Source organism: Macaca nemestrina, unplaced genomic scaffold (assembly GCF_043159975.1).
Source record: "Macaca nemestrina isolate mMacNem1 unplaced genomic scaffold, mMacNem.hap1 Scaffold_48, whole genome shotgun sequence".
NCBI classification, from domain to species: Eukaryota; Metazoa; Chordata; class Mammalia; order Primates; family Cercopithecidae; genus Macaca; species Macaca nemestrina.
The window spans coordinates 286,783-424,407 of record NW_027257678.1 but is presented as its reverse complement, the minus strand read 5'-3'; the positions used below and the strand labels follow the sequence as shown (position 1 = coordinate 424,407).

The 137,625-nt window shown below is 43.5% G+C and overlaps 1 protein-coding gene and 2 pseudogenes across 2 annotated transcripts; 1 reads left to right on the top strand and 2 right to left on the bottom strand.

Annotated features, from left to right (window-relative positions):
• Positions 1-26,097: 26,097 nt before the first annotated feature.
• Positions 26,098-43,507, top strand: LOC139361410 (putative uncharacterized protein LINC02693; annotated as a pseudogene).
• Positions 27,785-29,253, bottom strand: LOC139361409 (ATPase family AAA domain-containing protein 3C pseudogene; annotated as a pseudogene).
• Positions 43,508-51,662: 8,155 nt separating the features above from the next.
• Positions 51,663-95,267, bottom strand: LOC139361414 (lysine-specific demethylase PHF2-like). Of its 2 annotated transcripts, none has more exons than XR_011618982.1 (7): positions 94,956-95,267; positions 91,017-91,201; positions 89,810-89,867; positions 87,844-88,136; positions 52,875-52,933; positions 52,186-52,598; positions 51,663-51,849 (listed from the first exon to the last, which is right to left on the bottom strand). XR_011618982.1 is itself a non-coding variant. In XM_071090011.1 (7 exons), the coding sequence occupies exons 1-2, from the start codon at positions 95,042-95,044 to the stop codon at positions 91,018-91,020; spliced, it is 273 nt and encodes a 90-aa protein (XP_070946112.1). In that variant the 5' UTR covers positions 95,045-95,267; the 3' UTR covers positions 51,664-51,849; positions 52,186-52,319; positions 52,875-52,933; positions 87,844-88,136; positions 89,810-89,867; position 91,017. The 2 variants fall into 2 exon arrangements, 1 of the variants encoding a protein (XP_070946112.1); XM_071090011.1 differs by having other exon boundaries at positions 51,664-51,849; positions 52,186-52,319.
• Positions 95,268-137,625: the final 42,358 nt, after the last annotated feature.

Below are 137,625 nucleotides of genomic sequence, written 5' to 3'. Positions count from 1 at the left end.
GGACGACAGTTTGGAAACCCCTGTTCTAACCATTTTATCTTCAGGAAAGTTTTGTTGGATAGTAGCATGCATCCAATTATTTTCCCATTGCATATCTAGGGAAAGAAGAAGGCTGGGTGCGGTGGCTCATGCCTGTAATCCCAGCACTTTGGGAGGCTGAGGTGGACAGATTACTTGAGCCCAGGAGTTGGAGACCAGCCTGGCCAACATAGTAAAACCCAGTCTCTATAAAAATACAAAAATTAGCTGGATGTGGTGGCACATAACTGTAGTCCTAGCTACGTGGAGGGATGACGCAGGAGGATAACTTGAGCACAGCAGGTAGAGGCTGCAGTGAGCTGTGATTGTGCCACTGTGCTGTAGCCTGGGTGACAGAGTGAGACCCAGTGTCACAAAAGGAAAAACAAAACAATACTTTCATGTCTACTTAGGGAGAGAGCCAAGACTAAAGCAAGTTTTGACTTCTGACTATTTCAGTGCAATAGATAGGTGAGAAAGCTCCTGTACATTTTTTGAGAAGTATTTGCCTAAGGCTTTTATGCCAGTTTGGTTCATCTTTGTGTGTGTGTGTGTGTTTTTTAATTGCTATAAATGAATACTTGAAACTGTATAATTTATATGGAAAAGAATTTTATTTTGGCTCAGGGTCCCTGCAGACTGTACAGTAAGCATGGTGCTGGCATTTGCTTTAGGTGAGGCCTCAGGGAGCTTACAATCATAGTGGAAGAAGGGGATGTCACAATTCACATGGCAAGAGAGGGAGGGAGACAGGGTAGGTGTCACACTCTTAAACAATCAGATCTCTCCTGAACCACCAGAATGATAATTCACTGATCACCAAGCATTAAGCCATTTATGAGGGATCCGCCTCCATAATCCAAACACCTCCCACCAGGCCCCACCTCTGGGGTGACAGAGTGAGACCCCATCTGAAAACAAAACAGCCAACAACCAGAGTGAATGTGGAGATAGGAAGGGGTGATAGTGTGTAGACTACTCTTTTTTTTTTTTTTTTTGAGATGGAGTCTCACTCTGTCGCCCAGGCTGGAGTGCAGTGGCCAGATCTCAGCTCACTGCAAGCTCCGCCTCCCGGGTTTACGCTATTCTCCTGCCTCAGCCTCCCAAGTAGCTGGGACTACAGGCGCTCGCCACCTCGCCCGGCTAGTTTTTTGTATTTTTTAGTAGCGACGGGGTTTCACGTGTAGACTACTCCTGAAATGTTTTGCTGGAAGGCCAGATGTGGGTCAGTAGCTTGAGGCAGATGCAAGATTTAGGAAGGGGTTTTGTTTCTTCCTAAAGATGGAAGATACAGAGGATGTTTGTAAACTGATGGTAGTGACCTAGTAAGAAAACTGCAGGACAAGGCCGGGTGCCGGTGGCTCATGCCGGTAATCCCAGCACTTTGGGAGGCCGAGGCAGGCGGATCACCTGAGGTCAGGAGTTTGAGACCAACCTGGCCAACATGGTGAAACCCCGTCTCTATCAAACAATACAAAAATTAGCCGGGCATGGTGGCAGGCATCTGTAATCTCAGCTACTCGGGAGGTTGAGGCACAAGATTAGCTTGAACCCAGGAGGCAGAGGTTACAGTGAGACAAGATCATGCCACTGCACTCCAGCCTGGGTGACAGAGCAAGACTCAGTCTGGAAACAAAAAAAAAAAAAAAAAAAAGAGAGGAAAAAGAGAAAGAAAACTGCAGGACAAAAGTATTTGAGAGGCTGCGAGAAGACCAGCCTGTTGGCCCAGTTAGTGTTTAATAGGAACTGGGATACTTCCTCTTTGGAGGGGAGGGAAGAGATTATGTAGGTGCCAATTCACGCAGATCTGAGAATCTGATAGTAGGGGAACTAAAAGTAGTTCCTATCTGGTTAGTTGTATTTTCTGAGTAAAACGTCAGCTGGATAAAAGGGAAGATGTTGTTTGTTTGTTTATTTATTTATTTATTATTTTTGAGACGGTGTCTTGCTCTGTCGCCCAGGCTGGAGTGCAGTGGCACAAAAGGGAATATGTTATACTTCAGTTGAAGCATGCTCATAGGCCCCAATACAATGTATTTTGATTAAAGCTCTGAAATTTTTCAGTTAAGTTCCCTTTTTTCTTTTTCTCTTTCCTTGCTTTTTCTTTTTTTTTTTTTTTTTTTGTTTTGGCGTGGGGGCTGGGGGGGAGATACAGGGTCTTCCTCTGTCTCCCAGTCTGGAGTGCAATGGTGTGATCTCGGCTCACTGCAACTTCCACCTCCCGGGTTCAGGCAATTCTTCTGCTTCAGTCTCCTCCCCAGTAGCTGGGATTACAGGTGTGCATCACCACTCCTGGCTAATATTTTTTTTGTATAAAGTAACTTTTTCTCTCATCAGGCAGCCTTCATTTCAGACATCCCTGAGAGGTGTCTAACAGAACACATCCGGGGTTATGTGGAACTGACTTAGAACATGCTAATATTCCAAGCAACATTAGAAGACTCTCCCTCTGATTATTTTTCTGCTTTCAGCTGAATAGCAAACTTGAGAGACGTATTCAGATGTCCTGCCACATGAAGGGAACGTTATGAGTGTGATCGAATGAAAATTGCACTATAAAATGAAACCATCATTAAACTGAAGAGAAAATACAGGTGGTTTGAGGAGTGGTAAATTAACTTCAAGGCAAGTCTGCATTGCTTGGTATAAATATTACATGGACCTAGGGAATTTCCGGCACTGTTATGTCAGCCCTGAGGCTCCCCCTCCACCGGTGGAAGTCGGCTCAAGGAGGTCCTGAAGACAGGACTCTTGAGGGTTTGGCCCTGGGATGCCGCGGCCTCCTCTCCCACGCTGCCCCCTACTGGACCCCGGATCCAGCCGCCGCAACAGTTGCAGCAGGAGATCCCCCGCCGCTGCACAGCCGCCATTGTTTAAAGGGGACGCAGCCTGACTACCAGGAGGCGAGCGCGAGTCGGCCCCTCCAATGCGCATGCGGGAGGCGCGAGCCTATGCTCCCCTCACAGTGATTCCCACGGTTGTCTTAGACACCGGTGCCTGAGGCTTGGCAAAACAGGAGACCTCAGAGGCAGTGCTTGGGTGTCGAGGCAAGAGGCTCCTGCTAGACATCTCCACGGGATCGACAGGAACGCCTCTGGCTGCCAGGAGTCGCCAAGGGCCGACCAGGATGACGGAACCACCAGTCCAGTCCGAGGGAAGCGGCGCTGAAACCCCACCTCAGGCCTGCCCAGAAGGTGTTCGGGTGAGCCTTCCCAAAAGTTGTGCCCCCGTGATCTCGAAGACAGGTCTGCCTGCGTGCCCGTGGGCTGCTCTCTCACCCAAGGGTCATTCTCGTGGACAGCAGAATGCCACAGCCTCAGGGGTTTCCTGGAGAGGTGGGGGGTTGTATTTCGGTGCCGCTGCTGTATGACTGTGTGTGTGTCTGTATGTGTGTGTGTGTGTGTGTGTGTCTCAAATTCTCTCCTCTCTCTCTGTCTCTCACCCTCTGTTTCTTTCCCTCTCTCCGTCGGTTTGCGTGCGTGTGTGGGTGCCCGTGTGCGTGTGTGTGTTTTTAACGAATGTGCGCTGGGCGCCAGAAAGCGATGTCTTTCTTGCATGTTGGCCGGTCTTCGGTGAGCCTCTTTCTGCGTCTCTGCCTGGGTCACGTGGCCGGTTGTCAATTGTTTTCCCAGCTGTTCCGCTTCAGCTTCACGAAGGCCTCCACCACGGGAGGAGATACGTTGCTCCCGGAGCAATTGAAATCTCATCTCCATCCTCAGTGGCCTCTTTTTGAAGATCAAGATGACCACACTCCAGCCAAGGACAAAAGTCTGGCAGGAGCTCATCATTCTGCAGGAGAGGAGCAGACTCACGTCAAAGAAGATGGTGGTGTTTTTTCACGGCTCTTCTCGGAGAAATGAAGCCACACCCACGTTACAGTCTTGAAGAGGAGGCCAGGAATGGGAGATGGCAACAATCCCTGTCCCTGGAACGCTGGCCTCTCCGGACAAGTCACCCGTTTGGCACCCCGCCCCTTCATGCCCGTGGCGGTGGCACGGTGCTGCATCCTGCCTGGGCTCTGGCCCCTGCTCTGTCCTCCCTCTTGCTCTGTCTCCCCTGTTTCTGAGGGGCCTAGCTGCTTTTTGGTCTGGCTGACTGTCTTCCACGAAGATCACTTCCCAGTCTATCAGGGAGACACTTCGTGGAGATCCGCTTCATGATTGTTTCTCTCTCCAAACCTGTTTCTGCTTGATTGGGCAGGTCTGACGACCCTGGAGCTCGTGTCTCAGACAGGGAAGCTACTTTGGTCTCCATGTTTCACCTCACGGGTGGGTGGATTGCCGAAAACGAGCGGTAGGCGGCCGTGACTGGCCTTGTCTCCTAGGACATGCGCAGTGTTGCGTTTACTCTGCACCTCCTGCCTCATCCTTGAGGGACATCCTCTCCCCTGCTCCTGGGTGGACTGACTCCCTGAGTCTTTCGGCTGTAACGAATGTCAGGGAACCAACGGGACTGCGCTGGGACTGGGGCTCGGTGCAGGCGAGGTTGTGTCAAGGCTGCCTTGGCATTGGAGGTTTGAGGGTGCATGAAACTTTTCAGAAACCTCTTTTTTCCTCCAGCAGGCTTTTCAGAATGTGGCTTGCAAAAATTTAGGTTTTGAAAGGGCCCCTTTCTCATTGGTACTCTGGGTAACATCGCTTTGGCACAATCATATGAAAGAGAAGCCTTATCAATTTTGCTGTCCCTCAGGGCTCTTATAAATGCTTGATAAATGTTTAGGGAAAAAAGAAAATTATTGAGGAAGGAAGAAAGTCAAACACTTGCCCCAGAATAATCATAGATATGTTTGGATACTTATTCATTATTTTCCCCAGATAGAAAATGTTCTTAATCAAAAGGCAAAAGTTATAATGAGGATAATGATATTGCCTGGGGCAATGTTGAGACAAGTAAGATGAAGAGCAAACAAAGGTCCTGAGTCCTTTGTCCCAAATCCCTGCTGGGGACCCAAATACTTTTGATACAGCATCTTGCTACCTGAGGAATGTAAGGAGAATAATACTCCTAAGCAAAGGGCCTCTGTTTTCCCATAGGACTGACTGTAACTATGTGAGGAACTGCTACATATTCTACAGTGCTTGATAGGCCATTCCCATCTAACAGGAGCTGTTTGGCTTGTGGATAGCAGTTCCAAGATGAACAAATGACATTGTGTTTGACAATCACTGCTCTGATTAAAGAAGAGTCAAGCAAATGTTTTTATGTTGAGTAATTTATAGCTTAGAAGAATTGGGCAAAGTGTGTTTTTGTGAGCAACTTTATTTTTCTCTAGGTTATCCAAAATTTGAAAGGTATGAGTATTCTGATTAGGTGACAATATAGTTATTTGCTTAAGTAAGTGTATCTTTGATTGTAAAATGGGACAAATGGAGACACTGGTTATTTTACCCAGGCTTTGACTAGAATAACTTAATTTTAGGTAAAATTCCAACAAACCCAACTTAACAGGAGCCTGTATGGCCAAGTAATTGTTTCTGCACTTTACGTGAATACTCAGGCTGTACTAGTCCCTTCTCACACTACTATAAAGATATTACCTGAGACTGGGTAATTTATAAGCCAAAGAGGTTTAATTGACAGTTCTGCATAGCTGGGGAGGCCTCAGAAAACTTACAGTTAAGATGGAAAGGAAAGTAGGCACCTTCTTCACAATGTGGCAGGAGAGACTTTGTGTGTGTGTAAAGGATACAATGTCAAACACTTATACAATCATCATATTTCATGATAACTCACTATCATGAAAACAGCATGGGTGACACAACTCCCATGATACAATCACCTCCCACCAGGAGGGATTACAATTTGAGATGAGATTTGGGTGAGGACACAGGGTCAAGCCATATCACAAGCCAACTATAAGCCTAAAATTTATTTTTCATACAAATTGTTCTTACTATGACTTTTCTTTAATAAAAAAGGAGAGCTAGAGAGAGAGAGAAAGAGAGAGAGAGAGATTGTTTCAAGGGAAAACGTTAACACTTGTTACTAAATGTCAGCTCTGGCTTTTATTTTCTTGAGTACAAACTGAATCATAAAATTCTTCTATGTTATTTTATTTTACTTTAAGTTCCAGAATACATGTGCAGAATGTGCAGGTTTGTTAAATAGGTATACATGTGCCATGGTGGTTTGCTGTACCTATTGACCCATCCTCTAAGTTCCCTCCTCTTACCCCCAACAGCTCAACAGGCCCTGATGTGTGCTTTTCTGTTTCCTATGTCCATGTGTTCTCACTGTTCAACTTCCACTTAGGAGTGAAAACATGTGGTGTTTGGTTTTCTGTTCCTGTTTTAGTTTGCTAAGGATAATGGCTTCCAACTTCATCCATGTCCCTGAAAAGGGCATGATCTCATTCCTTGTATGACTGCATAGTATTCCATGATGTATATGTTCTACATTTTGTTCATCCAGTCTATCATTGATGGGCATTTGGACTAGTTTCATGACTTTGCTATTGTAGATAGTGCTGCAATAAACATATGTGTGCGTATGTCTTTATAGTAGAATAATTTATATTCTTTTGGGTATATATCCAGAAATGGGATTGCTGGGTCAAATAGTATTTCTGGTTTTAGATCCTTGAGGAATCATCATACTGTCTTCCATAATGGTTGAACCAATTTATGTGCCCACCTACAGTGTTAAAGCATTCCTATTTCTCCACAGCCTGGTCAGCTTCTACTGTTTCTTCATTTCTTAATAATCACCATCCTGACTGGTGTGAGATGGTATCTCATTGTAGTTTTGATTTGCATTTCTCAAATAATCAGTGATGTTGAGCTTTTTAAAATATGTTTGTTTGCCATGTAAATATCTTCTTTGGAGAAGTGTCTGTTCATGTCCTTTGCCCATTTTTTTAATTGGGTTGTTTGTTTTCTTCTTGTAAATGTGTTTAATTTCCTTGTAAATTCTGGATATTAGACCTTTGTCAGATGGGTAGATTGCAAAACTAGACCTTTGTCAGATGGGTAGATTGCAAAACTTTTCTCCCTTCTGTTGTTTGCCTATTCACCCTGATGATAGTTTCTTTTGTTGTGCAGAAGCTCTTTAGTTTAATTAGATCTCATTTGTCAATCTTGGTTTCGGTTGCAGTTGCTTTTTGCATTTTCATCATAAAGTCTTCACTCATACCTATGTCCTGAATGGTATTGCCTAGGTTTTCTTCTAGGGTTTTTATGGTTTGAGGCTTGACATTTAAGTCTTACGTTTGAGGTTTTAAGTCTTAAGTCATGGATAGGAAAAATCAATACTATAAAAATGGCCATAATCCCCAAAGTAATTTATAGATTCAATACTATTCCCATCAAACTACCACTGACATTCTTCACAGAATTAAAAAATATATACTTTAAATTTCATACAGAATCAAAGAAGACCCTGTATAGCCAAGATAATCCTGACAGTCCTGAAAGTTTTCATAGTTACAATAATCTTCTAATGAATATAAGATTATCATATTTTTCATATTTTCAGTTGCTGACCTAATGAAATAGGGTATTTTTTCTCTTTTGACACACAAATACTCTTCTGATGGTCAAAATATTAACGTTATTTATCTCTCCTTGTCTCACTTCAAATGCAACAAGAATCATGGCGTTGTGAAGACTAGAAATGCAAATCTCCCTCGTTTGGCATCCCACTGGACCTGATCTGTTTTTCATTGCAAATGTCCTACTGCTACGACTATGCAAGGACCCTCCCTCTAGGCCCAGAGACTGTTGCAGAAGAGACGAGTGCATGAGATTGTAAGGGCTGGTTTTGAGGGACACAGTTAGCTCAGACCCTCCAAATCAAGGAGGGTACACAGGTGCCTAAACAGCTTGTAAAACAAACAACTTTGCTTTCTCAGCTATTATGTGGCACCTTTTTATCCACCCCAACCATAAAAAATGTACTGCTTCCTGAAATTAAAAGAAAATAATTATTAAGAGGATAAAGTTACCTCATGACCAAGCCTCCTGGGTATACTACTCCCAGTTATAAGTTTTACAGATATATATATTTAGATATATAAAATTATTTTTTAGAAAAATGCTATGTTTTATATAGTTAATCACCATAAGTCTGTAATTAAAACCAAGATTATAGTAGCTCAATGCATAGAAGTTAAAGAAAAGTCAATTTTTGTAAACTCACCATTGGCTTTGTGCTTTTGGACCTTTACTTTAAATAAATCTTTTAAGGGGTAATGAATGCCTGTCCAAGTCCATTCCTATCCGGCCTAGAACACTTACTTGTCTATAAGTCTTTTCACTTTAAGTCCCTCCACCATAGGGAGTCTCACTGAAGGACCGGATGGACACAGGGCAGGCAGCCATGCCACCCAAGCAGTGCTGTGGGAAAAAAAATTAGTAGCCATTGATGTTGACTTTGGCAAATATTAGCCATAAGGGGAAGCATCTAAACCAAAAATAAAATTCTCAACCATCTGAATGTACCCCTCCTCTCACGCATAGGGATTCCGGAGTGAACCTGAAAATCTAGTTCAGGCCATGATGGAAGAGAGCGTTGGACAGGTCTATTATATTTCTCCAGCATTAACATCAACACAGACCTGAAGACATCAACACCAGACATAAGAGTCTGATCAGAAACCTTTAACATCTATTTTTCAGCCAGGCGCAGTGACTCATGCCTGTAATCCCAGCACTTTGGGAGGCTGAGATGGGCAGATCACCTGAGGTCAGGATTTCGAGACTAGCTTGGCCAACATGGAGAAATGCTGTCTCTACTACAAAATACAAAATTAGCCAGCCATGATGGCACATGTCTGTAATCCCAGCTACTCAGGAGGCTGAGGCAGAAGAATCGCTCGAACCAGGGAGGTGGAGGTTGCGGTAAGCCGAGATCATGCCATAGCACTGGGCAAAAAGAGCAAGACTCCATCTCAAAAGAGAAAAAAAAAATCTATTTTCTCTGAAGCCTGCTACCTGGAGGCTTTATCTGCATGATAATATCTAGGTTTCTCCAACCCCTTATCTTAACCCAGACATTCCTTTCTACTGATAATAACTCTTTCAACCAATTGCCAATCAGAAAATTTTAAAATCTACCTTTAACTGGAAGTCCCCACTTCGAGTTATCCTGCCCTTCCAGACTGAAACAATATATACCTTACATGTATTGACTGACGTTTCATGTCTCCCTAAAATGTGTAAAAGTAGGCTGTGCCCTGACCATCTTGGGCACATGTCCTTCTCAGGGTCTCCTGAAGGCTGTGTCATGGGCCATTGGTCCCTTATATTTGGCTCAGAATAAATCTCTTCAAATATTTTAGAGTTTGACTCTTTTTGTTGACCAGTCACCCCCTAGTAAGTTTAGGAGCAGGGATCTGACAGCAACCAAATCATGCTCAGAAACAGCATTCTCTCATCCACTGTCCCTACGCTCTGCATAACTTGGCCAGGGTCCTGTTATCCATAACCCAAGGAAATGGGAAGGAGTCATGAGATCTTGGGCTTTCTCATTCTCTGAAAATGGACAATTGAAAACTAGCCTTGATTTTGTTTAGAAGTATAAATAAATGTCACATTTCTAAGCAAAATCAAGTCTAGTTTCCAATGTGTGAAAGGAAAATAGAAACTTGGGACCCCATTTCACTCTGCCAAAAGGAGAAAGTTAAACTGAAAGCTGAGTCAAGAGAGAAGCTAACTTTGCTTTTGCACCTAAGCACACAGCTCCAAATAGAAGGTTAAATATCCCCACAGGTAGGTGCTCTGTCCTCATCTTACCTTATGTGAAGTGCTGACTTACTGAGCATAAGATAAATACAAAATTGACTATTCCCCTGCCTTATCCTTTTCTTGTGCAATGTGTGGATTCAGTAATGTGACCATACCCTTCCTCTTTCCCCTCCAGCACTCTCTTCCCCTTTAAATATTGAAGCCTCAACATCATCTTTGGAGAAAGGCACAGACTACAGATTGTTTCTATGATTCTATGTTTTTTCCTTCCAACTTTCCCTAACCTTGGCAAAATAAACTAAATTGATTGAGACCTGTTTCAGATACTTACTGGTTTATGAATATTAGAAGCAGTTTGTGTTCTCATCATGTGTGTTTTTACAGCTATCCTTTGTTATCCAAACTTTTACTATCATGTTCAATAATTGAATAAAACCAGATAACTTTTTAGGTGAGTCCCTTTCTATAAAAACTCTTGTTATTCATACTGAAGCTACATTCATTTGGATAGTGCTCTCCCTCCTGAGTCAAGCTCAGTGCTTGACTCTCCCTATCTAAATCAGAAGCCAAATAGACTTGGAAGTTTCCAGCAGTCAGTGTCCATAAAACACGCACCAAGCTTTTTGTTTAGCCATCTCTAGTTATCTCTAGTGGGTGTAATAATGAGAGATGTTTACTTTTCAAATACATTGCTGTGGTGTTTTAAGTTTTACAAGCATGTTTACATAATTTTTATAAAATACACCTGTTGCTGGATACCGCTTGTCCCTGTCTTGATAACCATCACCCAGATTTGCAAAGGAGGCCTTGCTCAAATATTTGGAAACTTATGCCCTCAGAGAGATGTCCCCCAGCCTTGTTCCTCTCGTTCCTGTTTAAAGATTGTGATGTCATTGGATCTTTCCCTAGGGTGGCCCCTGGTTTGCCAGGCTGGACACTCCTGTGTTGAAGATGCATCAACCCATGTACTGCATAAATGTTTTAGATTTTACTGTGAAGCAAACAATTCACTCCTCAGACCCTCAGTCACCCAAGTCCACATCTCGACTTGAGGTTCGGCTTCTCTGGTCCTAACAGGGACTTATCTGACCCTGACGGGAGATAACTTCAGTAGGAACTTTCCCTAATAGCGAGCATGCATGCTTCAAATTGGCTTGCCCTAAAGGTAACATTTACTCATTATAATGGTAAAAAACATACCCCAGGGTGGCGATTTCAGACATTAATAAGACATGTGATATATGTACTAGCATGTATCACCATATAGCATGTGCGCCCAGGAGACCACCCAAAACATGCTTGCTAGTAACACCCCTTCACAACCCCTTTCATGAATAATCATACAAGACCCTCATAAGGGAGCTTCCCCAGCCGATCAGCGCTGTCTCTTTTTCCAAGCAGCCCGCTCTGACTTGGCTTTCAGAGTGTACTGTCTCTTTAAATGAACTCTGTAGCTGCTTCACTGTCACTGCTTACTTCTTGGCTGAATTCTTTCCTCCAAGAAGACAAGAACTGAAGACCCCACACCTCCCGGTAACATTACCAACTCTTTCTCCTTTTTCTCTGGAGCTGGTGCTCAGATGGTGAGAGCCCTGTGCTAATGGTCCCAGGGTGGGAGCCTGTTTGCCCCTGTCTGGTCCTCAGCAACAGCCTTGGTCAGCTGCCTGGCAACAGCTGTCAATTACCAGAGGGAACAAGTGATCAGCACTAGAGTCGATCACTTCACAGAGGAGCTGAAGTGGACGGGGTCAGCTCAGGTCTCCTGGACCAGGGAAGGAATATCCCATGATGTCAGGTCAGTGTCTTCACTACCTTGGAGGCACCTCTTCATAGACTGCAGGGATCATTAGGTAAAAATGCAGCCTGTTGATTTTTACACCTTGCTGAAAATCTTTGCTAATAGCAATCTGTTAGCTGTGACAGTTACCATTGTTTTTTATTTTTCGTTTTGTTGCTTATTACTGAAGATATTCTACAGAGCTTTAAAGCCTCCTGCAGTAAGAAACTAGTAAAGAAACATACTGTTTGGAGAAAGGAAAATTACCCACAATTCTTGTTCTCTAAGGTGCATGGTTATCATTCCAACAGCCGTTCTCAGCAATGAACTGAGCTCAGATGTGTTTCATTCCCTTAGTATTTTAATCCTCTCCTCCGCTCTCAATTTTTCCCATGAATCGGGGGAGAGGGGTTTGGAGGGATGTCTCCCGTCTTGGGCCCACAGATTTTGAAGTTCAAGTCAGAAGCTCCAGTGATTGCCTGTGTGTAGTAATCAGGGGGTGAGACAGATGTGGGGTTAGTAGTCTTTCCTTCTCTGTACCTCTGGCAGCCTCTCTCCTTAAGTTGGGGCTTCATGGAGTCCCAGAACTTTGAACCTGAAGTAGTGTCAGCAGCCATGCTGCAGCTGGAGTCAGGCCAAATGTTGGTCTTTCTCCCTCGTGACTGGGATGCTTCGAAAAGCCAAACAGGCAGGCTTGGAGAGCGTGTACTTGTGCAACTCAAGGGTATCTTGAACCATTTCATTACATTGTGTGTGTGTGGGTGTGTACGCACACACGTGTGTGTTGGGAGGACATATAACAGCCTCAATGAGGGGTGATTGACATGTAGTAGAAGGACTTGTGCACCCGTGAAACCATCACCATTATCAAGACAGCGAGCATGTCCATCCCCCATAGATTTTCTTGTGCTCCTTTGTGATCCCTTCCTCCTGCCTTTCCTGCCATGCTCCACCCCAAGTAACCACTGATCTGCTTTCCATCACAATATATAGATTGGCAAACTACTTATAATACCAGTTCTAATCTCATCAGGTGTGGGAGAAAGAAAGAGATCAGACTGTGACTGTGCCTACGTAGAAAGAAGTAGACATAAGAGACTCCATTTTGTACTGTACTAAGAGAAATTCTTCTGCCTTGAGATGCTGTTAATCTGCAACCCTAGCCCCAACTCTGTGCTTGCAGAGACATGTGCTGTGTTGACTCAAGGTTTAATGGATTTAGGGCTGTGCAGGATGTGCTTTGTTAAAAAAGTGCTTGAAGGCAGTATGCTTGTTAAGTCATCACCATTCTCTAATCTCAAGTTCCCAGGGACACAATACACTGCGGAAGTCCGCAGGGACCTCTGCCCACGAAAGCCAAGGCATTTGGCTTGTTTCTTGGACAAGAACAAGGCATATTGTCCAAGGTTTCTCCCCATGTGATAGCCTGAGATGTGGCCTCATGGGAAGGGAAAGACCTGACCGTCCCCCAGCCTGACACCCATAAAGTGTCTGTGCTGAGGAGAATTAGTGAAAGAGGAAGGCCTTTTTGCAGTTGAGATACGACAAAGGCATCTATCTCCTGCTCGTCCCTGGGAATGGCATGTCTCCGTGTAAAACCCGATCATATGTTCTATTTACTGAGATAGGAGAAAACTGCCTTATGGCCGGAGGTGAGACATGCTGATGGCAATACTGCTCCTTAATGCACCGAGATGTTTGTGTAAAGTCAAACACAAATCTGGCCTACATGCACATCAAGGCACAGCACCTTTCCTTAAACTTATTTATGACACAGAGATCTTTGCTCACATGTTTTCCTGCTGAACCTTTCCCCACCCTACAGTCCTGCCACATCCCCCTCTCCGAGATGGTAGAGATAGTGATCAATAAATACTGAGGGAACTCAGAGACCAGTGCCAGTGCGGGTCCACTGTATGCTGAGTGCCGGTCCCCTGGGCCCAATTTTCTTTTTCTATACTTTGCCTCTGTCTTATTTCTTTTCTCAGTCTCTCCTCCCACCTGACGAGAAATACCCACAGGTGTGGAGGGGCAGGCCACCCCTTCAATCAGGCAAATGCTTTCTTTTTGTAAGTTGGGCTTTTCATTGTGTGCTCAACATTCTTGATTCAGAAACAGTGAGAGAGAAAGGCTGGTGTGGGCCCCTCCTGGGAGGCCTGGCCCTATCCACAGCTCCAGCATGGCTCACATGCCCGGGAGCCCCTGCCCACAGGACAGCCCTGACTGCCCATCCACAAGCTTTGCGGTGTCTGCCATTCCTGGGCAGGCTCTGTACAGTTCAGAACTTTCTCCCAATCCTTGCACCAAAATAACAAATGCCAGAGATAGTACATTTTGAGCCAGTGGCTCTGCCCTCACCTCTAGATGCCCGTAATACTGAGCTGCTAAGCAAAAGGTCCCTCCCTTCTTGCCCTTTTCTTGGGGCCTCACCCTTCATGCTCTGCTCTTCCTCACACAGGATCTCTCTTCTATCTGCTCCTCTCCCACCTCCTGCAGTCTCTGGACCCCCATGGCAATACAAACAGACGATTCTATATCCTCAGTCCATTGCAGGACCACAGCTCTGACCCGGCTCTCCTCCGTTTTTGAAGCCCCGCACCTGTGGAGTTGGGAATTAGCACCCACTTGACCCCATTGTTGCATCAGGCCCACCCTCCCCAATGCAGGAAGAGCTCTCGATGTTGGGGAGCTATGGCATTATCCTGCACACATATCGTGTCCTGGCCTGGGAAAATGATGATGATATTTTCTCACAAAATAGACAATAACATCATGAAAGTGCCTAGTTCTTTTTCTAGCATAAAATATATATCAATTTTCTGGTTGGTCTTTAGAAAGACCAACATTTGGCCTGACTCCAGCTACAGGGGTTTAGTAAGCATATGTAGATTTTAAAAGCTCCTCAGAAGGCAGGTAAAGATTTCTTCAATAGAAAAAAATCATTACCCCAAAAGGAGAAGATCAATACATTGGATGATAGTAAAATTAAGAAATTCAATAAGAGAGCGAAAAGATAAGTCACAAATGGGAAATACATTTGTCACAAATATAATAGGCAAAGGACTCATGTCCAGAGTGTAAGGAGAATTTCTACAAATAAAAGAAAGAATCCAACAGACAAATGAACAAGAGAAAGGAATAGGAACTTCATTTTTTAAAAAAAGAAAGAAAAGACCCCGTCTCTACTAAAAAAAATACAAAAAACTAGCCGAGCGAGGTGGTGGGCGCCTGTAGTCCCAGCTGCTCGGGAGGCTGAGGCAGGAGAATGGCGGGAACCCGGGAGGCAGAGCTTGCAGTGAGCTGAGATCCGGCCACTGCACTCTAGCCTGGGCGACAGAGCGAGACTCCGTCTCAAAAAAAAAAAAAAAAAAAAAAAGAAAAGAAAAAAGAAAAAGGAAGTAAGGAAAGACAAATGATCATCCAAATGGCTAGAAAGCATATAAAAATGCCCAACCTCATAAACTATCAGACAAATGTTATCCACAATGAGAAGCCAATACACACTGACCAGCATGGCTAAAATTAAGAAGACTGTTAATACCAAGTGTTGGTGAGAATGTGAAGTATCTGAAACATTTATACAGTGCTGGTGGAAATGTGAAATAGCACAAGTACTTTGGAAAATTCTTTGGGAACACTGCTAAAGGTGAGCACCCCTATGATCCTGAATTCCCACTCCAATGTGAAAACCCAAAAGAAATGCATCCTGATAGAGGTATACTTCATAATAGCATAGTGTTAATCACAGAAGAATGGACAAATATATATTATACCATGGAATTTTTATGGTAATGAAAGTAGTTTAATAACTGCCACACACAGTTGGTGAATTTCACCAACATAATGTTGAGTGAAAGAAGCCTGATACAAATGAATTTGTGCTGCACTATTTCATTTCCATGAAGCTCCAAAACCAGCAAAACAAACCTATAGTGTTACAAGTCAGCATAGTGATTATCTTAGTGTTTGCATGGGAGCTCTGGTAATATTTTATTTCTTGATCTAAGAGCTGGTGTCCCAAATATGTTCACTTTGTGATAATTCATCAATCTGTTTTCTTGGGATTTGTGGCTTATCTGTACAGATAAACTTCAATTAAAGAAATCATTCAACTCAATGACAACAACAAAAAAACTTGATATTTTAACATTTTGTGGAGTGTTTATTATGATCCAGTCAGGGTACTAAGTACACTATTTTATTTGATCCTTATAATAACTTAAACAACTTGATTTAAATATGGGCAAAGGACTTGAGAAGACATTTCTCCAAACAAGATATACAAAAAGCACATGGCAAGACCCTTGACATCATTAGTCATCAGGGAATGCAAATCTAAACCACAGTGGGATGCCACTTCACACATGTTAGAATGACTATTACCCAAAAATAAAACAAAACAGAAAATAACAAGCATTGGCAAGGATGTGGAGAAACTGAAACCCCCATGCATTGTTGGTGGGAATGTAAAATGGTGCAGCCGCTGTGGAAAACAGTTTGATGGCTCATCAGAAAACTATACACGGAATTAGCATAAGATCTAGAAATGCCACTTTCAGGTATATACCCAAAGCGATAGAACAAAACACATAAAGAGACATGTTCATAGCAGTATTATTCAGAATAACTAAAAGGTGGAAGCCATGTTAAGTGTTAATTGACAGATGAATGGATAAGCAAAATGTGGTATATCCATACAATGGGATATTATTCAGCTTTTAAAAGGAAGGAAAGTTGATACATGCAACAACATGGATAAATCTTCAGGACATTGTGTTCAGTGAAATAAACCAGTCACAAAAAGACAAATACTACAAGATTCCAATTACACGGACACCTAGAATAGTCAAATTCATACAGACAGAAAGTAAAATGATGGTTTCCAGGCCCCAAAGCCAACATAAAGCAGCGGTTGTGGACAGCTTCATTTTCAGCTGAACTTGACTGTACGTTATGCTGAAACCAGGGTAATCTGATGTCCAATACTCAGAACCAGTTAAGACTTTTATTTCTGGCGACCTGGGGAACTGATGGTGCTTTTCAGGCACACCAGGGATAACTCTTATTTCCCAGATGGATTGGCAGATTGTTGTGGGTGCTAGGTCTTTGATGAAATGGATTTAGACACAAATAAATAGCCTGCTGGGATTTTGATTGGGATTGTAGTGAATCTATATTGAATCTGTGTTTCAAGAGTATAACATCTTAACAATATTGAGTCTTCTCACTCATGAACAAGATATATCTCCCCATTTATTTATGGCTTCTTTAATTTATCAAAGCAGTATTTTGTAGTTTTCAGTGTACAGGTCTTTTACATTTTTGTCAGATTTGTTCCTAAGTACTTTACATTTTTCATGCTATTGTAAATGTTGCTAATTTTTTTATTTTAATTTCTTTATTTTATTTTTTACTTCAGAAACAGAAATTTTATCTATTCATAGTATACAATATGATATTTTGCAATATATATACATTTTGGGATGGCTAAATCCAACCAATAGTATACACATTACATTTTAATTTTGAGTTACAAATCTTTCATTAAACGATTTTTGTACCTTAATTTATGCTGAAACCTCGATAAACCCACTTAATAACTTATTGTAGATTCTATTGAGTATCCTACATAGACAATGATGTCATCCATGAATAACAGCCATTTATGTCTTTCTTTCCAACCTGAATGTCCTTTATTTTTGTTTCTTGGCTGAGAGCACAGTCTAGAGCCTCCAATACAGTGCTGGATAGAGGTGGTGAGGGCAGGCATCCCTAGTGTGTTCCTGATGTGAAGGGGAAAGTATTCAGTCTTCCACAATCAGATGTGATGCTAGCTGAAAGATTTTTGGAATTGCCCTTTATCAGCTTGAGGGAGTTCCCTCTATTCCTAGTTTTCCTCAGTTTTTATCAAAAATGGATGTTGGATTTTGCCAAATTCTTTTTCTGTATTGACTGCAGTGATCATATAGTTTTTTAGTTTATTTATATGGCAAATTATATTGATTTATTTTTTATTCTTAAATCAACCCCTCATTCCTAGGATAAATACTACTTGATTATGATGTATTACCTTTCTATTATATTTAGGATTCCATTTGCTAAACTTTTGCATAGAATTCTTGCCCTATGTTCGTGAGGAATATTAGTCTGTAGTTTTCTTTTCTTCTAATATCCTCGTCTGGCCAGGGTACAAGGATAATTTTGGTATCAGCATAATGCTGATTTCACAGAATGAGTTGGGAAGTATTTCCTTCTCTTCAGTTTTTTGGAAGAGTTTGTGAAGTATTGTTATTATTTCTTCCCTAAATATTGGGTAAAATTTACTACTATCACCATCTGGGCCTGAATTTCTTTATAGGGGGTTTTCTTGTTATTCTTTTTTTTTTTTTTTTTTTTTTTTTTTTTGATACAGAGTCTCACTCTGTCGCCTGGGCTGGAGTGCAGTGGCACAATGTCAGCTCACTGCAGTCTCTACCTCCCAGGTTCAAGCAATTTTCCTACATCAGCCTCCCAGGTAGCTGGTAGCTCCCAAGTAGTGGCACATGCCACCACTCCTGGATAATTTTTTGTATTTTTGGTAGAGACGGGGTTTCACTGTGTTAGCCAGGATGGTCTCTATCTCCTCGTCCTGACCTCGTGATCCACCTGCCTCAGCCTCCCAAAGTGCTGGGATTACATGTATGAGCCATGGATCCCGGCCCCCCCCGTTTTTTTTTTTTTTTTAGGGAGAGTCTCCTTCCGTCGCCCAGGTTGGAGTGCAGAGGTGTGACCTCAGCTCACTGTAACCTCCCCATCACAGGTTCAAGCAATTTTTGCCTCAGTCTCCCAAGTAGCTGGGGTTACAGGTGCCTGCCACCACACCCAGCTAATTTTTGTATTTTTAGTAGAGATGGGGTTTCACCATGTTGACCAAGCTGGTCTCGAACTCCTGACCTCAAGTGATCTACCTGCATCAGCCTCCCAAGGTGCTGGGATTACAGGAATAAGCCACTGTGCCTAGCCTATAGGGAGGTTTTAAAACAACAGTTTTCATCACTTCTAGGCCTTTTACCTAAGATCAAGTGTAAAAACAAATTTCAGTTTCTTTAATAGATTCAGGGCTATTCAGGTTATCTGTTTCTTCTTGGGTGAACTTTAGTAATTTGTGTCTTTCAAGGAATTTGTCAATTTTATTCATGGTGCTGAATGTAATTGGCACAAAAGTATTCCTGATGTTATTTTACTATCCCTTTATACCTGTAGAATCTTTAGTGATGTCACCTCTCTCATACCTTCTACTGGTAATTTTCTCTCTCTTTTTTCCCTGATCAATCTGGCTAAAAATGTCTCAATGTTATTGATTTTCCCAAAGAACAAGCTTTGGGATTCATTGATTTTCCTCTAACCTATTTTCTTTCATTGATTCCCACTTTGATCTCTATTATTCCATTTTTCTGCTTACTTTGGATTTAATTTGCTTTTCTTTTTCCATCTTTAAGTGAAAACTGAAGTCACTGATTTGAGACCTCTCTTCTTTTCTAATATAATATTTAATGACAAAAATTTTCCTCTAGGCACTGTTTTAGTGACAGCCCACCATATATTCTATGTTGTTTTCTGTTTTCATTCACTTCAAATTTCTTTCTAATTTCCCTTTAGATTTCTCCTTTGACCTATGGGTTATTTTGAAGCGTATTAGATGTTGGATATTTGGGGATTTTCAAGGGTCTTTCTGCCACTGATCTCTAATTTAATTCTAATTTGTCATATGCAGTATGTTCCACAGAGAACATACTGTGCATGATAAATACTTTTGAATTTATTGAGACTTTTAAAAATGGGCCACAATGTGGTCTAGCTTCATAAATGTTCCATGTGCACTTGGAAAAAATCTGTATTCTGCTATCGTAGAGTGAAGTGTTCTACAAATATCAATCAAATCAAGTTAGCTGATAGTGTTGTCCAAATCTACTATATTCTTTTTTTTTTTTTTTTTTTTTTTTTTAGATGGAGTCTCACTCTGTAGCCCAGCTTAGACTGCAGTGGTGCAATCTTGGCTCACTGTAACCTCTGCCTCCTGGGTTCAAGTAATTCTCCCTGCCTCAGCCTCCCAAGTACCTGGGATTACAGGGACTTGCCACATGCCCAGCTAATTTTTGTATTTTTAGTAGAGACAGGGTTTTGCCATGTTGGCCAGGCTGGTCTCGAACTCCTGACCTCAGGTGATCTGCCCACCTTGGCTTCCCAAAGTGCTGGGATTACAGGCATGAGCCACTGCCCCAGCCAAATCTACTGTATTCTTACTGATTTTCTGCCCACTTGTTCTATTAATTATTGAGAGAGGGCTTTTAAAATCTCTGATAGTTGTGCATTTGTCTATTTCCCTTTGATGTTTTATTAGTTTTTCTTTTATTCATTCTGAAGCCTTATTAGGTACAAAAACATTTAGGATTGTTGTATCTTCTTCACTGACCACATTGTCAGTATGAAATAACCTTTAATTCCTAGAAATAATTCTTTGCTCTGAAATCTATTTTGATATTAATATAGCCACTCTAAATTTCTTTTGACTAGTGTTAGCATGGTATATCTTTCTCCATCTTTATACTTTTAACCTATTTATGTCTTTATACTTATAGTGCATTGCTTATAGGCAGAATATAGTTGGGTCTTAGTTTTTCAACATAATCTGACACTCTGCCTTTTAGTTGGAGTATTTAGACTATTTACATTTACTGTGATTACTGATATGATTAAGTTGAGCCACTCATCTTGCATATATTTTCTATTCATTTCATCTATTTTTATTTCCTTTTTCCATTGTCCTTTGAATTAATCAAGTATTTTTATCATACCGTTTTATCTCATTTTATCTCTCTTGTTAAACAGCTACAGTTTTTTTGTTTTGTTTTGTTTTGTTTTGTTTTGTTTTGTTTTGTTTTTGAGATGGAGTCTCACTCTGTTGCCCAGGCCAGAGTGCAGTGGCACAATCTCGGCTCACTACAAGCTCTACCTCCCAATTTCACACCATTCTCCTGCCTCAGCCTCCCAAATAGCTGGGACTACAGGCACCCGCCACCACACCTGGCTAATTTTTTGTATTTTTAGTAGAGACAGGGTTTCACCATGTTAGCTAGGATGGTCTCAATCTCCTGATCTCATGATCTGCCTGCCTTGACCTCCCAAAGTGCTGGGATTACAGGCATGAGCCACTGCACCTGGCCTTCAATTCTTTTTTTTTAATTGTGAACCTTAAGATAATACATTTTATTTGAAGAAAGGTGATGAAGATGTGTTATTTGTGTAGGGTGTTAAAATAATGGTAAGCTATGAGAAAGGGGAAAATGGCTTTGAGGCTATGGAGTTAGTGTGAAAAAAAAAAAAAAAAAGAAAACAGACCAGTACACATGGGAATGTTGGTGTAGTTTTGTACTGGGATCTGCAGTCGCTGAAGCTAAGTATGTAGGCAGAGAATGAATGAGAGATGAATCTGGAATGACAAGTTCAAATTAGTCGTTCGAAGACCTCAAACAATCCCTCCTACAACCCCAATTCTGTAGCTATTGAGAGAATGGTGGACCAGGGGTCTGCTCTCTCTGAACTTGACTCCTCACTTCCCTATGAAAGCTGGCTTTGCTGTGTGCCCTGTGATATATATCTGTTTGTCCTCACTTTACAAGTGTATGAACCTTGTCTCTGGTTCACCTCCAGTGCCTAAAAAAATATGTGGCAGAACACATGCTTCAGTAAATATTCTTTTAACCACTGAATATTTTAAGAATTCCACATAATTCTATATGACATTATTAACTATTGTAAATTTTTAAGTGGAGAAAAAGTACCAGGTTGCCTTTATTTCATGAAAGCAAACTTAAGAGTTGTCATGAACACATCTATCCATCTACTTGTATTTGTGCTCATATACTCATATCCCAATTACTATGGATGAATGGAATGATCACCTGAAGTCATTATTTATTTTTCATAACTTCCAATCCAAGGACATTATTCCAGAAATACTTCCTTGTATTTCCTACATTATCAATTTTGCCCTCTCTATGGATGATTTCTATTGGCATGCAAACATGTTATTATTTTTTCTCATCTTATAAAACATTAAACACAGCGATCTTGACTCTACTTCCTCTATAACTACTTACCTTTTCTCTATTCCTTTTTTGAGTGAAGCTTCTTGAAATTGTTGTCTGTGCTTACTACATTCAACCCCTCTACTTTGTTCTCTCAGAAATCCCTTTCAGTCGAGCTTTCTCCTTATCACTTCACTCAAAGGACTCTTGTGAGGTCATCAGGGCTAGTCACTTTACTAAATCCAATGGCTGATTATCAGGTCTCATTTTATGTCAACTTTCAGCAACATTTGACAAAGTTGGCCACCATTTTCTTGAAATAATGTTTTCCTTTGGCTTTGTGAACATGATACTCTCCTTTACTGGTTGCTTTTCAGTTTCTTTTTCTGATTCCTCTTTACCCTTCTTTATTCAATAGGTTTTTGTGGGGAACAGACAGTGTTTGGTACATGAATAAGTTTTTTAGTGGCAATATCTGAGATTTTTGTGCATCCATCACCAGAGCAGTGTACACTGTACCTAATGTGTAGTCTTTTATCCTCGACCCCTCCCACCCTTTGCCCCAAGTCCAAAGTCCATTGTATCATTCTTATGCCTTTGCATCCTCATAGCTTAGCTCCCACTTGTGAGTAAGAACATACGATGTTTGGTTTTCCATTCCAGAGTTATTTCACTTGGAATAATGGTCTCCAATTCCATCTAGGTTGCTGCAAATGCCATTATTTCATTCCTTTTTATGGCTAAGTAGTATTCCATGGTGTGGAATTATCTTTATTCACGTTTTCTTTATTCACTCATTGATCGATGAGCATTTGGGCTGGTTCCTTATTTTTGCAATTGTGAACTGTGCTGCTATAAACATGGATGTGCAAGTATCTTTTTCGTGTAATGATTTCTTTTCCTCTGGGTAGATAACCAGAAGTGGGATTGATGGATCAAATGGTAGATCTACTTTTAGTTCTTCAAGGAATCTCCACACTGTTTTCCATAGTGGTTGTATTAGTTTACATTCCTACCAACAGTGTAAAAGTGTTCCGTTTTCACCACATTCACACCAACATCTATTTTAATTTTTTGATTTTTTTATTATGGTTATTCTTGCAGGATTAAGGTTGTATCATGTTGTGGTTATGATTTGCATTTCCCTGATAATTAGTAAGGTCGAGTATTTTTTCATATGTTTGTTGGCCATTAGTATATCTTCTTTTGAGATATACCTAGTGTAAATGATGAGTTAATGGGTGCAGCACACCAACATGGCACATGTATACATATGTAACAAACCTGCACGTTGTGCACATGTACCCTAGAACTTAAAGTATAATAATAAAAAAGAGAAAATTGTCTATTCGTGTCCTTAGCCCACTTTTTGATGAGATTGTTTGTTTTTGCCTGAACAGCTACAATTCTTTGGTTTGTTATTTTAGTGGTTGCTTTAGGGTTTATAGTGCATGTCTTTAACTGATCACAGTCAACCTTCAAGTGGTAATATATGACTTTAGTATAAGAAACTTACATCAGTATACTTCTTCCCTTCTAGTCTTTAAGCCATCACTGTCATCCATTTTATTTTACATATGTCATAAATTCCATATTACCCTATTGTTTTTGTTTAAACAATTATATTTTAAAGAGGCTTAAGTAATAATAACAAATCATATATTTGTCCGTGTTGTTACTATTTCCAGTGCTCTTCATTCCTTTGTGCAGATCTAGATTTCAATATGGTATCCTTCTTACCGCCTAAAAGACATCCTTTAATTTTTCTTGTAGAGCAGATCTCCAGGTAAGAAGGTCCTAAGTCTTTACACATCTAAAAATGTATTTATTTCTTCATATCCATTATTCTCTTTTTGGTAGTATCTAGTTGGCTGTGACTCTAATCCATTAAACTTTCCATTTCGATTACGGTATTTTTCAAATCTAGATTTCTATTTGGTACTTTTTCCCAATCTACTTGATTATTTCCATACTCATGCTCTTTAATCCCCTTGTTTCTTTATGTGCAAGACACACTTTATGTGATGTTTGGTGACTCTAATATCTTAAGCCTCTGTAGGTTGTTTCCTCTGTCCATTGTTTCTGCTGGCTCTTGCCCATTATACATGTTTATAATTTTTGATTAAGAACTTACATTCCTTGAAGCTGTCTTCCATTTTGCTTTTGCCAGGCACCTGGAAGGCATTAAAAACCTCATGTTACTTTAAATTTGCAGCTTGAGACTTCTTAGATTATACAGCTTGTGTGTGAAGCCACCAGTGGAAGGGCTGCCCATGGTTATATGTTAATGTATGCCCACTCTCAGGAGAGATGTTTTCCCTCAGGATGGACAATCCTGCTGCTGTTCCAGGGGCTGCAGGGACTGAGCGGGCAGGAGACAGGGGAGGCAGACAGGTTGATTCACAGTTCCCTCCTACACTAAGCCTATCTTTTTGGTGTCCTACTTTTTGAGGTCTTCTCCTAACCCTCCTAGCTTGGACAGGATCTAAACTTTGTCTGCTATTCTGCTGCCCCATCCTCATCCCAGACTATGAAAAAAGAGTTTCAGTATGACACTTGGCAACTTTCTTAAGGGTGAAAAATGGCATCTAATTACTTCTTTGGGTTTCTACTTTCACTTTTTAATTTTGATTTTTTTGCTTGTGAGAACTCTTATTTTGCAGCTCATTGATACATTTTTTAAATGGTTCACGATATGTATTCCAGAAGTTTTTGTTGTTTTCTGGTCCTTGTCAGCCCATGTTGCCGGAAATAAAATTCTTTCAACTTGTTCTTTAACAATTTACAGTACCCATATAGTCTTTCCTGTTCCAGAGGCAATAGAGTGAGAACACACACTTAGGAGCCAAGCTGGCCTGAGATCAAGTAAGATCCACCAGCAATGTGACCTCAGTAGCCTATTTACATTCTGAGCCTCAGTTTCTCACAGAGTGGGTGTGAGAATTAAATGAGGTAATATATGAATAACACTTAAAACAGAGACTGACACTGGTAAGGATGGACTTTCTTGTTATTATTATCTGAAAATTTTGAAAACTTGTGAGCCTGAGTAACAGTTATACATCTTACCCAATGGTTCACTAACCTCTGGTCCCTGGCTACCCCAGCCCCTTCTACCATGCAGTCACCCACACCCAGGCTTATACTGATGGAGAAGTGTCAACTATGAGCTATTCACTGGATGACAGGCCCAGCTACTCTCACAGATGCACCCAAAGTCCAGGACAGAATGCTCACAGATGGCTGCTGGTCTGAGAAGTGTCCTCATCATACAAGCCTGAGTGAAAACACAGCCCCTTTACTACTAAAAAATCTGAAAACAAAAAAACATAATTTTAAATTTGGTATTTTTTATGATGTCATTTGTCCCAACAGCCATTTGACATCAATAGTCCTGATTACTAAAAATCTCAATGTTATAGAAATGTTCTCCTCCTTTTGGAAAACCATGTTTACTTTTCCCGAACAATACAGGGCTATCTGCAAACCCCTGAACTGATAACATAGCTCAGGGGCTACCTCTGTCTTAGCAGAGTAGCAGCTGAAAAAAGCAGACAATTCTTAACAAACAGGTAGATCAGGAACGCTCACTACTAAAAACATTATTTATTCGGGGCAAGTGGTATTTCTGATGTGCAAATGAAGCTTAAACTTCAGCTTTAATTTATGAGAATTAAGAAATGCAGATTAAATCTCTGATGCCATATTGTGAATTCAGTAAAAGTTAACTAATCTACCAGGGAAAGACAAACTTTAGCTATCCTACACTTATTATTCTGGAAATTTAATGAAAATTAAACAAGAAGACTCACAGAGTATAAGAATTGTCCCCCCGCCTTAACAGTGCTGTTTTCAGCTTCGGTTGCCTGAAACACTGCAGAATAATTCAGATTTTTTGTGACCTCACCTTTTTATTGAGTAAAACCAAAGTACTAAACTATAAATGTGAAAAAGGATGTTGGGTTTAAAAAGAAAAAGCCTCAAGACATCGAGCCTCTTAGATATTTTAAAAGTGAAGACTGAGAAGGAACTCACTGTTGCTAAATAGAATTATAGGATTATGGTCAATTTATAATCTTTTCAATACGGGATTTGAATGTTCTGATATTACATACGATGTACATACTTCATTTATATAGTACCTCCAGAGAAGAAAAAAAGTCAATATTTGTTTATACAACATTTGGCATGTTATTCACATATGCAGTGATGTATACCATGTCAGAGCTAGAAAATACCTTAGATGCGATTTAGATTCAGCGCTGCGCGAGCCCGCCCCCGCTGAGCCCACCCCGACCCCCCCCACCCCGCCACGCCTCTCCCCGCCCTCTCCGCCCCCTGCCCCTCCGCCCCCTCCCTTTAGTCCCCCCGCCCCTCCGCCCCGCCCCCTCTCCGCCCCCTCCATCCAGCCCCGCCCCCTTCTCCCTGCCCCGCCCCTCCCTCCACTCCTCCCGGCCGAGCTCTGTCCCGCCCCCTCCACCTCGCCTCTTCCCCTCCGCCCGGCACCGCCCCCTGAGGCATGCGCAGTGCGCCTGCCCCGCGGGGCTGCATGTTTGAGGACTGCGCGTGGGTGTCCGAGACCGGTGTCTGAAGTCGTCAGTTTACTGCTTGTAACGAACATAGCGATCACCGGGAACCTGGAAGTAGAGACTCCTTTCCACCGTCCTTCCGTCCCTAGGGCTGCTGCTAATCCGCCCGCCGGCATCCAGGACCCCAGGCTGGCTGAACGCAGGCACCCATCTCGCGCCCCAGGGCCCGCTACGCGCCTGGCATAATGGGAAAAAAATCACCACGGAAAGGTCCAACCCCTCACCATGCAGACAGGAAGCTCGGCCGCACGTGTAAGGACTCTTACGCCCCTTGGGGTTTCACCCCCGCTTCGCTGGTTCCAAAAGCCTGGATCGGGGCCTCCTTGTCCTGTGGGGGCCTCTCAGCCGCAAAAACACAGGCCCGAGCCCGCGGGCCTCCCACGCGCCGTGCATAGGCTGCGCTTCTGCGCCTCAGCACTGCGGCTGCGGGACCACCTGGCTCACTTTTCCATTCGGATGATGTCCCTGTACTTCGTGGCTGCAGGCTCCTCAAGCCCCAGGTCTGTGCGGGGACGAGCAAAGCAGCAGAATATCCATGCTACATCTTTCTGGAGCACTCATTTTACTACCAGAGTTGGAAGGAACTAAGTTAAGTAATTTCCAAGGCAAGTAATTAAAATTTTACGGTGAAAAGCCTGGAAACTCTTCTGCCGGTAATAACTGTCAGACATATCTGTGGCTGAAATGTCAGACTTTCTCTGAGAAAAAAAACTGAGAACTTGTTTCCCATTATTTAAAATAGGAAAAATTATAGGGCATAGCAAGTCAATAGAAAAAACCTACCAATTTCCTAACTCACAGTGTGGCAGTAGGTTTAAGTTGCACATAAGTTAGGATGTAAAATACTTAAATGTTGCCACTTGGTCACCCACATTTGATATGGTTGTTACCATGCAGTTGCCTTGTATGCAGTAGCAGTGGCTTGAGACCAGCAATATCACTCATTTGTCAACACACCAAAGCTTTTCGAAGTCACCGTCATGATCCTGGTGGTCAACCAGTTGTTTCTGGAAGCAACATGTGGCTTTTCCAGCAAACTAGTTTAAAATGTTGTATTTCTTGAAAGCTCAAACTTTATCTCTACAACCATCAGCCAAAAAATTTGAGACAGATTCTTGTCTTTTGCCCAAACTGCACCATGATAGGGGCTCCAGGGATCCACCTGCTTCAGCCTCCCCAGTAGCTGAGACCACAAGTGTGCACCACCATGCCTGTTAATTTTTAATATTTTTGTAAAAACTACATCTCCCCACATTGCCCAGGCTGGTCTCGAACTTCTAGGCTCAAGCAATTTTCCTGCCTTGGCCTCCCAAAGTGCTGGAATTACAGCGGTGAGCCACCTACTGAGCTAGGAGTTAGAGACCAGCCTGGGCAACATGATGAAACCCCATCTCTACAAAAAATTTAAAAATTAGCTGGGAGTGGTGGCACTGCCGATAGTCCCAGCTACTCAGGAGGCTGAGGTGGGAGGATTCTTGAGCCCGGGAGATTCAGGCTGCAGTGAGCCGTGATTGCACCACTGTACTTCAGCCGGGGCAACAGTGCCAGACCCTACCCCCTCCCCCAAAAGAAAGAAAACTATTAGTTCATAATGCAGTTGATGAAATAATGTACATCCACAAAGAAAGGAGCAATCATAATATGTATATACTCAGTATTAAAATATTGTATATAGTATTACATATATAATATTGAATGCCTATAATGAATGGGGCACTGTTTTAAGCACTTTATTTATTTATTTATTTATTTATTTATTTATTTATTTGCGGCACCTGTGGGAGTTTATTAGGGGGAGAATTTCCTTAAATGTGCAGGGACCAGAAAGGCAGGGGTGGGAGGGGTCCGCAGCCAGGCTCCGTGAGGTGTGGTCTCCCCATGGACTCAGGTTGAGGGGTGCTCCTCCTCGGGCCCAGGCCATCCCTCTTCAGCAAGCGCATTTTCTGCTGGTGCTGCCGGACAAAGTCTCGCACACAGGTATCCAACATGGCCTTGGTGAGGACCCCATCCTCAGAGGCATACGCCGTGGCCTGACAGGACACAACCAGCTGTGCGATCTTCCGGCCCGACATGCCCTCCGTCAGCCAAGCGATCTCCACGCACTTCCTCTCATAGTCAAACTGGGCCAGCTTCAGGTGCTGCTTTCCTTCTGTGGCCGGCTTAAGAACATACTTGTCAAGATACATTCTCAGCAGGAGCTCCTGCTCCTCCTGCCGCGGCAGGTCGAAGTGAAACACCAAGTCGATGCAGTTGCGGATGTCCCAGTGGAACTGCTCGGGATGGCTTCTGGCCAGGACCAGCATGAATTTGTTGCTGCGCTGACTCGTGTGGCTTAGGAAGGCGTTCTGGGTGGCTCTGAGGTCCTCATTTATCTCCTCAGTGGCTCTCTTCAGAAGGAAGGCGTCCGCGTTGTCCACGAAGAGCAGGAGGCTGCCCCGGCTGGTACTGGCCCAGTCAAACAGCTTGTGCATGGCGGTCACGCCTTCCCGCCCCATGGGGGCCACGTCCCCACCTGTCATGATGGTGTAGTCCATGCCCGAGTGCACGATGAGTTTCGTGGCAAACAGCGTCTTCCCGGTGCCTGGTGGCCCGTACAGCAGGACATTCCTGTACAGGTTGCAGTTCTTCTTCGTGTTCTTTGTTGCTATGGCAATGTCGCGCACCTGCGCTTCCAGGCTGGGACTCAGCACAACACCCTCCAGCATGTCCTGGGGCCGACTGAGGAGCCGCCGGCTGACCTGGAAGGGGTGCTGCAGCGCCTCCAGCACCGTGATGCGGGACTTCTCGCTCACCAGGGATGGCTTCAACAGCCCAGCCTCGATGAAGCGGGCCCCGGCGGCTGTCGCATTCTTGGCTGATTTTACCCCGACAGCCAGCAGTGTCAGCCCAACCACCGTGGCTGTCACTGTGTCCTGGTCTGTCACAAAGGCACAGAATCTTTCCCCAAACATGGTGACAGCCGTCCTGATGGACGCCAAGAAGGTCTGATGGTGCTTCCGCAGGGACTCCTCCTGCTTCCCTAAGTTCTCCTCATTGACAAGTTGTTTGAGCTTGGACTGTTGCTCCGGCTGCAAAGTCTGCTCCTTCATCTGCACCAGATTCAGGGCATCCTTCGACATGGCCCAAAGGCATGGAGGCCACTGACATCTATCCCTTACGTGGTAACCAACGGACAGCCAAAGTGCATGACGGGACCACACTTATTTAAAGATGGTTCCTCCCAGGTGATTCAAGGATAAAGATACAATGGGTAATCAGTAACTAACAGGAAAAACTCTTGTGGAAACAGAGTTAAGAGGCCAGGCTCTGTGGCTCACACCTGTAATCCCTGCGCTCTGGGAGGCTGAGGCAGGTGCATCACCTGAGGTTAGGAGTTGGAGAGCAGCCTGGTCAACAGGGTGAAACCCTGCCTCTACCAAAAATACAAAAATTAGCTGGGCGTAGTGCGAGCCCCTGTAATCCCAGCTACTCGGGAGGCTGAAGCAGGAGAATCACTTAAACGTGGGAGGTGGAGGTTGCAGTGAGCTGAGATCACACCATTGCACTCCAGCCTGGGCGACAGACACTCTGTCTCAAAAATTAAAAAATAAAAAATAAAAAAATAGAGTGGGCCAGGCACGGTGGCATACACCTGTAATTCCAGCATTTTGGGAGGCCAAGGCGGGCGGATCACAAGGTCAGTGAAGGGGTGGCCTGCCTCTCCACACCTGTGGGCATTTCTCGTTAGGTGGAACCAGAGACTTGAGAAAAGAAATGAGACACAGAGACAAAGTATAGAAAAAGAAAAAGTGGGCCCAGGGGACCAGCGCTCAGCATACAGGGGACTGGCCGCCAGCCTAAGCACTTTATACTCATTATCCCACAAGGATTCTCTCTCGAGTAGGTCTGAGTATATTCAATTTAAAGACTAATTAGTAAGCAATACATAGAATTGAACAGGAAACTATTTAAAGCATAGAAGGCTCTCAAAAATACAGTGTGGAATGAGTAATGCAAGTTACAGAGATACATAGCACATTTATAGAAAGTGTAAAAACTTACAAAGTTAAACAGTATATTATTTAGAGAAACAATATATTATTTAGAGCTATTATTATGTAATAAAAGTATAATGAAAGTCAGGGAAATAATACTTTTTGTAAAACTTCAGATGAATGATTGTCCTAGATGGGGAGGCAAAGGGTTATATTAAGGAAGGGCCAACCATGCAGATGGCTTCAAATGTAGTGGTGTAAGTGATGGCTACAATGTATTTATTTTACTTTTATGTGAGTCGGTGTGTGTGTGTGTGTGTGTGTGTATGTATGTATGTGTAGTTTTGTATGTATAAAATAGCTCATAATAATTTTTTTTTTTTTTGAGTTGGGGTGTTTCTCTGTCTCCCAGGCTGGAGTGCAGTGGCATGATCCCGGCTCACTACAGCCTCCAACTCTCAGGCTCAAGTGATCCTCCCACCTCAGCCTCCTGAGTACCTGGGACTATAAGTGCACACCACCATGCTTGGCTAAATTGTTTAAATCTTTGGTTGAGATGGGGTCTCACTCTGTTGTCCAGGCTGGACTTGAACTCCTGGTCTCAAACAATCTTCCTGCCTCTGCCTCCCCAAGTGCTGGTATTACAGGGTGAGTTGCTGTGACCAGCCTAATTTTTTTTTTTATTTTTAAACAGCTTTATTGAGGAAAAATTCACGTACCTTATGATCCACTAAAGTTTACTATAATCACAGTTATGTGAAACCAACACCATGGTTAAGTTTAGAACATTTTTATCAGTCCTGTACCCTTTAGCTATCACCCTGTTATTCCCCCCAGCCCCAACCCCAGCTGTAAGCAACCACAAATCTAGTTGCCATCTCAATAGATTTGTCTTCTCTGGGCATTTCATATAAATCGATCCATATAAGTGTTTTTTCATGTCTGGCTTCTTCACATTTGTCTCATTCCAGAAGGTGACTGAATTGTTCCACAACTGGGAATACTAAGCTGTGGGGTGAATTTTTGGTTCCCAAGTGAATGTGAATGAGGCAGAGTGGAAGGAGAGTTCTTTTACTGAGGGAAAGGGGCAAGAACCAATGAAAGAAAGAGATCCAGCAGGAGGAGAGGGAGGAAGTGGGATGGAGAGCTGCTGAAAGCAAATGAACAGAGCTCTGGACCTCGACAGCAGAATAGAAGGTACAATGCAGCGGGGTGCAGGTCCTGAGGGGGAGGGAAGGGGAATGTGGAAAACAGCAGGTCATAAACTCTGAATTCCAGATGCTGAAGATGTGGGTCGCAGGGGTCTGGTCATCCCCTCACAGGCAGGGGCTGGAAAGTGGGGCTCTGCTCAGGTCCAGGAAGGAAGTGGGTACACAGGTGGTGTGGACATGTGCGTGGAAGCCCACAATGTTAGGTGCAGAACTTCAGGGAGAACCTGCATTTGGGCTCCAGGCTAGTTGGAAGTATTCTTTCATTCAGCAGCCTTCCCATTAAGTGCCTGCTGTGTGACAGACATTGTAGAGCGCAGAGATGCAATTTTAGCTGTCCCAGCCTTCCAGGGACTTCCCTAGAAGACTGGGACATGGTTATTTTCCATCTCCCCACGGTTCATGGAACTGTATTCTGCATAAAACGGGCAAAGTACAACTATCATGGATTAGTACTTGAAGAAATGAAGTTTTTACCTTCATGTTTTTTACGAAAGGCAGTATCTGAGATGTAGCATTCTATATCTTTGGCTTCTTTAATGTTAGCTATACAGACAAAATAGAAAATGAAAAAAATTTCCAATATTAAATATTCACATTGATGTCTGTATTAGTCTATTTTGTGTTGCTATAAAAGAACACCTGAGGCTGGGTAATTTATGAAGAAAAGAGGTTTATTTGGCTCATGATTCTGCAGGCTGTACCAGCCTGGCACCAGCATCTGTTTCTGGTGAGGACCCTGGGAAGCCTCCAGTCATGGTGGAGGGGGAAGTGGAGCGAGGAAGAAAGGAGGTGGGTGCCATGTGCTTTCAAACAACCAGCTCTCATGTTTCATAGAGGAAGGACTCACTCACTACAACCGGGACAGCACCAAACCGTTCCTGAAGGATCTGACCCCAAGACCCAAACACCTGTCACTAGGCCCCACTTTCTTTTTTTTCTTTCTTTTTTTTTTGAGACAGAGTCTCACTCTCCCACCCAGACTGGAGTGCAGTGGCATGATCTCAGCTCACTGCAAGCTCCACCTCCCAGGTTCATGCCATTCTCCTGCCTCAGCCTCCCGAGTAGCTGGGACTACAGGTGCACACAACCATGCCTGGTTAATTTTTTGTTTTAGTAGAGACGGGGTTTCACCGTGTTAACCAGGATGATCTCAATCTGCTGACCTTGTGATCTGCCTGCCTTGGCCTCCCAAAGTGCTGGGATTATAGGGGCGCACCACCGTGACCAGCCTAGGCCCCGCTTTCAACATTGGGAATCAAATTTCTTTTTTGCTTTGTTTTGTTTTGTTAAGGAGATAATCTCACTGTGTCACCCAGGGTGGAGTGCAGTAGTGCAGTTGTAGCTCACTATAGAAGCCATGGCTGAGCTGAGCCATAGCTTACTGTGGCATCCAACTCCTGGGGCTCCAGAGATCCTCCCACCTCCGCCTCCTGAGTAGCTGGGATAACAGGCTCAATCCACCATGCCCAACTAATTTTTTTATTTTTTGTAGAGACAGGGTCTCACTAGGAGATCAAATTTCAACATGAGATTTGGAGAGGACAAATTTTCAAACTGTATCAATGTCAATAGGTTTTTTTTCCACTCATAAAGAGTATCTATGTGTTAGGAACTTTAGATGTTTAAAAAGTGGTGGCAGGGGAGAAATATATAATAACGGGCACACACTGTATAATTTCCTCACATTTTAAATTACTCTGATAACTAATACATACATGGATTTATGGGTCTGGAATTTTTTCAGTGAGACATTTGTTTATAATTAAAATGTGGATTTTATCTCCTTATCCCTTTTTAATTCAGTCCCAGGCCTGAGCCACCATCCAAACATTCCTACATTGAAGCTGGGGTTTTTCCCTGAAAAAGTTGCTTGTTAGGAAAACAGGATACAGTTGCCTTGAGCCAGCTGGCCTTGGCCGCCAGGCCGCTCTCACGGGGAGTGTTATTCAGTGGGAAGTCGTGCTCCCTGCATGGCACCGCAGCCCCTCAGCTCTGAACTCAGCAAACACTGTCCCATTTTGCCCCCAGTAACAAGCACAGGGGCACCACCACAGACTAGTACCCAGTGGGAACCAAGTCTTGGGAACTTACTGGAATTGTTGAAAGATATGTCCCTTTTTAGTAATGCATATGGCCCTAAATATTAGGTACAATCTGACTTCAGACTCAAGTCATCATGTGTTTTGGCTCAGCTGTGGCCTGCATATGGTATTGTTGATATTAGAAATGAAAATGCTGGTGAGCCACAGAAAGAAAAATCCTGTGTTTTCTGAAACTTTCAAACACCTTTGGCCTTGTTCGTTAATCACCTGGAAGGAAGAGAACCTATAAAAACTGGAAAGGCAGTGGCCAGCAGCCAGCCCTTGAGAGGCTTGTTGAGCTGTGAGGTCTGGAGGAGGATGCAGCTCTGCATTGCTTCTGCAGCCCCAGTGCAAAGCAATGTTGAATTCCAGCGTGATATCGAAATGAATGTATTTTACTGTAATGTTACATCTTACATTTTTTATTAAATCCTTTGTTCATAAATGGAAACAACAAAATGACAAATTATTTAACATTTTCATATTTTATAACCTTCCTGGCCTCTAGCAAAAAAAAAAAAAAGAAGGAAAAAGAAATTTGATTCCCAATGTTGAAAGCAGACCGTAGTGAGAGGTGTTTGGGTGTTAGGGGCAGATCCTGCAGGAACGGCTTGGTGCTGTCCTGGCGTTAGTGAGTGAGTCCTTGCTCTATGAAACATGAGAGCTGGTTGTTTGAAAGCACCTGGCACCCACCTCCTTTCTTCATTGCTCCACTTTGCCTTCCATCATGACTGGAGGCAGCCTGAGCTTCAGAAGGAAGGCAGTCCTCTAAGATAGCCTGTCCAATATAAATATTTCCTAGGCCTGTCTGGAGTTTTAAATTTTCTACTAGCCAGGTTAAAAAAACTAAAGAGAGGCCGGGCGCGGTGGCTCAAGCCTGTAATCCCAGCACTTTGGGAGGCCGAGACGGGTGGATCACGAGGTCAGGAGATCGAGACCATCCTGGCTAACACCGTGAAACCCCGTCTCTACTAAAAATACAAAAAAAAAAACTAGCCGGGCGAGGTGGCGGGCGCCTGTAGTCCCAGCTACTCGGGAGGCTGAGGCAGGAGAATGGCATAAACCCGGGAGGCGGAGCTTGCAGTGAGCTGAGATCCGGCCACTGTACTCCAGCCCGGGCTACAGAGCAAGACTCCGTCTCAAAAAAAAAAAAAAAAAAAAACTAAAGAGAAACAGGTGGAATTGATTTGTGATAATATAATTTATTTGACCCAATATATCCAAAATATCATTATAATGTGTGATCAGTATAAAATTATTAATGAAACATTTTACATTTCTTTGTCCTGAATCTTTAAAACTCACCCCATATTTTACACTTCTAGCATATCCCAGTTCGGAGCAGCCACATTCCTGATGTTCTGAGGGCTCTGACTCCCTGACCTCAGGAAGGTGAAGGGCCTGAACCGAATTTCTCTGCCAGGAGCCAGGGAGCTCCCCCTCCCTACCCACATCTCTTTTCAGTCCCAAAGGAAGAGAGAGTGCCCTAAGAGGGCAGGGGCTGCCAGCAGGAGGTGGCCACAGGTACAACACTGCTACCCATCTGCTGCTTGGTGGGGCCATTCTCCCTCCAGAGATCAGAGGATAGCGGGGTCCCAGGAGGTGGGCCCTGTCCACAGCCTTGACCTCCAGAGATTAGATTTGGAGGGAATGGATTCCAGACAAATGCTTTACCTTGCTATTTGGCCGTGGCCCTAGTGGTCAGGCTGTCATCTGTTTCCTCCTGTGTTGTGTGATACTGTGTGAGTTTTAAGCACATACGTGTCTACATGCATTTCTTTATAATTCAAGGGACCCAACTTCTAATAAGGGGAAAAGGAATTAGGTACCACGATGGTTCCTACCGTTTGCCAGCTAACTTGTAATCAGCATGTTGTTAATCCTGGCATTCTGCTCTGGGTGTGTTAGTTCACTGTTACTGTGTAATAAGCCGTCCCAAAACTTATTTAGCTCATAATTGAGCAGGTCAGCAATTTATGGCAGGCTCCTGCCATGAATGAATTGTGATACCTGTAAAACCTGCCATACCTTTATCAGGCATAGCAATCTTCATGTGTGTGTATGGGAGAAGGGCGTCAGCTGCTGGTGACCAGGCAGCTCTGCTGTTGAGAGTGAGTTGGCTGTGGACTGGCCAACTTCGGTTCTCTTCCCCAAAATGTTTCATCCTCTAGCAGGCTAACCTGGGCTTGTTGTCATGGAGATGGCAGGGTTCTGAAAGAAAAGGAAGAATCATTCAAGACCTTTTGAGACTGGACCCAAAACTGCCAGCTGGATCCAAGTCTTTGGGAAACAGATTCTACCTCTGGATGGGAGCAGCTGTAAAAGCACATTGCAAAGGGTGCAGATACAGGGAGGGATGAAGAATTGCTGTTGCTTTTGCAGTTAGCATCACTATGCCTTTTCTTGCAGACAAGATTTATATAACTGTCCAAGTCAAGGAACTTGTCCAAAGCCCCACAGCTACTAGGCGGGCTGTGCTGGGCCTCAGGATCTGCTCGGCCTGACTCCAGAACACAGCCACCCCCATGGGCCGCACTATCACATGGCTTCCCTGGGCCTTCCAGGTTCCGGAGGGTGACTCTTCTGCAATAGAGGCAGGATTCCTGCAAGATTCTCATCCTTGTAGTATTCTTCTCCGTTAGGAATATTCCTCTCCAGATAATGATTGGGAAGCGTCTTGGAATAACTTGGAATAATTTTGGGGAAATGGTTGAAGGCTGAGTTAAGAAATCAAGGCACTAGCACTATATTTTTCATTTCTAATCATAGGAGAAATTTGAAAACACGTATAAAGCACTCCACATGTTTGGAAATTCTTTTCATCCCATCTTGGCATTTGGAGGCTATTACTGGTCTTCAACACAGACTAAATCAAAATGCTGTGCCCAAAACAACCTCTTCCTCTGAAAGCACCCGATGTAAAGATAGACCTGCTGAGAAGACATTTCCTCCTGCTGCAATTTAGTCAAGCAGCTGAGCATGTCTTGAAGCCGTCCTTTGATTTTAACAGGACAGAGCTGTTTTCTAAGACTGCCCGCCACCCCTCCCTGTAAAGCTGAGATGCTGCAATGAGGCAAATCCCCACAGCACACAAGGAAATCAGGCACAGCCAATGCATCCTTTAGCACAGCTAAGGTTCTCACCCTTGATGCACCTTACAATTACCTGGGTGGCAGGGGGCTTTTAAAATTCCCAAAACTGAAGTTGCAACAGACCAGTGAAATCAGAATCCCTGGGGCAGGATCCAGACACCCTTGCTGTTTAAAGCTCTCCAACTGGTTACGGTGTGTGGCCAGCGTTGAGAACCACTGCTTGAAACCAACATCTTTTGATGAACTAGTAGCAAATGGTTTCTCAAATGAATGTAAAGTCTTTGCTGCTGAGCTATAGCCTTTCAGTCTTACTTGCGTTATTTACATACTGTCTTTTGCAGGACCTGACCTCTGCTACTCATTTTGTTTGACTCAACTCAATTTCACAAGTACTGAGTGCATATGATGTGCAGAGCACCATGCTAGTTATTGTGTCCTTGGTTTGGGGAGGACTTTGCTGGGAAATAAAATCACATCGTCAGAAATAAGAGTCTTGCTACTTATCAAATTGAGGCAAAAATGGGAAGACCTAGGGGGTCTCACCCAAGGGTTGGGACATTAATAGATACATCAGAATATGACAGTTCATCTGATGATGCTGTGGGTAGAAGTGTCCCACTTTGAAACAAAACAAAACACTGCTGTTACTCTGAGATACTAAATTATGTGTGCAAATATGTGGTATTTAAATATTTTGTTGATACATAGCATGCATACAGAAATATGGGCATAAAGCGTTCACTTATGCTCGACATATATTATGACAAAGTTAATACACGTGGGTAACCACGAAATAGAAGCAGCCTCACTCATGTGGTCCACAAGCGCTTTCTCCCTCCCTCCTCCTCAAAGGTACCAGTGTCTTAACAGCTGACATTATAGATCAGTTTCGTCTTTCTGTGCAAGGTGTTTCATTACAGAAAAGTTTAAATATATGCAAAATGAACAAAACTGTATAATAGATCCGTGACCCAGCTTCAACAGCTAGTAATCATGTGCCATTTTTGTTTCTTCTGTACCTCAGCCCTTTCCCTACCCCTCACTTTATGTATTTTTTTAGTTCTTTTTTGGTGAGGTAAGATATACATGCATTGAAAGGCACAAATCTTAATTGTACAGCTTTGAAAAATAAATAACACCCATATAACCATCACCCCTTTTCAGAATGGAATATTTCCATCATCCCCAGAAACCTCCCTCATGCTCATTCCTAGGCAATTTTTAACTCCCCCAGAGGAAAGTACTGTTGTGGGGGTTTTTTAACCATTAAGTTCATTTTGCTTGAAATCATACAATATACATTTTTATGTCCAGCTGTCTCAGCATAATGCTTGTGAGACACCTCCATAGTGTGTATTTTAGTTTATTCCTTTGAATTGCTGAATAGTATTCTGCTGTATAAATGCACTGTGGTTTGTTCATACATTTTTCTGTTGATGAATATTTGGGCTATTTCCTGCTTTGGGCTATCATATTAGTAAAGATCTATGAATATCCTTATACAAGTACTTTTTTGTATTGTTTTATTCCTTTATTAGCATTGAAGTGACACATATTTTCATTTTTTAGCAGTTGCTCCAGGGATTACAATGTGCATCATTAACATTCTCACAGTCTAGAGTTAATATTGTACTATTACAGTGAGTGTAAAACAGAAAAACTTACTACAGAATAGCACCATTTATCTCCTATCCTTTGTGCTGTTGTTGCCATAAATTTTATATCTGTACATGTCAAAAACCCCACAACACAGTATTATATTTGCTTTAGTCATAGATCTTTAGATGAAATTAAGAGGGAAGAAAAGAAAAATATATTAATAAATATTTGGAGGGAGATATTTTGAGGCCACAGAAACATACTGTTTCTTCTTTAAGTTTCATCCAATTTTTGCATTCATTGATGACTCTTTCCTGCAGTAATTATTACTGTAGTGTTCTAGTGGTAGTTTTCTATTTGTGCTATCCTTCAACATTTATTACTTGGAATTCTTCTGTGAGGAAGATTTGTCTTTCCTTCCTGATTGATTTAATCTTTTCTATATCAGTATGGACTTGTGGCTATTTCTTTTATGTTCTGGGTTATAATTTAGTGCTGTCATAATTATTTGCCACTCACATTGTTCCACCTTGAGCCACAGAAAGCTCTTCCAGGTTGGCTTCTTTTGACATGTCTCCACCCTTTTATGTTTTTTAAAAGCACTTTTTTATTTTCTGGCACTGCAAGATGCTCTAGTCTCATCTTGTGTTTTTCATGGCAGGCCTAGAATTAGTCTTTTCTCCAAGAAGCCTGGGTTTCTTTTATAGGAGAATGGTATATAGAAACTAAGATCTGGGTACTGGGTGCGCTCATTAATACTGGGATATCACTGCTTCTAGGCTCTCTCAGCATAGTTCGGAAACATTCACATGTTTCCAAACATGTATGCATGAATACAAACTCAGCATCTACCTATCTATATCTGTCTATCTAAACAGATACATTAAAATAGACAAAGGTTCATACTGACATTCCTAACTCCAGTGCAGCACCTCAGGATTTATTCTAGCATTCTCCCTTTGCTTATTTGTAACTCTTTCACCTACAGAGAGAAACTGGGATCTAATTCTCTGAAATATATTTGCTAACATGGAAAATCATTTCAGAATTGCTAACCCATACCCTGAAACAAATTTGCCAACAGTATATTTGTGTACAGTTCTTGAGTCTTACAGTATGCAGTCAAAACAGTATTTTCCAAGGTTACTTAGGTGAAGACTTTTTTTCCCCACACTCTTCAATATGGGTTAGTCATAATTTGTAATGCAGTAAGATTCATTTGTCACCCACTGCATTCCATCTGACCCCCTCACCATCTTTGTTGATTTTTAAATTTACGTAGAATAAAACCTGTAGCAGACGCTTTTTCTACATCAGTTGAGATAATCATGATTTGCCACTCCATTCTGTTAATGCAGTGATGTTTGAATGTTCAACCATCCTTGCATTCCAGGAATAAATTCTTCTTGGTCATAGTGTATAATTATTTTAATATGCTGCTGAATTTAGTTTGTTGGTATTTTGTTGAGGATTTCTGCATTGGTATGCATCAGGGAAGTGATATGGATCTCTAGTTTTCTTGTCTACTTTTTTTTTTCTGGCTTCGGTACAGGGTAATTCTGACTTCATAGAATGTCATAGAATGAGTTTAGAAATGTTCTCTCATTTTCAATTTTTTAGAAGAGTTGTATTAGTGTTATTTAAATGTTTGGTAAGATTCACCAGTGAAACCATCTGGTTCAGGGCCTTTCTTTGTCAGAAAGTTTTTGATGACAGATTCAATCTTAGTAGTTACGGGGTCTATTCTAATTTTCTGTTTTTTCATTATTCAGTCCTAGTAGGTTTTGTATACCTAAGAATTTGTCTATTTTATCTAGACTGTCCTATTTGTTGGCAAACAGTTGTTTATAGTACACCTCTTATAATTCTTTATTTCTGTAGAATTCATAATAATGTCCCACTGTCATTTCTGGCTTTGAGTCTCTTTTTCTTAGTCAATCTAGCTAAAGTTTTGTCAGTTTTGTTCATCTTTTCAAAAACCAACTTTTGGTTTTGTTTATTTACTGATAAGGAGGGATTTATTTCTGTCATATACTGTTTGTTGTTTATATGCCTTACAGCTTTTTTGTTCTTCATTTCCTACATACTGTCTTCTTTTGTATTTAATTGATTTTTGGTAATGAAATGTTTTAATTTCCTCATTTCCTTTTGTATATATTCTATTGTGTGTGTGTGTGTGTGTATGTGTGTGTGTGTGTCATCATGGGTATTACATTTAACTTGCAAGTTTATTCATTTTATTCAGTTGTATAAACATACTGTAATTTATTTATCCATTCTACCCTTTATGGTCCTTTGGATTTTAATTATTGGACTTTTTGTTAGAGCAGTTTTAGATTTACATGAAAAAATGAGTCAGGGAATTCCCATATACCCAGTCTCCTGCCCACATGCTCTGTTGTTACCCTTACAGCCTTGCCTTGTGGTACGTTTGTTACAGTTGATGAACAATGTAGAAACATTATTATTAACTAAAATTCATTAGAGGTCACTCTTTGTGTTGTACCTTCTATAATTTTGAGAAATGTGTAATGACATGACATGTATCCATCATTAATGCAGCATACAGAATAGTTTCACTGTCTTAAAATATCCCTTGTGCCTCAGCTATTTGTTTCTTTCTTTCACCCTCCCCTTCCCACAACCCTGATAACTATTGCTCTCTTTACTGTTTCCATAGAATATCATGTGGAATTTTACAGAATATCGTATGGTTGGAATTCTATAGTACATAGCATTCAAATGGGATCCTTTCACTTGCCAATATGCATTTAAGTTTCCTGTGTGTCTTTTCATGGCTTGTGAGCTCAGTTTTAAATCAAGGAATAATAATTTATTGTGTGAATCCACAACAGTTTATCCATTCACCTACTGAAAGGCATCTTGATTGCCTCCAAGTTTTAGCAATTATGAATAAAGCTGTCATAAACATTTACGTGGAAGTTTTTGTGTGAATATAAGTTGTCAGCTTATATATAAGGGTATACTTAGCTTTATAAGGAACTGCCAGGCCAGGCACAGTAACTCATGTCTGTAATCCCAGCACTTTGGAAGGTTGAGGTGGAAGGATTGCTTGAGCCCAGGAGTTCATGACCAGCCTGGGCAATATAATGAGACCTTGTCTCTACAAAATAAATTTAAAAATTAACCAGGCATGGTGGCACCTGTTGGTGTTAATATCATTGTTATGCAACCTGCTCTAGGAAGTGACGATCCTGTGTTCTCTAAGATGAACGTAATGAGCATCACTCAAGTCAGTAGTCAAACCCATCATTAGCAGAAGCTCAGAAAATAAGATGTTAAATGCCTGGCCATTAAGTTTTCTTATCTTTGTTCATTTCTACAGAATCATCTCCCCTGCCCCACAAACATGAAAGAAAAGACAAGAGAAGCACCCGAGAAGAGGAGGGGAGAAGTGCCCCAGAAAAAAGTCATCCAGTCTCTGAAGCTTCGCCCAGGTGGGCACAGGCCAGCCAGCCTCTCCTCTGGTTGCCCAGCCAGCTGCAGGCTGTCATATAACCTTCCACCCGGCGTGCTTTTGAGTGTGTGGAAGTGCTGTATGCCCTCTTCTTTGAAAACCTGTTGAGCAAATGCCTCCGCATTTTATGCCCCTTCAACCTCCACCTCCAAGGGCCCCCAAGACCAAACATGCTGTGCACACACAGCAGCTCTTTGTGTCCCGCTCCTGGCCGATCTCCTGCATCATCTCGTTGAGCTCCATTGAACTCCGCAGTCTGCATACTCTGTGGAACTCAGGGTCTTCTTGCTCCATGGAACTCAGGGTCTTCATTTTCCATGGAACTCAAAGTCTTCTTGCTCTGTGGAACTTGAGGTCTCCTGGCTCCATGGAACTCAGGGTCCTTGTGCTCTGTGGTACTCGGGGTCTGTGTGCTCCATGTAACTTGGGGACTGCATGCTCCGTGGAAAGCACTGGGACACACTTGACCCCCCACACCCACACATACATCCTTCATTTTAATCCTGCCCCTCACCTGTCCACCCTGTGAGGCTTCTTCACCCCCACTCTGCTTTGAGCTCACGCCGGGTCTTTCGGGCTGGCCTGAAGCATGGGTGTTGGTAGGAGGAAGTGGCTGAGGTCACACGTTCAGGCAAATTCTGCTGGTGTTGCACCTGATGGAGCTGCCTGGAGAGGATATTTCCTTGGAGGATGTGCCTTGGTGGCCACTGGCTTCTTATGCTGCCCACACCACTGCTGATTCCATGGAGGAGCCACAGGGCCACACTGGGGACTGTTCTGGAATTGGTGGTTTTCATCTGCATGTTAGGTAAGAACTGGCAGGCACCTTGGCTGTCCTTGTGGCCTCTGCCCTGCCCCTGGCCCTCCCCAGGTTGCTGATTTTCTGAGCTGCTGCTCTTCCAGGAGGAATTAAAGGTGGGAATTGCTGAAACCTGTGCTTTGGATTAGCAGAGACCCTAGGCTGTGTCATGCAGAAAAGGGAAGGATTGCAGATGGTGGCGGGATCATCTGAAGGCAGGGGCTTCACTGTGATGCTGGAGCCCTCCATGTTGGGATGTTTGCATACAGCCCAGGTTCAGTTAGGTGGCCCATCAGCGAGTCCTGGATCTGGTCTCACTCACAAGCCATGGACAACATGAGCTCAATTTGCCAGGGCTCCCTGGGAGGGGATTGGAGAGCCTGAGAAAGAGGCTGGGCTGCCTGTTACGCCCACCCCACACCCTGCCTCCTGTAACCCCTTAGGAGGTCAGCCAGAGACAGTAACTCAAAACCTCAGCTTTGGGCAGCCAGATGCCCAGAAATGAGGGAGAGGGCAGGCCTAGACACCAAAATAAAAGTCTATATATTTTAATATAAATACCAGAGGTGTTTGAACCAGAGCAACTCCATCTTGAATAGGTCCTGGGTAATTTAGGCCCCACCCTTAAGCCTGGAGAATCTTGAATGAGGCTGAGACCTACTGGGCTGCATTCCCAGGAAGGTAGGCATTCTAAGTCACAGGATGAGATAGGAGGTTGGCACAAGATACAGGTCACAAAGACCTTGCTGATAAAACAGGTTGCGGTAAAGAAGCCAGCCACAACCAAGATGGTGATGAAAGTGATGTCTGGTTGTCCTCACTGCTCACTGTATGCTAATTATGATGTATTAGCATGCTAAAAGACACTCCCACGAGCATCATGACAGTTTAGGAATGCCATGGCAATGTCAGGAAGTTACCCTATATGGTCTAAAAGGGGGACAAACCCTCAATTCCAGGAATTGCCCACACCTTTCCTGGAAGACTCATGGATAATCCACCCCTTGTTTAGTATATAATCAAAAAGTAACAATAAGTACAAGCAGTTGAGCACCCCATGCCACTGCTCTGCCTATGGAGTGGCCATTCTTTCATTCCTTTATTTTCTCTAGTAAACTTGCTTTCACTTTATGGATTCACCTCGAATTCTTTCTTGCACGAGATCCAAGAATTCTCTGTTGGGGTCTGGATCAGGACCCCTTCCCAGTAACATAAATATGTAATGAAACAAAGGTCCATAACTTGACCCAATTGGAAACACAAAATTTACTATAAGGATTTATATAACAAAGAGATAAAAGGAGCCCTGATTGTCTTTTGTGCCTGTACAGCACGGGCTCCAGATTAACAAATGCTAAAATGCACCAATTGACAAAGCTTCATGAACTTAGTCAATGCTGGGACTCAAGTTACAGTTATACCTGGGATGAACACTGCAATGCCTGTAATCCTGGCAAAATAACTATAGAGGAAAAATAGGCATGCTTTATTTTAACTGTAGCTTTGCCTAAATTTTGCATAGGCATAATACTCATTGCCCTAAAATATGCTCTAACACAGTGAATAATAAATATGATTCAATTAAGTCTTTGGCACTTATAAATTGGCTTGGACCTTGGAGGTCCCCAGTTAAAATAGTTAATATGACTATGACTATGAGACAAATTGGACCTTGCAGATCCCCAGTTAAAATAGTTAATACGACTCTGTAAGTTATAGCCAGATGTGTTAGTTTGCTAGGGCTACCAGAGCCTGGGTGACTTTAACAATACAAATGTATTTCCTCACTGTTCTGGAGGCTGGAATTCCAAGACTGAGGTGTGGGGGATTTGGTTTCTCTGAGGCCTCACTCCTGACCTGAGATGACCCTTCCTATGAGCACACCCAGCACTGAGGTCTCTCTATGTCTCCAGATTTCTTCTTTTATAGCGACACCTGTCATGTTGGATTAGGGCCCACCTTAATGGTCTCATTTTAACTTACTCACATCCTTTAAAGGCTGTATCTGTAAATATGGGCACATTCTGAGGTACTGGGGGTAAGGGCTTCAACATGTAATTTTGGGAGAGACACAATTCCGATGTACAGGACCTTCAAGTTTAAAACTTAATATATGAAATCTAATTAATAAAAGGGTGATTCTGTCCACTGTTTCTCCATTTGACAGCTCAGTCTTGCCTGTGCTTAAGCCTGGAAGAAATAAGTGGTGCTTCACAGTAGAGTCCTACAACCTTAACATTGTAATCCTTTCATTAAGGCCCCTATACCCAATAGCCAATATTAAAGAACTTACTGACCCCATCCAATCAACAACTGGTAAAGATTTTGCTATTATAGATTCAGCTATCATGTTCTGTTCAGTGCCTACTTCAATAGCCTCTCTGCCCTAATTCACCTTCACCTGCAATGAGACATGGTACTTCTTTTCTAGGCTACCCATGGGGTACCCCAACATCATTGCCACCACATATAGTCTTCATAGAGTGCTTAAGTACACCCAGCTTTCTCCAGGAGCTCAGGTTACCCCAGACCCTCATCCGAGACAGCATTGCCCTGGAGCTCATAGCTGGAGATGACATCCCCCAGGGAGTTTGATCTCTACAGGGAAATCAAACTCAGGGAAAACTTTGATCTCTACAAACCATGACATGTAGAGAGGCTCACACATCTGATTCAACAGTCCCTGATCCAGTGGTCCATGGACACATTTGCCCACAAGGAATAACCTAGAATCTCTCTCTGGTGGGGGTCAGGGGCTGAGTAGAACTTAGTTTTTAATCATTAGACATAGGCAAGGTGTTTAAGTTACTACACTTTCAAGCAGTATGGCCCTCACTCAAAGTGAGGTAAATATTGCTGCAAAGGAGCAACAGCTGCATTGTTGGAGTTTTGCTTTTGAGGGCTGTGTGTGTGTGTGCGCGTGCACGTGCATGGATTTCTTTCACAAAATACATTTTCAAATATTTCCTCACTCCAATCAACATTGCCTCTTCCTTTTAAATAAAGTTTTTGAAAACTAATAAGCCTATTTTTTTATTTACATTTTTTACTTACATTTCTTTACAAACTGCTATTAGTCTACAGTGAAAAGTCAACACTTTATAAAATAAGATTGGCATTTAAAAGCTTGTCAATTCTAATACTTTGAAAGGCTATACCCATTGTCAGAAAGTCTGGGCTATTCAAAATATTTTACAAAATTCTGAAACTTTGAAAAGTTGCAAGATTTGGGGACAGCAAGATGAGGTGTTTTCTCTAACAGCCAGTTTTGTTCACTGTATTATGAAATAAGTACTTTTTAAGTTAACAGCTTGAATTCCAAATTATATTTTTGAAAATCAATAATGATTTTTGTAAAAATAGAAAGTCTGCTGTACCTTTATCTTAAAATTCATTTCTTATCTATTTTCTAGATTTGATGTTTTGCCATTTTATTTTTTTTTATTTTTATTTTATTTTATTTTATTTTATTTTTTATTTTTTATTTTTGAGACGGAGTCTCGCTCTGCCGTTCAGGCTGGAGTGCAGTGGCCGGATCTCAGCTCACTGCAAGCTCCGCCTCCCGGGTTGACGCCATTCTCCTGCCTCAGCCTCCCGAGTAGCTGGGACTACAGGCGCCCGCCACCACGCCCGGCTATGTTTTGCCATTTTAAAGGATACTAGACAAGAGGATCTCAATTTGGATCATTATCTTGGGCTCCTAATATCCTAATATAATTTTAAATCATCCCAAACAATGCATTATTACCATATATATCAACAATTCCCAAACTGCTATAAGCTATGTATACTACTGATATTTTTCAGCTAAAATATACTTATAAATACATAAAAATATAAAAATATTTTTAACTATGTGTTGTTATGCAATAATGCACTTTTCAAAAAGAAACGATATACCAGTCTCAAGAATACCTGGAAGCTGCATGAAAATTCTTGATTCCTTTTAAATATAGTGACAGAAAAAGATATAAATCTAACAATTGGCTGTTTTTATTGTATAAAGTTTTTTCTATAAGTACATGTGAATTAAGTATTTGTTATTCCACATTCCCCATGTCACCGATGCTGTGTGCCCATGGCACGGCTATTCTAACACTGCAGCTGCGGGGCTGAGGGTGGCAGACCGGGCACTTGCACTGAGCTGCATTCGTCACACAGTTGGACCAGCCCTGAGCCGGGGGCGGAAGTATCCTGATGTGAAAAGCTGTTTGCCGAGTACAATGACCACACGTTTTGTCTATTTTGAATCCACCATCAGAACAAAATCTACACTCTCAACAGATGAGACAGGCAGATATGATCTTTGAACATGAGTGAGAAAGACGTTCACACAGAATCCCATCCTCCCTCACGTGACTGGAGGATTAAAATGGCAGTGGAGGAGTGGATGTTCAGCTCAGGGGTAGATCAGTGGCACTGTCACAGCTATTTTAGGACCTGAAATATTTATATGAGCCTATTCCAAACCCTAATAATACATATATAATGAACTCAGAACTGTACACAAAGGGAAACAAAAAACCACTCTGACAGTGTCCAGGTCCCTCATCAACTCCCCAGAAGTCAAGGAGGTCAAGGCTGGTCTCAAACTCCTGGGCTCAAGCCATCCGCCCACCTCGGCCTCCCAAAGCTCTGGGATTATGGGCATAAGCCACCACACATGGCCTAGTAAGTTCTTTCGATATGTTTGGAATGAATGTGTTTCCAGGATAAAAGCTTACAATGACATCTTTCTTACTTGTAAGATACCTGAAGAGCAGAGAGAGGGTCCCCAGGCTGGCTAAGCATCCGGAACACTGGGGGAGCTTTAAAAACACAGATATAAATGATTGTGCCTCACCCCTTACTTACTGAGTCACAATCCCAGGGATGGAAGCGCCCAGAGAGCTGTCTTTTCAGAACTTCTCCAGCTCTCCAGGTGGTGCTGACAGTCAGGCAGATTTAGAGCCAGTGCTGCAGGCAGCCCGTCCCAGACCTCGGGAGCAGGGGAGTCACCCAGGGCTAGGTCAGACTGAGGGTTCTGGTGCACCAGGGGTGGGGAGGGGCTTGAGAGTTGGCCTTTCCAACAAGCTTCCCAGAGAGGCTGGTTTGCTGATCCTCAGACCAGGCTTTGAGGGTGCACAGCACTCTTCCTCTGGGTGTGTGTCCACATACCTGGCACCTTTGTTGTTGCATTGCCCCAGGCATGAAGTGCAGGGTGCCCCCTCTATGCCTTCAGCCTCACTCTCTCCTCTGCTGACCCCCAAATTGCTGGGGCTTGGACTTGCCTTTATAAAGGGAGCTCTCAGCTCAGGGATGGGCCCTCCCCACCGGCCCCCTCTTCCCAAGGCCCAACATCAGCAAGAGCTGCTAGAGCAATTCATTCTGGGGAGTCTATGTGGTGTGAAAGGCTTAGGGAAACCATTCTGTTTATTGTCAAGGGCCAGGAAGCAAAGCCTGGAAACAAAGTCTGGTATTGCTCGACCCAGTGGTGATGAGTGACAAGATAGGGCCGGGTGCGGAGGAGACTCCCACACACAGCAGGACCGAGTGAGCGCCAATTCTTCCTTCAAACACTGGCACCAAGGAGAGACCGCAGTCCATTCCCATAAAGGCAGTGGACAAATGGAAGCATCGCTTGGTGTGCCAGCTCCTTTGGGGCAGGAGAACAAGAGGTGACTTGAAGCGGGGTCGGGAGCCCCATCCCAAGCACAATGGATGCTGAAGGGGGTCCCAGGCTCCCCAGGTCCTGGGCTTCTCTTGATTCTCAATGTTAAGCTTGTTGATTGAATATAGTTGGTTAATGTAGACCCCAAGGCAAGGAAAAGACACAGGCCAAGAACCGGGGGCTTCAGTCAGCTCTGAAAAATCAGGAAGAGCATTTCTTTCTTTCTTTTTTTTTTTTTTTTTTTGAGACAGAGTCTCACTGTGTTGCCCAGGCTGGAGTGCAGTAGTGCGATCTCCACTCACTGCAAGCTCCCCCTCCCGGGTTCACGCCATTCTCCTGCCTCAACCTCCCGAGTAGCTGGGACTACAGGCACCTGCTACCACGCTCGGCTAATATTTTGTATTTTTAGCAGAGAGGGGGTTTAACCGTGTTAGCCAGGATGGTCTCGATCTCCTGACCTTGTGATCTGCCCACCTCGGCCTCCCAAAGTCCTGGGATTACAGGTGTGAGCCACTGCACCCGGCGAGGAAGAGCATTTCTAACATCCAAATGCAAATGTCTGTCACCCAGGGCTGCTCCCCTCTGGAAACTGCACTGCAGGGCACAGCAGGTCCCAGGTTTGCCTTTCCGAATTCCCTGCACCACCCAGCTCCCGTCTCCCTCACTGTGCGGGATGAGAGGTCCACACACCCATTCCTTCTCATCTTTGAAATGGCAGTGGTGGCTGCAACCTGGGAGCTGAGGGCATCCCGAGTGGGTGAGACCCCCACCAGGGGCCCTGGGCGCCTGCTGGCCACAGGCTGAGCCATCCAGGCTGTGCACAACCACGCCTCAGCTACCAGGATTTCCTTCCTGTGGAACTGGGCCTTCCATCCAGACAGGCTTGCAGCAAAGAGCAGAAATGGGCTTTCTCAGCTGGGAGTGGTGGCTCACGCCTGTAATCCCAGCACTTTGGGAGGCTGAGGCAGGCAAATCACGAGGTCGGGAGATCCGGACCATACTGGCTAACACGGTGAAACCACGTCTCTATAAAAATACAAAAACTTAGCCAGGTGTGGTGGTGGGAGAATGTAGTCCCAGCGACTCAGGAGGCTGAGGCAGGAGAATGGTGTGAACCCGGGAGGCGGAGCTTGCAGTGAGCCGAGATAGCGCCACTGCACTCCAGCCTGGGTGACGAGTGAGACTCTGTCTCAAAAAAAAAAAAAAAAAAAAGTGGCCTTTCTCTCTGCTGGTGTAGGAAAGCCATGGCAGGAAGGCGGTACCAACAACACACTGTCCCATGTGGGGTCCCAGACCTCCTGCCTCCCTTTCCTTTGTAAGTGTGCTCTTTAATTAAGTGTCCTCTTTTTAATTGTGTTCAAATGTTCACAATGTCTCAAGTGATGCTGGAGCCACAGCCTGGGGCCACTGCAGGTCCCTCCTCTGGAACAAAGGGTCTTTGTCACAGTGTTTCTCTAAAAGCATATCCATCCTGAGTGACACTTATTTTAGAAACAGATACAACTGGTGAAGAAAGGGTTGAGCATTAGAAAATGTCTCTGGATTTCAAAGAAGTTGACCACTATCTATAGGGAATTGGGGGTGAGTAACTGCTCTTTAAGTAAATGAGGACAGGCCAGGCAGGGTGGCTCATGCCTGTAACTCCAACACTTTGGAAGGCTGAGGCGGGTGGATCACTTGAGGTCAAGAGTTTGAGACCAGCCTGGCCAACATGGCAAAACCCCACCTCTACTAAAAATACAAAAATTAGCTGGGCATGGTGGTGCGCACCTGTAATCCCAGCTACTCAGGAGGCTGAGGCAGGAGAATTGCTTGAACCCAGGAGATGAAGGTTGCAGTGAGCCGAGATTATGCCACTGTGCTCCAGCCTGGGCGACAGAGCAAGATTCCATCTCAGACAAAAGTAAATGAGAACAAAATCCCAAAGGCTAGAGCCACTGCCCAGAGCACACTCAGGATTGAAGTGTCCCTGTGGTTCCCCTCCCACCTGAATGCTCTATTTTAAAATGAAGGTCCAGGACAAGGGGAGAGCATGTCATTACTAAGGCTCAGTGTTAAATAGAGACACTCTTCCACCATGACAGCCATAATGGGCCACCTGAGCTTCCTTTGGTTTTCCCTGCCATCTGCGTGGTCCTCCACTGCACTTGAATGAGGAGTCCTGAGGGTCCGAGTAACTTGCAGGGATTGCTGTGCTGCCAGGAGTGGGTGAAAGAAGAGACAAGAGCAGCAGACTCAGCTAAAAAGAAAGCCAGGAGAGGGTGGGTATTTAGGAAGCAGAGACTTTTAATTTTAGTAAATTCTGTAAGGAAAAGGGGCGGCGATGGTGGGGCTCGGGACTGGGTGCTCTGGCACTGCCCCTAACGGCAATCACAGTGCTGGCTTTGCTCCTGTGCTGCCGTCCCTCCTCTCTCTCAGCAATAGGAAGAACACGTGTGCTTTTGATGCATGTCGTGCAGCAGGCCTGGGATGCCGCATTTCACACAAGCTTCAGGTAACCCCAGTGCTGCTGGTCCATAGACCACGCTGTGAGTAGCAAGGTCACAAACTCCCCTGAAGGAGGGAAGTAGCTGGGCTGGGTTTCTGAGAGACCCTATTACGATTGGAATACTTTGGACCTCCCTTCTTGAGAACCCACAACAGCTGCTGGGTATGCTGAAGCCATATTCACCCCACCACAAAGAAGGTCAGCACCTTTCTCCACACAATGGTATAAGCTTTTGTTTTCATATAAAACCTCAACAGATGAATGAGGCCACTATCAATGATTTCAGAAAGAAAGGCTAAAATAGCAACTATTTTTTTTGACAGAGTCTTGCTCTGTCATCCAGGCTGGAGTGCAGTGGCTCGATCTCCACTCACTGCAACTTCTGACTCCCGGGTTCAAGCAATCTGCTTGCCTCAGCCTCCGGATTAGCTGGCACTACACATACACGCCATGCCTGGCTAATTTTTATACTTTCAGTAGAGACAGGGTTTCACCATGTTGGCCAGGCTGGTCTTGAACTCCTGACCTGAAGTTATCCACCTGCCTTTGTCTCCCAAAGTGCTGGGATTAGAGATATGAGCCACGATACCCAGCCCACAAATACCAACTATTCTTTAAACAAAAAAATATTATGTTGGAGGCACAGTGGCTCATGCTATAATTTCAATACCTTGAGAGGCCAAGGCAGGCAAATTGCTTGAGCCCTGGAGTTGGAGACCAGCCTGGGCAACATGGCGAAACCCTGCCTCACAAAAAGTTTTTAAAAAATTAGCTGGGCATAGTGGCATTCATCTATAGTCCCAGCTACTCAGGAAGCTGAGGTGGGAGGATTGCTTGAGCCTGTGAGTTTGAGGCTGCAGTGAGCTGTGATGGCACCACTGCACTCCAGCCTAGGTGACAGAGTGAGACCCTGTCTCAAAAAAAAAAAAAATATATATATATATATATACACACACACACACACACACACACATATATACACACACACACATACACACACATACATATATATACACACACACACATATATACATACACATACACACTTTGGGAGAGATGTCCCTCGTAATTAAACTATGTTAACACAGATGATTTTATTTAACAGCTGAAATGGTTCTGTTACCTGGGAGCTTGTTTTATATTTAGTTGATCTTGGAGGATCCATCATTAACCCCCCTAGAAGTGCCCACAGTGACGTGTTCCATGAGTGCTTGATGGAAAACCATACATTTCTAACGCTCTGGTGGCAGGCAGCAGTTATGCGATGGCATGAGGAAAATCCATTTAGTAGAGTTGTCCAAAAGTGCAATGGCCTGGCTCGGTAAGCTGTAAATTATCTGTCCCTGTGAGGGGTAGAAAGTGAGGATGGAGAAGGAAGGAATATGCCAGAGAGGGGTTGAACCAGACGGGCTTCTTCCAGCTGTCAGCTTCATGACTACAGGTACTGTCCACGTCTCCAGGATCCACCTAGGATGCCTCTGATAATGTAACCATGTACCCCCACTTTTCTTGGGCAGTTTATTCCAACAAGTGAGCTGTGGTGCAGGCATTGGACCATGCAGTATCTGTTTGACTTTCAGGGGCTTAGGTCAGCTTGGTGGAGTTCTCTGGGTCCCTCTAGAGAAATATCCAACCCAGCGATGGCCTGCAGGGTCCTGCCCCACCCCTAAAGCACTTACATTCACACAAAATCCTGGAGCTGAATGTTCTCAGCAGGCTTTTTCCTCATAGCCAAAAGCCAGAAACAAATCCAGATGTTCTTCAAGGAGCAAATGGCAAAACACTTGGGGTCATTGTGGAAATGGAGGGAAGCCTTTGGAGAGATGTATAGGAAGAATGAACAGGACTCGGTAATGGATTGTTTATGACGTGGGGGGATACAGGCTGAAGAAACTCTTCTAGAGTCTGGAATGGGGTCCCTAGGTGAGCCGTCACACCATTTATTTAGACAGTAAGTCTGGGTCACAGCCAAGTCAAGGAAGGTGACCTAGACTATAGAGCGGGATCAGTTTTAATATGTAATGTCAAAGAGGCATTTCAGTCTGGAAATCAGCTAGGCAGTTGTGCATATAATTCTGAGTGGAGATAAAATCTGGAGGTTGTAAGAATAGAGTTAATAATTAATGCATTAAAAATCAATTTGGTCACCCAGAGGGCTTGGGGTTCTTTTTTTCCCAGCATACCAATAAAAGAATAACAGAGTCCAGGGGTGAGTTATGATGTACTTCAGATTTTAAATCCCAAGCAGGGGTTGTGAGCGCACTGGCAAAAATTGGGGAGGAGCATCCAGAAAGGCAGGACATTCCAGAAGGAGAAACATCGGCGTCAGAAGCCAGGAGCAAGATGGAAACAAAAGGGAGCCACTTACCTGGACTGCTCCTTGGACGTGGTAAATGGAAAGTGGCCATTAGATTTTCCATCATAGAACTGTCAAAACACAAAAGTACAGCAGATTTAGTTTAAATATCCTAATTGGCTTTATTTGCTATTCTAGAATCAGGCAACACTTCATTCCATAAAACAGACTGAGCGTTCCTCCCAGCAGAGCGGGGGAGATGGGCTTCATGGATAGAAAAGGCTGAAGCAGAAACAGAGAATAAAACACGGATTGGTTGCAAAGTTACTTTCCATGTAAACATTAAAGCAGACGGGAGGGACTGCTTATCATGCTGGCTTAACCTGGCCTGTTGGGGATTTGCCTGTTATCTCTCTGTGTCCTGACTTCTCAGAAGGTCAGATCAACAACTTAGTTTTGGTTTGGAAAGATGGAACTTTAGCGCGAGGAACTCCATTCCAGTCTAGTCTTGTTACTGAACTCAACCTGAGTCGGCTTGCCCCGTGTGGTAAAACCAAACACACACACTGAGGTTTGCAGCAGGAGAAATGAGGGTGTTAACTTGTAGGACACCAAGCAAGGAGAATGGGGCAGCTTATGCTTCAGATCCAACCTCCTGGATGACTTAAAAGCAAGGGATTTTAAAGGCAGGGGAACATTTCAGGAAAGCAGAGGTTACAGGGAAACCATAAATCAATACAGAGGGTATACCTTGGTTTGGACCAAAAAGGTGGAAGCTCTTGAAGCAAGGGACTTACAGGTCATAGGTGGCTTCAGGATTCTTTGATTGCAATTGGTTAAGGAAGGCAGGCTTTCTCTAAAAACTTGAGGTTAGCAGAAAGCAATGTTAAGGTCTGGCCTATGGGCATGACTCTCTCCAGGCCCCTGAGGAAGAAATTTAGAACAAAGAGCAGCTGTCAGAGTGCAGCCCTCAGCTCCAGGTCACCTGAGGTCTCTGTGATGATGGTCAGTATTTTCCATCTGAAGTGGGTCTGGGTTTCTGAAAAGCCATTCAGGGACATATGCTAAGATGTAATCTTTAGTTTCAATAGGGGACCAAACACCTTGTGGCTCTGACTTGCCTGAGTGGCTATTACTTGAAGCTATGATTCCCTTCTTGCTTGTCAGGTGGCTCATTTACTTCTCAAGGCCAGCTAGGTGCCTGAATTTCCCTTGAAGGAAATCAAGATTTTCCTTTGTTTACACGCTTGGAGGAGGCCCAGCAGGCCTCTAATAGGGGTCCCTGCTCCATCTCAGTCTGTTGGGCCTAGTGCAGAAGCTCAGTCCAAACCAATGGCCTCCTGTAAATGTATCTTACAGAAGTCAGCAGTGTCCACAGCAAGGGAGAGTTTCTTGAGCAACCTGCTGGGAAATGTAAGAGTGAAATATGGAGGGAATGTCAGGTGAAAACATTGAAAAGATGAATACTGACAATTATTTACAGAGGGCTAACTCTGAAGTGGTTCCAAGAAACTGGGATCTTGAAAAGCAGGTAGTGGAGGGGAAAAATGGCTTCCCCTTCCCGTTCTAGATTCTTTGGCTGGGCTAGGAATTAAATTGACATAAGACAGGCTAATAGGAGAAAAACCATTTTAATTACGTCTGTATGCACAGGAATCCCACAAAGTATAGACCAGGAGAAGGGCCAGATGAATGAAGCTTAGATAGTGTCCTGAGTTACAGAAAGGAACGGGAGCTTGGAGCTTCTTGGGGATGGGCACAAGTTCTGGGAAGGTGAGGGGAGGCAATGTCTGGTAAATAAAAGGTGTCTTGTTCTGCAAAGAAAAGTCTCTGGGGTGGTGGAAGTTGTCTGGAACCAGCCCTCTTCCTGATACAGATGCTTCACTAATGTAGATTTATTTTAGTTATAAATTTCTTTTATGAAAGGGCAGCTTTTAAGAGCTACTCCTGTGTCTGCAATTTCTTAGAATAACAGATCAAAATTTGCCTAAGAAGTATATTTTGTGTTCACATATCTGGTTTTGTATTGTCATATTTTGGGGGTGGTGTGTCCTGAGCCCCCACCAGCAAGGACCATGTTAGAGGAATATAATTTTTAATTAACTTTTTTAGAGTTGTTTTGAATTCACAGCTGAAGGAACTTAGTATATTCCATCCCAAAATATGCCACTCTGACATAAAGATTATTTTGAGCTGAAGACAACTGAGACCAAGAAGACACAGGACAAACTCTCTGCCCTGCCCCCATCTACCAGAAGAGCAGGATGGCTCTTACCAGTCCAGAGGTGGCACCAGAAAAATCAACATCACAAGCATGCCAAATCAAGCTTATCAGTCAGCTTCCCCCATATATCTACCTTCCTGCAACTTGTTATCCAAAGAAGCTCAAGGTCCCCTTCCTTTGTCTTTCTACTTCTCTACAAATATATTGCTCTCCCATTAGTGTGCTAATAAGCCCAAGTTCTAACCACCTTTTTGAGTTATTACTTATCACTGAGCTCCCCCATGTGTATTTGCGATACAGGAATTAATACATGTGTTGTTTTCCCTTATTAACCTGGCTTTCATTGGTCTAAATTTGTGGGGCCAAGGCAATAAACCTAAGATGGGTGGAGGAAAGATTTTTTCTACACCTATACAGCAAAATTGAGCTGAGCATGCAGAGAGCTCTCATATGCACCCCTCACTCCCCACCTAGCAACACACACGCAGCCTGCCCTACTGTCCATGTCCCGCATCAGTGGGGCACATTTGTTACTACTGCTAAACCCACACCAACATATCATTATCACCCAAAATCTGTGGTTCACATTAGGGTCACTCTTGGTGTTGTATTGTCAGTGAAAAGAGCCAAACTCTGTAAAATATTTGAAGAGATTTATTCTGAGCCAAATATGAGTGACCCAAGGTACAGTCTCAAGAGGCCCTGAGAACATGTGCCCAAAGTGGTTGGGTTGCAGTTTGGTTTTACACATCTTAAGGAGACATGAAACATTAATCAGTACATGTGAGACGTACATTGATTCAGTCCAGAAAGGTGGGACAGCTCGAAGGCGGTTGGTGGGAGGAAGGCTTCCGGGTCATAGGAGGATTCAAAGATTTTCGGATTGGCAGTTGATTGAAACAGTTATTATCTAAAAACCTGCAATCAATAGAAAGGACTATCTGGGTCAAGATAAGGGGATTGTGGAGACCAAGGTTCTTACCATGTAGATGAAGCCTCATGGGGGTTGCCCTTAGAGACAATAGATGGCAAATATTTCCTATTCAGACTCTTAAAAGGTGCTAGACTTTCAGCAAATCTCTAGAGGCTTGGGAGGGCCTGGAAGGGGAAAGAGTTAGCTATGGTAATAGAGATTCTTTACAGATGCAAATTTTCCCTATAAAAGACAGCTTTGCAGAGCCATTTCAAAATATGCAAAAAAAATCCTATTTGGGGGTAAAATATTTTTATTTCCTTCTTTATCTGTCATATGATGTTATACAAGAATCAGGTGGGAAAGTAAGCTGTGTTATATATAAGGTTAAATAAAGTCCAACTGTTGAGATGTTATGGTTTACGGGGTATGACTCCCTAGACCCCTTAGATGGGAATTTGGGCAAGAGAGAAAAAATGTCAGTTTAGTCCTCAGTACATTCTGTGAGTTTGAACAGATGTCTAATGCTGTATCCACCATTGTCATATCATACAGAGCAGTTTCAGTCCTGCAAATCCCCTGTGCTCTGCCTGTTCATCCCGCTCTCCCCCAACCCCTGCCAACCACTGCTCTTTTTACTGTCTCCATAGTTTTGCCTTTTCCAGAATGTGACAGAGTTGGAATCTTACAGTATGCAGCCTTTTCAGATTCATTTCTTTCAGTTAGTAATATGCATTTAAGGTTCTTTCATGCAGCTCAATAGTGTTTGGCAGAAACTCAAAGGCAGGGAGAGGAATGGGAAATCTGTGTGGTGGAAAAGGGGAAGAGGAGTCCTGATGGGGTTGCCAGCTGCTTCAGGAAGCCAGAGGCGGCTGCTAGTAAAGTGGCTTCATTGTCTGGGGTGACACCAAAGGTTCATTGTCTTACAACCACAGAGATAAAAGGCGCGGACACAAAAAGGGTGAGGTTAAGAGTGGAAATTTAATAGGTGAAAGAAAGAGAATAGCTCTCTGCTACAGAGAGGGGTCCTGGAAAAATAGGTTGCTGATGCACAGTGAAATGCAAAGAGTTTTATAGATGAGCTAGTGGGTAGCAGTGTCTGATCTACATCAGGTGCAAAAAAAGTTAGGACCAGATGTGCCATCTGCATAGGGCACAAACCTCTGGACACCTCCACACCCATCTTTTATTACACAGGTGGGTAGCTACTCCATGTTGCTTATTTCTTTCTTACTATGCACGTGTTAACAACAACAAAAAAAAAATTAGGGAAGGTGAATCCCCTATGGTGGACATGTCTGGCCCCAAGTAGTCCTTTTCATCAGTTTGGCTGCAGGCCTCCCCCCAGGTAAGTTTCCAGCTTCCTTATCTATGTTTGCAGCTCAGTCTTTCAGGCTGCTCTTTGTTAGAAAGAAATGCTTTCTTGGGCTGCTTTTTGTTAGAAGTTCTGCCAAGGACTGGTTTGCCCTATCTGCCTATTTCTTTCTATCTCCTGTATCACTGGAAGAGGGGATCCTACCTGACTGGAAAGAGGGTGTCTATTTGGTTCTCCCTTTTGGTCCTAAGTTGGAAGCAAGGGCTAAAAGGTGGGAAGCCATCAGTGCAGTCTTGACCATTAGGGCTGCTGTATGCAGAGCTGTAGTTTGGCTTTTCCAGCTGGTTACTTCACAGACTGTGGGTCAGAGCATCACCAGGTTCTTGGGTGGATTTTTTAAATCCCACGGACTGAAACCCTTCTTTATTATCTCCAGTCACTTGAACGTCTTTCTTTGACAGAGACAGTTTATTCAGTGTTGTTACTTAAAAAAAAGCTGCTACTACTACTACTACAATTACTATTTATAATAGTGGTAATAATTACAATAATGATGAATCACAGCAAGACCAAATAATTATAATTACTGATTTAATATTTATACATAAATATTTATTAAAATATATAATCTATATATTACATATATTTATACTACATTTATAGTATCTACATAATTATATATTATTTGTGTATTTATGACAATTTATATTAATAAGTAACATAATAAAAAGAAGAATATTATTACTACTACTACTATAAAGCTCAGGACTCCCCCATAACCCCAACATAACCGAATATCCCCTTTAACCGTCTGGCCACCCAATCCCACGTTGCCCCTGCCGGTCGAGCTTGCTGTATATAAAGGCGGCCGCCAGGTGTCGCCAGACAACCAGCCTGAAAGCCAGCCGGAGGGATCAGGATCGCGGGCAGGCGGGCAGGACGCCAGGCCTTGTCCGGGTCCACCTTGGGTCGCATTTCCACCTCGGGGCTCCCTGGCAGGCATGAGTGGAACCGTGAGATCCCTGGCAGCCAAAAGAAGTCTTGGAAAATTTGGGGGGAAGCGCCCGAGGCCAGGGACAACTGCCGGGCAGGGGACAGACTCCCCAGCGCCTCCTAGGCCAGATCCCCACCCAGCGTGGATTTCAAAATTTACCGGAATCGGCCTGCCTCAGCCTCCCCAGGGGCATTTAGAAATTTCTGCGGACCGAAAACCCCTCCTGCGTCCTCTTCAGAACTATAACTGTTTATATCTAATCACTATTTATGTAGATTTAGTATTTATAAAGTATAATTTATACGTACAATTATTTAAAATGTAAATAATTTGTTTATAATACTTGCTTATAACAATTACTATATAAACTATACTTATAAACTATACTTATAAACTAAACTATAATTATAACAATTACTATATAAACCTCAGGTTTATACAATTGCTATATAAACCTCAGGTTCCCCCATCCCCCTGCCCCTACCCTTCCCTCCTCACCTCCCCACAGGCCTCCCCCCACGCCCTTCTCCCCTCCCCTTGCTCCCTTCCCCTCGCCCAAATTCTAGTTGCCCATCTGCTGGGTTGGGCTGCTGGTCGGTCTGATCAACTTTCTGAGGCCACATCAAAACTGCAGAAAAGGCTGATCAACCCAGCCACTCTAACAAAGATCATCCATCGGACATCTGGTCACCCCTCTATCTCGGAGCCAGAGGCTGCAGGCTCTTCCCCGGTGGGGAGAGTGGGGCCCCAAAGTCCAACCACAATATCCTATTATGCAGGCCGCAGCTAAATCCACTGCGCCTTTCCCGTTTTTCTCGTACTGCCCAAGCCAGTCTCCACCTACGAGACAAGACTCCGAAAAAGGTGTAAAGCTCAAATCGGATGATCATGACCCACGCGTGGCCACGGACGGTCCCATATTACCCTTTGCAGTCCTCCTGGAACAGCCGGGCCGGACCTCATCTCCGGGGCGGGGCTGAGATAATGGGTGTAATGGAAGGCCTGAGGACAGCGCCCCAAGCCAGTCCGCGTCCGGGCTGGGTACCCCAACCCCCATTCACACTCTCGGAAGGCCCATCGATTCCCGCGTGTACTAGTTGACCCGCTCAGGCCACAGTACTCCGAGTTCAAGAGCGCGCCTCCAACGCTGACCTGCAGGTTTAATCTCCGACGAAAGGACGAAGAGTACACCCGGCAAAGCTGGGCTCATACTGCCAGTGCTGCCAGTCGCCTGAACTCTGCACGGCGCCCTGTGGTCAAATCCCCTTTCTTGCCGGCTTCTCCAGAGCGCCGGAGAGAAAACCTTAACAGTGCAGCCAGGTGGCGCCCGACAGCCGGTGCGAGCAGCCGCGGATCCGATCGGCATAGCTGGCGGTAGAGGCCTCTCCAAGTCCCGGGACACCTGGTATCTCGTTTCTCAGCCGGGGGCAAGCGGAGGAGCTCTCAGTTGGCACGGCCTAGAATGGCGCGACACCGCAGCCGAAGGGGACTTGAAAATTTTTCCTAACCACCGTTCCGCTCCGAGGGACTGCTGCTACCGGCTAGCACAGACCGCCCAAGCGGCTCCGGAACTGGCGATCTTCTCCGGGAACCGGGAACGTTTCCGGAGAACCCCCGGGCCGGCACCCTGCCTCCACTTCCCAGCGCAGCAGGGTCCCGGGCTCCCCGCGGATTCGAAAGTTTTGAGGCGGGAGAGAACGTGAAGTTGAAACTGTGAAAGGGAGAACGTGGGTGAATCGCTTTTATCCTGTCTTTTCGGAGTGGGGAAGCCTTTCTAAACCACAAAATAAACCCAGAAGCCATCAAGGAAATGATTGATCAGCTTGACAACATAAAGTTTGAACAAAATACACAAGCAAAGTCCAAAGATAACAAATGACTGTGGGAATCACTTCTGCAAATACGCGGGTGATAAGAATATTGATTTCATTCACAGTAGCCAAGATACGGAAGCAGCCTAAGATCTACCAGTGGGTGAACAGATAAAGAAAACGCGATGTATGCACACCATGCGGTACTATCCCGCCTTTAGAATAAAAGGAAATCCTGCCATTGGCGACCACATGGATGAACGTGGAGGCCACTGCACTAAGCAAAGTAAGCCAGGCACAGACACAAATACCACTTGGTCTCTCCTGTATGTGGAATCTGAAAATAGCTGAACTCATAGAAACGGAGAGTAGAACGGTGGCTACCTGAGCCCGGGGGAAGGGCAGGAGGGGGGGAGACGTTGGTCAAACGGTAGAAGGATTCAGTTAGACAAGAGGAATACGTTTTAGTGATTCACATGACACGGTGACTGTAGTTAATGCATTTTATATGTCAAAATTCCTAAAATAGTAGATTTTAAATATTCTCACCACAAAAAATAGATGTGTTGGCAATGGATATCTTAATTAGCTTAAAGTAATTGTTCCACCAATGTATACGTATATCAAAACATCACATTGTATCCCATAAATATATACAATTATGACTTGTCAATTAAAATAAAGTTTTAAAAATCCTTTTAAAAGATTTCTGCATTATTTACTATGACAACAAAAAACACTGGGGTGGGGGATAATAGCCATTCATTAAGAGGGGCCAGTTTAAATAAACCCCAGTACATCCACACTATACACTGTGTGAATTTGTTTTGTTTTGTTTTAGATGAGACAAATGTTGATGATGAAATGTTAAATGAAGAATTTAAAACAAGAATTAAGTTGCCCCTATTTCATCACATTAAATAGCTATAAAGACTATGTGGTATGGACAGAGGGAGATGATCTACAGAACAGAATAGAGACCCAAATAAATGTACCCAGCTGGGTTTTTGACAAGCATGCAAAAGCAACTCGTGGGAGGAAAGGTGGCCTTTCCATCAAATGGGAGTCGGGCAATTGCACATCACAGGCACAGCAAACAAGCAGGCAAACCAAAACCCTTGACCTAGACACTGTCAACTTTAAAATCCTAAGCCCCCACCAAATGAATGGACTCCCTCTTGGCCAAGGGGACCTCAGGAAAATCTTAAAAATTTAGTTCTAGTCATAATGTGGTGGGAGGTCAGACACGCCTCATTATACACCCTGCCTTTTGAGGTTTAGACCAGCATTAATGCTAACATAGAGATCAGAAGACTGACAGAACAAACTCTGTGGCAATAAAATACCAAATTATAAATAGGACCTAAGGCCACGCCAGGCAAGGGTTAAGTCACTACGCCTAAAGAATAAAACTGTATTCTAAGGACCACAAGGCTTTTCTTTTTCTCTAGCAGCTAAACAACCACTGGCCTCCAGATAGACAAGATTAAAACAATTTCCAGCTCCACCACCCACTGACTTACTGAACCCCTGCTCTACCAGACATAACCTCCTGATAAGACCACCAACCATGGAGTGTCTCTGGCTGGTTTACAGAGGCTGCACCCTTGTGTGCCTTCATGCCCTGAAAAGACTTGTTGACATATAGGACCTAACTGTAACACATTTAAATGTTAAGTCTCCACCCCAAAGTGAACATGGGTCATATACTACATGCATGTCTGTTCAATATGCATGTGTCAGGACCACCTTCATGAATATTCATAACTCCTCCTATAACCCGTTGAATATGTATGTTTAGCCAACCTGCCCAGCATAAAGCTCCTACCCCAACCCCTCCTCCTTCAAAGTGCCTGTTTCTGGTCCCTTGGCTGGGATGGCCATCTTGCAGGCTGTAATCCTTATGAAAAATAAAGTCTCCTCACCTTTCTAAATGGATAAATTGTGGGGGTTTTACCCTCACACCTCATACAAACATTAACTCCAAATGGATCACACATTTCAATGTAAAATGTAAAACTATAAAACTTTCGGGAAAAATAATTCTTAGAGAAAAATGGGATCTAGACTAAAAAAGGAGATTTTTGTACTTGACATCAAAAGTATGATTCATAAAGAGAGAGGGATAAATTGGAAGTCATCAAAATTAAAAACCCAGGCTCTGTGAAAGGTCCTCTTGTTTTTTTCGTTTGTTTGTTTTGTTTGTTTGTTTTGTTTGTTTGTTTTCCTGAGATGGAGTCTCACTCTGTTACCCAGGCTGGAGGGCAGTGGTGCAATCAGCTTAGTGCAACTTCCGCCTCCCAGGTTCAAGTGATTCTCCTGCCTCAGCCTCCCAGGCAGCTGGGACTATAGGCGTGTGCCACCACTCCTGGCTAAATTATCTTTTCTTTCTTTCTTTCTTTCTTTTTTTTTTTTTTTTTTTGAGACAGAGTCTTGCTCTGTTGCCAAGCTGGAGTGCAGTGGCGCGATCTTGGCTCACTGCAACCTCCGTCTCCTGGGTTCAAGTGATTCTCCTGCCTCAGCCTCCCAAGTAGCTGGGACTACAGGTGCGTGTCACCATGCCCAGCTAATTTTTGTATTTTTAATAGAGATGGGGTTTCACCATATTGGTCAGGCTTGTCTTGAACTCCTGACGTGGTGACCCACCTGGCTCGGCCTCCCAAAGTGCTGAAATTACAGGTGTGAGCCACCACACCCAGCTGAAAGGTCCTTTTAAGAGGATGAAAACAAAGTATAGATCAGAAGATAATATTTGCAAACCACATATTCTACAGGAATGTGTAAAAAAAAAAAAAAAAAACCTCAAAATGTAAAGGTGTTTTTCTTCAAAATCCAATTACAAAATTGACAAAAGACATGTTAAAGTATGCCCCCTGCAGAAAGACAGAATGACTCCCAGGAGACTAACTGAGGAGCTCAAAGTTAAAATGGAACCAAGGCAGTCATAACTGGGTGAGAGAGCCTTCATGTACTCTGTGTTCTCAGGAAAATGTTATAAAAGTATCACAAGACCTCCCTTCCACAATCAAACCAAACCAAACCAAACCAGTTCCTGTTGTCAGTGCCAAGATAACTGTAGCCTGAGCACCCCTCCCCTGGGCACCCTGACGGTCATTTATAAGAAATTTCTGACAGTCTTCTGCTTAGGGCTTAAAGAACAACACGTCAGAACTCCCCTGCCTTGGCCAATCAGGACTCCCCTGCATCGATCAATCAGGGTTCACCTGTATTGACTAATCAGGATTCAGCTACCCCTGCTGGATCCCAGGGTGGACTGGAGTCGGAGCCCCAGGTTTGCACATGCAACATGCCCTGTGAAGGCAAGGGGTGAGCAGCAGGAGGAACGGAAAATTGCCCTAAGAAGGTGCGGCAGACCAGTGAGGACCCTGGAAGGGGAAGTGGGGGAGGGGCGTGCACGGAGAGGGACACAAGTCGGGCACCCGCTGCCTGGTCAGTGAGCTGCCAAAGCTTCCTCCACAAGGGCTGGACTCCAGGTCCATGCCTGCCTTCCTGGCCCCAGGCCAGCAAACTGTGGGCACCAGCTCACGGTGCACAGAAATATGCACTCTGGATGAATCGCACACCTCAATGTTAAATGTAAAAGAGAAAACCTCAGGAGCGAATGCTAAGCTTTTGTGTCCCCTGGAGAAATGTTCTTCAGTGTGCCAGAGCAGAAACCCAGGTGGTCGGCAGCCGTCTGGTGTGGTGCCAGGGCAGAGCGCTGACCTGTTAGAGCAGCCTGGAGTTCTGCCCACCTCGACCCACCGCGGCGGCCTCTGCATCTGCAGGGTGAGGCCTTCAGGTTTAGCACCGCAAACCCAGGCATTTGGAGCCTATTGGGCCGGTATCGCTGATCAGGTGCAGATGGGCCTGCTGACTTCACCTGAATTGTAGCTGCCAGGCTTCGTGAGAAATGTGGGTGCTGCTGGTACTGGCCGGCTGGGGCCTCGGGTGCACCATTTCTGCCTGAACACACGTCCCCCAGGCACTTGGGACCCCCAACACCCAAAGTGGCCACAAGGTGCTGGGCCTCCCTCTGGCTAGGGGGAGCAAGGAGACAGTGAGTGTGGCAGCCAGGCTGGGCCTCAGTGCTCCCAGGGGAGAGGGGGTGTGATGGGTGCCATCAGGCCAGATCCACAGGGAAGGTTTGTAGGACTGGGGCTGGGGGCTGGCCTTGAATCCTGAGCCACCCACCAGCAGCAAACTGCAGTTTTGCGGAGTTTGACCCTCCGGCACCTCTCTAAGGCAGCTAGGCTGGGACAGGGCTGTCAACAGCAGCACCAATGCCTGTGTGTCCTGAGCAGGGGGTGCTGCACTCACAGGCTCCAACCAACAATATCATTAATATTTTTCCCCACTGCAAGGATCATGCAAACCCTACCAGTTTCATTCCAATGTTTTTTGAAAAACATACTTGAACACAGAGCCGGGAGTTTTGACAGGTAGGCTTTAGGAGCTTTGTCACTGCCGCCAGGACACAGGGATCTCCTGATGAGGTGTTCACGGACCTGTGGGGCCCGGAGGCCAGGGGGTTGGGAGCGCCTGGGGTGGCCAGCAGGGAGGCCTCAGAGCCACACCTCCTCCTCCCCTAGTCACCCCAGCAGACCAGGGAGGGGGTATCTATCATTCTCTGCCTGTCACTTTCTTCTCCACCCCACCACCTATGCATTGAACGTAGACAACGCATGAGGTCGCGCTGTCTGGAGTCAGCCGCAGCCACTGTTCCATCAAAGGACTCTGCACCGGAGACCCTGGGCTTCCTGCAGGGGCTAAGTTGTGCAGGGCCCCAAGACAGTGAGAAAGATTCAGCCTGGAGGCTGGTGGTTAGACATAGGTCCCTGAGGGTCCCTTTAAGGTCTCAACCCTAGGATCCCATGGGGTCATATTGCTGTGGTTCGAATTTCTCAGTCTCTCCCTTGATTTTGCTGATTTTGCCTCTTTACAGATTATTTCCTTTTGGGTTTTCTGTACTTCCAGAGAATTTTTTATTGTAATTATTTCTGACACTGCCTGAGGATTGAGATTTTATGGTTTTCAGGAGTTATGGTTTTCAATACATCTTTACGTTCTCTCATCTTGTTCTCCTAGAAGCTGGCTCTATGCTGATAGCTGCCTCCACACATATGCCTTTCATTTGTGAGGACTCAAGTGTCACATCCGAAATGGGGTCTAGTGAGGTAGATCTGCAAGACCCATTCCTTGGTTGAAGTAGCAAGCCCTGGAGTGGCCCAGCAGGTGCTGGTAAGCTGACCTGCGAGAGACTGACTATACAATGACAGAGCCCAGACTACATATAAAAATCAAACTCCGAGCCACAGTCTGCAGCAACCAGTCCCAAAGCCAGCCCGGGATCTGCAGCAACAGCCCAGGAAGCCAGCCTGCTAGAAGTCAGAGGTGCAGGAAGCCAGCCCGCTATCTCCAGTCAATCCAGGGAGCCTAACACCACCCTGTAACAATCAGCCCAAAACAGCCAGAACTTGACTAGTAACAGCTTCCCTAATTTTTGTCCAGGCTTCCAACTTAGAACCAACCAGAAAAAGTGAAATCTGCTGCCCTAACTGACCACACAGGAGACGCTATTTCTGGTCGGCCACCACAGCTTCCCCAAGCCAACAGCCTCCACTCAGAGTGTACCTGGAGCCTCCCCTTTTCCCACTGTGAACCTTTCCCATCCTCTGCCTGTCTGCAAGTCTCTATCAAAATGCAAGTGCCGATTGCTGACTCCCCTGCTAGGGCCTTTGTGTCTCTCATTTGAGTGATCTTTGTTTATCTCCAGGCTGCTTCCCATGCTACTATAGATGGGCATTTCCTGCCCAACCAGAAAGATTTCACGTGTATGCCTGGGGACAGGGCGTGCCCAGGTGCATTTCTCCTGCCTCCTCCTTCTCTCTTTATCCCACAGTCTTCCTCCTCACCCAGCTAGCCACAGGTGTCCACACGGAGCACAGTCTGAGGAGAGGCGGGTCAAACACAGTCAGGTTCTAGGCGGAGCTGAGTAGTGTTTGACAGGAGCCAGGTTCTCCCCTAGACAGATCTTTACATCATAAAAATGATTTTGTACTTGAGGATGTTGCTTCAGATCCACCAGGCATGAAGTCACCGCCTGAAATTAGGAAGAAAATATCCAATAAAGAGACCTTCTTCACTCCAGCATCCCTCTCCCCATGTGCCTTCTGAAGCTTCTGCAGCAAGCCTACAGACAGGTTCAGAAAGTGTTTCTAATAGGAGCAGAACAGCTCTAACACACACACACACACACACACACACACACACACACACACACTCTCTCAACATGTGGGAAAGATTGAGGAGTGTGATGGCATGCAGTATCTGAGGGAATCTAGTCTCGAGGATTAAGGGAAGGCTCCCCAGCTGAGTGGGAAAGGTGAGCGTGTTCAGCCTCTCAGAGGCGTGGATGGCAGAGTCGTCCAGGCAGAAGACAAATGCACAAGGCTTGAAGCCGGAGCAAACAGCTTCCATATGCAGGAGCCCAAATACCAGGCGCTTCTATGGCAAGTCCAAGAGTGAGGCAGGAGGGGTCAGGGTCTGGCATGCCAGGTCAATGACTTCGTGGACCCCGCAAACCAAGCTAGGCAAAGAGGGGCATGTTACTTCCTTATAGTATTTTTAATTAGAATAGTAATATTTTCTCTTTAATGCAAAGAACTTCTTAAATAATACCTATCCCAAGCCCCACTATCCAGAGACACTCACACTGCTAGAGTTTTTAATGTATCCTTCAAGAGATACTTTCTATATAAACGGAAGGCTGAGATGTATATTTCGTTTTTTGTGGTCTCTTCCACCAAAACTTCCTCAAAGGTACTAAGAGCACAACACTTGAAAGCATGTTCATGTGTCTGTTGGCTGCATAAATGTCTTCTTTTGAGAAGTGTCTGTTCACACCCTTTGCCCACTTTTTGATGGGGTTGTTTTTTTCTTGTAAATTTGTTTTGAGTTCTTTGCAGGTTCTGGGTATTAGCCCTTTGTCAGATGAGTAAATTGCAAAATTTTTTTCCCATTCTGTAGGTTGCCTGTTCACTCTGATGGTAGTTTCTTTTGCTGTGCAGAAGCTCTTTAGTTTAATTAGATCCCATTTGTCAATTTTGGCTTTTGTTGCCGTTGCTTTTGGTGTTTTAGACATGAAGTCCTTGCCCATGCCTATGTCCTGAATAGTATTGCCTAGGTTTTCTTCTAGGGTTTTTATGGTTTTAGGTCTAACTTAAGTCTTTAATCCATCTTGAATTAATTTTTGTGTAAGGTGTAAGTAAGGGATCCAGTTTCAGCTTTCTACACATATATGGTTAGCAAGTTTTCCCAGCACCATTTATTAAATAGGGAATCCTTTCCCCATTTCTTGTTTTTCTCAGGGTTGTCAAAAATCAGATGGTTGTAGATGTGTGCAGATGACATGATTGTATATCTAGAAAACCCCATTGTCTCAGCCCAAAATCTCCTTAAGCTGATAAGCAACTTCAGCAAAGTCTCAGGACACAAAATCAATGTACAAAAATCACAAGCATTCTTATACACCAATAACAGAGAAACAGAGAGCCAAATAATGAGTGAACTCTCGTTCACAATTGCTTCAAGGAGAATAAAATACCTAGGAATCCAACTTACAAGGGATGTGAAGGACCTCTTCAAGGAGAACTACAAACCACTGCTTAACGAAAAAAAGGACACAAACAAATGCAAGAACATTCCATGCTCATGGATAGGAAGAATCAGTATCTTGAAAACGGCCATACTACCCAAGGTAATTTGTAGATTGGATGCCATTCCCATCAAGCTACCAATGACTTTCTTCACAGAATTGGAAAAAACTAAAGTTCATATGCAACCAAAAAAGAGCCCACATTGCCAAGTCAATCCTAAGCCAAAAGAACAAAGCTGGAGGCATCATGCTACCTGACTTCAAACTATCCTATAAGGCTACAGTAATGAAAACAGCATGGTACTGGTACCAAAACAGAGATATAGACCAAAGGAACAGAACAGAGCCCTCAGAAATGAGTATGATTTTTGATACTGTGTATTAACATACCAGCATAACCCAATGGACCAATATTTTCCAGTGACCAATATATGATGTCACAAAATAATGCATGGATTAAAGAAAAATTCAAAGTGCCTGAGATCTCAATGTACTCTGAAGTAACAGAGCATAAAAAGTGCATTGTTAAGATTCCACACTGCAACTAGCCTTTCAAAACCAATCATTTCTCAGGTTTTGGTATAGTGCCAGAGACTAACTAAAACTACCTAAAAAGGTCTACTATAATACTTCTCCTTTTTCCACCTAACATATCTGTGTAAGGCTGAAAGTTCTTCATAACCTTTACTAAAACAACCTATTATAAAAGACTGATGCAAAAATACACATGAGAATTCAGCTCTTTTCTGTGAAGTCAGATATCAAAGACATTTGCAAAAGTGTAAAACAATCAATGCCACATAATTTTTTTGTTTTGAAAGTTATTTTCATAAAAATAGAATTAAGTTTTAATTTGAATACACTAATACATACTTTTTCTATTTCTCATTTTAAATTTTGATTATAGTAAATGTAGACATAAGCCATATAAGTAAATGCTCTTTTAGATTCTCAATTTTTAAGAGTGATAGGATCCTGAAACCAGAAAGAGAATCACTATTTTAAGGGCATTTTCTTAAGAGGCTTTTTTAGATGAAACTTTGCTAATTTCCTTTTTATTTCAATTGAAATAATTTAATGAATTTTCCAGAAAACTCATACTCTGGCATTAAGACAAACAATTTTCATCAACGGCTACTATGTAACATAAACACAGCACTGCAATATGAACAGGAGGAAGATGGCTAACCAAAGGCCTTAAACTCCAACACCTGCACATCCTAGGCATGCGACATAAATGGGTAAAATAATCTCCAAGAACTAAGCCCTTTCTGCTTTCTTAAAACCCACCACATTATTTTTCATGTCACCATTTTTGATATAAACTGGAATTTCAAGAATAACATTTTCATCTTGAGGCAACCATAAGAAAACAATGGAACAAGTTTCATGAATGGTTATCCACAGTACTGCCTTTTGGCTTTCATCCTGAGCACAGAACAACACTTTCTGGCCCTCCTCCATCTCCGCCTCTCCCCACCATGAAGAAGCTACAGAGTCCAGGGGACATGCCATTGGGAGCCTGCTCCAAAACTCCGTTTCACAAGCCCTGAACCCCAAAGTTCTCCCCTAAATGGGTTTGAATTGCTTCAATGACTTGTGTGAGCCTCTTTTCTAGATGTATCCTCCTAATGTTGGAGACTGCACCCTCTTCCCACATGATGACCCCCAGACCTGAGGAGCAGGCACGGGGTCCTTCATGGCAATGGACAGAACTTGTACAAGTAGACTGGGGTTTCTGGGAGAAAGCAGGGTCGAACAAGCAGGAGTGAAAACCACAGTGTGAGGATGGGCTCCTCCTCTGGCACCATGTGCCACCCTAGAACTTTGAGAATCACAAATTTGAACCTAGCCTTCTGGGCAGTTATGAAGATGTATTTGTCAAGGTAGAAGGATCAAATATATTTTATATAACAGTTTGTTGGCTTGGTTTATAACTTAAATATTTAAATATATAAAATGTGGATGTGTATTTGAATTCCATCTCCAAATCACAAATATTAAAGGATTACCCTGGCTTTTGATGTTTGGCTTAGAAATGGGAAGAGCTGGCCACGTGCACTGGCTCATGCCTGTAATCACAGCACTTTGGGAGGCCAAGATGGGTGGATCACCTGAGGTCAGGAGTTTGAGACCAGCCAGGACAACACGGCGAAACCCTGTCTCTATTAAAAATAAAAAGAAAAAACTAGCTGGGCTTGGTGGCAGGCACCTGTAATCCCAGCTACTTGGGAGACTGAGACAGGAGAATCACTTGAACCCAGGAGGCAGAGGTTGCAGCGAGCCGAGATTGTGCCACTGCACTCCAGCCTGGATGACGAAGAGAGCCTATGTCTCCAAAAAAAAAAAAAAAAAAGGAAATAAAAAGGGCTGAGGGAAGATGGGAAGATGGCCATTATGCTGGTATATTCTGTCTAAAGACTAAACACTATAGACATTCTGAGATTCAGCTGAAGCGTGCCAGACGTTCTGATTTTTAAAGGAGTATTAGGAATCCAAATTTTAATGCAGAAAATTGCAATTTTAAAACCTTGACAACTAATTTTAAAAATTAACACCTGGTAGCAAACACTGACTAGTCTAAATAATGTATTCTGGAGCTGAGAGCTGGACAGAGGCCCACTAGCTTATAGTGGTTTGGGCTTGAAGAAAATTTGTAACATCATGGAGTTTTCAATGCTTTTCTTTCAGTATCCTTCCCGGCATCGTGATTAATAAAAATGGCTACCTATCATTACATGCCAGACTTTATATTAAGATTTTTGAACATGCTATTTCAACAGCATTCATACTTCCAAGTGCTTTGGGTTTGATTTCATCCATGGGAAAGCTTAGGAGCTCAATCATCCCTTTGCACTTGTCCAGTCTCTTTTATAATAACTTGTAACAAGAAATCTGTTTATCCTTTTGCTCAGTAAATATGTAAGGATAAAGTATATGGTCATGGATTAGAAGATTTACCTTGTCTGTGAAGAGATTAAGCCTTGGTGCCAATTGTTGTAATTTAGGTAATCTGCTTCCCATATTGATTCTAAGTCTGTAATTCAATAATAGGTTCTGGGCAAGTGAAACTTGAACTTCCTGAGCAATATGGGCATTGGGTGTAAAACTCTTCTGCTTCTCTGCCAATAAAGTGTCATCTCTTGATTACAACTTATTTCATAGCTTTTCCATAATTCCTTCAAAGGGCCTTCTAGATGGGCTATAAAATAATCAGAGTAAATTAAAATTTGTACTTAAGTGTTAAAATGTAAATTTATTACATGCTTTCCCCCAAAGCTAACCATTTGAAACCTCTGGTATGGATATTTTAGTGCTTCATTCACTCTAATGGTGATAATTTTAGCAAGTTGTTAAAACTACCTCTCACTTCCCCATCACAGTAGTCCAAAGGATGCAGCTAATGTTTCAGCATCGAAGCATCTCTTACAAACTCATTAGAGAAACAACCGGTCCTCTTTGGTTCATCATAAATTAAAATAGAGCAGAACGTTATCATCTGTCCACTGCCCACCAGACAACGAAATCACTGGCCTTACTGTGAAAAAAGTTTAAAGTTTTCAAGAATCAAGGGCATTAAGTACAGAAAATTAATCTTTTCTCTGCCAAGCTTTACACTTTTGCATATCAGTTTCCCCCAGCTGTGATAGTTTCTTTTACAACATCTGCTGGAGAGAAGGGATGCAATGTGATTGTATTTAAGTATGCCAATACATTTTTGATGATTAAGGCCAACCTAACTATGGGAATTTTGTGACATGTAAATCATATAAATTATATAAATTATATAAAAACTATAAAAATGCTCATTACTTTTAAATAAGAAATACGTCAGGAAAGATTTTTCCGACGTTCTGAATAATGTGTATTACAAATGACAGATAATAATTTATGCAAAGAGGATCATATATTGAATTCAGACTGTTCATATTTCACTTACAGGTGTGATGGATAACACTGAGTGTCACCTAGATTGGATTGAAGGGTACAAAGTATTGTTCCTGGGTGTGTCTGTGAGGGTGTCACCAAAGGAGATTAATAGTTGAATCAGTGAACTGGGAGATGCAGACCCACCCTCAGTCTGGGTGGGTGCCCTCTAATCAGCTGCCAGTGCAGTGAGGATAAAAGCAGGCAGAGGAACATGGCAGGGCTAGACTGGCTAAGTCTTCTGGCCTCCACCTTTCTCCTGTGCTGGTTGCCTCCTGCCTTCAAACATCAAACTTTAAAATTCTTTTAGCTTTTGGACTCTTGGACATACACCAGGGGTTTGCCAGGAGCTCTCAGGCCTTTGGCCACAGACTGAAGGCTGCACTGCTGGCTTCCCTACTTTTGGGATTTGGGGACTCAGATTGGCTTTCTTGCCCCTCAGCTTGCAGACAGTCCATCATGGAACTTAACCTAGTGATTGTGTGAGTCAATACTCTTTAATAACTCATTTTATATATACATTTATTGTTAGTCCCGTCCCTCTAGAAAATCCTAATACAACAGGACACAGGACCTAGTCACAGTAAGGGAGTGGACATTATTTAGAAGCAAAGACAGTTCACCCATATGAAAAGGAAGGAGAGCAGAATGTAGGTATAGCCATATGAAGGTGAGCAGATGTAGCAACTGGAGATTTTGAAGTTCTTGTCAAATTATCACTTTTTTATTTTACAAGTGGAATAGAAAATAAAGTCATCAGCAAAGAGTGAAAATGGGAAGGAGAGAAAATAAATATGAACTGTTACTCTGGGAAAGGATGAGAGTGAATGGAGCAGGAAATACTATTTTTTTCTGGGAAATATAAAGACATGAGCTTTGCGATCATGAATTTCAGCTGAAACAAATCAACCTGATTCCCTCTTAGTTATTGCATTTTAAATTTGAATTTTATTTAAAAATCTGAATATAATAATCATAATTATAGTATTATACAGAAGAGTTTCACTGCCCTAGAATTCCTCTGTGCTCCAGCTGCTCATCCCTCTGTCCCCCGTAACTCCTGGCAACCACTGACTTTTTAAAACTGTCTCCAGAGTTTTGTCTTTCCCAGAAAGTCGTGTAGCTGAAGTCATACAGTATATAGCATTTTCTGATTGGTTTCACTCAGAAATATGTATTTGAGATTCCTTTATGTCTTTTTATGGCTTGAGAGGTTATTTCTTTTTAATGCTGGATACTATCTCATTATTTGGATGTATTACAGTTTATCCATTTACTAATGAAGTACATTTTGGTTGCTTCCAAGTTTGGCAATTATTAAGTTGCTATTAACATTCTTGTACAGGTTTCTGTGTGGGCATGTTTTCAATTCCTTTGTGTAAATACCTAAGGAGCATGATTGCTAGATTATATGAAAAGAGATTGCTTACTTTTCTAAAAAGTTGATGAACTTGTCTTCCTAAGCAGTGTAACATTTGCATTCCTACCAGCATCACCAGCATTTGGTACTGTCTGCCTTTCACATTAATCAGGCTTCATCTTCATAATTTTTCTGCACTTACTTTTAAAATGAAAGTCTTCATCCTGTGCTTTGTTTCTTAATCTTGAATGAGTCCTTTAAAGTCTAAACATCTCCAGAAAATAAAAGTGTTAACTACATACTGAGAACTGAAGGTTGCAGAAGAGTGACACTAAATTGGTGACAATATAAAACCTCAGCTGAAAAAATTCTAATAGCTAAAGAAGTGTTATGACATTTTCATATATAGTTCCTTCTCTTTTACATGTGCAAACTTCAGATAGTCTGAAGTACTATATACTTAGGAAAATCAGAGCTCTTCAAAAAATTGTTGTTCATAATGTTTAGAAATTTAGGACTAACATTTTCATTATATAGACTAGACTTAGCTAAACAGAACCATTTATAAGCCTGTTGTACATACTGTTTTAGACACATTTATTATATTACAAACTAAGAAAGGAGAATAAAATAACTAGTTTGAGGAGGTATCTAATAAAAATAAGATAATTATGGGTTTTCTATTATCCACACTCAATTTAGAATACTAATAGGGTCATAAAAATCACTGGTATGTAGAACAACTCAGTGATAAGAAGCATAAAAATATAGGTAGCAAATTTCAGTAAAAACTATTAACATTCATTAATGAGCTCATACAATCAAATGCTTAAAACCAAAGACTTCGGTATCTTGAAGTGTGTTTTAAAGGCTTTTTTTGTGTGTGTGCATTTTGTTTTGTTTCTTGCCAGCAGCCTTCTCCTTATTAAAACAAAGGCAAGAGACCAATGAAAATTCATACAAATAATTTTATATATAGACATTTTATAAGAGTTAATGTTTGTTATTTATTACTGTAAATTATTCACAAAAAATAAAGAAAAAAGGGTAAATTTGAAAGGAAGGAAATATTAAGGGAAGTAGAATAAGTAGAGTTTAACTAAGTCATAAATTAGAAGAAAAATATTTGCAACCAGTAGGAGTTCCTCAGACATTTTCCAACATGAACAAAAGGGGTATATAATGTGGATAGTAAGTACTATAGATAGTTCAGCAGTTTGAGGTGACAGTGAGCTATGATGACACCACTGCACTCCAGCCTGGGTGACACAGAGAGACTCTGCCTGAATTAGAAAAAAAAATTAACCATGACAATATGTATATTCAACATTGTATCATTTGAACTAATATAATGCTTGTTGTACATATATCACCTATATGAAACTTGTCATATAATTTCTTCATTTGGAATTATTTCTGATTATCCTGTTACTGTAAGACCCTCTTTGTAAAATTCTGAAAGATTTGGATAGAATTGGTTTTATTTCCAACAATTTATAGCACAAATTTGTCTTATAAATAAAATCTAACCACTAAAGACATAAAACAAGTTAAAATATTAGCTTTATTATGAACAATAAAAATTTAATCTTAGTACATTTTGGATCATGAGCATTTTCTTTTGTTTTAATAACAATCCCTGGAATTAAAAAGAATCGTGCATAGATATGTCAGTTGTTTAAGTGACAAGAGAAGGGACATTTGTTGAAATCCTTTTTATATTTAATAATGTTTGCTACTACTTTTATTTAAAAATTACAAAAACTTATGTCTAAAATAACTTATTAGTTGCTTTAACTGTATTCTGGCAGTAATTCCATAATTCATTTATCATGAATTAGAAAACATAGCACTTACAGAAAGTGATATTTATACATTGAAATATACATGAAATAAATAAGCAAATAAAACTATGCATTTTATTAAGACTGAGATGTGATTATTTTGCTTTGTAATACTAACATATTAAATAATAAACTTTCCAGTTTGTGTTATAATATTTAGAGCTATATCAGAATCTACTTGTATGGTTTGAAATGTTCCATTTTGTAAAACAAAAAAATAACTCATTGAACAAATTCTCAGTATGATGCTAGATTGGAGAAGAAAATATGTTATCTGTATACTTAATTCTTCTGGCTTTCAGTATGACTTTTGGCTGCTTCAACTATAAAGACATCCAAAGAATGGCTTTTGTTACAGCAGAGTTGACCTTTTCAAATATAACTCACACATTTTGGAATGATGCACTTCCAAGATTAAAGCTATCTGTGACTTAAAAGAAAAAAATCCAGTATGTCTTTGGTGGCTAAAATCATTTAGATAAAGCAAAAGGTTTTGTCAAGGATGAGTAATTGATTTTCAATGTGAATCAAAATCTAACAGTAAAAGTAAATATTTTAGTTTCTGAATATAGTTTAAAAGTTCTTTGGAAGATAATTTCTGCAATATGTAGTTTAGAAAAGTCTTTATAAAACATTTTAATGGACACTTTTTTTTTATAAAGGGCTACCTAGTATAATTTAACTTTGTTTGTTTGTTTTTGTTTTTTTGAGACAGAGTTTCACTCTTGTTGCCCAAGCTGGAGTGCAATGGCATGATCTCGGCTCACCACAACCTCTGCCTCCTGGGTTCAAGCGATTCTCCGGACTCAGCCACCGGAGTACCTGGCATTACAGGCATGTGCCACCACACCTGGCTAATTTTGTATTTTTAGAAGAGATGGGGTTTCTCCATGTTGGTCAGGCTGGTCTTGAAGTCCCGACCTCAGGTGATCTGCCCACCTTGGCCTCCCAAAGTGCTGGGATTACAGGCCTGAGCCACCCACTGTGCCCAGTGCTAATTTATCTTTTTTATTTTTATTTTTTTGAGACGGAATTTCACTCATTTTCCAGGCTGAAGTGCAATGTCGCGATCTCAGCTCACCGCAAACTCTGCCTCCCGGGTTCAAGTGATTCTCCTGTCTCAGCCTCCCAAGTAGCTGGGATTACAGGCATGGGCCACCATGCCCAGATAATTTTGTATTATTAGTAGAGACAGGGTTTCTACATGGTTGGTCAGGCTGGTCTCAAAACTCCCAACCTCAGGTGATCCACCCACCTTGGTCTCCCAAAATGCTGGGATTACAGGCGTGAGCCACCGCACCTGGCCATCTTTTATATTCTTGAAATTAATTCAGTTCTCTATAATGTAAAACTGCGACTAAACATTGAAAAGCAATTATCATGACTATTGCTACAAAATGTACTTCTGATATTAATCAAATAAGTTTAAGAACTTTCTAGCATTACTGTGTGAACACACGAGCTTATGTCTGTTCATGTGTATTTGTGTGTGTTTCTATAGATTTAGAAGTACATAAACCAAAACTGCATCTTAATCATCTACATGAATTTTTAAGATTAAAAAAAATGATTACACCATGGAATACTATGCAGCCATAAAGGATGAGTTTGTGTCCTTTGTAGGGACATGGATGCAGCTGGAAACCATCATTCTCAGCAAACTATCGCAAGAACAGAAAACCAAACACTGTATGTTCTCACTCATAGGTGGGAACTGAACAATGAGATCACCTGGACTCGGGAAGGGGAACATCACACACCGGGGCCTATTATGGGGAAGGGGGATGGGGGAGGGATTGCATTGGGAGTTATACCTGATATAAATGATGAGTTGATGGGTGCTGACGAGTTGATAGGTGCAGCACACCAACATGGCACAAGTATACATATGTAACAAACCTGCACATTATGCACATGTACCCTAGAACTTAGGAAGTATAATAATAAAAAAAGAAAAGGAAAAAAAATCCCCCCCCCCCAAAAAAAAAATTCAGAAGCTTCAATGTTTGCATATACACGAGCTAGATTTGGTATGATCATGCAAATCAAAAGCATTTTATCTTTTTCATGTATTCAGCAGAATATCTTTAGTACTTCAGTTTTTAGTGCAAAAGTTGGTTTGTTTATTTAGAAAATGTTCAATTGTGTTGTTGCAAGTCACTCTTCCAGGTTGCAGGCAGCCCTTCATAAATAGAAAGATTCTGTTCCTTTCAACAAGGGACTTCTTATTTCCTCTGTAACTTTCTCCAATCCCCTTTTCCCCCAGAATGATTTACTAAAAATTTGGCAATGAAAACCAGTACCAATGGGAGTTTACTTAAATACATCATTTTTCACAGAAGCTATTTTTACTTCTGTTGAAATATAATAAGATCAGTCAGTTCTAATCATTTGTGAATTTTCACCAAATGTTTTCGCTATATGTAGTTGACAATACTGAATCAAAATTAGTATTATTTTACTTTTAGGTAGAAACATTTGTTGAAATCTGAATTCATTTTTTTCATATGTACTTTTTTGTCTAAGTTTTATTCTAAGATTGATGATTAAAATTAATATTTTAATTAAGATATCACATGTACATAATGTGATAATAAAATTAAAGAACTTTAAGCAGAATGCAATAGCAGATGGAGGAGAAAGGGCTTTATTCTTATACATAAAATTAAATTTTGAAAATAGTTATAATTTTAAGCTATTTTATCTTAGTAAAATATAATTTTATCTATTTCTATGGTATTACATAGAGCACTTCATACAACATTGTAATATATTTAGCATGAGAACATAATTATTAGCATGGGAACAAGTGTGAGTTTTATTATAGATTTTAATTCACTGCAAATGATCTCTTTAATGCCCAGTGACCCAGTTACTCATTTGTTTTAAATGAGCATTTCCCCTAGGTATCATTCAGAATTAGCAAGACCCATGAAATGTAAAATACGATTTATATTTCATAAAGACTCTTTGATTACCACTTCACCATCAGTTAACACCAACTGGATCTTGCAGTTCTTGAAATACTGAAGATGATGATGGGGGCAACTTTTGTGGTTTAGAATGAGTGATGGGATTATTTAGCATCAATAATATCACTCCTTTTGTTTTTACAATGAAAACTAAACATTTTTATAAAGAGTTATTTATAGATACAATGTTAGTTTTCAAACTAATATATGTACAAAAACACATTTGTATAGAATAAGATTTGCACGTATGTCAGGCCAGGTGCCTCACGCCTGTAATCCCAGCACTTTGGGAGGCTGAACGAATCACTTCAGGGTGAGGAGTTTGAGACCAGCCTGGCCAACATGGCGAAACCCATCTCTACTAAAAATATAAAAATGAGCCGAGCATGGTAGCACACACCTGTAATCCCAACTACTCAAGAGGCTGAGGCAAGAGAATCGCTTGAATGAGGGACGTGGCAGTGAGCCAAGATCGCACCACTGCACTCTAGCCTGGGCAACAGACAGAAACTGTCTCAAAAAAAAAAAAAAAAGATTAAAAAAAAGATAAAAATAAGGTAACATGTATATAAGAACATTTAAATACTGATATATTTCTTCTCCCAGTTAAACAGGACATTACATTCTGCCCTTTGAGATGAGTATAACAGAAGACGGTCCTTGCAATATGGAGAAAGATTTGCCACTGCACGTTAAAATGTCAACACTGAGTTTTCTTGTAATGATATCCCAGTACATGGTTAGAAAAATTATCACGAAACAAGTTTGGATCATTCCATGTGTTAAAAAATACCACTTTCTGCTCACGCCTGTAGTCCCAGCACTTTGGGAGGCTGAGGCCGGTGGATCACCTGAGGTCAGGAGTTCTTTGTATATGAAGAGTCACTTGTCTTCTGGCTTAGAATACTCTTTTTGTCTTTCAAAAGTTTGTTAGAAGATGTCTTGATGTGAGAATATTTTAGTTTATCATACTTGGAGCTACTGAGCTCCTTGGATCTTTATATTCATAATTTTCAATAAATTTGAAAATTTGGGGTCATTATTTATTTAAATATTCTTTCGGTCACTTCTATCACTCTTCATCTGGGACTCTCACAATGCACATATTGCTCTGCTTTATGGTTTCCCACAAGTCAATCAAATTTTGTTCACTTATCCTCCATCTTTTTTCTTTCTATTCCTCAGACTCAAGAATTTTCATCGTCCTCTCTTCTAGTTTGCTGATTCTTTATTCTGCCTACTCAAGCCTGCTTTTAAAACCTTCTAATTTTTTTATTCCAGTTACTGTACTTTTTAGCTTCAAAATATTTTTGTATTTTTAGGATTCTATCATTTTATTTTTTCATTTTGTTTATACATGTTTTCTTGATTTTTCCCATGTCTTCCTTTAGTTCTCTAAGCATCTTTAACACCATCGTTTTAAAATCTTTGTCTAGTGAATCTGCTCTCAAAACATTTTCAAGAACAGTTTCTGTTCATTTTATTTGTGCTTTTGAACAGGCCATATATTTCTGTTTCTTTGTATCCCTTGAGATTTTTCTTGAACATTGAACGTTTGAATGTAACAATATGAAACTCTGGAAATTGATTCCCCTGATTCCTCACGGTTTACTGATTCTGTTTTTATTATTATTATTTATTCTTGTATCTTTTTAGTGGATTAGTCAGAGGTGTAACCTTAAAATGTTTTCTGAAGTCACTTCTCAACCTGTGACTTCTCTAGCCTTTACTACCTGGCTTCTAAAAGTCAAAAAAAAAAAAAAAAAAAAAAAAAAAAAAAGGGCGGGGGGAGAGAAAAAGAAGAGCCATGGGGCACTGGCCCTTTTAATTTCATAAAGCTCATTTCAGCCAGTAGGGAGGAGCTTTCAACAATGGGGGGCTAATGTTTCTACCAAAAAATAAAATAATACCAATTTTGATCCAGCTCTGTCAACTACATAGGTTTGAGTGAAAATATTTCGAATATAGTGAAAACATTTGGTGAAAATTCACAAATGTATAGAACTGACTTATCTTTTTATATTTCAATAGCAGTAAAAATACCTTCAATGAAAAATAGTATCTTTAGGTAATCTCCCATTGGTACTGGTTTTCATTGCCAAATTTTGAATGAATCATTCCTGGGAGGAGGGCATTGGGCAAAGTTACAGAAGAAATTAAAAATCCCTTGTTGAAAGGAATAGAATCTTTCTATTAATGACGGGTTGCCTGCAACCTGAAGAGTGACTTGCAACAACACAATTGAACATTCTCTAAATAAACCAATTTTTCCACTCCAAACTGAAGTACTAAAGATACTTTCTCCTAAACACATGAAAAATAAAATCCTTTTGATTTGCGTGATCCTACCAAATCTACCTCCTGCATATGCAAACATCCAAACTTCTGAACCATTTTTAAAAATCATGTAGATGATTAAGATGCAGTTTTGGTCTATGTAATTCTAAGTCTCCAGAAACATACATACACATACACATAAACACACACATAAGCTCTTATGTTCACAGAGAAACTGATGCTGGAAATTAATTTTTAAACCTATTTCATTAATATCAGTATATTTTACAGTAAGTCATCAAAATTATTCCTCAATGTTTACCCATGGCTTTATAGAGAGCTCTATAAGTTAATTTCAAAAATAAAAAAGATAAATTATACTAGGTAGCCCTTCATAAAAATTAAAATGTGTCCATTAAAATGTTTAAGACTTTTCTAAATTACATATTGCAGACTTTCCAAAGAACTTTCAAAATATATTCAGAAATTAAAATACTTACATTTACTGTTAGATTTTGACAATTACTTGTCCTTGATATATAAAAAACCTTTTATTATACCCAAATGATTTTAGCCACCAAAGACACACTGGATTTTTTTTAAGTCACAGACAGCTTTAACCTTGCAAGTACATTATTCCAAAATGTGTGAGTTAAATGCGAAAAGGCCAAATCTGCTGTAATGAAAGCCATTCTTTGGATGTCTTTACAGCTGAAGCAGCCAAAAGTCTATACTGAATGACAGAAGAATGAAGGATTCAGATACATATTTTTCCTCTCTCTTATCTAGCATAAAACTGGGATTTATTCAATGAGTTATTCTGTTGTTTCACAAAATTGCATATTTCAAACCAGAAAAGTAGATTCTGATACAGCTCTAAACATTGTAACACAAACTGAAAATTTTAATATTTAACATGATAGTATTAAAAAGCAAAAGAATTATATTTCAATGAGCCTAATGAAGATGTACAGTTTTTTTGCTTTTTTATTCCATGTATCTTTCAATGTCTAAATATTATCACCTTCTGTAAGTGGTATGATTTCCATTTCATGATAAAAGAACTGCAGGATTTCTGCCAGAATACAATTAAAGCATTTCTGCCAGAATACAATAAGAAACTGTAAACATAATTTTTTATATAATGGTAGCAAACATTATTAAATATAAAAAGGGTTTTAACAAATGTCCCTTCTCTTGTCAGTTAAACAACTGACATATCCATGCATGATTCTTTTTAATTCCAGTGATTGTTATTGAAAGACAAAAAAATGCACATTATTCAAAAATACTACTGATTAAATTTTCATTGTCAGTTTACAATAAAGCTAATATTTTAACTTGTTTTATGTCTTTCCTGATTGGATTTTATTTATAAGACAAATTTGTGCTAATAAGTTATTGGAGATGAAACCAAATTTCTATCCAAATCTTTCATAATCTTATAATGAGGGTCTTACAGCTAGAGAATAATCAAATTAAGGAATTACATGACAAGTTCCCTAGAGGTGATATATGCATAAGCAGCATTATATTAGTTTAAATTTTACAGTGTTGAATGTATGTTATTCAACATATTTTGTTGAATTATGTCACGGGTATTTTTTTAAAATTCAGACAGTGTCTCTCTGTGTCGCCCAGGCTGGAGTGCGGTGGTGTCATCATAGCTCACCATCACCTCACACTCCTGAACTCAAGATACCCTCCCACTTCAGCCTCCTGAGTAGCTGGGACTACAGGTGTGCACCACCATACCCAGCTGTGTGTGTGCATGTGTTTTGTTTTGTTTTGTTTTTGGTAGAGACAGCATCTCATCATGTTACCCTGGCTAATCTTTGCTCCTGGCCACAAGCAAGTTTTCTACTCTGGCCTTCCAAAGTGTTGGATAATATTATAGGTGTGAGCCTCTGTGCTGGCCTAAGGGTTAATTTCATGTGTCAACTTGACTGGGTTAAGGAATGCCCAGGTAGCTGGGGAAACACCCTTTCTGGGAGTGTCTGTGAGGATGTTTCTGTATTAGCATTTGAACCTGTAGTAAACAACCAGGAGCAAAAAAGGTCCACTCTCACCACTGTTGGTGGACATCATCCAATTCATTAGGGACTGCCCCAATAGAACAAAAAGCAGAGGACGGGTTCTCCAGCTCACAGACAGAACACTGGACTTGTGGGCCTCCACAGTAATAAATGTGAGCTGATTCCCATCACGCATCTCTCCTTATATATTTCTGTGTGTCCTATTGATTCTATTTCTCTGGAGAGCCCTAATTATATATATGTGTGTGTGTGTGTGTGTATACAGTTTATTAAAATAATAAAGTTTAAAATAACTACTTATTAAGTGAGCTAATAATTTTTAAAAGCCCACAAAGATGCCGATTATCTCTAACCCTTGAGAGAACATCCACTTATCTATGGCCAATGGTCAATCAGAGTTTAATAAGATAGTATGTCTCATTTATTTAGCATTTTCTATGTTTCAAACCCTGCCCAAGTCCCATTATGCATGCTAATACCCTGATTCTTACAACTTGGTGAGAGAGTTATTAATATTCATACTTTCAGATGAGAGGATGAAGTTAGACAAGTTCAGTTAGCTGCTGGAGTCTTGTACAGTTAAATGATGAAATAACTAAAATCCAGTACCGTGACTTCTACATACATACTTTTTGCTTTGTGCTTCGTTATTTTGGAAAATCAGTTCCCACACTTCTCTACGCACTTATAGAAAGAGGTAGACGTTCATAGGCTCTAAACTGAAGTACTACATTCCCAGTATTGTACTTTCCAAAAGGTACACAAGCAGGCAGTAACCATTCTTACTATCCACACTGTATAGCCATTTTGTCCCTGTTGGGAAATGTCCGAGGAAATCCTACTGATTGCAAATATTTTTAATCTAAGTTATGACTTAGGTAAACTTTACTTATTCTACTTCCCTTAATATTTCCTTCTTTTCAAATTTGCCCTTTTTAAATTTTTCATTTTTGGTGAACAATTTACAATAATAAATTAGGAATATCAATATTTAACTCTATAAAATGTCTGTTTATAAAATTATTCATATGAATTTTCACTGGCCTTTTATATTAATAAGGAGAAGGCTACTGGCAAGAAACAAAGCAAAACAAAATGCACACACAAAAAAATCCTTTAAAACTTTGGGATACTGAAGCATTCTGGTTTTAAGCATTTGATCTTATGAACTTGTTAATGAATGTTAATATTCTTCACTGAAATTTGCTACCTATATTTTTATGCTTCTTAGCAAGTTGAGTTTACCGACCAATGATGTATATTACCCTATTATTATTCTAAATTGAGTAATAGGTAGTAGAAAGGCCACAATTATCTTATTTTCTTAGATACTTCCTCAAAGTAGTTTCGTATTATTTTATTCTCCTTCAGTATTTTATTATTTAATATATATGTCTAAAACAATATGTACAACAGGCCAATAAAAGGGTCTGTTTAGCTAAGTTTACTCTAGTTGAATTACCATGAAAATCTTAGGTCTAAAGTTCTAAACATTATAAACAATAATTTTTTTGAAGAGCTCTGATTTTCCCAAAAACGCAATACTCCTGACTATCTTAAGTTTACACATGTAAAAGAGAAAGAAATATATATGAAAATATCATAACTCTTCTTTAGCTATTAGAATTTTTCAACTGAGGTTTTCAATCATCACCAATTTGGTATCACTCCTTTGCAGTCTTTAGCTCTCAATATATAGTTGACACTTTCAATTTCTGGGGATTTCTGACTTTAAGGTACTCATTAAAGGATGTTTAAGAAATGAAGCAGGGGATGAAATGACTTTTATTTTAAAAGTAAGTGCAAAAAAATTATGAAGATGGAGCCTGAAGAATATGAAAGGCAGACAGTACCAAATGCTGGTGATGCTGGTAGGAATGCAAATGTTACACCACTTTGGAAGACAGTTCGTCAGCTTTTCACAGAACTAAGCAAAACTCTTATCTCATAATCTAGCAATCATGCTCCTTGGTATTTACCCAAAGAAGGTGACAGCACGTCCACCCAAAAACCTGCACAAGAATGTTTATAGCAACTTAATTAAAAATTGCCAAACTTGGGAGTAACCAAGGTATCCTTAATTAGGTAAATGATTAAACTGTAATATATCCAGATAATGAAATAGTATTCAGCATTAACAAGTAATGACCTATCAAGTCATAAATCAGTTTCAACTGAAATTCATGACCCCAAAGCTCATGTCTTTATATTTCCCAGAAAAAAATAATATTCCCTGCTCCATTCACTCTCATCCTTTCCCAGAGTCACAGTTCATGTTTATTTTTTCTGCTTACATTTTTACTTTGTTGATGACTTTATTTTCTATTTCACTTGTAAAAAAATAATAATTTGACAAGAACTTCAAAATCTCCAGTCGCTACAGCTGCTCACCTTCATATATCCATACCTACATTCTGTTACATCTCATTTCCATATGGGCGAACTGTATTTGCTTCTAAATAATGTCCACTCCTCTTACTGTGACTAAGTCTTGCCCACTTGTTTTATTAGTCAGGATTCTCTAGAAGAACAGGACTAATAGAATAAATAAATATATAAATATATATTTTATATATATTGTATTATATACATATATATATTGTGTGTGTGTATCTATATATATGAGTTTTAAAGAGTATTGACTCACACAATCACAAAATGAAGTTCCAAGATAGGTCATCTGCAAGAGCCAGTCCAAGTCCCAAAACCTCAAAAGTAGGGAAGCCAACAGGGCAGCCTTCAGTCTGTGGCCCAAGACCCAAGAGCCCCTGGCAAACCACTGAGGAAGGTTCAAGAGTTCAAACGCTGAAGAACTTGGAGTTTGATGTTGGAGGGCAGGAAGCATCCAGCATGGGAGAAGGATGGAGGCCAGAAGACTTAGCCAGTCTAGCCCTTCCATGTTCCTCTGCCTGCTTTTATCCTAGCTGTGCTGGCAGCTGATTAGAGGGTGCCCACGCAGACTGATGGTGGGTCTGCATCTCCCAGTTCACTGACTCAACTGTTAACCTCCCTTCGTGACACCCTCACAGCCACATCCAGGAATGATACTTTGCATCCTTCAACCTAATCAAGGTGACACTCAGTATTAACCATCACACCTGTTATCTACTCATGCCTATCATTCCAACAATACTCTTGTTCTGCATCTGAAATTGTGTAATTCCTCTACCAAGTTCTTCACATAAAAAAACAAAAAATAAAGTTATGTCATTTAATGTGAAAAAAAAAGACAACTTTCTTCATCCCAGTTGGCCTCCATCTAGAACCCGATTAGCAGTTTATGTCTAATCTTTGTGTTCCATTACTCTACTCCCATTCGCTCTTGAACCTATTTCATTCAGGCGTATTTTCTTCTACTTCTACATTGGAACAGTTATCAAGGTGACGAATACAAGTAACTACTTATACAGTGGTCATATATTTATATATAAACAAAGAATACAGTTCTAAGTGTAAGGTATCCTACTATATTATACTTAGCAACAGTGTCTTCAATCTACTCCTTTGACATCATGATCACTGTTCCTTGAAATATTTTTTTCTTCAGACACCATATTCTCTTAGTTTTTCTACAGCCTCCCTAGATAATTCTTGTCCTCCTTTTCGTCCTTACCTCCTCCCAAAATTTGAAGTTTCCCAGATTTCTCTACTATTTGAATTACCCTTTGCTACACACCAACATTTCTTAAATCCAGTTTCATGATTTAGGTATGCTTATAACTGCCACACAATTCTTCATATTCAATTTGGATAGTTACTCAATGTTTGTGTTGAATCATTCTCATCATCCTGACTTAAATAACAGGGCTTGGGGCTTGAAATTTTTACCTTTAAAGAAAGTTACACTTATTTCATATAATACACAGAAATAAATGTCCTGAATATTAAAAACATTATAAAGAACATATTATTTATGACATAATTATATTCCTCTACATTTATATCAAAACTGTTAAAAAGTTTCAAAGTTCACGTATGTCTTTAATATTTACAATGAATTCCGATGACGCAAGTTTAGCTCTCACCTTCTTGTTCTTTTAGAATTGTTCTTTGATATTTATCAGGATATACGATTATCCAACTAAAAACTAGGTTTCCTATCAGTCCTTCTGTCATCTTAGTTTAGGATTTTTCCCAGAATTTTTCACGTTTAACTACCTTATTAATGGCTGCATTAAGGTAGGCCCTGAAGGTTTCTATGCTTCCAGATTCTCCCCCGATTTCCTCTCACAGTACGTGAGATATCTGTGTGGGCACAGCAAGAAGGGTTCTCACTGTGACAGAAGCTTGTATGTGAATGATGTCCAGTAATATAACCAGTCTCTCTATTCTTAAAGCTCTCTGGATGCACACAACGCAGCCAACAGTTTCCTTTTCTATGGCAGTAGGCATATGAATATAAGCTATTTTTAAAACTATTTTATAATTTTCTTTAGAACAATTTTTTAGATCTACCGATACAGTAAGAATAAATTGCTGATAATAAATATTTCAAAAAGTATATAAGTATGTTTAGCACTCCCCTTCTCCCCTCAAAGTTGCTCGGGTTTGGACAATAAATTCTATAGCCACACTACTATTTAGTCACCATTTTAAAGATCAAACTTGCCTACACTTCCTCGCCCCTTTGAAGTTGCCTGGAAAATAACACCGTTGCAGTTCCCATGGAACCAGGAATAGATGTTGAGCATGCATGGGAGTAAGAGCCACTAAAGATGGGTTTCTAGGAGAAGACATGGAGCAGAGACTCCCACCGGCCCTGGATCCCTCAACTGCACACTGTTACTCAAGAGAGAAATAAAGTGCTTCCTCTTAAGACATTGTATTTTGATGTCTTGTTGCTACAGGAATTTAGTCTGTTTCCAAAGTAGTATATTCCCTAAATAACAAACATTGAACCTTATTTGTATGGCTCCACATTTAGGGAGCAATAAGAAAATCTTACTGAAACCTGGCCAGCCATGACTAAGAACCATTTTTCCTTCTCAAACTAGGGCCAGAATGCAAAGGATTCTGGATAAAAGAGCTCTTGGCTGCTATCAGAACCAAAAAAGAGTAACTAAGAGCAACTTCCGGTGAAGGGCACACTGAGAAAGGAAATCACACATCAATGCAAATCCTCCTGCAGGCTCCCTCACGCTGCTGGGCAGAGTCTGGAGACCTGAACAGGATAGTGGCTGCCGAAAGCCATCTGCTCTCATCTCTGAGGGTGTGGCCAGGCAGGATCTGCAATAGAAGGGGCAGCCCAGAGATGCCACAGTGCCTCCACAGAGGACCGGGAGCGAGCCACAAGCCTGCCTCACAGTCCAGCTGCCACAGCCCTGAGGGATCTAAGTGGACCCAGAGCCCACTCACACCCTCTCCTCAGCTGGTGACAGAGCCAGGGCCCCGCCTTCCCAATCGAGGCAAGAATGGAGGGTGGAACAGCTGTGATCGATACTTGCACCAAGGCCATGCACACTCACCACTCTCAACCCACAACCCAGTGTTTTCTAAAACAAGGGACAGTCCAATCAGGAGAGGCCCAGCCTGCTCAATCTGGTCTTGCATTATATAGATGGGGAAACTGAGGCCCAGGAGGTTGAGTGCCAAGGGGACCTACTTAGGCCACAGGAAGGCAGCACTCACAACCAGTCAGCCCTGAGCTAGGTCTGGCCGCCCCCACAGTCAAGAGCCCCAGGCTTGGACGCCCACCCTGGAGTGACCAGTACCTTTGAACGCCTCCAGCAGGTGCTTTTCCATATACCAGCAGGCAGTTTTGAAGTTGGAAAACTGAGTCAGGCTGCCCAGTTTCAACATTCTTTACACTTCATATGCTCTGGAAGCCACCAAATAGCCGCTTTCAGTGCACTGACCATCAAGCAGGTGATGCTGGGGGTGGATCCAGGTCCCAGGCACGCCAGCTCAGGCTTCCCCACAGGGCCCTGCATAGCTGAGGTGGACAAGGCGACAATTGCCCCTGGGTGGCTGCAGGCCTTGGGGCCCATGAGAGTTCTGTCAGTGCCTGAGAAGAGAAAGAAGCAGCCTTTTAAGCAACCCCAACCCCACCAAAGGCAACTATGACCGTCCAGTAGCCAGAGGACTCGAAGAGCCGGCCTGTATGACCCCAGAGCCCACCTCCTCCTCCTCTCCACACCACGAAGAGGCCCATCAAGGCTGACGGTCATGTCCAGGTCACCCACAGGCAGGGTGAGCCAGTGCTCAGCCCGAGGTGTCTGGCACCGACCCAGCTAGAGGGAGGACCCTACCCCACGGAGCCTGAGGGCAGACAGCACACGAGGCACTACCTCCTCTGCATCTCCACGTTCAGGCTGTGGAGAAAATGTCCTGTGAGGGCCAGGCAGTCCTCAGGGGTGAGTGTGACATAGATCCAGCCTGGGAGAGAGACAGGAGTGGCTGGCACCTCACCTGGCTCCCATGAAGGGGCTTCTCATGGCTCCAGATCAGGGAGCAGCAGAGACCAGCACAGGCCTTTCCAGGCCCAGCTCAGGCTCCAGCTCCTGCCCGCCTGTGCCTTGGTGCCCTGTCCACCTCTGCAGCTTCACCAGCAGCCTGGGGCCTCCCTGGCAGAAGCTCTGTGGCCCTAGCCCCACCCCGGGCTCCATGGAAGGGAGTCAGTGAGAGACTGTGTCTGAGGCAGCACAGACTAGTCAGTCCAGCCCTGCACCACACAGACAGGGAAACCGAGGCCCAGAGCTGAGGGGACTCGCTCAGGCCACACGAGGGCAGTACTCAGACAGAGAGAGGAAGCTCCAGCCTATGTCCAGCTCCCCCGGCCTCCCAACCACACTCAGGGCCAGGAGAGAAGGCCGGGGCAACTACATCGCCACCAGAGTTGGGACTGGATCCCAGGTTATCCTTGGAGACAGCTTGGGCCAGACCCTGGGAAATCCACAGCTCTTTCCTAAATAGCTGTGACTGTGAGGAAACTGATGGAAGGAGGAGGGACTCATAGATTACAGAAGATTCTGAAGCTTATAAATCATTAAAGGGTGAGGGTCTCAGATTGATACTTACTTAAAATGAAAAAAAAAACCCTATAAAACAATGTGAAAATCTGAACACCAATTGGCTATTTGATGATACTAGGGAATTGCTGTTAATTGTTCATTTTTTCGAGATGTGGGAACAGTATTGTAGTTATGTTATTTTAGAAGGAAAGGAAGTCCTTCAGAAATAGTGGTATATTTAATGAAACAGAGTATCTGGGATTTGTTCTAACATCATCTAGGGGCACAAAGTGGCTCACAACGGGCTTTCTCCTTCAGCAGAGACTCAAAATGTCCCCCAATATTGACTTAATGAGCAGCTTGCACCCTCTTCCCTCACTGGCTCTGATGTCGTGGCTGCTGTTCCCACACAAGGCTCTCTGAGCTGGGTCTCCAGCCATGGGCTCAGTCACAGTGAGCCCAGCCAGGCTGTGAAGGGGCCTGACTGGCTGTGCAGCTCCAAGGTGTCCTCAGTGGTGATGAGTGCCCATGCTGAGCAGACAGCACAAGCCCCACTGCTGGCCCCTCTGCAGGGACTGGGCTGGGATGGCATTAAGGTCTGGACAAGGGAGCAGGCATGCCAGGGATGCCAAGAGATCCCACGGTGGGGACACGGCCTGAGAGGCCAGTAACCTTGATGAGGGCCTGCAAGCCCTAGGACACAGTCCCCAAAGCTGCCAGCACTCACCTGAGGGAGTGAAGAGTGTCTGGCCCCACTTGATGATGCACTTGTAGCATTTGTCGACCTGGTGGGCAAAGAACATCTCGCTGTGGTTGTGAGTGCAGACCTCCAGCACTCCTACAGATATTGGCTGAGGCTGGCCTGATGAGACAGAAGGTTCTCTCCCCCTGCCAAGAGAGCCTGTTGGCAGAGCCGCCCATGCCAGTACAAAGGGTGGGGGTGCAAGTGATAGGTCCTAATGTGAAAAGTACCCTGTTCAGGTCCACGACTCCTGTCTGTACCACTGAGGACACAGGGGCTTGGCAATTCAGAAGTGTGTGTGTTAGGAAGATTCTGGGTATCTGGGCCCCCAGCACAGTCAAGGGCTAAAGCCCATAATCCCACATTACATTGTTTTGAGGCACTACAAATGGCGTGGATGCCTAGGTTGCAAATAAAGCTGCAATTGGCTGTCAAAAGAATTCCAGGTATCTCCACTCTTGAGAGCCACTTGGATCCCAGGCTGGGTCAAATGATGCCACTGTGTTCCAGGCGGTCTTATGCCTGGCCCCGGGAGGGGTTCTGCACTGGGAACAGAGAGACCCCTGTCCTACGGCAGTGGAGCCAAGGCAGGTTCTGAGGGTGCCCCAGTGACTTCCTCAAGGCCTCCCAGAGGTGGGATCAGCACACCCACCCGCCCCCAGCTACAGCCCCAGCGGGTCTGGAGAAGCTCAGTGAGCAGCTAGGGGAGCCCGCAGCTTAAGGTTTCCTTTGTTTCTTTTGCTATTTTTCATTTTTCTTCTGGCTTTTCTGGCTTCCCTCTCTCAGCCTCGACAGTGAGGCTCCTAGCCATCCCCGTCTGCTCAGATGCCCCCATCCTGCCCGCTGGCTCCTGTGCGGGGCCCTGGTTATGACTGGCCCCTCTTCCAGGATGTCTTGACAACACTCCCCTTTCTCCTCTAAGTGCACAGTCACCCAGCGGCCTCATCCGATTGTTATTGAGCCTGAATCCCATTAGAAAAAGGAGACATTCGTGTGCTTATCTGATCCCACATGCACCCCTGCCCCTCCATCCAGGGATGTCTCCATGGCCTCCTGTCCCAGGGATGGATGGTCCGAGGGCCCTCTGGGGAGTGGCATCTTGGCCACAGTCAGGGCTCGTGGGACTGCAGACAATCTTGCAGATGGGTCATGGCCACAGCACAGCTGAGGTGTCCCAAGGGGCGTGGCTTACTTTAAACACGCGGTATCAGGCAGAGGTGCCCCGAGTCGATGTGAAAGTTGGGGTAGCTTTCCTTCATGCAGATCAGGTAGTACTGGGTCACTTTGGGCTTGGCCAGCAATGTATCGTCTAGCCAGTAGTTTTCTACCCAGGGCAGTTTCTTCATGATGTCAGGTGGCTCCACGAAGCTGGGCATCCTGCGGGTGGGAGAGGAAGGTGGAGAGGGAACCTGAGACTCCCTTTCTGATGTCCCCTGGAGTGGGAAACATGCTCTGTGAGGCGTGTCCCACACTCTCACCACCTGCAGGCCACGCATCACAGCTCTCATTTCACAGAGGAGCAAACAGGATTACAGAGGGCGGAATGAGCCCAGGCGCTGGCTGTGGCCCTGGCAGAAGACTGGGTCTGACACTGGCCTCCACCCCCAGAAGACAATGAGAAGGCCCCAAAACCATCCACCCCTGAGAAGGAGCCTCCTTTCCTGCAAACTGGAAAGTGAGTCCGGATTGGCCACGTGCATGTGACTGTGGCAAGCAGGGCTGGAGCATAGATATCATTTCTCACACTCAGTCCAGGCACCTCTGGTGTCACCTGGATAACAGCCACTGCTCCTCAGAGCTGACAACAGGGCACCTGCGACCCCTGGCCATGTCAAGTCACAGTCAAATCCAGCCGACTCATATTCAGGGAAGATAGGGAAATGCAAAGCCTTCGATTCAATGAAGTATAAACTGTCCTGGATAAAATGCACTACATTTCATCAAAAACATCAAACTAGGCCAGGCACGGTGACTCACACCCGTAATATCAGCACTTTGGGAGGCCGCAGTGGACAGATCACAACGTCAGGAGTTCGAGACCAGCCTGGCCAACATGGTGAAACCCTACCTCCACTAAAAATACAAAAACTAGTTGGGCATGGTGGCGTGCCTGTAATCCCAGCTACTCGGGAGGCTGAGGCAGGAGAATCGCTTGAATCCAGGAGGCAGAGGTTGCAGTGAGCTGAGATCACTCCATCGCCCTCCAGCCTGGGTGACAAAGTGAGCCTCCATTTCAAAAAAAAAAAAAAAAAAAGTCAAGCTCAACAGCACCTGTGCAGTGACATTTCAGCTACCACCAAGAACCAGACCTGGAAATTCTTGCTGTCTCCAGGAAGACAGGGTCTGTCATGTCTGTCATTCCATCTGAAAGTGCTGTTGTCTCTACTCGAAGGCCACACCAACCCGGACAAGACTGTCACAAATCACAAGCAGAGTCCCACCACCCCAATCCCACCAGCCTCAGTCACAGACCTCACCTTTCTCACTTTTACATCTCCAGCAGGTTCCAAACCAGCACCCTTCTCCATCCTCCAGGAGTCCTCATTGCCCCCATCCATGCCCGCTGCCAACTTCTGAACACTCAGCAGTCTGGGCACATTGCTGCCCAAAGGACAGGGTTCCCTGCCACAAGGGCCCTCGCAACCCACCTCCAGCTGGGTCTTTCAAACACCACACACGATGGGGGCCAGGCTGTCCCTGCCTCCCACCACACCCTCAAATGTCCTTCTTTCCTTTGCTTGGCCTGCTTAGGTGCAGGCCACACCTTTCTCTGAGTTGGTGGGGGGTGGTCCTAAAGCCCCCATGGACACGCAAGGCCACCATGAGCAAGAGTCCAGATGTGACATGTGTCTGAATGACCAGCAGTGGGCACATCACCTTAGACCTGCCACACAGCAGGCATCTGTCTGTCTGGTCTGGGGGTACACTGGTCACTGTGGGCCCCCGTGAGGCAGCAGGCCCCAAGAGCTATCCCAGACAGCCCATGGAGTCAGGCCTGACCTTACCTACTTGGCCAACATCCTAGGGGACAGACTTAATGATGAAGCAGAGCCCACTCCATGGCCCTGACCCAAGCTCATGTGAAGGCTCTGATAGGTAAGCGACCAATAAAAGTTGCAAACAACCCCCTAATGGTCCACGGACTGCACCAGTGGACACAGGAGGCAAAGGGATGGCCCTGAAAGGCCCAACGGAAAACCACAGGCCAAAGTACCCTCTCCCTCTCTAGCTTCATCATCCTGACCTCTCTCTGTGAGAACCCCCTTACACAGGCAGGGAAGGAAATTAAGTTGATGGAGACATGACTCAGTTATGTTGTTTGCTACCAAAGCAATACATACTGCTTTCCCTGATACCATAACCCACTCCATTTCCCTTTTTGCCTTTGCTGTTAGGAAGCTCAAGCCAAACTGAATGCTCATTACTTTTAAAAAAAAAAAAAAAAAATTAAAGATAGGTGCCCAGGCTGGTTGCAAACTCCTGGCCTCAAGTGATCCTCCTGCCTCAGCCTCCCAAAGTGCTGGGATTATAGGCATGAGCCACCATGCACAGCCATATTACCTTTTTGTGGCTCTTGGCACAGTGTTGTATTCTTTTTCTTGGTATGGTTTTAGATAATTCTTTTGTTTATTCCTACCTGCCCCTTTGCATGTGTTGTGTGCTTTCAGGAAGTAGGGATGATGGAAATGATGCAGACTGAAGCCATCCTTAGCCACCCATGCCTAACACTGAGTGAGTGTTCTGGATCTTTCCCAGGGGCCAGCTGGATGGCAGCAGATTTGATGGAGAGGGGGTGAGGGGTGGATCCAGGGCGGGCACCGACCACCCCCAGGCTGGGCAGCCTGGGGGAGAACCAGGTCAGAGCCACAAAGTACGGGGCCAGCAGCTCTGCCACCAGGAAGCCAGGCTGGTGTAGATCAGCCATGACAGAGGATGCCCCACCCAGTGACCGCAGGGCTGATGACAACTAGCGCCAGGAACTCAGGGGGACCGGGCCAACCAAAACACATCTGTGGGGAGTCCACCTTGCCTAGAAGGCAGGGAGGCGGGTCACAACAGCAACCCCTACAGGATCTCGTGTGTGAGTGTAGGTGTTTCTACGGGTGTGTGCAGGTGTTGGTAACTGTGCCAGGGATGTGGATGTTAGGAGTGTGAGTGTGCCAGTTAGTCAGTGTCTCAGTCTTTCAAGAATGTGTCATAAGTGTGTCATGAGTCCCTTTGTGTTTGTGTCAGTGCCTGTGTATCAGGAGGGTGTCCACGGTGTGTCCGTGAATGTCCATGAGTGAGTGTATCACAAGTCCATGTCATGCGAGCGTGTCGGTGTGTTGTGAACGTGTCATGAGTGTGTTGGTGAGTGTGTTCATGAGTGTTTGCACCCTGTGTTGCTGAATGCTGAGTGTCATGAGTGTGTCCATGTGTCTGATAGTGTGTCGTATCTATGAATGTGGCATGAGTACGTCCATGGGTGAGTGTTGGTGTGTTGTCAATGGGTCAGGAGTGTGTTGGTGTGTCCATGAGTGTGAGTTCACCACGCATTGGTGTCTGTGAGTAGGTATGAGTGTGTCATGACTGCGAGTGTGACATCTATGAGTGTGTCATGAGTGTGTCCATGAGCGAATGTGAGGGTCCGTGTGTCATGTGTCACGTGTTCGAGTGTCCATGAATCAGTGTGTCATGAGCATGTCCATGAGTTGGTGTCATGACTGTTGAGTGTGTCCATGAGTGTGAATGTTGTGTGTCCATAAGTGGGTGTGTCATTGATGTGTCTGAGTGTGTGATGAAGTGTGTGCATTCTGGAAAAAACTACACACCATTACCAATGGTTCTCTCTGAGGAGTGGGATGGGATTGGCCAAGGTCAGAGGCGGCTTTGCCTTTTTGCTCCTTATTTTTGTTTGAATTGTTCACAATGTGTCACCTTCACACTTTGAAAGAGAAACAGCTGTGGGCCAACCTTAAAAAAAAGGAAGGAAAAAGGGAAAAAATTTAAAAGAGCGAGGGAAACAGGAAAAATCCACGTGTGCCATGTGCAGTATTCCAGACTGAGACCTTCGAACTGTGCTTCTCAGGCGACTGCCAAGGACGGCACAGCACCCCTGCCCCAACCCCAGCCCCAGGGTGGCGGCACTCACTGGGTATCAGAGAACTCTAGGTTAGTGGTGTTGAGGACCCGCTTGCAGCTGGTGCTGTAGTAACAGTCCACAAACTCCTTCAGCTTCATCTTGCAGTCCTTCTGCTTGGTGACATCTGTCACATCCACACTCTGCTCCAGCCGTGGGGAGGTGCTGGGAGGAGCTCGAGCACCCTGGGAAGTTGGCACAGCCTCCCTGAGGCCAGGATGTGCAGAGTGGACACATACCCTTGGCTGCCGTCACACACAGCAGAGTTGCCAGCGGCTGGATGCTAAGGCTCTGGGTGCCAACGTCCAGCTTCACCCACCTGCTTTTCCTCTGACTCAGCAAAGCACCCTGACCACTCTCCCTCTGACCTGGTGATAACTGCAAGGCAGCCAGGTGACAGGCCTCAGTGAGGGTGGCCAGATTAGCGAATGAAAACACAGGACACCTGGCCCACCTGAATTTCAGATGAACAACAAATACATTTCAGTGTATGTTCCAAGTAATTCATGAGACATACCTACTTTTTAAAAATTAAGCTATCAAATCCCCCACGTTTGTACAGCACCAATTCATGACTCTGATAATTGGCAAACTGATAAAGGGAAAAGCCTTCTCTGTAGCTGACAAAGAAAAGTTCAGGATAGCCAGACGAGCTGAGAAGGCAAATTTCTTTATAAAAGACTCATGACTGAAAGAGGCAGAAGAAAGCACAGAATTGCCAGCAGCCCTTTACAGTAGTTCTCCATGGCTGCTCTGTCCACAAAGTGCAAGGCCATGGGGTTAGTGTGGACAGATGAGATGTGTGCCGTGGCCACTGGCCTTGTTGGCATCACTGCAAGAGTGCGGCCAGGCACCATAGGCCTCCCCACGGATGGAAGCACACGCACCCAGAGGGAGTCCTGCCAAAAACCTGAAGGCAAGTCAAGCAAGCCTCTAACCACGAGTTCATAGGAAACACCTGGGACAGAAGGATCTGCTCAATGACACCACTGGGGAAGCTGGCAGCAAATCCTGGATGTGGGACATTCTGCAAGACCAACCATGGGCTTCTCTCCAACAAACCAGTGAGATGGAAGGAAATGTCGCTGTCAGAAGAAAAGAGACTCCAGGGACATAAAAAGCAAATGCAATGTGGGGGCCTCATTTGGATTCCACTGCCAAATGTAAAGAGGCATTTTTGAGGCAATTGGGAAGAATTAAACTGAGTCTTACATGCCACCGAGGAATTATTGTTAATATTATCTAGTATAATGGTGGAACTGTGAGCGATGTACTGGAATTATCGGTGAAACAATGTATGTAAAAAGATTTTTTTTTTTTGAGATGGACTCTTGTTCTGTCACCCAGGCTAGAGTGCAGTGGTGCAACCTTGGCTCACTGCAACCTCCACCTCCCGGGTTCAAGCAATTCTCCTGCCTCAGCCTCCCGAGGAGTTGGGACTATGGGTGCCACCATTACACCTGGCTAATTTCTGTATTTTGAGAAGGGACAGGGTTTTGCCATGTTGGCCAGACTGATCTCAAACTCCTGGCCTCAAGAAATCCACCCACCTCAGCCTTCTAAAGTGCTGGAATTAAAGGCATGAGCTACCATGCCTGGCCAGAATTTCTTTTAAAATACTACAAGAGAACAAAGGTATGGAGGCAGAAAATCGGCTGAAGGTTGCTGGTTTTTGTTTCCAGTGCTAGGTGCATGAGGGTTTATTGTTTCTTTAATTTTGTGTGTGTTTAAAAAGTTTCATCATGAAAAAAAATTTGGAGGAAAAAGACAGACATAGAAGCAATACAAACTACGAACCATCTCCCTGCTTCTTCAGGGACAGCTGTGGAGGGAACAGAGCAAGGGGACAAACCAGGCCCCGTCTGCATAATCAGATGACCACAGGCCTTGGTGGCAGAGCAGGAGCCACCTCTCAGAGCTGTGGGAGGGAGGAAATGAGCTCCTACATGGGAAGAACTTAGAAAAATGCCTGACACTGGGCACACTCTCACTTGTATTAGCTGTTATCCTGCGTGCACCATGTGGGGGCTGGGAAGGTAAGAAAGAGCACTGGCCCAGCGAGTGTGAACATTACAGCTGCGGTACACAAGGCTGCCTGACCAGCATTGTGCGGCAAGCCCACCGGATGGCCACGGCCCCCTCTCTACTCAGGCAAACCTGCGGCAAAGCTGAGCACAGGCAAGACCAGGGGCTGGATCCTGGCGCAGGGCAGGGTCAGCCACAGAGCTATTGTCACAGCTCAAACCATGCCCAGTCTTCCCTCCTCCTCAATAAGAATCCCACAGAATCAGCCCCTCTGCATGGACCCCCAACACCCCCACCCCAGGTCCCGGGAGAAGCCCTTTCTAGCCCCTCTTCCTGAGATGCCTCATAGCTCCCACGGTGCTCGCTCTTCCTCCTCACTGCAAGTCCAGGAGCCCAGTCTCTGTGGCCCCAGGGTGGCCATGTGGCTTGAGAGAACAGTCGTGGCCCCAGGCCCCTGCTGAAATTGAACTTGCTGGCCTCCTGGTGGGTGCCCGTATGTGCCCAGAGGCTTGTACAGGTGACCTCATTTCATCTCCAGCACACACCTACACACCTCACGAGTGGTGCATAGAGGAAGAGAGTGAGTCTCAGAGTGGTGGGGCTAGTCATCTCGGAGCCCCAGCACCAATAAGCCAGTGTGCTTGTCTGCCCATCTCCTGTCCTTAGAATTTGCCCGTTCAGGGATTTTCCTCCTCGTGCCAGCCATCCAGGCATCCCCCATGAGCACCTTGAGGCCCGGCAACCACGTGGGCTTCCATGCTTGGCCATGTGTCTACTGGTCTATCACAGTCACTGCTAGGTGTGCTGGCCTCTCCCTGCCACTGGCTCTCAAATGGCACCACCACCAGTGCTTCCCGCACCCATAAGTACCCACCTGAACCCAGTAGATGTGGAACTGCAAGGGGACATGAAATGGGCACTGTTGATGGCGACAGCACTGGCTAGAATCCAGATAGAATCCAGACGAGGAAGAGGCTCTTCTGCCATGGGGACAGGTCATGCTACAGATGAGGAAAGCCAGGTGCCTGGCCAGGTAGCCAGGATGGGGACATGGGCCCACAATACCAGGGCCTCCTGGGCATGGTGGTGTGATGTAGCACCCACAAGAATGCAATTCATAGCTGCCAGAATCAAAGGGCCTCCCAGACCAGCCCCCACTTTGCAGCCAGAGTATCAGGGAGGGCAAGGGACCTGCCAGGTCATATGTCATCTCAATGGGACACAGGGTCTAAGAGCACCAGGAACAGAGTACAGTGAGCCTGGAGCCTCCCCTGCTCATGCACACATGGGTCACAGCCAGGGCTAGGGAAACAGCATGCACAGTGATGGGTGCCCCAGCACTCCCAGCTCAAGCTCCAGAGCACTGTGAAGCAGATGGTACTTATCCACATATTTCTCGATGTCACTTACATAGAATGTAGGGGCCCAGTCAGCCAGGCCCAGCCCATCTCTCCTAGGGAGGAGGATAGGCTCCATGAAGCCATGGTTCTCCACGTGGCCCAGTGTGAGCTGACTGCCCGGCACACGGGCCACCACATCTTCAGCACTGCAGAGAAACACAGGTCAGAGGCCACGTCGGGCCCGAGGCCTCTTGTACCAGAACAGGTGTGGACAGCGCCTACGGCACTGGAGAGGCAAGTCTAGGTCTGGCCACCCATCTCCCACAGCCACAGGAGGCCGCCTGGCTGTGGTGCCACATCTGGGACTATAGGGCAGCCAGGGCAGATGCAGTGCTGACTCTGGAACCCCACTGTTTGGGGCAGTGGGGACATAGGCTCCCACACGTGTCAGATGGAAATGTCGAGAGGTGACAAGGGCCCGTCCTTCATAACTATCTGGGCCTGTCCACCCCACCTACTTCCTCACACTGCCCAGGTCACACCTTCTCCCGGGACACCAAGTACGCACACCTTGGACTTTGTACATGTGCACGTGAGCACATATAGCCAGCAAACTATGTGCCCATGCAACAATGCAGGCACACACGTATGTACACACATGTGCACACACCCGTACTGGACCGCAGGCCTTGCACACACATGCACACACCCCTACTGCACTTCCAAGTCCCTGGGAGAGGGAAGCAATTTCCTCTCCATCCCACTATGTCCCTAGCTCCTAGCCTCATATCCACCAGGCAGAGAAGAGCAGCTGGGATAAGGGAGGCCGCCAGGGCATGCAGATGCCTTCCTTGGGGGCTGCTTGGCTGAGTCTGACACAGGCTGACCCTTGAGCAGAAAAGGGACTGAATTCAAGAGCGGAGCCAGGCAGGGCCCGTATGGTGCCCATCCATCACAGACGAAGGCGGGGTGGGTGGGGGGAAGGGATGGGGGCCTCAGAAAGCCATGTGTCATCCTCCTGAGTCTCAGTGGTTGTGGGAGAACTGACGACCACCCAATGACAATGCTTGTCTCTGAGCAGGATCTGCTACCAATGCAAAGGAGCAGGGCTGAGTGGGGCTGGGACCTTTTATTTGCAAAGAACCTCCGTGTTGTGTTCAGTCTCCCCACCCACAATTCAAGCGGACATCATGGAAACTTGGCAAAATCTGACAGAGTCAAGGCCAAAAGCCAGGACTTCTGAGGGAAGCATGGGGCACAGATGAGCAGGGGTTCAAATCTGTCTTTCCCAATCCTCTTCTAGCTGTGTGACATTGAGCAAATTACCTGACATCTCTGTGCCTCATCTTTAGTAGAGAAAGGCTTGCACGGGCCTTGTGGGGTGGCTGTGGGATGTACGTTGGCACATGCACAGCATCTGTGCCAGACTCCGCTGGACCTTTTCTCAGGGCAAAGCCACCTGGTGCAGCAGGTGCTTGTTCACAGGCAGAACACACTCACAGGCTGGCTTGGTGCTCCTAACAGACCCTGGGCTCATCCCTGTGTGCCCCCATTGCCCAGTACTGGGGCCAGCACACAGTGGGCACAGGGGGAGTGTCTGCAAGCAAATGAAGTATCCTATCCTTGTCATACTGGCTGCTCAACTTCAGAGCATCTTGCAAAGAGAGGGGGATGTATCTGCCTTCATCACTATCAACAGAGAAGCCTCAGTTCAGCCCATGCTCCTGCCCTCTTGGTGCCAGCCTGAGCCAGGCAATGCCAGGGCCACAGATAACTCCAAGCTGCCCTCCCATTGCAGTTTGCAAGCACTCACTGAGTAGCTTGGCTCCGTGCAAGGCTGGGGACACTGAAGCAGGTGTCACCCAAGTGACAGATGCTAGGAAGTCCCTGCTTCTTAAGAGCTGAGATGGGCAGGGGGCCAAGGCAGGCCCTAGAGGTGTGTGTGTTGAGCTGTTCAGCCCAGAGGTTAAAGGAGTTGGAGAAAAGATACTCCCAATGACAACCCAGACCCTCCTAACCCCCCAACAACCTTAAACCTCGGCAACTGTGAATACCATCACCCTCTGCTGGGCCTGCTGCTACCCAGGGAGGTGTGGATATCGAGGGAACAAGGGGTTTCAGAGTTCACAAAGTGCCTTCTCTGCCTCAGAGGGCCTCGTGGAAATGGATGCAGTTGCGTGCACTCCATGGGGGAGCCAAGTGGGACCCAGGGAGGAAACTTCCAGAGCTGAGCTTTCTGCACCAAGCAGAGCTCCCTGCCTGCCCTTAGATCATCACCTGCGAGGAGCACCAAGTGTGGACAGGGCTCCAAGGAGGGGCTGCAATGAAGGCCCAGGACGGCATCGATTCAGACAGGAGCACAAGGCAGCCCTGCGGTCACATGGCAGCAGTGACACTGCAGCTGGGAGAGGCCTCAGGGCTGGCTGAGGAGACCAAGGAAAAGGAGGCAGCCCACAGAGACAGGGGGCCATGGTGGGAAGCCCGCAGGGGCCCAGCACGGCCGGCAGCATGGGGGCGTCCTCCCCGTCACCTGTCTGCATGGTCATTATTTCACCTGTCTGCGTGGTCATTATTTCATCAATCGCACTCCTGTCCGTGAACACTCACTGAGGCCAGGGGCCCCCCGGCTATACCTGTGTACCTCCTCTCTCATGGGACAGGGTCCTCACACGGATGAAGCAACTGAAGCCAGAGAAGTGGCGCCATGCCAAGGTCGCTAACGAAGGTACACAGAGGAGCAAGGAGGCTGACTGCCCCTCCTGCTGCATGGGCACAGGGAACCCTGTCCCAGAACCACATGGGGAGCATCATGACGGCGTCCCTGTGACAACATACCCACGGAGACGGCCGCTGAACAGTCACCTCAACCCCACAGGGCAGGACAGGAAGAGAAAAGTCAGTTCAATAAGATAAGTAATTGTGTCTAAGTCAGGAGTTGATATTCAGGGCTGCTTATAACCACTATGCGGCTTTCTCATCAGATGGGGACACCTTCCCGAGTTCCTGGCCAGGTACCCTGGGCCACCCTGTACCAAATATCTGTGTCAGTCGGGTAAACCTGTGGGCCTGTGGCCCCTGCCCACAGGCCACAGCCAAAATCAGCTCAAGAGACAGGTTAGAAAAGCACAGGGAGGGACCCTGCAATCCTTACCACGGTGGCTTTCAAAAAGAGGGGGTGAAGTGTGAGGACCAGGCCTCAGGCACCGCTAACTCTGGGAACCCTGAGCAGTCCCCATCCCCACCCGCAGGCCAGGGTGGCAGGGGCAGGACAAGTGGAGGCAGGCTCGAGTCCTCCAGAGGTTCCCAGCACTGGCTTAGAGCTTCTCCAGGAACATGGAGAGGCCCCTCTTGTCCCTAAGGTGCCTTTGTGTGCAAGGCGTGGACAGAGTCATTGCAAAGACCAACTGGGGCATCACAGGCTCTGGGCACAGTGCACATTCACTTCAAATTTGAACATGCACACTGGTGGAAGGTACTCGAACCGTGTACCTCTGTCCCTGACAGAGCACACATCCCTCAATAATCACCGAAAATCTGCCTCACAGAATTTATATAGCACATTCAGCCCATAGACACATGCATGCAGACACACGCTCATGCACACACATACGCACGCACACAGCTAGGGACTGAATATCTGTCCCATCAAAATTTATCTGACCCCAAAGGTCACAGTTTTAGGAGATGGGGTGTTTGGGACGTAATGAGGTCTTGAAGGTGAAGTCCTCATGAGTGTGATTACTGTCCTTATAAAAGGTACCCCAAAGAGCTGCCTTCTTCCTTCCACCATGTGAGGACACGTCACGACGGCATTGTCTATGAACCAGAAGCAGGCCCTCACCACACACTGAATTAGCCAGCACCTTGATCTTGGACTTCCAGCCTCCAGAACTGTGGGAAATAAATTTTCTATTACTTAAGCCCTCCAGTCTGTAGTATTGTGTTACAGGATCCTGAACAGAGCATGACATACAAGCACAAGCATGCATACATACACATGCACAAATATGTAAGCACACACATACACGCACATGCACATGTGTACAGCCAGGCAGGGGCTGGGAGTCCCATCGCCTGCAACCTCAGCACTGTCCGCTGGTCTAGAATGTCCCTCCCCGGGCGGTTGGCCATAGGATATGGGAAGAGGAGCCTACACTGTGGTTTTAGCTGCAATCAAGGGCAGGCTGGGCCACCAGGCCTCTGCCTAAACTCCCTGCAGGCACAGGGGCAGGGTCTGGGTGAGGCAGGCACACAGGACTCCCATGGCAGGTGGGCTGTTTCTGGGGATGCCTGGGGACATTAGAGAAATTGAAACTGAGTGCTCACCAATGTGCAAAACCTGCCCAGCCCCAGCACCACATCACTGCTCTACCCCAGCTCCAACTCATGCAAGAGACCCCAAGCAAGGACCCTTTGAAACGTAAGCTATGAGAAGAGGCCACTGGCCCAGGGGTTTCTGACACTTTCTTCCCTACCAGTCTGAAAGCGTCTTCTCCAGTGATGCACACGTGTATCTGCTGCACGAAGCACACAAGAGCAGCGCCACCCCAGCATCCTCCCAAGACCCCACTCGGGGGCCCTCAGTGGGTCCTGCCCCCCAGAAAAGCACCTCCTGGGGTGTCCTGGCTGCAACCCTGTTCTGCCCTGACACCTGCCCCCCAGGCCTCCACTCAAAACTCAGCCCTGTTGATGTCATTCCTGTCACAAAGACAGCTCGGCTCTTAGCTTTTTGGGTAGGCTCAATAACTTGGCAACAGCATGAGACTGTCCCGTCCTGTCAAGCTGATCTTTCCTACCCTTTATCTGTTTTTGAGCAGTAATCAGATGACGGGTTAATGAGCTTGCCACAGGGTTAATGAGCTTGCCACAGGCAGATGCATTCCGAGCATAAATGCAGCCAACTAGTGGGGACCAGGGGTAAGAAGGCAATTTAGGAATCCCAGAACCTCCCCGCAGGCAAGCTATCAGCTTGAAAGTTCAGGAAGAACTGCTAGCTTCTCCTCATCACCCTCTTGCATATTTGGTGGTGGTTGTCTGGGTGTTGAGGCTGTGCTGGGGATCCAGTCGAGATCTGTTCTCGACACATGCAGCCCCCACCGTTGTCCAGCAATGGACAAGTACAAATCACTCACACCTTGGGAGAGGCCGAGAAAGAGCAGCCAGGTCCACAGAGTAGTGATACCCCAACCTGGGCCAGTCCCCAGCATCACCAGCTGCCAGGACAGGCCTCCAAGGCTCCCTCCACCTGGCCTTAGCCCACAGAACAGCGGTGCTGGGGCTCCTTCCACCCATTGCCTGCATCCTCCCTTTGCCCCCACTGGTTCCACAGAATCCGTCCCACAGGGATCTGGGGGTCTGGTGCTTCAGCTTGCAACTGGACACTGGCAAGGGGCTCCCTTTGAAGGGGAGTGACTCGGACTGGCTGTGACCTGGAGCCAGATGCATTCCCTGCCCCACCTTGTCCAGGGCTCAGGTCAGCAGGGATGTGATCAGCTGACCCATCCAGAGCCCATGTTCAGTGAGTGCAGCTTCTGTGAGCACCCAGGACCCTCCAATGAAGTGGAACCCAGAGGCCACATTAACACACCCCCCCACATCCATGTCATCTGTCCTGTCTACAGGCCACACCCCTCCCGACCCCTTGAAGACCACCACACAGCTCTCCCTCTGCAACCAGGGCTGAGGCTTGGAGCTCAAGGCTAACATAACCTCCAGCTCACTTGGATGAACCTGCATAGTGTGAGGCAAGCCTGCACCCCAGGACCCACCACACCTGAGAGGGCCGAGAAGAAAACAGAGCCTCAGCCCTTAGGATATGCAAACAGCAGGTTGTGTGGGAAAGGCACAGGACCTCCAAGCCTCTCTGCAGAGGAGGTGGTGGGTAGGATGAGGCAGGGCTGAAAAAGGAAAAGAGGACCAAGTCCACCAACAATGCACGTGCCCAGAAAACACAGGCTAGGCCCCCCGTGTGGCAGTGGCTGGCTGGGCAGGGCTAGGCTGGGGGCCCCTGGAAAACCCCTGCATCACCATTTATCCAGGTCCCCAAGTCCGTGTCTCCCTCACTCAGGCTGGCCCGGCCTCTCCCCAGGCCTGAGAAAGCCCTTTGGGTCTTGGCACAGCTGCCTCTGCCAGCAGGAGCTGATCAGGAGGTGCTACAGTGGGTCTAGTGAGGCTACAGGGGACAGCAAGCTAGGCTGGCAGGGTCCCCAGGCCTAGACACTACTCAGAGAGTTTTGCCCCCAGCAACCCAGAGCCCATACCCAGGAGACCTTGCCCTCCACGCAGTGCAGGCAGGGAGCATGTTGCTCTCATCAGCAAGAGGTGGCTGCTTGGGCTGCAGTACTTACAGGTGGACTTCACATGGGTTTTCTCATAGTTTGGGCAGTGGTGTATGTCGATGTCAGGCACGTCCCTCCTCTTCCACTCCCAACACAGCTGAAACGACATGAAACAGACCGTTCCCTAGGCACTCAGCACCCGCTCAAGCACTTTCCATCTGCCAAGCTCTAGGGAGAACCCCTGCTCATCATCTGGGAACCTGGGCCAGATGGAGCACAGCTGTGTAGGGACAGCGTTCCACCAGGAAAGAAAGGTGGAGGGAAAGAGCTGGAGAGATGTCATCCTGGAAAGGCTTCTGCAGCTTGCACTGAGATGCAGCATCCTGATATGCCCCACCATGAGGACCCAAATGAATGGGCATCCAGCAGGCCTGCCTTGGTGAAGATCACCAATGTCCTCTCACCAAAGGACAGGGAAGGAAGAGGGGTCTCACAGCCAGGCTGTCCCCATCACTTCACCAGGGTTAGGGTTAGCCTGAGAGGACAGAAAACACCAGAGGCAGCTTGGAGCCCCCTCCTGCAGGCCGCACCATAACCACCCATCCAGCTTGTCCTCATGAGGGCCAAAAAGAAGCCCAGACACAGGCCTAGCAGCCTGGCCTTGGAACATGCCCAGGACTCCAGACACCATGACCTCTTTTTCCTCATTCCCTTCCTGGTGTTCCTCCAGATGCCTTGTAAACCCGCTTGGGGACTTAGAACAAGAGAGAGCCACCTCCTATGCAGATGGCAGGGCTATAGGCCTTAAGCAAGCTAAGGAATGAAGACAAAGAGCATCAAAGGACACAACCTAAGACATCAATAAACTTCTCCAGAAGCAAACCCAGCAAAATGGAAATGCTTTATTTTGATACCTTCTACTTCTTTTTTTTTTCTTTTAGTTAAAAGTGACATGAGGCCAGGCGCGGTGGCTCATGTCTGTAATCCCAGCACTTTGATAGGCCAAGGCGGGTAGATCACTTGAGGTCAGGAGTTCGAGAGAAGCCTGGCCAACATGGTGAAACCCTGTCTCTAATAAAAATACAAAAATAAAAATAAATTGGCTGGAGAATAGTGATGCACACCTGTAATCCCTGCTACTAGGGAGGCTGAGGTGGGACAATTATTTGAACCTAGGAGGCAGAGGATGCAGTGAGCCGAGACTGCACCACTGCACTCCAGCCTGGGCAACAGAGTGAGATTCTGTCTCAAAGAAAAGAAAAGTGACATGAGATTGGCCATCTGTAACATGTAAAGAGGCCCCAAGACTAAATAAGAACACAGTGGATAATAGGCAGGGCACAGGAGCAGACAACTCCCAGAAGAAGAATGCAGCAAACAAATTGGAAAATACTTCAACATCTTCCTCCAGTGAGCAATGCATGTAAATAAAACTGACCAGCAAATTTAAAAATGGACATTCCCCCCAGGCAGCCCCAGAATGTTGCTACAGGAGGGAGTCAGGGTAGCAAGCTACCTGGAATGGAAGCTACAGATGTGCATGAAGCAGACTGTTTGCACTCAGAGCAAACAAACAAAAAATGAACATAAATACACTGCTGACCTTAAGGAAATAAAAAGGATTCTAATGGGATACTATTAAAAATTACAGGTCGGCCGGGCGCGGTGGCTCACGCCTGTAATCCCAGCACTTTGGGAGGCCGAGGCGGGCGGATCACAAGGTCAGGAGATCGAGACCACGGTGAAACCCCGTCTCTACTAAAAATACAAAAAATTAGCCGGGCGCGGTTGTGGGCGCCTGTAGTCCCAGCTACTCGGGAGGCTGAGGCAGGAGAATGGCGTGAACCCGGGAGGCGGAGCTTGCAGTGAGCCGAGATCGCGCCACTGCACTCCACCCTGGGCGACAGAGCGAGACTCCGTCTCAAAAAAAAAAAAAAAAAAAAACAAAACCAACAAAAATTACAGGTCAATTTACCTGGATGAAATGGAGAAATTTCAGAAGCACCCAAAGTGCCAAAACTGACTCAAAATAAAACATTTGAACAGACCTATAACAAGAGATTAAATCCGTAATCAAAAAATATCCCCGAAAAAGAAAATCCCACAACTACCACTAGTGAATTCTACCAAACATTTAAAGAAGAGTAACACCAATCCTTCTCAAACTTTCCCAGAAAACAGAAGAGGGGGAACGTTTCCTAACTCATTCTGTGAGGTCAGCATTACCCTGAATCCAAACCTAGACAGAGACACTATAAGAAAAGAAAACTACAGACCAGTATCTCTAATGAAAATTGATGTGAAAATCCTCAACAAAATGCCAGAAAATGAAGTCCAGGAGCACATTAATAGGACAACGCACCATGACCAAGTGGGATTTATCACAGGAATGCAAGGACAGTTCAGCACATGAAACTAAATCAGTGCTGCAACCCCTGAAGCATCACATCTGACTGCAAGAAGAAAAGAAAAGGTGCCTGTGGTGGCAGGTGCCTGTAGTCCCAGCTACTCAGGAGGCTGAGGCAGGAGAATGGCATGAACCTGGGAGACAAAGCTTGCAATGAGCTGAGATGATGCCACTGCACTCTGGCCTGGGCTGACAGAGCGAGACTCTGCCTCGGAAAAAAAAAAAAAAATTCAGAAGTTATAGGTGCAAAAACAACACACAAAAACCAGTTGAATTTCTATTACTGTCCCAGTGGCTCTGTCCTGGAGGCTGGGACAGCAGAAGTTGTGCTTCTCTTTCCTTCACCCAAGAGGACATATCTCATCAAGTGGGTAAAATACAAGCAGCAGCAGGGTTCACCTGGCTCTTTCTTCCCAGCTGGCACAGCCCTCTGCCTCATTCCTATGTTCCCATCTCTCCCAATCCTTCCCCAATTCATCATCCTTCCCAAGACACATTACACCATATTACCACAATAATAAAAAAATTCTACGTGACCATCTCAATTGATACAGAAAAAGCACTTAACAAAATCCTCTCATGATAAAAATACTCCACATACTAGGAATACAGGGGAACTTCTTCAATATGATGAAAGCCATCGATGAAAAATTCACAGCAAACATTGTATACAATGGTGAAAGGCTGAAAGTATTTCCGATGAGGAACAAAATAGGATGTCTATTGTTGCCACTTCTGTTTAACACAGCACTGGATGCTCTAGCCAGAGCAATTAGGCAAAAATAAATAAATAAATAAATAAAATAAAAATAAATCCTGACATAAAAGGAGTCCGAATTGGAAAGGAAGATATAAAATTATCTTTATTTGCATATGACATAACCCTATATATAGAAAACTTTAAGAATTCATACATAGAAAAACTTTCCACGGCCAATAAATAAATTCAGAAGGGCCAGGTGCAGTGGCTCACACCTGTAATCCCAGAACTTTGCAAGGCTGAGGCGGGCAGATCATGAGGTCAGGGGATCGAGACCATCCTGGCTAACATGGTGAAACCCTAAAATACAAAAATTTAGCTGCGCGTGGTGGTGGGCACCTGTAGTCCCAGCTACTCAGGAGGCTGAGGCAGGAGAATGGCATGAACCTGGGAGGCGGAGCTTGCAGTGAGCTGAAATCATGCCACTGCACTCCAGCCTGAGCTCACAGAGCGAGACTCCGTCTAAAAAAAAAAATTCAGAAGTTATAGGTATAAAAACAACATACAAAAACCAGTTGGATTTCTATATACTAGAAACGAGTAATCTGAAAATAAAATCAAGAAAGCTATTACCATTAAAATAACATCAAAAATAAAAAAATAATATGTAGGAATAAATTTAACCTAGGAGATGCAAGACTTGTACACTACTGAAAGAGGTCTTAAAGGCTACAAACAAATGGAAATACATCCCTTGCTGATGAATTGGAAGACTTAATAGTGTTAAGACAGCAGTACTACCAAAAACAATCTACAGATTCAATGCAATCCCTACCAAATGCTAACAACTTTGTTTACAGAAATGGAAAAGCTAAGAAAACTTACACTTCCTGATTTAGAACTTACTACAAGGCTATGATAAAACAGTGTGGCACTGGCATAAGGACAGAAATATAGATCAATGGAATAGAACTAAGATCTCAGAAATAAATCCATAGATCAACAGTCAATTGATTTTTGACAAGGGTTCCTAGACAACGCAATGGAGAAATGGTGCTAAGGCAAGTGGACATCCACATGCAAAGGAATAAAGTTGGATGCCTACCTCACATCACATACAAAAATTAACTAGAAATGGATTGACAGCCTAAATATGAGCTAAAATTGTAAAACTCTTAGAAGAAAATATAGGAGTAAATCTTCATGACCTTGGATTTGACAACAGATTCCTAGATATGTATGACACCAAAAGCATAACCAACAAAGAAAAAATTGCTAATTTGGATTCCATCAAAATTAAAAACTTTTTTGCATTAAAGAACACTATCAACAGAGTAAGAAAGCAAGTGACAGAACAGGAGAAAATGTTTGCAAATCATAAATATGACAAGGCTATGGCACCCGTAACATATAAAGAACTATTACAGTTCAACAATAAAAAGACAAAGAATCCAACCAGTAAACAGGTAAAGGACTTGAACAGACATTTCTTCAAAGAAATATGCAAATGGTCAAGAAGTACATGAAAAGATGCTCAACATTCTCAGTCATTAAGGAAATTAAAATCAAAACTACAGTAAGATATCACTTCACACCAACTATGACGGCTACAATTCTTTTTCTTTTTTTGTGACAGGCTTGCTCCGTCACCCAGACTGGAGTGCAGTGATAGGTACACTCTCAGCTCACCGCAACCTCTGCCTCCCGGGTTCAAGCAGTTCTCCTGTCTCAGCCTCCCAAGTAGCTGGGACTACAGGCGCCTGCCACCATGTACGGCTAATTTTTGTATTTTTAGTCAAGACCAGGTTTCACCTAGTTGGTCAGGTTGGTCTCAAACTCCTTACCTCAGTTGATCAACCCACCTCGGCCTCCCAGGCGTGCACTACTGCACCCGGCCAATTTTTTTTTTTTTTTTAAGTGTTGGAGAGGATGTGGAGAAATCATAACCCTCTTACATCAATGGTTGAAATGTAAAATGTTGCAGGCACTGTGAAGAAAAATTTGATGTTTCCTCAGAAAATCAAACATAGAATTACAATGTGACCCAGCAATTCCACTGACACATACATAACCAAAAGAATTAAGCATAGGTACTCAGGCTGGGTATTGTGGCTCATGCCTGTAATCCTAGCACTTCAGGAGGCCAAGGTGGGCAGATCACTTGAAATCAGGAGTTTGGGGACCAGCCTGGCCAACATGATGAAACCCTGTCTCTACCAAAAATAAGCTGGGCGTGGTGGCACACAACTGTGATCCTAGCTACTCAGGAGGCTGAGGCACGAGAATCACTTGAACCCAGGAAGCAGAGGTTGCAGTGAGCTGAGGTTGCACCACTGCACTAAAGCCTCGCCAATAGAGCGAGATTCCATCTCAAAAAAAAAAAAAAAAAAAAAAAAGGAAAGAATAGGTACTCAAACAAATCCTTGTACACAAATGTTTCTCACAGTATTATTTACAATAACCAAAGAGTGGAAATAGCCCAAATGTCCACTGATAGAGGAAGGAATAAACAAAATGTAGTCTGTATATACAATGGAATATAATTCAGCCTTAAAAAGGAATGAAATCCTGACACATCCTACAACGTGGATGAATCCTGAAGGCATTTTACTAAATGAAAGAAGCATGATACATGCTTCCACATTCCACTCATGTGAAATTATAGTATGTTTATAATAGGTATATCCACGGAGACAGAAAGCTGACTAGCGGTGCCAGAGAGTGGGAGGAAAGAAGAATTAAGAGTTACTGTTTGGTGGGCATGGAGTTTCCTTTGGAAATTAAAATAGTTTGAGGCTAGATAGAGGCAATGGTCACATAGCATTGTGAATTTACTAAGTACCACTGAATTGTTAACTTTCAAAGATTAATATTATGCGATGTAAATTTAACTCAATAAAAGAGAAAAAAAGAACCTGGGCCTTTGAGAGTGACAACATCACCATGGCCATCACCACCATCACCATCACCAACATTGCCACACCATTGTCACGACCACCTCAACCACCATCACCACCATCACCATCACCAACATCACACCATCATCATTATCATCATCACCTGCACCACCACCATCATCATCACCATCACCAGGTAAGGTGAGGCAGGACGGCTTGAACTGAGGAGGCAGAGTTTGCACCATCACCAATGTTGCTACACCACCATCATCATCTGAACCACTATCATCACCACCAACATCACCACACCATTATCATCTCAACCACTATCATCACCACCATTATCACCATCACCACCGACACCAACATCACACCATCATTATCATCTCAGCCACTATCATCACCACCACCATCACCATCATCATTGACACCAACATCATCTCAACCACTAACATCACCACCGCCACAATCACCATCACCACTGACACCAACATCACCACACCATCATCACCTCAATCACTATCATCACCACCATCACCACCAACACCAACATCACCACCACCATCACCACCGACACCAACATCACCACACCATCATCTCAATCACTATCATCACCACCATCACAAACACCACCACCACCAACATCACCACCATCATCACCATCACTACTGACACCAGCATCACCACACCATCATTATCATCATCTCAACCACCATCACCACCACCAACACCAACATTACCACACCTTCATTATCATCTCAACCACTATCACCACCACCACCACCATCACCACCAACACCAACATCACCACACCATCATCTCAACTACTATCACCACCACCAACTTCACCACACCACCATTATCACCATCTCAGCCATTGTCATCAACACCACCATTGTCATTATCATCACCATCACCACCAATACCATCAGCAACATCACCACGCCAGCATTATCATCTCAACCACTATCATCACCACCAGCACCATCACCAACATCTCCACACCATCATTATCATCACCCCCATCGCCATCATTATCACATCAAACACCATCATAATCCTCACCGACATCATCACTATCACCATCATCACCATCACCACCATTACAAACTCCATCATCACTAACTCTGGCTGAGCAGTCACTCTGAGACAGGCAGCATGCCAAGAACTAGTCTAATACCATTATTTTCCAACAATGCTGCAATAATGGGAATTCTTATTTTTAGCCTTATTTACCGGAATAGGGAAATTGAGGTATGAGAAGTTAAGGGCCTGCCCAGACACAGATTAGTCTCCTTATTCATTCATTGGGGATAGTACTGCCCTTGCCCTTAGGGCACTTACATGTGCAAATAAAGCCAGGCAAAGAGATGGGTGGGCCTGGCCCAGAGAGAACACTTGTTAGACAGGGTGAGCTGTTACTGCTAGTGCCCAAAGTATCAGACTAACCCTGCCAGGCCAGCAGGGTCTTGGGCCCTAGATGGGTGTTCTCTTCCACAGCCACCAGTCCTGAGTTCTGAGAACAGAGCGTGAAGCCCAGAAAAAGATCTTGGCAAATTATTTTTGAAAATATAAAGTTCACCGTATCCTAGAATACAAGCTAAAATAAAATCAATGAAGTCCAAAGAGTCAAGTATAAAAGGCAGGCCATTGGCCAGGCACAATGGCTCATGCCTATAAACCCAGCACTTTGGGAGGCTGAGGCAGGAGGATCATGAGGTCAGGAGATCAAGACCATCCTGGCTAATACGGTGAAACCCCCTTCTCTGGTAAAAGTACAAAAAATTAGCTGGTCATGGTGACACATGCATGTAATTCCAGCTACTCGGGAGGCTGAGGCAGGAGAATCGCTTGAACCCAGGAGGCGGAGGTTGCCATGAGCAGAGATTTCACCACTGTACTCCAGCCTGGTCGACAGAGTGAGACTCCGTCTCAAAAAACAAACCAACAGAAACAAAACAAAAACCCTCTAATCCCCGAATGCTTGGAGAGACTGATTTGAGTAACAAACTTTGGTCTGCCACACAGCCAGCTGTGCATGAATTACTTTCTCCACTGCGATTCCTCTATCTTGATAACTTGGTTCTGTGTAGGCAGCAGGCAAGGTGAACCCATTGAGCTGTTACAGTACATTTTATAGAGTTAAAGACCTCCCCTTTTTTTCCTTATCTTAGACTCTCAGATTCTTAATAACCTATTTCACAACCCTAGACAGTTATCAGCTAAATAACCTTAAATTTGAATATTAAAGGAAACAATTCAGTTGAAAATCAAATAGCAAAATTTACATCATAAAGTACAGAAAGAAGAAGTCTGATGGTGCTAGAGGGAGACACTAATATTTTTCTTTGAGCCAAATTAAACATAAAATTAAATTACACTCTTCCTTAAAAACCCAAGATTAGCCTCTCTCGCAATAACTATTTTAGAGAAAAAAAAAAAAGTGAAAACAGAATTCAGTCAACTGACAAAAAAAAAAAAAAAAAAGACAAGGTCTTAGGAGAGTAAAACAAACACAAAAACCAAAACCATGAAGGCCTTTCATACAAAAACATGCACACATGCACACGCAGCACACACACATACATCTTGGAATTTACCCTTTAAATTAAGCTGACTTTTACACAGTTGTTCTCCTTTAAATGAAACTCTTCATCTTATTACCATATTTCAGCTAGGACAAAATTCTGCTAAACTAACAACGATCACACAAATTATATGATTTCTGAGGACTCTAAGTGTAAGCAGAAATTAACACCAGCTGGATGTTAAATGTTAACTTTATTCTTCAAACGCAATTTGCAAGACAGAATCCAAAACCAGTTTCTTACCTTGTCATGGGTCTCAGGCTGTAGACTGCTCTCTACTATCCCAGAAGCAGGGAAAAAACAAACAAAGAAACAAACAAAAACGAATTTGCCTGTTGGAAGAAGTGAGCTCAAACTCCGTAAAAGAGTCACCTGCCTTCCATCATCACGGAGGTACGAAAACTTGTCTTCTCATTGGACGCAAGTAAAACTCCAAAAACCGAGGAGTTGTACAGCAAAATAAACTTTAGATCTTGGCCAAATTTTTGGAGATCAGGGATTCTCTGGAGGGGGTGCTCTCAGACTTCAGCAAATTGTTCTATTGGTTTGAGCCATAAAGTTAGCTCACACTGGTACCAAGCAATGATAGGAAATTTGTCAAAGCTCAGGGCATCTCCACTCAGAATCCCCCCGTGGTTACCAAAAGGAGAACTCAGAAAATATGAAACAGGTTTCAGTTAATTTAGACAGTTTATGGCCAAGGTTGAGGACACACTCATTACAAAGCCCCAGAAACTCCTGACATGTGTACACCAAGGTGGTCAGGGCACAGCCAGGTTTAAACATTTTAGGGAGACATGAGACTTCAATCAATATACATTAAGAAGTACACAGGTTCAGTCTGGAAAAGCTGAACAACTTTAAGCAAAGGCAGCAAGACCGGAAGCAGGGAAGGAGCTCCAAGGTCATGGAAAAGTGATACACAAATAATTACAATATTTTGAGTTTCTGGTTAGCTTCTCCAAAGGAGGCAATCAGATATGCAACTATCTCAGTGACCAGAGGGGTGACTTTGAATAGAATGGGAGGCGGGTTGGCCCTAAGCAATTTCCAGCCTGAGTTTTCCTTAGTGATTTTGGAGGACCAAGATATTTTCCTTTCACAACAAAGAGTAAGCACATGTTTGAAAAGAACCACAAAAGTCACCCTGGGAAGTGACAGTCTGTCCAATACAGCATTTGGGGAACAGGATATCCCTAGGAAAATAACAACATACAGTCTTTATTGTGTGAAATTCACAATAATTCATTCAACATGAATGAAAGACCTATACCCAGAACTTGAAAAAGTCACTCTCTAAGAAGAAAACATACAGTGTGCAGATACCAGGGCCAACTTGGATCTATGCTCACGGTTTGCCAAGAGGAAAACAAAAAAATAAAGAGGACAGAAAAAAATACAACCAACCAACAACCCAAACTCACTGACAACAGATTGATATGCTAATGAATTTCTTTTACTTCATCTGTTACCAACGTTAACGGAAAACCAGAACACTACACACACCTGAAACTGCATCTGACTACATGGCTTATGGGCAAGAAAGAATGAAAACAATGAATGAAAAGAAACATACAAAGGATGATAAGAAGTGTCTGGAGAGAAACACAAGTGATGAGGCATTTTTTGGAAAAGGTATAAGTAACTAACGTTACTAACTAGCAAAAAACACCAGAAAAAAGAAATTAATTACCAAACCCAAACTTATAAACCAGAGGCTTTTCTGCAAAGAACACATAAAACTGAAAACAAGTATGCTTGTTAATACCTGGTTAACATCACAAATCACGGCAAAAATGAAAACCAGAACAAGACTCAGATACCGCGTCCCTCTTGATGGAATGAGTATTACAAAGACCTTCACATATCTTAAAAGAAGGGAAACCACAAATGCTGCTGTAAATTTCCAGAGAGGAGAGCTGTCTTATCCACAACTGTTGACAAGGTAAATTAGTATGTTTGCTACAGAGGCCACTTGGAGGTTCCTCAGAAAACTAAAAACACACCTACCATTTCATTGAGCTGTGCTGCTATTGGAAACATATGAAATCAGTACAGGAAAGACATATCTGCCTTCCCATGCTGACTATGGCACCAGTCACAATAGCCAAGATAAGGAATCAACCTGCCTGTCCACCTGCAGAGGATGAGATCCAGAAACTGCGGTATCCAGTCACAACCAGATACTCTTCAGCCAGACATGGGTACTGATATCAGGTCATCTGTGGCAACATGATGTAACCTGGAGGACATTATGGTAAATGAAACACACTAGGCAGAGAAAAACAAACCTCGCATCACCTCAATCATGAGGAATCTAAGAAACTATCTCACACAAACCTACGAAGCACCATAGTGCTTGCCAGGGTTGGAACTGAAGGCTGGGCATAGGAAACAGGTACAAAGACACATTGCATAAGAGGAATGAAACTTGCCGTTCTATTCCTCAGCAGGATAACTAGGGAAAACTTTACCAAAGGGTAGTTTTCAAGACAACCAGAAAGGAAGGTTCTCGCTCTCCTCAAAGACATGAAAACTCTACAAGGCAAAAAACAATGCTAAATACCCTGATTTCATCACTATGTGATGTATACATGGACCCAAATGTCCCACTCTACCATCTAGTTGTACATCTTAAGGACAGGGCTAATTTTGTTTTTTGAAATCAACGTAGAGAAACAATGCTAAAATTACCATCAGACCACAAGAGGCCCTTAAACTCCAAAGCCAGGCTGGGAGATCCAAACTACATTGGATGGAACACACTCTCCGATTTCAAATTTCATGGAAGAGCTACAGACCCACTTCCGCCTACACAGAATAGGGAACCCTGAAGTAACCTGACATACCTACAACCATTTGACCTTTGAAACACCAAAGGTCAGATGGACAAAAGGCTCACTATGCAATGAAGGGCACTGGGGTAGGTGGCTAGCCACATGCAGATGAACAACACTGGAGGCTCAACTCTCATCAAATGCAGTGAATGAAAGATTTCAGTAGAAGACCTCAAACTATAAAAGTCCTACAAGAAACCCTAAGACATACCTTTCTTAATACGGGCTTTGAAAAGCATTTAGATAAAAAGCAACAGCAAGAAAAGCCACAATGGACAGTTGGGCATAAGAAACTGAAACACTGCCAGACAGCAAAATAAATCACAAGCATGGTAAATACACAATCTACAGGATGGGAGAAAATATTCCCAAACTATGCTTCTGACCAAGATCTAATAAGCCAAACTTTAACATGACCTTAAAAAAACCAAGAGATAGAAAAACAAACCATTCAAACAATGAGTAGAGAATATGAACACACAGTTGTCAAAAGAAGATGTACAAGCGACTAACAGACAAGAAAAAACCCTCAACATCACTCATCATGAGAGAAATGCAACTCACACACACACTGAGATACCATCTCATGCCGATCAGGATGACCATTTGTCCTAAGTCCAAGCATTAACATGCTGGCAAGGCAGAGGAGGAAAGCAAACACTGCTACACTCCTGGTGGGAATAAAAACTAGTTCTCACGCTATGAGAAGTGGTTTGGCAACTCCTCAAAGAACTTAGAACCACCATCCAAATGAGCAATTGAATAACTGGGTATCTACACACAGAAAAATAAATCATAAATCCTTCTTTCAAAATGACACAGGCATGGGTATGTTCCTGGAAGTGCTATTCACATGGAAATATAAAATAAAATTGACCTATGTTCCCCTTAAGTTGATTCAATGTTTTAAAAGTGTTGTACATAAATGCCACAACATCCCACACAGTCAAAAAAAATAAAATAAAATTCATGCCCTTGGCAGCAACAAGGATGGAGCTGCAGGCAACTATGCTAAGCAAACTAAGGCAAGAACAGAAAATCAGATTCCACATGGTCTCATGGGGAAAGTATCTATGGACAACACAATGACTTTGTGATCCCTTTTTTTTTCTCTCTGATGGGACATAGAAATTCCTGCTGACAAAAGCAAATATAAACCTGTGAGACAAACACTTTAGAGCTTCTGCATGGGGGAGAAAACAGCAAACCGAAAGAGAAAGCATCTTACCTTGGCGGAAAGGATGATTGGGGTGAAATTGAGGAAAATCATAATTTTGGAAGGGGTTGTTATTGAACATATTCAAGCACTACAGCTACTAAGTGGGGAAAAGATTTAAAAAATACACAAGCTAAAAATATGCAAAGGACCTGCACAACCTCTTCTGCACAGGACATGAAACTGATTCACAGGTGAAACTAAAGATTCTCCACATAACTAGTCACTCCAAACATGTAAGTCAGAATCACACTCTGATATCAGATACCATTAAACTCCACTGAGAATGAACATTACCAGAAAAAAGCAATAAAAACTTTGGAAGGTAAAAGCAAGTGTAGGCTTACAGAAAGGGAAACTCTTATACACTATTCATGCCAATGTAAATTAGTGTATATACTGTGAAAAAATGTTGGGATGTTCCTTACACTGTGTATATGCATTTAAAGGAAAGGAAACCGGTACCTTAAGGAGTTATCTGACTTCCCATGTTTCATGGAGCACTATTCACAATATAGAAGATATGGAATCAATCTACCTGTCCACCCACAGATGAAGGGATGAAGAAACTGCAGTATATCTGCACAATGCAATACTCTTCATCCGTAACAAAGTAACGTAATTTTCATTTGGAGTCACATGGATGAACCTGGAAAATATGTTACATAAAATAAGCCAGGCATAGAAAGATAAAGACAGATTCATCTCATTTATATAAAATCCAAAAAACTTTGCCTTCACTAAGTAGAAAGTACAGTAGTGGTTTTCCAAGCAGAGGGGAAGGAGAGGATGGAAGGATTGGTTATGGAAACAAAGTTGCAGTTAGTTGGGACAAATACATTCTTGTTTGTGCTCTATACCACAGCTTGGTGTTTCTGTTTAACAAAATACTGTATTTTTCAAAAAACCTGGAAGGGAGCAATTTCAATGTTCTCACAAAAGAACAATAATACCTGTATGAAGGAACAAATATGATAAGTACCCCGATTTGATCATTACTAAAACTATACACGCATCAGAATGTCCCAGAGGAAAAACAGTCCCAGCATACTCTCTTAATTATATACTTTACTATGCACAGAAATGTAACGTGAATACACAATGCTAACGTTCACATGGAAACACAAACGGCCCTGAATGTCTAAGGAATCCTGACAAATAGAAACTAAGTTGGAGGACTCACAATCCCTGATATGCCACTATGCTCCAGCCTGGGTAAGAGAAAGAGACTCTGTCTCAAAAAGATTGTTAAAAATTTTGAGAGAATCATAGAAGTGATAACTACAGGGACTCTGTCACTCAGGCTGGAGTGCGGTGGCATGATCATGACTCGCTGCAGTCTTGACCTCCCCAGCACAAGTGATCCTCCCACCTCTTCCTCCTGAATAGTTGGAACTACAGGGCACACACCACCACGCCTGGCTAATTTTTTGAATTTTTTTTATACAGATAAAGTTTTGCCATGTTGCCTAGGCTGGTCTCAAATTCTTTGGCTCAAATGAGCTGCCCATCTCGGCCTCCCAAAGTGCTTGGATTACAGGCATGAGTCATCATGCATGGCGATAAAAAAAAGAATGGCTAAATCAAAGTGAAAAATTTTTGCAAAAGAAAGGAAACAATGAACCCAAAGAGAAAGGCTGGGACAAGGTTTTGATGAATCACATATTGGCTAAGGGATTGTTATGGAGAATATGCCATATATTAACAGGACTAAGTAGCAAGAAAAAAACAAATGATCCACCCAAAACTCCCTTCCCCAGGTCAGGTGGCCATGAGTAGAGGGAGAGAATTAGGCAGGCGCTTGCATGGAGTGGAGAAAAGTGACCCCTATGTCCTGACAGCAGGGACAGAGATTTAAACATTCAGCAGACCAAGCACACTGGTTCACACCTATAATCCCAGCACTTTGGGAAGCTGAGGCAGGAGGATTGCTTTGAGCTCAGGAGTTTGAGATGAGCCTGGGCAACATGGCAAAACTCCGTCTCTACCAAAAATATTTTTTTAAAAATAGCTGGACATGGTGGCACAGGCTCAGCTACTGTGGAGGCTGTAGCTGGAGAATCCCTTGAGCCCAGAAAATGGGGTTTGCAGTGAGCTGAGATCTGCACTGCACTGTAGCCTGCGCAACAGGGCCAGACCCCATCTCCAAAACAAAACAAAAAAAAAACAATTAAAAAATCACCAAACTCTGCAGGTTAAGTTGGATCCTTTCCTTCCATCTAAGGCTTGGATGCAAGACAGCCAAACTGGGGCCTGACCCAGGCCGGGCTTCCCCTTCCTCCCACAGCCAGAGCCTTCCTCTCTCTCCAACTACATGGGGAGTTTCTCTCAGAAACAGCTCTAAAGTCTCCTACACTTTCCAACCTCAAAAGCCTTTAAGGAATGAGTACTACTGTAAAATCAATACTAAGATGGCAAGAGAGAAAAAAGAAAAAGAGTGGGAACCTAGCAGGAATACACACAACATTCCAGAAAATGAAATCTTCTGTACTCACCATGAAGGAAAAAATGCCCCAAAGAAGCTGGGCTGTGGAGAAATCACATCGAAGTTGTCCTCAGCAGTCAGCACCAGGGATAGGAGGCCTTCTTCTTCCCCAGGATGCAGCCTCGAAGTTGTCCCAAATGGGCCATGGCACGTGGTAGCTCCTGAGAACACACGAGCTCTTCTGGTTTAACATAGACAAGTCGATAAATGTAATACACCACATAAACAGAATTAAAAGCAAAATCACATGGTCATCTTGGTAGACACACAAAAGGCATCTGACAAAATCCAGCATCCCTTTATGATAAAAGCCCTCAGCAAAATATGCATAGAAGGGGCATGCCTTATGGTAATAAAAGCCATCTATGGCAAACCCACAGCCAACATTAATACTAAACGGAAAAATTGAAAGCATTTCCTCTGAGAACTGGAACAAGACAAGGATGCCCACTCTCACCATTTCTATTCAACACAGCACTGACAGTCTTAACCAGAGCAATCAAACAAGTAAAAGAAATAAAGGGAAATAAAGGGCATCCAGATTGGTAAAGAGGAAGTCAAACTGTTGCTGTTTGCTGATGATATGATCGTATACCTGGAAAACCCTAAACACTCCTCCAAAAAGCTCCTAAAATGATAATTTCAGCAAATTTTCAGGATACAAAATTAATGTACCCCAATAAGTGGCTCTGCTATACACCAACAACACATACACCAACAACATGCAAGCTGAGAATCAGATCAAGAATTCAACCCTTTTTACAATAGCTGCAAATAAAGAAATATAATACTCAGGAATATAACTAACCAGAAGATAAAAAAGCTGTACAAGGAAAACTAAAAAACACTGCTGAAAGAAATCACAGATGACACAAACAAATGGAAACACACCTCATGCTCATGCTCATGCTCATGGATGGGTAAAATCAATATTGTAAAAATGACCATAATGCCAAAAGCAATTTACAAATTCAAAGCAATTCCCGTCAAAATATCACCATCATTCTTCACAGAACTAGAAAGGATAATTCAAAAATTCATATGGACCCAATAAAGAGCCCGCATAGCCAAAGCAAGACTAAACAGAAAGAACAAATCTGGAGGCATTACGTTACCTAACTTCAAAATCTATACTACAAGGCCATAGTCAGCGGAACAGCATGGTACTGGTATAAAAATAGGCATGTAAACCAATGGAACAGAATAGAGAACCCAGAAATAAATTCAAATACTTACAGCCAACTGGTCTTTGACAAAGCACACAAAATCAAAGTGGGGAAAGGACACCCTATTCAACATATGCTGGGATAATAGGCAAGCCACTGCCAAAAAATGAAACTGGATCCTTATCTCTTACCTTATACAAAAATCAACTTAAACCTGAGACCTGAAACCATAAAAATTCCAGAAGATAACACTGGAAAAACCCTTCTAGGCATTGGCTTAGGCAAAGACTTCATGACCAAGAACCCAAAAGCAAGTGCGACAACAACAAAATGAAGATAAACAGGTGAGAATTAAACCAAAAAGTTTCTGCACAGCAGAAGCAACAATTAGCAGAGTAAACAGACAACCCACGGAATGGAGAAAATCTTCACAATCTATACATCTGACAATGGACTAATATCCAGAATGCACAACTCAGACAAATTAGCAGGCGGGGAAAAAAAAAAAAAAAAACAAAGCATTCAAATAATGGTCTAAGGACAATTCTCAAAGAAGATATAAAAAATGGCCAACAAATATATGAAAACATGCTTCTAAAAGAATCAGTAAAAAAATAAATAAATATATAAAGTTCACACCAAAAGTAGTAATACTAGGAATAAAAGAGGGCTCAACACTGCAACTACTTAGAGGCAAAAGTTAATAAAGTCTTGCTTTGGGTTGTGAATCTTTGCCTTAAAACATTATACATGGCCGGGCATGGTGGCTCACAGCTGTAATCTCAGCACTTTGGAAGGCCGAGGTGGGTGGATCACCTGAGGTCAGGTGTTCTAGACCAGCCTGGCCAACATAGTGAAACCCTGTCTCTACTGAAAATACAAAAATTAACCAGGCATGATGGCAGGTTCCTGTAATCCCAGCTACTCGGGGGACCAAGGCAGGATACTGCTTGAACCCAGGAGACAGGGGTTGCAGTGAGCCGAGATTGTGCCATCATACTCCAGCCTGGGGGACAAGAGTGAGACTTTGTCTCAAAAACAACAACAACAACAAATACTACACGATTCCCCCACATTCCTTTTTCTCTTGCAAAGAGGTGGGGATGAATCAGGTTTGCCCATGCGGCTGACAATACTCTTGAAAATGGTGGCAGAGACCTGGGCGTGGTGCCTCACACCTGTAATCCCAGCACTTTGGGAGACTAAGGCAGGTGGATCACCTGAGGTCGGGAGTTCAAGACCCACCTGGCCAACATGGAGAAACCTGTTCTCTACTAAAAATACAAAATTAGCCAGGCACGGTAGCGCATGCCTATAATCCCAGCTACTCGGTAGGCTGAGGCAGGAGAATCTCTTCAACTCAGGAGGCGGAGATTGCAGTGAGCCAAGATCACCCCATTGCACTCCAGCCTGGGCGACAAGAGTGAAACTCCATCAAAAAAAAAAAGAAGAAAAGGAAAGAAAAGAAAGGAAAGGAAATGAAAGGAAAGGAAAAAGGAAAAGGAAAGAAAAGAAAGGAAAAGAAAAGGAAAAAAAAGAAAAGAAAATGGTGGCAGAGAAATAAAATAAAGTGAATACAGTTCACGTAATAATCTCATAAATTAGCACTTACTAGTCCTGTGACTCTTGCAAAGGTCCAGACAACTATGTGAGAGAGATGAAATGGCTCTTTGCTACCAATATTTTATGTGATGCTTCGTTTTTTGATACCTTGAATACCTACTTACAACACATTAGCCCATTTATGCCAGAGGTTGCAATTTTTTGAATTTTTGCATGAGTGAAAAATCAGACTTTGTCGATGACCTTGAGCAGTAGGATATAAGTAACTCCCTCATGCTTACCATTCCAATGATGGAACACTAGACATAAGTGGGTTAACACAATCATGAAAGCATAGGTATTCAAGTAACTAATTATACAACACAGTTTTTTTTCCTAATCTCTAGAACACAGTAAGGGACCATTTATTTCAAAAATACAACACAGTGACAACTAGTTTCTTTTTAACTCAGTTTTGGTTTGTCGTTTGTTATGGCCATTGCTGGGCATAAAGAAAACAGAGAAGAAGAAACAAGAATAGAAACATGAAATAGAAGCAGCAGCAAAAGAAAATGAAGAGGAACAAGATGAAAAGAAGAAAACACAGGCTAGAAGAAAAAAGAACAGGTGTGGGAATCAGAAGGCCTATTATGAAACCTTTTATCCCCTCTGCAATTCAGGAAAATGTCCAAGACTATCACAACAAAAAAGAAGCAAAAAAGATACACAAATAGTCACCCCCTAAATTTTGTTAAGAATGAGATAATGCTGCCACTTGCCTAGCTCAGTCACCAGCAGGAGGAGGGCACTCTCCAGAGATTGCAGGAGAAGGGGGAGGACTCCTCCTTTCCCTAGGTGCACCTCCACCACTGCCACCAAGGCCACCGGTACATCACCCGTAGGTTCCTCCCCACCCCAGGTCGGGCTGGGCCCTGCAGCACTCCTACTCCCCCTTCCCGGCTCCCAGACTTGCTGCTGCTACCACCACTAGCACCGATGCCAATACAACCACTGTCACCCTCAATGCAGCAGCCCACCCTACAAGGTTCCTAACACTTTGCCCCCGCGGGCATCCTCCTACCACTCCAGTCGAGTTGCAGTCTGTCGCTGCCACCAACCGCGCATGAGGTGATCTGCAGAGCCACGCTATAGGAAAGGCTCCAGCGTAGCACAGGTGACTTCTCCTCCTCCTCCCGCCTGGCTTGCAGCAGCTGGGCAGGCAAAGCCAGAAAAGCCTAGAATGGGACACAGGGAATGGTAGTGTTAGAGCCTCACCTTGTCATGCTGGCAACTGGGTGGCAGGGACCAGTTTCAGTGAAGGCACTCACACCCATCCTCCAAAGTCCAGCCTATCCTTCTGGCAAAAGCTGGCCAGGAACTGGGGCCTGGGGTGGGTGTGAGTGCCTTTGCTGAAACCGGCCCCTGGCCAAGTGCAGCTGGACAGAAATTGCTGGACCCACCAGCCTGCGCTCCTTGCGAAGCAGGAGTGGGAGAAACTCAGACCCAACTAGCCCTCCCCACCCAAGTGCTGGTTCCCGTTCCTGACACCTCCACCTACAGTGCCCCGCCCCCACAGTTCCCCATGATACCTACTAATCCCTACCCGGTGGTCTCTGCAACACAGAGCCTGGGGGCATGGCCTAGGGAACCATGACAGGTGTGGAAGCCCTACCCTGCTCAAGACTGCAGGAACAGGAGGAGATCACCTTCTAGAGTTCAGAGTCCAGCAAGAGGAGAATGGTCACCGCAAAGAAAAATGAGGCCACTGCTGACACTGTCACTGCCACCTCCACAGCCCACGAACACCGCTGGCAGTGTAACTTCTGATAGCATCCCTAATCTGCCCCCTGCTGCTGGCAGTGAAGCCCCCAGATAAAACACACCCAACACATCCCGTGCCAACTGCAGGCAATGTAACCCCGATATACCCCCAAAACACCTGATAGTGCCCACAATCTGACCCAGCCATGGGTGTTGCTGCATAGATAGTGCCCCAATACCACCCCACTCCGCCATGGGCAGTGCAGCTCCTGATAGCTCACCGCAAGTAAGGACAGAGCAGCACCTGACAATGCCCCTAAACCACCCCCCACTGCCAACATTGCACCTCCAGATAACCACCCAACCCGCCCCCTGTCGCGGGCGGTACAGCAAAAAATAGCGCCCCAACCCGTCCCCAGCCACTGGCAGTACACGTTAGTGTACACAACTCACCTCCCCCGAGCACCTCCGCCACACCGTGGGCAATGTGGCCCCTGACAGCCAGCCAACCCACCCCACCACCAGCAATGCAACCCCAGAGAGTGCCCCCAACCAGTCCCCTGCCACAGGCAATGCAGCTTCCGGCAATGAGCCCCAATAGGGCATCCAACCCCTGCCCCCAGAGGTGGACAGTGCGGCACCGGATAACTCACCTACCCCGGCCGAGCTGCAAGGTCCGAAGTCACCACCAACCGCAGCGAGGCGAGCCGCGGTGGCGGCGCAGCCTCCAGCATGCGTCAGTGCCTCTCCTTTCTACTCGTCTTCCGGCCTGGCAGGAAAAGCTCCTGCTGCTGGCTGCCCTCCAACCGCTCTGTCGCCGCCACCAACCACAGCCCCAGCTCCAGTTGGCAGAAGCGTTGGCCCCTCCTCCTAGTTCCCTAAGCCAGGGACTCGCCAGCAACACCGAACAGCCTGAAATGGCCTAATGCTGCCTCAGCATGCTTTATATACTGATGTTACACCACACGCAGTTCCTGGACTACATGGTCTGATTGGATGGGAGAAAAGCCTCCAGGCCTACTCTGATTGGACTTTATTTTCATGCTGTGACTGGTTGTCTTAAGACTTGCTCTCACCCAATAAGAACATGATAATAAAGTCCAATCCGAGTAACCTTGGAGGTTTTTTCATGTCCAATCAGAACACGCCATCCAGGAATCCTCATGTATATAAGCTCAGTATATGCACGATGCTGAAGGGAAGTGAGGGCCATCCAGGTTCCCATACTTTCCCGTAGAGCTGCTTAGTGCCTGGCTTAGAGTATCGGGAGTGGGTAATTACCGGTCGTTTGCTGGAGGCTGGAGCATAGCAGCTCGACTCGCTGCTGTTGGTGGTGGTGGCAACTGAGACAGCAGCGCGTCTGGAGCAATAGGAGGAGGAAAATAGCTTTGGGATAGATGGAGGGGGGTCAAGAGGGTGGTTAGTGCGAAAGGGAAAAGAGGATAGCGAGCAGGAGAAAGTGTTGCAAAAAGACCGTGGGGAAAAAGATGGTGGGAAAAAAAGTTTTTGGGTAGATGGAGGGGAAAAACAGGGTGGGCAAGCGGGAGGGAGGGAAGGTTTTGCAGAAAGGCGGTGGGTAAAAGTTTATGGGTAGATGGAGAGGGAAAAAAGGATGGCAAGAGGGAGGAGGAAAGAGAGTGGGGGGGGAAACGGGGGCGAGCAGTAGGGAGAGAAGGTTTCGTGAAAAGACAGTGGGGAGAAAAGTTTTCGGGTAGATAGAGGGGGAAAAGAGAGTAACAAGTGGGGGAAGGAAAAAGAGGGTAGCCAGCGGGAGGAAAACAAGATTTTGCGAAAAGACAGTGGGCAGAAAAGACAGACGGTGAAGAAAGAAAAGATGGTGGGTAAAAAGAGTTTGCGTAGATGGAGGGGGAAAAGAGGGTGACGAGGAGCAGAAAAGAGGGTGGCTAGAGGGAGCGGGGAAAGAGGGTTGGGGAAAATAGTTTGGGGTAGATAGAGGGCAAAAAAGAGAGTGGCAAGCCGGATAGGGCAAAGAAGAGTATGAGTGGGAAGGGGGAAGACTTTGTGAAAAGACAGTGGGGAAAATTTGGGGGGATAGATGGAGGGGAAAAAGAAGGAGGTGAACAGGAGTGAGGAGTAGGCTTTGCGAAAAGACGGTGGGGAAATGTTTTTAGGTAGTTGGAGAAGGGAAAGAGGGTGGCAAGGAGGAGCGGGGGGAAATACGATGAGGAAAACAGTTTTTGGGTAGATGAAAGGGGAAAAGAGGGTGGTAAGCAGCAGGAGTGGGGAGAAGGCTTTGGGAAAAGATAGGGGAAATGTTTTTGCTTAGATGAAGGAGCAAAAGAGGGTGAAGAGAGTGGGACGGGGAAAAAGAAGGTGGCCAGGGAGAAGGGGAAAAGACGGTGGGAAAAAACAGTCAAGAAAGAGTTTGGGTAGATGGATGGGGAAAAGGGTGGTGAACGGGAGAGTAGAGAAGGGTGTGCGAAATGACGGTGGGGAAAAAATGGTAGGGAAAAAGTTTTGGGGTAGATGGAGGAAGAAAAAGGGTGGCATGGGGGAGGAGGCCAAAGGCAGTCGGGAAAAGAAGGTGGGGAAATAATGGTGGGAGACAAAGTTTGGGGTAGAATTTTTTTAAAATCAGATTATTTGTATTTTTGCTTTTGAGTAGTTTGAGTTCTTTATATATTTTGTGTCTTAACCCCCTTTACTGATGCATAGTTTGCAAATACCTTCTTCCTTTCTCTGGGTTGTTGCTTCTACTGATTGCTTCCTCTGCTTTGCAGAAGCTTTTAAGTTTAATGTGATTACAACTTTGCTTTCGTTGCTTGTGCTTTTGACAAGTTTAATGTAAATACATCTTTGCTTTTGTTGCTTGTGCTTTTGATGTCTGTTAGAAAATTCCTTGTCCTAACTGATTTCATGAAGCATTTATCCTATGTTTTCTTCTCTAGTAGTTTCATAGTTTCAGGTCCTACATTTAAATCTTTATTTTGAGTAGACTTTTGTATATGGTAAGATAACAGTCTAGATGTATTCTTGTACATGTGAGTGTTGGGTTTTCCTAGCACAGTTTATTGAAGAGATTGTCCTTCCCGAATGTGTGTTCTTGGTGTTTTTGTTAAAAATGAGTTGACTGTAAATGGGTGAATTTATTTCTGATTTCTCTATTCTATTTCATTTGTCTGTGTCTGTCTGTCATTACTTTGTTTCTCTCTCCCACCCCTTTTTTAGATCGTACCATGCTGTTTTGATAGTACCTGCCTTACTATAGATTTGTAATATATTTTGAAATCAGGTTGTGTGATGACTCCAGCTTTTCTTTTTATTCCACATTTTTTAATCTATTTGAAGTATTTTGCACTTCCATGTGAATTTTAGGATTTTTTTTTTTCTGTATGAAGAATGTCTTGTAATTTAATACGGATTGTATTGATTGTGTAGATCACATTGGGTGATACAGATACTTCCACAATATTCTTCTAGTGCTTGGACGTGGAATATCTTTTCATTTACTTGTGTCTGCTTTAATATCTTTCATCTATACTTTATAGTTTTCATTGTGGATCTTTTGTCTTTTTGGTTACGTTTATCCCTAGATATCATTTTATTGGTAATGAAATAGATTTCTTGATTTCCTTCTTAGTTATTTCACTATTGGTGCATGAGTATGCTACTCATTTTTATATATTGATATTGTATCTTGCAACTTGACTGAATTTATTATTTCTAGTAGGTTTTTTTGTGGAATCTTTAGGGTTCTCTTTCTACGTATGATCATATCCCTTGCAAACAAAGACAGTTTGATTTCCTTTTTTTCCAATTTGGGTGTCTTTCATTGCATTCTCCTGTCTAGTTGCTCTACCTAAGACTCAGTATTATGATGAATAAAAGTGGTGTAAAAGCAGCCACACTTGTTCCAAATCTTAGAGGAAGCGCTTTTGACTTTTCCCCGTTGATTATGATGTTAGCTGTGGGTTTGTCATATGGCCTTTATTGCGCTGACATATGTTCCTTCTATACTCATGCTGTTCAGTTTTTGTCATGAAGGAATGTTGATTTTTTTCCAGCATTTACTGAAGTGATTATATGGTTTTTGTTCTTGATTCACTGAATGTGATGTCGCACATTTATTTATTTGTGTTTATTGAATCATCCTCATATTCCTGGAATGAATTCCACTTGATCATGGCAGATCATCTTTTTATGTGTTGTCAAATGCAATTTTCAAGTATTTTGTTGAGGACTTTTTGCGTCTGTGTTCATCAGGGATATTTGCCTATGGTTTTCTTTTTGTGTTGTGCCCTGGTTTGGTTTTTGTACCAGGGTCATGCTGTCCTCATAGAACAAGTTTTGAAGCCTTCATTCCTCTTCATTTTTTTTGAGGAATATTTTGAGTAAAATTGGTATTAGCTCTTTTAAAAATGGTAGAATTCAGCAGTAAAACCATGATTATTGTGTTTTTCTTTGATTGAAGACTTTTTATTACTGCTTGAATTGCATTACTCATTATTGTTCTGTTCAGGTTTTTTATTTCTTCATCATTCTATCTTGGGAATTTGTTATGTGTCCAGAAATTTATTCATTTCACCTAGATTTTTCAATTTGTTTTTATATAGGTGTTTTTAATAATCTCTTACCATCCTTCGTATTTCTGTGTTATCAGTTGTAATGTCTCCTTTTTCAGCTATGATTTTATTTGTTTCCTTTTTCTTTTCCTTGGTCTAGTTAAAGCTCATCAGTTTTGATTTTTTTTCTTAAAAATCCCAGTTCTTTGTTCCATTGACTTTTTGTATTTTTTGTTTCTATTTTTAAATTTTCCTCTTTGATATTTATGATATTTTTTCTACTAAATTTAGCGTTTCATTTTTCTTGTTTTTCTCATTACTTCAGGTGTACTGTCAGGTTGTTTATTTGAGATCTTTCTACTTTTCTGATGTAGGCATTTATAGCTATGTACTTTTCCTCTTACAACTGCCTTTGCTGCATCCCACAGGAATTTTTATGTTTTGTTTCCATTCTTATTTGTTTCAATAAATTTTTAATTATTTTATTTTATTTATTTATTTATTGGTTGTTCATGATCATGTATTTTAATTTCCATATATTTGTACAGTTTTTAAAGTTCCTCCTGTTACTGCTTTCTAGTACTATTTCACTGTGGTCAGAAAAGATACTTGATATGATTTCAGTTGTTAAAAATGTGTTGTGACTTGTTTTTTGGCCTAACACATAGTCTGTCTTGGAGAATAATCCATGTGCTACTCAGTGGAATGTGCATTGTGCAGTTGTGGAGTGGAGAGCTGTCCATATTAGGTCCATTTGGAATAGAGTACAGTTTAACTGATGATGTTTTGTTGTCTGGATGATCTGTCCATTGATGATAGTGGGGTGTTGGTTATAGTGGAGCATTGAGGTATTCTATTACTGTATTGCAGTCCATCTGTCCTGTAAGGTTTGTTGATATTTGCTTCTGTGCTTAGTGCTGAGTGCTGGTTGCATATGCACTTATAATTGTTATGCTGCTGTTTACTTCTTTCTGACTATATGATTATCTTCATTTTTTTTCCTTTTTTGACTGAAAGTCTGTTTTATGTAAGTAGAGCTACTCCTGCTTTTTCTGTTTCCATTGGTATGGGATATCTTGTATCATCCCTTCACTTTCAGTCTATATATTATATATGTCTTTACGGGTGAACTGAGTTTCTTGTAGGTAGTATACAATTGGGTCTTATTTTTTAACCCATTCAGCCCCTAAGTCTTAGAGAATTTAATTCATTTATATTCAAGGCTATTACTAACAGGTAAAAACACACTACTGCCAGGTTTTACTTCTTTTCTGGTTGTTTTGCTACTCTCTTTTTTTTTTTTGTTCTTTCTCCCTTCCTTCCTCTTTCTCTTCTCTCTGATCTCTCTCTTTCTTTCTTCCTTTCTTTTCTTTCCTCCTTCCATTCCTTCCTGTCGTTATTTGTAGTGAGGTAATTTTTTCTGGTAGTGTGTTTTAATTCCTTGCTTTTAATTTTTGGGGTGTCTGTTATCGATTTTGTTTTCTGGTTACCATGAGGCTAAACAACATAATTATAACAAGTTATTTTAAAGTGAAGAATACTTAACTTTGATTGGTCTCAGCTACTCAGGAGGCTCAGATGGGAGGATTGCTTGACACTAGGAGGCCGAGGTTGCAGTGAGTTGAGATCGTGCCACTGCACTCTCCAGCCTGTGTGACAGAGTGAGACCTTGTCTCATAAAATAAATAAATAAAAATGCAATAGCTTATAATGAATTCTGATTGTAAATTTTGAGATGATGATTGATAAGGTATAGAAAAGAAAGTGGAAATCATTCGTAATCTCATTACCCAAAGATGACTACTCCTAATGTTTTGGTACATATGCTTCCTAATTCATAACCCTCTCTCCCTCACACACACACACAAATGTACACATACAATAGATACATTTTATACACAAATATAATTTTATTGTAGCATTTTAAGAAAAACAGCTTTGTAACTTTTTATTTAAAATATTGTGAATATCTTTTGTGAATAATATTCATATAAAATATTATACATCTTAGGCCAGGTGCGGTGGCTCATGCTTGCAATCCCAGCACTTTGGGAGGCCAAGGTGGGTGGATCATGATGTCAGGAGATCAAGACCATCCTGGCTAACACAGCAAAACCCCGTCTCCCCTTTTAAAAAAAAAGTTAGCCGGACATGGTGGCACACACCTGTAGTCCCAGCTACTCGAGAGGCTGAGGCAAGAGAATCACTTGAACCTGGGAGGTAGAGGTTACAGCGAGCCAAGTTCGTGCCACTGGACTCTAGCATGGGCGAAAGAGCAAGACTCTGTCTCAAAAATATATATATGTTATACACCTTAGTTTTAAGATTGTGGTTTCTGCTCTTTGGGGTGGCAGGTACACTTCTTGCTAAAATGAATCATCTCAGTGTCTTTGATTTTCCTTCTCTCCCCTAGGCTATTGCTTTTGGAAGGGGGCCCTGGATCTCCCTCCTGTTTACTTGGGGGCAAACATAGTATCATGGGGTTATGAAAACGTTGCCTGCGCCACATAGCAACCCTGGCTCCAGTTCTGAAAATAAAGGTAACGTAGGAGTTTTTGCTCTCTGATTAATACTAAGATGTAAATAAAGTGGTTTTAGATCATTGTAGCAAATGATTTAGATTTAACTCTGTGTTCCTTTTAATTAAGAGCTCAGGATTTCTTCACGGTATGTTCATTGCCTGCTTTATCAGTAAAAGTATAGTAGAGACGGGGTTTCACCATGTTTATCAGGCTGGTCTCGAACTCCTGACCTCAGTGATCCACCCTCCTCGGCCTCCCAGAGTACTAGGATTACAGATGTGAGCCACCACACCCAGCTGTCACCTTCTTATTTAGATGGAGTCTTGTGTGAAACACACCGTGGAACTCATGTTCACTTACAGCTGGGAAAGGCTGACCACCTTGTGTGATGAGATTGGAGCCTGTCTGCCACACCTCCCTGTGTGTCTCCGCATGTCCTCAGGCCTGCTGGCGGGGCGAGGGCTCCCTTGTCTTGATCTCTTATGCAGAGGAAGGACATGGCATGTGTTGAGAGCCAGCCTGGAGGTGGTACATAGTAACTGCCCAGCCAGTGGAACCCAGCAGGAAAGTGAGAACTGTTCTTGTCCATCCTTTTTTTTTTTTTTTTTTTTTTTTTTTTTGATACAGAGTCTCACTCTGTTGCCTAGGCTGGAGTGCGGTGGCATGATCTTGGCTCACTGCAACCCCTGCCTACTGGGTCCAAGTGATTCTTTTGCCTTAGCCTCCCAAGGAGCTGGGATTGCAGGCGCCCAGCACCATCTCCGGCTAATTTTTGTATTTTAGTAGAGACAGGGTTTCACCATGTTTTCCAGGTAGGTCTCGAACTCCTGGCCTTAAGAGATCTTACCACCTTGGCCTCCCGAAGTGCTGAGATTACAGGCATGATCCATCGCGCTCAGTCTAGAACTTACTTTTCCCTTTTCTCTTCCTTTTCTTTACAAATTTGACACAGAGTCTTGTTCTGTCACCCAGGCTGGAATGCAGTGGTGTGATTGCGGCTCACTGCAACATCCACCTCCCCGGGCTCAAGCAATTCTCCTGCCTTAGCCTCCTGAGTAGCTGGGACTGCAGGTATGTGCCACTATGCCCAGCTAATTTTTCTTTGTATTTTTAGTAGAGACAGGCCAGGCTAGTCTTTAACTCCAGACCTCAACTGATCCACCTGCCTCGGCTTCCCACAGTGCTGGGACTCCAAGCATGAGCCACTGTGCCTGGCCCAACTTCCCTTTTCTTTCCATTTCTTGGTATTTGGAAAGTGAGCAGCCATGGTGTTTTCAGCTGGTGCAGACCCATCTGGTATGCTCGTAAGGCTTCTAGCTGAAGGAAGTGTCCACCCTGCAGTCTCGCTGGCATCCCATCACCTTCCAGAAGCAGGACGCCAGCTGTGTGTGCTCTTGGCCCACACTGAGCCTGTGCTCGGGGTGCTTCTCTTGCCAGTTTCCCCACCCCTTGTTTTGGGTGAGGTCCCTGCCCGGCTGGCATGGGAAACAGGATGGGGAGTGGTCACCACTATGGTTTGTTGCAGAGTGAGTTTTGTGGCTGCCCTGCCTAGGCGTGGCTCCCATGTTTCTCCCACTTGGCTGCAGTTCCAGCCCTACCCCGTCTCCCATGGCTTGCTGCCCAGCCCCGCACGGCAGCCTTCCCAGCACTCAGAAACGGCACAGACCCCACAGAACTCCAGTGTCCCCTCCCCTAGACCTTTACATACACCTGGTAAGTTGGGCCTGGGGCCCACAGCCCCATCATGTGAGCTGTATGTGGCCTGGTGGTTGAGGTGATAAGGTCACCTCAAAATTACAAAATTTTGTGACAATATTGTTTTTTCAGTTTTTTAAACTATGATCTTTCTTAAATTTTCTGTAATACCAATGCTTTTGATGAATGAATTAATCACGGACACCTGCTTAGAAGACAAAAATATATACAGAATTTTGTGGTCTACTTCCTCAATTATATAAATCATTACATTTTAACGAGCATGAAGTCACCACGCTGAGGAAAATGTAGATGTGTAAACCTCAAGTTTGCCATTATCTTATAGGAATGGGTGTGCTCAGTTACTTGACAGCTGAATTAAACCTTACTCTAGGGCAGCGCTCTCCACTACTAATATAATGAGAATCCCATATGTTATTTAAAGTTTTCTAGTTACTACATTAAAGAGTAAAGAGTAAAGAGATGCAGGTAAAATTAATTGTATCAATGTTTTATTTAACCGGGTGTATATTATCTATAATTTTAACATGTAATCAATATAAAAGTTATTAATGACATAGTTCATTCTTTTTTTCAATAAAGTCTTTCGAACTTTGGTGTGTCTTTTATACTTACAGCACATCTCGATTTGAACAAGCCACACTTAAAGTGCTCAATAGCCATGTGTGGCTGGCTAGTAGCTACCATGTTAGACAGTGCAGCTCTAGAGTGGGGATCAGGTAACTTTTCTCTAAAAAGCCAGATAGTAAATATGTTAGGCTCTGTGGGTCATACAGTTTCTGTCATAACCATTCAGTTCTGCCTTTGGAACATGAAAGTGGCCATAGACAATATGTGAATGAACAGGTGTGGCTGTGTTTAACTAAAACTTTATATTTACAATAGCAAGTGATAGGCTGGATTTGGCCTGTGGATGGCAGCTTGCAGACCCCACTGTGGAGCACTAGGTTTATAGGCAGTCTCTGCTGTGCATGTGGTTTATTGTTTCTTATGTCAACTGCAAGGATGAGATAAATGGATAGAAACACTGGGTGTTTAATGAAACATAGGGGGCTTATAAATACTTGCTTTTTTTCTATAACCTATAGACTTGTTTCCTTTGATTATAATGCCATCAACACTTTGATAACTATTTCACTAAAACCCTACAGGGAAACTAAGCTTCTCTCAACTTGTATTCATTATGGTAGAATGCCATTATTGTGTCTGGTTATATCTGCATTCGGTTTTTGATGATGCTAGTAACAATGAACTTTGTGTTGCTGCAGCTCACAAATGCTTTTTTACATCTGCAAGAAATTAATTAGTCATCAAACGCTTAGTAGCACAGAAATTCTCGAGTGGTTGCGGGAAATTTTGATCTGCAGGAATAAATTTCTTCTTAAAAATAAGGTAAGCAAAATGACATCTTTAAAAAATGGAAGAATATTTGGAATGGTAACGGGGAGAGATTAAAAAGTGTTTTCTAGCTAAATTAGTTTCTATTTCAGCTTCTCCTTTCTCCCAAGGTTCTCAAAAGGATACATATGTGCAGAGGACAATGGCTGGCAAATCAACATTTTAAAAGTTATTCAGAGGCTGTGGCCTTAAAACCACACTGTTGATGAATTCTAGTTCTAGTTGAGTTAAATAGGTCTCTGTGGGGCAGGCCTAGGAAAAGTGGGAACTGCTATATCCAAAGCAGCTTGAGGAGCATGTTCCATCTTTACTCTCAAGTTCATACAGAAGACATAATTCATCCATTGAATTTGATTTAACATGTAGCTTCTATAATGAAGAATTCTGTTATGGCATAGATTTAGGAGTACTTGATTTAATGAGTTTTTGTCCATTTCTAGAATCATAGCTCTGAGAAATTGTAAAGGCCTAGATGTCATGGCTAGACTAGTCCAGAGAATTATCTATCAAGAAGGAAAAGGGAAAATGTTGAGGGTCCTCAATCTAGATTTATTTCTATTCCTCCAATAAGGGTTTCACCTCTTGAAAATATCAGGAGACTTCTTCGTTGGGGTGGAGTGAAATTTTTGAGATTCTGAACTATTGAAACATAGGTTGTGGAGGATAGAGAAGAACCTTAAATTTTTTTTTAACAAATAGTTTCTATAGTTAATAAATTTAGGGATTCTCTTATGGCCTAGTTTTGGGAGTGCCTGATTCAATGAGTTTTTAATCTGGTACTAGCGGCATAGCTGTGAAAAACCTTAAATGTATGAAACTCATATCCTTTTTGTTATTATACTGCTTGTGGTTAATAAATTGTCTCTGTTTAGAAATAGATTAATGGTGAAGTGGTTTTATTCACATCTGGCCTATTTGATGTGTTAATGTAGCAAAATTTGGCATTATTCCAAAGATACAGAAAGAGACTAGACTTCAGACTTTCATGCCCTTGCCTATGGTGTAATCTCCAGAATATGAGTATGAGGAATCCACTAATGAATTCCTAGTGCCCTGGTCAGCACAGTCACTCTTGTGACATACTGGGTATATATACCAGGGTTAATTACTGGTCCAGAATAACTTAATCTCAAGAGTTAATTTCTAGTTATCCCAACATGGCACAGGATAAAATCTTATAGAAAAAAAAATCTTTGTCATCGAGATTGAATCATAGTTTTCACACAGTAGATTTACGTTCATGTTTTACTTATATTTATGTTAGGCTTAATTTATATTTGTAGAATCTGCTGTTTCTGATGATTTAGAGAATGGATGGGAAACTGAAAGAAATTTTAAAGACATTAAGTAAACATTAATTGTTCTAATGGGTTTCTAGTGAATCTCCTTCAAGGTGGGGCATAGAGACTGAGAGGAGAGGTTTTCTAGGAGAGTCTCAAACAGGAAGACAAGTCAAACAAGTTTTTATTCCTCTTGGTGGTCAGTGCTTCAGTAAAGCTTATTTATTTCTTTTTTTCTAGCAGGCAGATAGAAGTTCCTGTCACTTTCTCCTTTTTCATGGAGTAGGATGTGATATTCCGTCTAGTGGAAATACCAGTCAAATGTCCATAGATCATGAAGAGTTACTACATACTCCTAGAGACTCTCTCCAGAAGGGAAAAGGGAACTCCTCCATGGTCAGCTTCTTTTGTAATTTTCCTGTATCATCTTGTGTGTTCTATTTGTTTTCTGAATGAACTTTGGTAAATTTCATCTAGGTAATATAGTGTAATAGTGAAAAACTGATTAGACTCCCGTTCTATCACTGCTCTTTGTAGAACTTTGGGCAAGTTCTTAACATCCTTGTTCCTCAGTTCCTCAACTTTAAAATGGGGGCAATAATAAATCCTGCCCCAGAGTTGTTGTGAGGGTTAAATAAAAGGATGTGTAAATAGCACTTGACACAAGCTGTATCTGATAACTATAATTATTATAAACCTCCACCCCATAAGAAACCATGCATACCACAGAAGTATAGAATTTGTATCAGCTAACGAAGATACAGATTTACAGGGATAAAAACAAAGAATATTGCTTCATGTTAAAGATAAGTGTTTCTCCTATCACAGGTGGGAATTGAATAATGAGAACACATGGACACAGGAAGGGGAACATCCCACACCAGGGCCTGTTGTGGGATGGGGGGAGGAGGGAGGGATAGCATTAGGAGATATACCTAATGTAAATGACTAGTTAATGGGTGCAGCACACCAACATGGCACATGTATACATATGTAACAAACCTGCACATTGTGCACGTGTACTCTAGAACATAAAGTATAATAATAATAAAAAAGATAAGTGTTTCTGTGTTTTGTGTTTGTGTGTATAATTTCTCTTAAATATAAATCATATTTCAAGTGAAAATATCAGATCATTATAGAAGAGTTTATTTTCCAGACCAAAACATTTTTCATCCCTAATTTTTAATACAACCTCACTAAAGAAAAAAAAAATCTAAGCAGTATTGTATTTACTATTGTCTGTTGTACTTGTAGAATTTGCATTTGTTTATCAATTATTTTCTCCATTTTATGTTTGGGGAATAGATAATTCAGAATCAAGTCTATCTTCTACAGCAATATTTAGTTTTTGTTTATGCCCTTGTTTCAAAGAGTGCTGCAGTGTGCTTATTTTATTACTTCCCTATAGCAAGTAGATAGAATTTTCTGTTACTTCCTCTTTTTTTATTTTATTTTATTTTTACTTTTTTATTTTTTGAAGATGGAGTCTCACTCCATTGCCCAGGCTGGAGTGCAGTGGCATGATCTCGGCTCACTGCAAGTTCTGCCTCCCAGGTTAACATTATTCTCATGCCTCAGCCTCCCAAGTAGCTGGGACTACAGGCACCTGCCACCATGCCCGGCTAATTTTTTGTATTTTTAGTAGAAACGGGTTTTCACCATGTTAGCTAGGATGGTCTCAATCTCCTGACCTTGTGATCCACCCAGCTCGGCCTCCCAAAGTGCTGGGATTACAGGCGTGATCCACACCGCACCTGGCCCAAACAGATGATTTTTTGTATTTCATCTTTTGTTAGAAATTACATTTGTGGTGGGAGGGAGCTATTTTTTTTGCAGTAAATTATTCTATCCAACATGGAAACAGTAGTATGGATTTAAATATGTTTAATATCTTTCAGTAAATTGTCATCTTTAACCATGTTCAAATTATTACACTTTTGGCCAGTGGGGGCCTCTTTAAAATTCATTCCTAACCATTTTTTACTTGACCCTTATTAG

Excerpts from the sequence above, each read along its gene's own strand:
- LOC139361414 (XM_071090011.1), bottom strand. The coding sequence starts at position 95,044 with ATGAAGCTGAAGGAGTTTGTGGACTGTTACTACAGCACCAGCTGCAAG. Across the intron at positions 91,202-94,955 it reads CTAGAGTTCTCTGATACCCA|GATGCCCAGCTTCGTGGAGC; the intron begins GTGAGTGCCGCC and ends TCCCACCCGCAG.